Genomic DNA, 142807 nt, shown 5'->3' on the forward strand with positions numbered 1-142807 from the left:
CAAAGTCTATTCACAGTTAAAATAGTAAAGGTACCGGTAGTAAAAATTTAATAATTCGGTAAAAATCTTATGTTACAATGTACGTGCATTTCACATACTAATGTTGTTTTTTTCAGTCATTGGGCTATAATTATTACAAAGCTTTTATCAAATCACACTGTCCCTCAATCTGGTTATTTCTTCCCCACCCAATCTACGATTAGGTTGAAACTGTGCACAATTATTCAATGGCATAGACAAGACATAAATCAATAAAAAAAAAAAATTAATCAGTCAATTAATTACTGGTAATTATTTTGTTTGATACTAACAAGGGTATTAATCCTTCAGTATTCACAGATATGGCTAAATATGTAGGGTTAGGTCCCCTTAGATAATTTTAATAGTTATTACTCCCACACTCATTCTCAGATCAAGTTGAAACTTTCAACAATCATTTATTGTACACGTATCTTAAAAAAAAAAACATGTATCAATTAAAACATTTAACCAATTAATTATTTTGTTTGATATTGAATAAAGGAAATAACTTCTACATTATTGGACATAGTTGTAAGGGCAGAGTTCTTCCAATTAGATATATTGCTTGTTTTGACTCATAATTAAAACTGTCACTTCAAAGAAGAAATAATTGTATGGTGGAGAGCATTATCCTTTTTTTTCCTTGAGATAAGATTCTGTAGATACCATTCCACCTTCCATGAGAGGATTTTTTTAAAAAGTTGAACAAAGGATATAGTGAACCAGCAAAATACAATTATAAATTTATTTCTATCATTCATAGCAATATTTACATGAAAACAATTTTAATATTACAATAAATATTTACAACTCAAATATTGCATAATAATTTTGTATGTGCTTTATGTCTAATTATTTCCCTTACTTACTTATTAAAAATTGCCTGCGGCAGACACAATTTTCTCTTAATTTGCTTTTGTAAAAGCAAAAAACAACAACAAAAAAAAACAACAACATTAGTGAGTTTATGGGAAACAATTTTTAAGCTCTATAAGTCACGTGACTATTTACATCAAGGCATATACTGAGCATTGGAACCAATGCACACACAAATATTTCTACAGTGGGCAAGGTGAAATGGTTTTATTTACAAATATTCAAACATTATTACATGTTGTAATTCAATGGTGTAGACGTTCATGGCCGCTTGCCAATAGTGTGTTAGAACTTATCCATCTGTACAGAATATGGAGTTTGAAGTGTAAAATGTAATTTTGGTATCAATGATGAAGTTAATAATGCTAACATCAGCTAACATTATGGACCATTCAAAGGTCATTGAAAAAAAAATTCACAGTAACATTAAACTTATGTTACTTATATTTCCAATCAAAGAGCACATCCAATTAGCGTTCCCACTGTAATACAACAAGGTATACTTAAAATGAAGAAGTTAACCATGAATTCAATCAAACACAGATACAAATCTTTAAGGGTTAAAGTTCATAAAGCTGTCACTTTAAAAACTTATTTCAGTAGGAAATAAGCAACAAAGTCAAATTATGTTTATTTAGAGAGACAAAGATTTATAAACTATTGGGTAAGCAAGTTGTCCACATGTAGCAACTGTTTGTTTTTTCATAAAATATTTTAACAATAAAAATAACTAACATTAATGGATGTTTTAAAAAAAAACAAAAAAAAAAACAAGCAAGAAATATTTAAAATACAAAAAGATATCAATGTAACAAAACAGTGAGTTTTCTAATCAACATCATTTTATAGTTCGTTCAAAGGCCATCACAAAGAGAGACAGTCTGTGCAAATGTAATGTTCAGGATCAGCATCAGCTGCATCCTGTGTTCTAGTGATGCATACCACATGAAACCAGCGACCACAATTGCCATCACAGTCTACCCAATTAATCACTTCCTCTTTAAAATGGGGAGGATTGGCTTTCATGCATATCTGACATTTTGACTCTTCCTCTTCTTCCTCACTGCTTTCCTCCTCCTCTTCTTCCTCCTCAGAGTCACTCTCTGAGGATGAAGAGTATGAACTAACATAAGAGCTATCATTCTTTTTTTTGGCTCTCATTCTTTTTGGTCTGGCTCGCAATTCCTTCTTGCTTTCACTAATATTAACAAACTTAATGCTCCCAACACTGCTAGCATCACTTATACTGGCACTACTTTCACTATCACTACTTTGGTCAGTGCTACTAGAACTACTTTGCTCTGCGCTGCTGTTGTTAGCACTAGGTTGATCCGCAATAATGCCATCAGCACTATTTTGTTCAGCACTACTGTCACTACTACTGTCACTAGAACTACTTTGGTCTGTGCTACTGTCACTAGCAGTACTATGGTCTGTGCTTCTCTTACTAGCACTGTCAGAGGTACTCTCACTATTATTTACATTGTTTTGATCTGTACTTTCTTGGCTGATATTTTGTAAACCTTTCTTGCTGATGCTGATAACCAGTTTCTTGGGGACATGCTCTGTGGGACCATCCACTGTAGTGTTACTGTCTGTGGTCAGTGATTTCTCATTATTATTTGTAGTTAACGATTTATCATCTTTATCAGACATCTGCTCAACATCTCTTTTAAAATAATCATGGTCTAGAAGGGGGCCAAAAGGCTGTGAGAAATCTGAGTTGGTCTTGACAACAGAAAAATCATTTGGTATCATTTCAGTGATAACTTTTTTGTTAGCATCATCAATGAAAATATTTGTATTAATTGAGTCATTAGAAGATTCTTCATGGGACTCTACATTGCTAGGAGGTTGTACATCTGAACTTGTAGTATCAGAAACACTAGAGCTAGAAGTGTCAGAATCACTTTCAGTATCATCAGTATCACTGCTGTCTTCACTAGATTCATCTTCCTCAGCTGATGGTTCATTTGTGTCCCTTGCTTTGTCTAGAATTGTAGTCTCTGTGTCTCCAGAAATTTTCTTGTGATTTTCTTTGGACCTTTTCAGTGCATTTTTTTCTTTGAGAGAGTTAATGTCTGATTGACTCTGGTGCAGCCTGTCAAAGTCTGCCCTGCTCTGAGCAATGACAGCATCAATAACATCTGAAACCCTTTTCATCACCTCACTCTCATTTTTGTCGGGAACCTCCAGACTTCCTTTGACTAGAGGTTCTAAAGTACTACTTTTACAAATATTGACAGAATTTGTAGAACTGGCGAGATCCAAAGTTTTCAATATTGTTTTTTGACAAAGTTTGCGGCAAGCAAATTTAACTAGTCTTTTTGCTTTGCTCAACTTCCTTTTTCTTATTTCGTTTAACATAGAGTTATTTGTTATACTGTTGGCTACTCTTTTACCATCATTTATGGCTGGTTTTAATTCAATGGTTTTCTTTCCAGCAGCCAATATTTCATGTGATAAGTCACCACCATTACAATCATAGTTAGCATTCTTTGTTATATCTGAACTGTTTTTCTTGGTCTTATATTCAGAAGCTTTTCCAATTTTAGTTGGACTTTGGTATCTTCTAGCACTATTCCTAATACTATCGCTTAATTTGGCCTCTGAACCTGCTTCAGTTGTTATGTTAGCCTTAGTGTTGTCACCATTTATCAAAGGTGTCCCTGAAAGCCCCATTACACTATGTTTTTGACACTGATCAGGGTGTGATGTTTTTGTTAACACCTTGTCTTTGTCAGATGAACTAGTCTTAGAATTTAACAGTGATGTAAATAAGGCCCTTGAGCTATTCAAAAGACTTGAGCTGCGTGATGTACTGACACAGACAGCTGAGTCTTCATTTGATGTACTTATTGCTTGATGTCTTTTATCAAGTGAAGCAGTGTTGGTAGCCATGTCTACACTACAATCACCACCAGTAATTTTATCAGCTTTAGAACAGCTTTGGGCAAGTTTTACACTTAGATTACTTTTTTTTAGACGAGCCAGCTCTGACTCAACATCTACCTTACACTGGAAAGGTGCTTTAGGGTTATAGGGATTTAGCCCTGTAAAAAGATAGGCTTTCTTAATGTCTTTAAATATTGAACTCTTTTGATGCAAATAATTTATCAGAAATTCCATGAAACGCTCTAAAGACAATGTTGGTGTTTGATCCAAGTGATTCTTAATATAAAACAATGGCCCACCAAAGCAACCAGGAAAAACATATCCTGAAATATCCTGTGGAACATAACGAAAATAGACAGAGTTTGACATGCAGAAAGAAAGAAGTTTTTCACTAAACAAGTTAGGATTTGCTTGACATAGAATAATGTTTGGTCTCTCCTTTACTTTGAGGATCATTTGAGTAATGTAGGCTGAAACCAGCTGAGATGTGGCCATGCCATTTTTCCACTGAGCCATAATAATGTCAGAATGCTTCAATATTACTAAATTAGGAGAAATCAGCATGAGAGGAAACAAGCCATATTTAGAGTTTATAGACATCAGGGACAGACCTGTCATGGGAACCACTGTCCCACCTATGGAGATAGTAAACACTTTCATATCTAACACAAAAACTTGAGTAAATGTCACATTTTTTTGAGTATAATTCTGAGTCACATTTTTTTTAATGCAATTTTGAAGCAATCTGTTATATGCATCAAAATGCTCTTCTACTTTAGACTTCACATCTGAACCCTTGTTAGGTTGGGACTTAAGCATGGGCAAATTTTGTGTAAATAGTTCACTGCAGCGGTGCACATTCAATGGTGTTAAGTCTTCTAGATGATACTTATCAAAAAATAACTCATGACACTTATTTACAACAGTTGACAGCTCTATAGGGAAACCCATCTGACTGAGTCGCATACAACTTAACAATATTGCATTTTCATCTTCTGTTGTTAATTTGATAGATTTGTCTGAAGCAATTAAGTGCATTAGCTCTTTAACAGGCACTTTATACATTTGTGCAGCATGTTCAATAGTCACATTCTTGTTGCGAACTTCATCAACTGCTTTTGTCATATTATCAATCCTTCTCATAATGTCATCATTTGGCATAAGTCCTGTCATTGAAAATCTAAAAAAAGACAAACATATTAAATCAATAATAAAAAAAGTAATCATAAAAAAAAAATTAAATTAAAGGATGCTATGTTTATGGTAGCTAGTGCTTAGAGGAAATGGAGATTAATTGCTTGGTTGACATTGTGGATGGGTGCTAAGGAGAGCTATGTTGATTGCCCAAGGAATATATTAACTGTATGGGGGACTGACAATGTGGCTGAGTGCATAATATCATATTATATCTCGAGCCACAAACAACAACTTCCAAATGAATTTTTAAAATATTTATCATAAAAGCTTTTATTTCAGGTAAGATTAGCTGAGTAAAGCAAAGATAGTTGGTAATTAAGCCAAACAGAACCAGGTATTAAAACAATAAATCTGCTTAACCATTAATGAGCATTTGATAAAATATTGTACTTACGGCTCACAGTCTCCAATGATAGCACCAGCACTACAGTTCACCAATTGAGCCATGGATTGTGTCAGTGATTCTATAACAAAGGCGGGGACTTTGAAAAAAAACAGGTACTCCAAACTTTGTATTTTTGGAAGAGCTTTGACAATGCACTCCCAAGAATTATTTTCAATGGAAGTCAGATCTCTCAAACACTGTGTAAAAAGGTATTTACATAAGAATTTCAATATAGTTGCTAACACAATTTTTAATTATAATCAATTGAGTTGACTATTTCAAACATGATTTACTATTTCAGACATGCAGCAATATAATCTTTAAGATTACTAGGAATGTCCATTCTAAAGGTCCCAATCTTATTATTGCATAAAAAAGGAAAGTAATAATAGATCAGCTTGTATCTCTATATCTATCTATCTATTTATCTCTCTTTCAGTGCCTACTGGAATAGCCTCCTTCCCTCTGCCCCCAAACAAAGATTTTCAAGCTATTGAATTCTAGAACAAGTCTTTGACATCCTTCAATCAAATAGCCAACATCCTGCCCAGTTAAACTCTTCTTTGACCCAACAGTTGTGGTCCTGAAACAAAAATTGCATTCTAAGACAGCCCACATTTTAACTTCCCAGTCCAAGACCAACGGCCATAGAAGGTCATATTTTTAAGTACATTATAATTTTTAAATATAAACGTTAATACATTCTATAACAGACCATAATGGAAAGAGGTACACGTTATACATATTAAATAGGTACAGGGTGTACTTTTTACTAACTGGCCAACTATCCAGCAGTGATATTCGGTAGAATAGTGAAAAATTGGCTAAATATTTACCCGGAGCCGTAGGTACCATCCGGTGCATACTAATATCTATATTATGTATCTATATTATATATAGGTTGCAGTAGATCAATGTTGACAACAAGGAAGACAGCCCTAGACCCTTTAAGTGACAAAAGTAAAGATAGACAAATCGTATCATAAAAAGCATTATTTTACCAGTTTTTTCACATGGACTTTATTAAAGAATATTGATGCCTGTTCCCAGTTTTTTATGGTGACTCCACTCAATTTTATATTCTGCCACTGGATGGATAATAATATTCATTAAAACAAGTATATATCAAATAAACATTCCATTGAATTAAATAAATATATTTGATGCAATTATTAAAGAAATGCAATAATTATTTTTTTGGGTTACAGGAACAGCACTAGATTTCGAGATTTATATCCTACTGCCAATATGTGTAAAGTCAATACTTCCCTCCTGACCAGCTAACAAAACTCATACTGTTGTTTTTTTTTACCATGTGTGCAGAGTCAAAGTTCACAAAATATCAAAGCAGTAAATGTGATGAATAATGATCTGAACAGAGATAATGGTATCTTATGTAGCCTACTGTCAGTTAAACAATCAGGGCTGCATGTTTCTGGGTTTAGCCTAGCAATGCAAGCGCTCATTGTCACTTCACACACTGAAAACCCTTTTACTGGCAGTATTTGTGCCAGGAATAGCAGCATATGGTATGCTAATAAATGATGAAAAAATTTAAATAATGACTAATAGCCAACAGGGCTTTAAAAGGGGCATCAGCATTGGAGGTAGTTTTAAATACCTTGGATTTATTCTCTCAGATGAGAGAACCAAACCCGAACTACTGGTCCATATTGCACAGTCCATAGCAGCACTTGCAAAACTTAAACAATATGAAAAGACAAAGACAGAGCTCTAGACACTAAGTCAGGCTGATGCGCTCACTGGTCAAGACCACATTCCTATATGCTTGTGAGTCTTGGACGCTGACTGCAGAGCTAGAGAAGAGGATCCTAGCAATGGAAATGAGATGCTACAAAAGGATCCTAGGTATCACATTTAAAAACTGCATCACAAAGGATGGGAAGACAACATACAGAATGGACGGAACTGCCATTGAAAGAGGTTCTATCCATGCGAAAGACAGAGAGGAATGGAGAAAGACAAACCTTGTGTGGTGCACCAATGGTCCAACAGACTAATGGGTTAGGTGAAGGTGAATAGCAAAATGTTTTAGCAATTGATGCCATCATCTGAATATTTGCAAGGCATCGCAGTCAGTCAAGAGCAGTGCAAATTTTTTTTCACGTTCATGTCTCATGCCATTACTATCAGCTTTAAGACAAATGAGTTACAGCTGTCTAGAAGTCTGCCAGTAAATCATATTATTAACTTTACTCTTTTAAGAAAGAAGCTGTTGAAACTGAATTCACCAAACTGTCTTTAAGTGTACTATCTTAGTATATTGATACTACCTGGTGTGTTGAAGATTTAATTGTCTACCATCTTACACATCTCAATAAACAAAAATACGATCACAAAAGATAAGGTTCAATAAGTGTTGAAATATGTCACAAAGATGAATACAATTGATCTTATGGATTGATTTGATCGAAGACAAAAATAGCATTGACCATAAAATAAAATAAGTCATTTGACACTTGCACAGTAGCCTTGTGAAATGGATGCAAAAATTTACTGATGTCACACAATCTTTTTATTAACATTTTTAGTTGCTAAAGTTTGTTTTGACATGACTATGCCAACAGTATCCTTCCACATTTTTTGAAGTCTTGATTATATCATAACTAAATGAACACCAGGGGATTTTAGAGTCTTTATAACAGCTAAGTTCAGATTAAGACCTACAAAGCTAATTTTAACACTGTTGCGGATAAAAGAATTTCAAATTACTTCCATTATCAGTAACAAATACCAAATTGAAACTTTTTATAGTCTAGGGAAGATATTTATGAATTTCAGTTATCTTTGTTTTAACAGCTACACTCAGTTAACTCAAATATTCCAATAAACTTGTTTATAACTATTTTAATGAAAAAATTGTTGTTAATGTGATAAGTAAGTATTTTATGGATGGGCAAATTGCAAAACTTGATTCAGTCTGATTGAGGTAAGGATAGTTCATTTGGTTTGGTTCATACAGATCAGTTTTTAAAGTTCAGGTTTGGTTCGGTCATAAGTAAAGTTCAAATTCAGTTCATTTTCCATCTCTAAATAGAACAAAGATAAAATCTCATATAATACTAATATATAGTACATCATACTAAGATCAAGTGTTATACAAATTTGGTCAAAGTTGGTATATTTGATTCCCATCTACAACAAGGTCTCTGCACCACCACAACATCATGCAATGAATACTCAACCTTTGAAATGTAACAAAGCAAACTATTTCATAGGCATGAATTACCAAACAAGGATGTGATGCTAACTGTCTCCATTTCTTACAAACTTGACTCAACCTGAAAATAGTTTAATTCAAAAGATGAGATAGAGCAAAAATAAACAACAACAAAAAAAACTGATCAAATGTTTGCTGTAAAAAAAATAATAATTAAAAACACCTCAGCTTTTGTTACTATATGCAGCATAAAAGTGAGTTACCTTATATAAGTGATAATGTATTTTGCATATCAACAAAAACCAAGTTAGCCTAATAAAAATATTTTTGTTAGGGTGAAGCTAATTTCACATGTGAGATTTTATGAAGGACTACGTTTTTGTTTTAGGTGGGAGAGTGATAGTGGGGGGAGGGGGGGGGGAGATATGTAAAAGTGATACTTGAATTCATGGACCAAAAGCATATGTGCTAGTTTGTGTCAGAGGGTGGCATTACAAAGTGTTTTTTTCCACACCAATTAAAAGTCTATGTCAGAGAAATTACAATTCGCAGGTTAAAAAATTTTACCAAAATGGGAATGAGAGAGAGAGAGAGATAGGGCTATTAAATTTCATTGTGACAGATACACTCATTGAAGGGCTAAAAACAAAATGTTAGGGATATCATTAAAATGTGGTACATTTATTAGAAAATTAAACAAAAACGAAAAACAATCAATAGACGTAGCTGGTGTGTAATCAATTTCTGAACTAAAAAACAGGCTTATATACTTTAAATTAGTCACATGTAAAGGAGATTCATTTTATTTTATATTCTTAAACAAATTTTGTCTAGGTGTACTACTTCAACAAAACCTAGATAAGGAATCCCTATCAACAGCAGTTTATCTCAATTCTTATCACAGAAGTGGTAATAAAAATGAGAGTTATATTTCATGAACATACATGGAGCACAACCAAAAAAAAATGTATTTTAAAAAGTTAGTAAAACTAGAACAGAACTTAAAGCCATATGTGAAGATGGAATCACTAGAGAAGTCATTAATATAAATAGGAGAACCTATATAGAATGGCTCGATGTATAAAAAAAAAAACATAGGCAGAAAAGTTTAGTTTTAAAACTGGTAAGAAGCATAAGTTATTCTCACTGTCAAAACAGAGATCTTGGCCGTGTGGCATTCAGCTTCTTGTTTAGTGGGTAACATCTTGGTATAAACAAAAAAATTGCTAAATAACTTTTCAATATTTTATAAATTTTTGGCATCTGTTATTAAGCTTTTAGTGTTTCATTAATTTTGTAAAACTGAGTCACCATGTTCACCAAAAAAAAAAAAAAAAAAAAGAAAATTTTCACAATAAAATGCCAATTTGTGTAAAACACACCATACAACCTCAGAAAAAAACTGCTTACAATAAATACTCAGTGAATTTTTTTTTAAAGTAATTTAAAGTGCTTACCTTAAACAATCATAAAATGGCAAAAATCTAAATATGGTCATCAGGACAGATAAGGGAAACTGATTGATGTATAAAGATTGCAGGTAATCTTTACACCATGTAATGTGTGGTGCAGGTATGGCATGAGATGACTGGCAAGGAACTACAGTAAGTGTCAATGATGTATCACATCCAGGATCTGAGTAAGTGTCAGGTGGAATGGTGAGCTCCAAGCTCTCTTCAGAAGATGCTTTGATGTGAGATGGTGGCACACAGTGAAACTGATTGTTTATTTTAAGCCTTACTGCTCTGTCCAAATTGAATGTCCTGGCAAGATGGGATGGTATTTTAATCTTTTTGGAATTGCTGCATTCTTTCTGTGTGGGTTCAGATGATGTGGACATGTCAGCCTCATCCTCCTTTACTTTGAGTAAAACCTCAATATCTGTTGCCAAGTAATTTTTATTTTCACACACATCACTAGATTTCACTGGAGTTATCATTATTCTGGGTGACTGCTTTTTCTCTTCTGATTCCAAGCGTAATATATCATTAATATCTTTAACAACAATAGGGTATGGATCTTTACCATGTTTGGTGGTTTTCTCAAAGAAAACAGGCAGAGACAAATCAACTGCATCCTCAGGATTGTTTAAAATCACTGGCCCATGCATGTCATTTGGTTCTAAAGCACTTTTTTGAACAGAAGTGTTTTTAGAGGAAAATGGCTGAGATTGTTCTTTGTCAGGAACAACATGATTGACACTACTTTTCATGGCAGTTGGTGTAGTTTCAGGAGCTGTGACTGGTAAAGAAGATACATTCGGATGTTCATCTACAACTAAAATATCATCTTCTTCATCACTACTAACAGTATATGTTTTCACTTCCTCTGTCTGTGCAGAGCTGCTCTTATTTGAAATGCTCACTGACACAGAAGAATCAGTGGTTGATGTGTTGAAAGCATTTACACGAGGACCTATCTTTGCCTTGTCAACAACAAGCAGAGGGTTCAATGGTAAATGTGGTCTAGAAAATGGCCTACAAACCACACCAGCAGGGATAAGACGGGGAGGTGGAGGAAGATTCTGACCTCTACCAGGAGTCAGGACCATCCGTTGAGTATGTGGAGCTGCAAACAACAATGGCGGAGGCCGAGGATTCATAGTATTTACAGCAGGAATTGTTGGTGATGCAGGAAATCTGCGTAGGTTTAATGGTTTTACTGGTGCTCCATTTAAAACATTCCAAATGCCGGGTGATGACTGGGGGACAGCATTTGAAGTACTAATGCAAACTGAATATTGTGTCACAGGGGTTGGCATCCCAATGGTATATGGGGAAGCTTGAAAAGCTCTTGAGGTTTTGTTTTGGGCACATTTCTGGAACATTGATAACAATTATTTTAGCACAATTAAAGAAACTCTAATGAAACATATCAATAAGTGTAATAACTAAATTTTAGAAAAGAAAAAACTACTATATTTTTTTTTTGCATCCTTCCAATTCAAAATAATCAAAAATCAAAACATGCTGAACTTTGTTTTTTTTAAATGGTTATAAAGAAATACTAAGACAGTGGTCTTCAACGCCCCCACTGAAGGCGATTTCATGAAAACGGGGGGTGCTGGGAGGCAAAGGGGCGGTAGGGGGCGCTGGGCACAACGGGGTGCACTAGAAGAGCACTGGCAACAAAAAGGGAACACAGAGATGAAAGAAGAAAATGTAAATACTCTGAAACACAACAAATAAAATTTTTCTTCTTAGCGCTGGTGAAGTAAAGATAGACAAATGATAATGAGCTAGCGTCTAATTTAAGAACAGAAACAACATTTTTTATAATATTTTTTTTTCCTTTATGAATGACTAGCTTTAATTTTACCCGGCTTTGCTCAGGCTTTTCTTTCTACAAATAGCATGCATTTATTCCGTTTGAATAATCAATAATGGTGTGGACAAAAAGATGATAATTTAAAATTAAATCAATTCATCTAGTATTTTATAATCAAATCAAGCGCTTGAATGTAATTGTTTATATAACATTGTTAGTTTAATTTTATGCAGCTCTAGATTTAGAACCTAAACAATTTGAATGCTACAGTAGTCTAGTCAATAAATAAAAACTTTGAGCCTATTATAGTAAAAGACTATAAACACTGTGATGTGAGCTTGTGTCGACCTAGGTGTAATGTGTTGACCTAGATACATTAGCCGTGTTTCATTCATCATTTCGTAGCTAAGTGGCTAAGAGGTCTAAATGCGCATAAGTAAATCTTAAAGAAAAAAGTAAATTGAACATAAAGACTTAAAATTAAAACCGAATCGGTAACTGTAGGCTTAAATGCTTTAAAAAAACACATTGAAGTAAATTGTATTATGTAAGTAGTTTATTAGTTTAATAATATACCTTTATAATGTGTGATATTATGACCTCTGACGTTCATTTCTACGCGATATAATGATGCTGCAAGTTACGGAAAAGCATGTCAAGACGTTTAAAGCTATTTACATTTAGAGCGAACGATTTTATGTAAAAAATGTTTTGTAAACTCAAAATTTGAAGGTTGATTTTCATTAAATAATGAAATGAATAGACATTATTATATATGTTCATGTGTAAAAGTAAAAAATTATGTTTTCTTGAATGAGAGCTAATTTAGACCTAGACATTTTCATCTCTGCGCATTTGTGAGCACTTCATCTTGATGTAGACATGGCTTTGTGACCTAGATTTATAAGATACAATACTTTTACAGGGTTGGGCAACTTTTTTTTTTTGAGGGTCTTAAGTTTGTTTTAGGGCTACAATACATACACTACGGTCTAAGTTGGTACCCAAGGAACATTTCTGCCAAGTTTTATCATGGGAAGCGTGGTCGAGAGGCTAAGTGAGCTTGAACTTGGCTACCTAGAAGGGGGCTCGAGGTTCGACACCCGACTCGGGCAGAGTTGCGTTTACTGAGTACCTAAAGGCAGCACGGAAAACCAACTCCTAGATACCCCCTCCCCCCCCACTGGTCCACAAATGAGATTGGACCAAAGCGCTCTGAGCATGCTATAAGCATGAAAGTAGCGCTATATAAAAGCTATAATATATATATATCAGGATCGGTCAAACAGTTTTGATTTCTATACGGGGACATACATACATACATACGCTTTACTTTCTACTTTATATATTAGATAGTTTTTTTTTACTATTGAAAACAAATAGTATCAATTTTCATGTCTAGTTTTAAAAAAGTACATATGCTAATATATTAACTCTTTCAGTGTGGCTTTACTATCTCAGTGAGTAACTTCGCTTGCGCTGGTCAGTGCGGCGATACTCTCAGCAAGAAACTTGGGTTATAATATTTGTTTCACTATCTTTTTAAGTTTAACTTTTTTCTTTTTCTTTTCCGGATGTGGAAGTGATTGTTTTTTGTTTTGGTAGTGAATTCAATGCAGTACTAACATGTTGTTTTTTTTTAAAAGACAACATTGTGTTAATGGTTCCTCTTTTTTAGTTTATTTCCTGGGACCCAAAAAAAATTAAATAATACAATTTCTTAGTGCATTTTGTTTATCTTTTATCAAATTTTAAGTGATTGAATGTGTTTAGTTTTGTGATTTTTCAATATTTAAGGATTAAATGTTTAATTAAAAGGTTAAATCTTTCAGTATATTGATTTTAAATGAATTTTTAAAAATATTTCCTTTTTTCATGCTCAGTTTAAAATTAATGAAATTTTTTTTTTCTTGAATTATTAATTTTATTTATTATAATTTTGTAGCCAAATATTTTCCTTTAAAATCAAATATGTTAGATTATTTAATAAGATAAAAAAGTTTTGTTAGTTTTAGTAACTCTACATTTTATTTAAATTTGCCTTCTCATAGTTCTTTACTAATATTTCTTCGGGAGGTGGGTGCTGGATGAGATTTTTTTTTTAAAGTAAATATACGAAAAGGGGGTGGTGGGTCAAAAAAAGTTGAAGACCGCATTGTTAAGACAACAAGTGAGACTTTCAATACAATTCAGAAGTAAGTAGTACTTACAAAACATGTCAAACCAGATGGATCTTGCCCTAATGTCTTGCTACAAACAGAATGAAAAAGAGCGTCACACTTAGCACAGTGCGAGTATTCACTAGGTCCCACACAAAGCGAGCAACATTTAGGCTGCATACTTACTTTTTGATGTACAGATACTGGTTGTGATAGGCTAAAACAAATGAAAAGATACATTAGTCAATATCTAGGGGGAATTATTTAGTAAAAAACAACAACAACCAGAGAACGGAAAGTAAAAAGAGCTCAGATTTACTTATCATGGTCTCAGCTGTATTACTACATAGTCGACTGCTGTTAGGTGAGATGCAATCTGTTAAAATGAGTCATACCTCAGTTTTGAGATATACCATTTCTTAAATGCAAGAAGGTAAGCTCTTTATAGCTAAAAGTGATGTGAGAGGTTTTGATTTTCTTTGTTTTGTTTTTTTTTTTGTTAAAAAAAATGGAAGATGAGAAAAAAAAGGGAAGAAAAAAAAAAACACATATTAGTAAAATTACTTTTTAACAATGATTCTAAATGACTGAATCTTATATAAAATTACAAATGCAATAGAAAAGTACAGCACAACTTATTTAGTAATTGTGCATATTGGATAGGATAGATGTTAATATCTTTTGACTATGCCTATTAAATTAGACTAGTTATTGCATGATTGCAAACAAAGAGAAAAATATCTTTTTAATGTATAGTATGATAACCAATTAAATTTTATAAATTTAATTTAACATTTTATTCATATATCTTTTTGTCCCAAAAAGTCACCAAAAAGAATTACTTATATATTTGGAGTAAAAATTTAATTATGGTGTCCTATTAGCAAATTTAGAATATTAAGCATACAACTGAGATGAATTATGCAGTGATTTCCACATAACTGATTCTCCATTACAGTTTGCTTTTAATAGGAATATCTGGAGACAAGTTACCAGTCTCAAAAAAGAAACTAATTCAAAATTTTCATTATGGTTTAACATAAAATTACTTGGTTATGTGTCCAAGGAAACAGAGGTTAGCACAATAAGCATTAATTTATTTTCCTGTGTTTTCTAGCCAAGGGGACTCAAAACCCTATGAAAAAAAAAAGTAACCATAAGTCTTGAACATTTCTTAAAGGGGAAATCTGCCTTAATTTAAAATGGCATAAGGGAATCAGGAATAGTTTAATGGTTGAAAAACATTCACAAACATGTTTTAGATTGTAGCAAGACTTTCTATTACACTTCACATTATAATCAAACCAAATACACACAAACACACAAAAACACTTAAAAACAAAATAGAACATAATATATTTCACTTACATTTGTGATATTGACAATGCACCCAGAGCAGCCGTCTTTAATAACTTAGTAGCTGGTTGATCATTTGCATCACTCTCTACAGCGGGACGTTTCATTTCTCGAGACACAATAGATGCAATAAGATTTGAGGCTTGCCCAAAAACAGCCTGATAGTCATCAGAAACTTTATTTCCCTTGGCGTTGTTCTTCTTTGTACATTTTGTAGAGTCAGTAGACAATGCAGTTTTGAAAGTTGATGGCTTTAAATTTGAAGAGACAGATTTTTCCAGTGAGCTTTTCAGATCATTTCCATTGGAAGAAACTGGCTCATCTGCTTCAACATCCACAGAATTGTTTTCATCTTTTTTACTATTAGAGGTAGAGGGAAGAGTGTCTCGCACAGTTACTGAGCTATTAGAAGCAGTAACAAAACGATTTGTCAAATTTTTCCTTTTCAAAATGATATGCTTGTGAAGAACATCCTTGGCAGGAATTTTGGGAATGGCTGGTGTGTTTTTTATTTTCTTCACAGTAGTCTTGACTTTTGGCGTAGATTTAGGACTTGTTTCCGCAGATGTGTTCTCAGCAGTCTTGTTGTAAGATTTGCCTGCCTTTCGCTCTATTTCTTCTGGTGGTTTGAAAATTTTTATTTTCCTAAAAGTGAAGTTAGTTAGGTTCAAGGTTGTTGACTTATCTCCATTTACTAGAAATAGAAACAAAAATATTTCAAATTAAAAAATTAAAAGAAAAAGAGATTCAAAGATGCAAGCACAATTTTTTTTGTTGGTATTATTCACAATTGAAAATGTAGTTTTTTTTCCTTCATATATTTACAGTTTTAAATGCAACAGCAAAAAAAATAATTCAGAAATTTTAAAAAAGGCTTCATTATTTACCCCAACGTTACAAAAGTTTTTTTGACATTTTCTTATTGAAAGTATTTCTTTACTACAGCCCAAAAACATATTTTAATCAAGAATTTTTCTTTCCGTTTGGCACAATAATGAGGAACAAAAAAGTGCTTAGAAGAAAAGTGAAGTCAAGCATTATTTCAATGATAAAATTTACCAACTGATAGGAACTTTAAATAGCCAGAAAACTTTTGTTTAAAGATTGTTTTTTTTTTTTTTATTTCAAATTTTTGATGAGATTTCATGACAATGTATTTTCAAATGTTTGCTTTTCCTTAAATTGTATAATTCATTTTCTTTTCTATGCCATTACCCTGCCTCAATCCCATTTTCTTGTTTAACTCATACCATCCATATGATATAATTTAAACTGTGGCTTTTTGCTTACTATTCCTTTACACACACTGCATGAGACTGATTTGTGTTAACAGTAAGTAGTGTCTTTTAGACAAGAAAATTGTCAGTGAAATTAAAAATTTTTCTCTGTGGCATTTTACTATCTTTTCAATTTGCAACTTCTCATGTGACTAAAGAGGCCAATCCTTGATACAAAACTGCAGTTTAATTTTCGGCATCTATAATCACCAGACGCTATAGCACTTTCACACTTTCTAATTCTGGTGTGTAAGCAATATGCAATGCTTTATGCTTGCTCTTCATCTGGGTCTAACTTGAACACTTATTTGAGAGTAATACCAGTGTACCAGCGTCAAACTCCTGGCCTTCAAGTTTGTCCAGCTGAACTGTTATCACTGTTTTTGTTTGTTTTACATGTTTTGGATGTTTCATCAGAATTTGCATCCTAGATTAAAGTTCCCACAGGGCAGCAGAGGATGCCAGCAAGTAGGGATCGAACCAAGTAACATTGAGATGACAGTCTACAGCACATAACACTACCAAGTTGCCATCACTAACAGGTAAAAGCAAACAGCTGGCACCTAAACCAGTAAGCTTCAGACAAAAGGGGCTTGTTAGCCTTGGCTGGCTACCCACTTAGGAGAAGGAAAACTGTAAATCTATGCTGCATTGCGGCTATATCCAAACATGGGAACCCTGAGAAAAAAATCAAGAGAAGGTGGCCCTTAGACAACTTGCAGCACATAGTGCAACACTCTGACATAACCTGCAAAGCCACCAATAGTTAAGTGTATTGGGCACCTGTTGTTAATTCAGACTCATCAGCAGCATAGAGAGGGGAGAACTGCTGTGCAGGAAACATCATTCCAACCCTAGCTGATGCCCAGGCTTTCATCTAATTTCTATGAAATGAACCAAAGACATATATTGCTCATTAGAGTCTAGAGAAAAATTGAAACCAAATGCGAAATGCCAAAGCTACTACTTACAGAAACTGGATACTTCCACTAATGATCTCTGAGGATTAAAGAGAGTACTTATTAAAAATAAGAGTTGAAAAAAAGTTAATTGTTATAAAGCAACCATAACATATTTTAAATAACAGTACAAATGTATTTTAATACAAAATATGGTCAATCAAGAGTTAGTAATATTTCTTTCTATAAAATACTTAATAAAACACTTTGATGAAAATTCTTTCTATAAGATCCCAACTCAACGTGCATGATATTCTTCTCTTGCAAGAAAGCTGATGATAGCCAGATTTGAGATAAGATTATAAAAATAATCCGTAACAAACTCCCATCATCTCTTGGAGATGTGTTTATATTCTGGCCATCCGAATTCTTATGTAAAAACACTGACGAGAGTTTCCTGAACATCAGATATGCAGACAGTGGAAGGAAAAATTCCCAAAGCTGTGTGTCTAATAACAATTTATCTAATAAGAGTTGAGGAAACTTAACTACTAAATCAAACGACAGTCTAAAGTGACTCTAAAGTATGGTAAAATAATGAAAGATCAGTTCCAACAAAAATGAAATTGGCCATTAAATAAAGCAAATTATTGTACTTACTAATTTTTTTCCTTTGGGTGGGAAGTAGTAGACATCACATTGTAATTTACCATTGTTGCCACTAGTGTTTCGATAAACTATTTCTCTTTTCCAACCTAATGGTTAGAAAAAAAGATCTATTAGCTAAATAAACATTTAAAATTAAATTATAGCTTTTATATAGTGCTACTTTCATACTTATAGCATACTCAGAGCGCTATGGTCTAATCTCAGTTGTGGATCAGGTGGGGGGGGGGGGGGGGGTATCTGGGCGAAGGTTTTCCGTGCTGTCTTTAGGTGCTCTGTAAACACAACTAAACTAGAGTTGGGTGCCAAAACCTCAAACCCCTTCATAGGTAGCCAAGCCAAGCCAAGTTCAATCGTATGTGGCCTTTCGACCATCCTTTCATATTTATATAAAACAATAAAAATTCAAAGTTACAATAATCAATACAACTTCTTTCTTATGGCATTGCTTATGGCATTGCTGCTATGATAAAAAAAAAGTTTCCCAAGCGATCTATAGGACAGATGATGTAAAAGTCATGTTTCTGTGTCCCACATTTAACAAGGGTATCATGCGGCCAGCACAATGACCATCCGCCTTTACTTTTCCCCGACTAATGTCAGGTACCCGTTAGAGATGGATTCAGAGGTGCCTTAAGATCTCAAAATTAAAAATCCCAGTCTTCAGACCCTAAGATCAACATTGTGCTAAACATTTTAACAATTTAGCTATTTTCAGACATTTTTACTACTTTTTTAGAAAACCTTTTCTTTTTTCTTTTTTTTGGCTTTGCTTTAGAATAGGTCCTAGAAGCATACAAATCCCTAGGATTTAGAGAGGAAAAAAAGGGCAAGTGGAATCAGTTTATAAATATGGTTCTTGTGAAAATAGTCTTCTGTTTTTTCCATTCATTTACCTTTATCATACAGAATCATTGTATTCTGAAAAAACTACTGTGCTTGTTCATATTGTGTTTAAAAAATACAAGTTCAAGTAAATGATTCATTGCCTGTGTTCCAGTGTTTTGTTTGATAAGATCCTAGTTTCTTTGTGATAGTACTTAAACTTTGTGATAGTAGATAAACTGAAGCTACCGATTGATTATAAAAACAAAAAGATAAAAGTTTGGTATATTAGGTTGTGATGAACAGGAAACAGATGCGTTTCTTTTTTTTTAATCCAGATAAGTCCAACAGTACTTGAAAGTTATGTTCATGAGACTAGGTTGATGACAGACATAGTCACTATATGAAGATATAAGAAGATAAAAGAATAAATAAACTGCACAATATCAGCTAATTACATTTGCAGAAAATTCAACATCTATTTGTTTTGTAAGACAATAATGCAATCAAAAAATGTTTGTTGCTGTAGAATATATATTTATTTATACTAATTTGAACAAACTAGTTGCTAATCACATTTAACTATTTGAAAACATTATTTAAGTTCTTCAATGAAATAGCCTCCAATGTTAAGCCTCCACCCCAAACCAACAGCAAACCTTTAGACGATAAATCCTCTTACTGAACAGTTTGATGGAGACACAATTTAGCCATTCAGTCATTTATCATATTTCTAGATAGAGTCTAGTTAGGAGAATTAGTGATAAATCAGGTATAGAAAGGATGAGTCAGGGCATCAGGTGTTAAATTAATAAATAATTACTCACCATGCATAAATGGTTTTCTCAAATGGGCTAAATCATTCTCATCCCAATAACTTTCTGGTGTACTATAGGCACCTGAAAAAAAGCAATAAAGATTTATGATCACATTAGCTTTCCAGTTATTGCAAATGTCTTTTTTTTTAAAAGACATTGTAAGTTATCAATCAGATCAAGTTAAAGACTTTAAAAATGTTTCTTAGGACCAAGAGGCAAATTAAAATTATTGGTACAATCTAAGGACATTAAATGTTACATAACATTTGTGTTTCTTCATATGTTGAAGAGTTTAAGAAAAACAAAATAATGAAGCTATAAAAACTTGAAAGGACTGTAAGTAATGCTCACATATGTTACTCTTACAAAGTAACTAACCTCCAATAAGAATTGCAGATTTGCATGAACATTGAATTATTTAAATTACTTAAAATGTAAATTTTTTTATACAATTAAAAAAAACTTTAAAAAAGCATATTTGTTGTTGTATTTACAAACACCTATTTAACAGTTAAAAATAAAAAATTTGGTACATATATATATATACACATATATGTATGTATATATGTATGACTATTCATAGGATATCACAAATTCATAATAACAGGGTCTGCCTTGATCAGCGCTTCTACCGAGCTCCTAGACTTAGGTAGAATTCTCTTATTTCTACTAATGTCAATATTCATCTCTAGTCTAGTTCCTAAAAGTGCACAGCTTCTGCAGAAACTACAGATGTCGGTGTGCATCACAGAGTTAAAATCAGAGTTACAACACATATATATTAAATGCACAATTTTAAATGGACTACATATATGGTTTATTTCAAGATACAACTATGTTTATTTCTATTTACAATCCCTGCCCCCCACCCACCCAAAAACAATCTGCTTTAATCCCATCAACGTGAAACATTATCAGACAATGATGATACATATATTTTTGTTCAAGAAGTCTTAATTTTGTTTTCAGGGTTCATAGCCAATTTCATGAATGATTTTCCAGGTTTTTAAGGTAGAATTTTAGATTTTCAAGGTATGCATCGCACCATATCAAGCAATATATTGTACATATATTTACATACAGATGACATAAATATGTAAAAAGAACAAAATATATATGTATTTAGTACTGAAAAGAAAATATAAAATATATATATATATGTGTGTGTGTGTGTGTGTGTGTGTGCTGTTCGTTTGTGTGATAGGTTGTAAATATCTTGCCAACATCCCACTCAGAACAGAAACAACATCATCAGCTGTTATGTCCACAGAAAATGTAATGAAAGTTATCTTTTAATCAAGTAACAACTTGACTGTCATCCCAAAACCTCAAACAACCTTTTTTTTTATAAAGATTTATTTAAGAAAATTACAGATGGTTACTATTCCATTTTTTTAAAATAAGAAACATAATGTGTACTCTCAGTGATGGAAATGTATATTCTTAGTTCCTATGTGTACCCTATCTCATATATATTAGAGTCATAGTGGGCATTTGGGGTAATGTTTTATTCTTGTATTAACTGAAATTAAATCCTCCTCATAAATAGAGCCTGTAATATATAGGCCTATTTGTATGTTTAATTGACATTTGCTTACTAAATAATGCGTTTGGAAGGGGGGTGGATATTAGACCTATTTGTGTTTTTTTTTCAACTGGGATAGGGTTAGTAGAAACTACATGTAGTTTCCCTGGCTTTTACGACCGAAATAAATTTTACGGACTTTTCACAGCTGTGTGCAAAATATTTTCAGTAAATCTACAGTAGATCTCTAGACTCTTGATCTAAGTCACTAAAATTCCCGAACTTTTCACGGCTGCGTGCAAATTATCTTCACTGAATCTACCGTAAATCTAGACTCTAGATTTTTTTTTTGTAAGACTAATCTCCCCTTAGCCTAATACATTTTATATACAAAACAAATTTATTTAATTTATTACAACTACAGGTAATTAAGTAATTTTTTGATTGATTCATGTCTTTGTCATTGACAGTGAATAATGGTGCTAAGTTTCAACTTGATCAGAGAATGGGAATTGGGAGAAATAATGTGGACAAGATTTTTATCAGTCGGGGTAAAAAAAAAAGGGGGGGGGGGGGCGAAGAATATAATCAACCATATTACGCAACTGATGATGAATGCGGAAAACCCAAAATATCTAATATCTTGATAAAAATTTTTTTTTATCAAAAGTCAATTTTGATTTAAGCCCACAAAAACAAAAAATTGGCTTGGCAAACAAGAAAAAGTATAAGCTAATAATATTACCTCTTCTCCTTTTTACATTAGGTGTCAACAACTGTGTTGAATCATCAGAAGTTTTCAGATCTGTAGTGTCCAATTGTGTATTTTGTAATACAGAAGAATCTGGTAAATTGTTACAAGATGATAGTGTATCAACTGATTCCTTCATAGTATCATTTGCTGACTCTTGGCTTACAACTTCAGAAATTGCAACATTCTGTGGTGAGTTAGTGTCCATGACAACTACATCCTTCTCATCACCACTATTGTTTTTCAACTCTATTTTTGCATCTGCTGACTCTTGGTTTACAACTTCAGAAATTCCAACATTCTGTGGTGAATCAGTTTCTGTAACATCAACTATATCATTCTCATCCCCACTATTGTTTTTCGCATCCACTTCTGCATCTAATGACTCATGGTTCGAGACTTTGAAAACAGCAACACTCTGTGGTGAGCCAGTTTCACTAACATCAACTACAACCTTCTCATCACCACTCTTGTTTTTCACCTCTATTTTTAAATGTGTTAACTCTTGGTTTACAACTTTGAAAATGGCAACATTCTGTGGTGAGCCAGTTTTAGTAACATCAACTACATTTATGTCACCAACACTCTTGTTTTTCACCTCTATTTTCACATCTGCTGACTCTTGGTTTACAGCTTTGAAAACAGCAACACTCTGTGGAGATCCAGTTTCCATAACATCAACTACATCCTTCTCACCACCACTCTTGTTTTCCACTTCCATTTCCACAACTGCAGTTTGTTCCACATTTTCTATTCTATTTGATAATCTATCAAAGTCTTCCTTTTGTTCTTTAGCAGCTTCCATCTTGGCATTCAAAGTTATCTAAACAAAAAGAATGTCAAAATAAAAAACATTAACATCTGTATAAACACCCTAGTTCAAAGCTGGTCATCATGATGCCAAGTTGTGAGTTTTTGGGTTATAAAAACAAGTAAATGTATGTCTGTTTGTTCTCTTTGAAAACCAAAATAATTGATACAAAATATATTATTTCACTCACTCAACCATGACAGATTCTTCCATTCCCAAAACCTACAAGAATGAAACTTTGCGCCATTAATTCATAGAATGCTCTTGACTAAATACTGTTATAAACCTGGTGGTGGCACAAATGGGGGTAGTGGTGTGTGTGTAGTCAGCCGACGCAAATCGCCCCAGGCCAGCGCTAGACGAGCGGTCAACCGTGACGAGTTACGACTGTCAGCCGAGACGAGTGTCAACACGGCAGTTCGGGAAGGATCGACGGTGGTCCGGGAAGGATCGCCGTCGTGAACAGAGCTCAGGAGCGTCACGAGAGTTGTAGTCATCTGACCACCTAGAAACGTCGAGCGGCGTTCTGTCCGGTTCGAGAAGGCCAGTAGGGACCCTATATAAGAGCGGAGGTCAAGACGGTTCACGGCAGGGGTTCAGAGCCCGGTTCACTACAGTCCGGTCGACTACAGCACAGTTCAGCGGTGTGGTTCTGTACGGAGCATTACGACGGTTCAGTGCGGAGTACTGTCAAGTACAGTTGAGACGGCTGGCGTCTTGATCTTGGTCTGCGATCGAGTCCGACACAACGAGCCTAGTGTGTGAAGTCAGTCCTGAACTGTTGAACCCAGTGCAAGCCCGGAACGAGACGGAGAGGCCAGTGCAAGAGTTGATACTGCGGAACGGTGTTATCGGAGAGATATTTGTACAGTGTACGTGTTGCCAATTGTACAGTATTGGCTGTCATTTATTCAACTATTAAAGTGTTACGTTACTTTGGAGCTCTGAGTTGTCAAGTTCTTTAAGTTGGTGGTGTATGGTGCAGTTTGCAGAGAGCCTGGATAGTGAGATTCGTAACAATACTTTTCACATTTGATACCAATTTAAATGAAAGCACTATGTATCTTCTTTTGAAATGTTTGCTGTTTCATGGCCAGTGTCATTACAGCTGTTTAAACCCCAGGCAAAAGATATTTGATAATATAATTTAAAAAGTATTACATGGAAAGATCATTTTAGGGGAATTTCTTTGAAACTAACTTTTAGTTACTGAGGATGTGTTTTGACTGTAACACTATTTTGCTTTTTTTTTTCATTTGTACTCGTCAGGGCCTTTAAATCTCTGGAAGAGGGGGTATATCCGATGGTAAACTTTTAAAGAAGGCTCGACTTAAAGCCAAAATGAAAAGATGGCATTAGATACTGCTGTTCACCAACAATGTGATACTCACCTCCGATTCCGAAGAAGGATTACAAAGGCTAGTAAATATAAGTCAAAGAGTTTAGTCTTAGAATAAGCTTCACCAAGACTGAAATTCTGGCACAAGACATCATGAAATACCTGCGGTAAGCATTGAAAATCACACTCTGGTGCAGAATTTATCTTTATGGGATCGACTTTGACATTTGCTTAGACTTTTGGATGGGGGGAGGGGGGGGGGGGGGGTTTATTAAACCCCATTAGCGATTTTTTTTCAAGCACAATTTCTTTTAAAACTATGTAGTTTCCCTGGCTTTTATGACTAAAATAACTTTTACGGACTATATACAGCTGTGTGCAAAATATTTTCATTAACGGTTAAATCAACAGTAGATCTAGACTCTTGACCCAAGTCACTAAAATTAAAAACTTTTCATGACTGTGTGCGAATAATCTTAGGGTTAGAATCTACCATAAATCTAGACTCTAGATCTAAGTCACTCAAATTCGCGGACTTTTCACGGCTGTTTCAGAATTATCTTCAATGAATCTATCCTAGATCTAGAATCCATAATAGACCTTTTTTCTTTTTTTTTAGCGGCCCCCGAAAGGGGAAAAGAGGCTATTAGTTTTGTGCGAAATGTCTGTCTGTCTGTCCCGTTTAGATCTCGTAAACTAGAAAAGATATTGAAAATCCGACATCACAATATTTTAGACCATTCAAAGTTTTGATAAAACGGCTACTTTTTTTTTTCTGAAAGCGAAAAATCTAATTTTTAAAATCAGTTATGCAAGCAGTTTTTTAAAGAGAAAAAGCTAATTAGTATGCATTATAAGTTAGACTTAAATTAAAACGAACAGTAATCTTGTAAACATCATTTTCGTGAACTTTTTTTTTTTATTGCGAAAATATATATATATTTTTTTTGAGCATTCGATAAGAGATTAAGCCTTTTCAAAACAATTACATCAATTAAAAGAATTCAGTTAGGCCAGGAGAGGCGCGGTAGCTGAGCGGTAAAGCGCTTGTCTTCCGAACCGGGGGCCCCGGGTTCGAATCCTGGTGAAGACTGGGATTTTCAACTTCGGAATCCTTAGGCACCTCTGAGTCCACCCAGCTCCAATGGGTACCTGATATTAGTTGGGGAAAAGTAAAGGCAGTTGGACGTTGAGCTGGCTACATGACACCCTTGTTAACCGTAGGCCACAAAAACAGATGAATATTACATCATCTGCCCTATAGACCACAAGGTCTGAAAGGGGAACTAGTTTGGCCAGGTTCACATCTAACTTTGCATTCACTTGCACCTATCCTTTGATCTGCTGTACAGTTGGGGCACTACACAAGATCTGTCAACCTTCGTTCTCCATTCTTATCTGTCATTTGTCTTTGATATAATTTCATTTGCATGTTCTTTCTGAAAATATTGAAGCCTGCCTGGGTGGACCACTTCGGGGGCCGATTTTCAGTTTGTGTTTCCACACAAACTGTCTTTGTAATCTTGTTTTCTTTTAAGTATAATTTTAATGACATACTGTCCCCATTAACAAAGAACTAATAAAAAAAAATTAACAAAGAAACTCGGATTAGGTTGGGGAAATAATAGCTAGCTACAAAAGTTTTAATGTAAACAAATTAAACATGCGATGAGAATATATAATATTAACAATATGTTACTACCCATGAACGATTTGTCGTGAACCAAATTTCAGTGAGCAATATGTTAGGTGAATGAATTGTCATGGAACCCTATTATTCTACCAAGTATTATCGCACTTATGCGCGTCATATCGCAAAGCTGAAAATACGGTTAGCATTGTGCCCTATGGAATGTACAGGTTTTTTTATAAAGAAATTTCTTAAAAAACATAAAACCATGTCAGGCCACATATTCAAATAGCTTTTGTGTACTAAAAATAGGCGCATGAGTTTAAAAGCATTTTTTTTTAAATTGTTTCAAACTATTTTGATCACAATTTTTAAATGTTTTGTTATTTTCTGCCATCACTAGGCCGCCATTTTGTCCACACCACTCTGACATTTCTTTAAGCTCAAGATCTGATAATCTGTTTATTTCCTTCAATATTTACATTCTAAACAAGTAAAGGTCATAAATATACATGCATGGATGCAAGCAACGAAGACCCATTTTGCCTGCAAGCATGATGCCTCTTATATCTTCACGACATAAATAAAACATTTACACTATTTTGCAATATATATATATATATATATATATATATATATATATATATGCTTTTTTACACATATATGTATTTCTTTCAATAGAAACAATAAATACTATGCTTTTACTTACATTATTATAATTTACCTAAATGTATGTTTCAACCTGCCACACAAAAAAACAACCAACTTTCTAACTATTAAACATACGTATACAGTCATAATTTTTACATCATTGAAAAGTTCTAATAATGTATTTTAATGAAGTACTAACAAAAAATTTTTTTGTTTTCAAAGATACATTTTTTATTTCTCCTCCCTAGTATTTGAAGATTCTAGTTTGTTTGTTTATAGGCAAAAAAACAACCCAGAAAAGTGGACTAGAAAATTACCTAAAAACTTGAGTTTACATTTTTTAAATTTTTTTTTTTAAACAGGTTGCACTTAGAAATAGACTATATATATTACTTTATTAATGAAATATAAGAGGCTTAAAGATGTGTTATTGACTACTTTAGACAATGGCCTTAAAAATGCTTAATGAGGATTTTTTCTTTAAAGTTAATTATGTTTTTTTTTATTTACTTATAATGAAAATAACACTTTTTTGTTTCACCTATACAGAAGTTAGGATAGAGAACAAAGGTTAATTATTTTTTTTTAATATTAGATATCATGCCTGGCCAAAATTCTACCAAGTTTTATCGCTATAAGTCTTACATGGCACTTACATCTAATAGTGGAAAATGCCATTTAACAAAGAACATAATGGCCATGGACAGTTTTGGTGATCTCTACCATATGAGTGTTTCTCCAGTACTGGTTACAACTAGGTGTTGGTTCACTAAAAAGTCAGTATTTCATAAGATTGTTATTCAAATGTGACAATTTACATTACATTGCATTAAGAAATGGTTAATCTATAAATTTTGATATTTTGAGCTCATAAGGTGCTAGGGAAATATTGAAATTGTAAAAAAATGTGTGAAATTACTACCCAAAATGGTGGCTTTTGATGTAACACGAACACCATGGTATGATTGAATTAATATTGTACTAAAACCAAGGGGCATAAAACTTCCATCTTTGTTGGGATATGTTAACAAGATCCTCATATTTCAATGTCATTATTTAGTTTTTCTCAAGGTTATCAAAATATTGATTAAACACGGCCACAAAAATACATTTGAGGCACATCGCGATGTGTCCCACTTTATACGGAATTACAATCCTCTATGAATTGTAAACAAGAAATAAATAATATGCTCAGCATTGCATTTCTGTTACAACAAGCATTAAAGATTTCTTTTAAAGTATTTTTTTTCTTAAAAGCTTTCTAAACATGCATAACGAGCTTACAATAGGTCGAGGTGTCCCAAATGAAGGGCCTGTGCTGCGTGTGTTAAGAATGGGATAATTTTTCCCACGACACTACTTTTTATGAATGAGAGTTCTTTTGAGCATCACAGGTATTGTGTAGAACAAAAGAAGTGCCGTTTCCGCAACGTAGTAATTAACAGGAGTACTTAAACAATAGCGTGTCCCACAATTAATCATTGATGCGCCTCAAGCGTCGACACGATCAATCGCCGGCAATCTTGCACAAAAATCTCATTTAATCTGTTTTTTGTGATCTTTTGTGAATCAACAACCCATTAGGTACGTAGATATTTCATTATTCTACTGAAATTTAAGCTTATTACAAATAAGTTTGATTGCAATATCCTAATAGAAGTGCTTTTTTATTACGAGGTTACTAAATTTAACCACTCAATCATGACGGCACGTGAAGCGTCTTGAATACAATTTAGTCTTAAATCGTAAAGTTAATCAATTTTAAAGCCTGTTACTAAACAAAAAGTTTATATTTCTAAAACAATTATGTTGATGTAATAGTAGACGTGTGTAGGGATTTAAAATAATTAATTTGTTTTTTTATTTTGAGAAGTAAATTGGATTAGGCGTTGAGGCGCTCCATGGGACCCCCTGTTGGTGTTTTCCATGCATAAATTATGGCATCACATGTAGCGTCTAATACGAGTTCAGGATTTGTTAAGTTTTCTGTATTCATGGAAAGTTTCAATTAAGATTAAATGATTTTAATATATGTAATAAACTATTTTCATAATCATTTTAAATGAACATTTTTTTTTTACATCTTTCATTTTATATTTTTTGTAATTTTACTTTACATCGTTTGGGGGGACACTACTCCGTTTGTTTACAAATGGTGTCCTAGTTTGCGTCTGTTAAATCCAAATAGATTTTAGTGATATTTTGTTAAAGATTTTACAGTGTCAGATAATATTAGCTACATCTAAAAGAAATAAAGTGGTACTGTTTAAGAAATATTAAATAATTAAAATTTACTTATTACTGTAAATAAGATTTTGATCTATTGGATTTTTCGTTTGAAGTGCATCTCGGACAATTGTCTTTAAAACTTTAAAGAGCTAAACTCTAGATCTAGATCTAATTATGTAATTCATTATCTAGATTTACTCTAGATCTAGATCTAATTATGTAATTCATTATATTATAGCTAGATTTACTCTTGATCTAGACCTAGAGTAGAGTACAAGAGTCTAGATCTTCTTCTTCTTCATCGTTCTCATTGTTATGTTGGAGTGTTCATATGACTAGACCAATACATGAGATGAACTGCGCAGTGGTTTCCAAATCAGGGAGCTCTCCATATAATTTTCTTTCTATTGGGGTGATTTGGGGCCAATGTCTTATACGGGCCTCTTGGTAGAGAGAGCAGTTTTGGAGGACGTGGTCGGCATTTCCTGGTGATACTCCACATGGGCAGATTTCACTGGTTCCAATTTTGAGCTTCCGGAACATGTGTTGTCGCATTCTGTTGTGTCCGGTCCTGAGTCGAAAGATTAGACGTTGGTCTTGTCGGGATAGCTTATAGTAAGCATCATCTTTCTTGTGATTTGGATGGGAGCTCGTCCATTTCTCATTTATTTTATCTACAATTAATTTCTTCATTTCTTCTGGATAGAGTGCAGAGTTTACTTGTGAGTTTGTTCTCCCACTCTTGGCGAGTGTGTCAGCCTTTTCATTTCCTGCTAGTTGTATGTGAGCTGGTATCCATTGAATAACAGTTTTTTTGCTGTTGTGGTTGAGCTTTGTGAGTGCTGTTCTGAGGTTTTTAATATAAGGGGAATCAGAGTTTTGCAGGCTTTGGAGGGTTGTTTTTGCATCTGTTAGAAAGACAATCTGACTGTGAGGGGAACTTGGATGATTTGCTAGCATGGTAGCAGCTAGTGCTAGTGCTTCCCTTTCTGCTCTGTGACTGTCAGAGAGCTCTCCAGTTGCAAAGGATTTTTCTAGTTTTCCTCCATCTGGCCATTCGATAAGTATTCCAGCTCCTCCATTTGTGGTGGCTTTATGGGATGAGCCATCCGTGTAAACTCTGATCCACTGATTGCTAGGGTAATTGGTATGTAGAAAACAGTTCACTATTTCCTTGAGCTCTGTTGGTCTGTAATCAGATTTTCTTTTTATGTTTTCAATATGGTCCCTTATAGTAGGAAGAGGGCTTTCGTCCCAGGGTGGAGATTCATTATAGTGTATCGAGGATTCCAGAGTAATTTTTTCAAGTTGGTGTTTCTTTTTTACGAGTAGAGATTCCTGTATGAAATTGGTCCTTTTGAGACGTTTTTTTGTGCCAGTTTTGTGGATTTTTGTTCTGAGTTGGTGCCTCTCCAAGGTTTTCAATTTAGTGAATTGGGAAAGGATTTTTATTTCTCTTCTTTCATCCAGAGAGATCAGGGCAGCGGTTTCCTCCATAGCTCTTATGGGTGTTGTTTTGATTGCTCCTGTCATTATCCTTAGACCAATATTTTGGACCTTGTCTATTTTCCTTAGGTTGGTTTGGGCTGCTGAGCCCCATGCTGTGGCACCATATTCTAGTACAGGTCTTACATAACTGGTATAGGTCTTTTTCAGGATGTTGTGATTAGCTCCCCAATCTGTGCCAGCTAATTTTTTCAAGAGGGATAGTCTCTGGATGCTTTTACTCTGTGTTTTATCTATTTGGTTTTTCCAGGTTAGTCTCGGGTCATAGGTGACTCCAAGATAAGTAGGGCTGTCATTTTTTTCTAAAGCTTCCTTATCTAATGTTAATTTTATTGTTTGTTGTTTTGTTGACAGTGAGAATATGGTATATGTTGTCTTTTTTGTGTTAATGGACATGCCCCAGTCTTTGGACCAATTATTGAGTTTATCAAGAGCATCTTGTAATCGAAATTTCGATGTTCCTACATATTCTTCTGTGCTAATTAAGGCAAGGTCATCTGCATACATGCTGCTCTTAACTTTTTTGGGTAGGTTTTAGGTTTCTATGTTGGAGTTCAGTCTAGATCTAATTCAATATCTGGATTTAGATCTAAACTAGATTATTAGATTAGAAATCATTAGATCTTTTATGAATCTAGACTAGTGACTCTAGACTAGGTCATTAATGACTAGATTTAGAATCTAATTCTAGATTGAATAATATATTTTTCTTTAAATTGACAAGTATCTAGAAAATTATCTAGATCTATATCTAGATCTATATTATAGATCTATTCTATATTAAAATGTAGATTGTATCTAAAACAAAGTTTGGATTAACCTGCACTTAATTTCCATTGTATTGTTTATACAGTATATTCAATTATATTGTATTCAGTTCTTTCAGTCTACCACTGAATGATTATAACATAAGTTAATATAATTAACAGTACTAGTCCTATACTATTGATTGAGCCTATCCCTATCAATCAAGCAATTATGGGCATTAAATTTAAATAATGCACCAATATATACAATATGTTTATGAAAGTTATTAGTATATATAATAGATCTATTTATTTAGATACTTATACATTTTTATAAATTACAGATTTCAGTAAATGGAGTTATCTCTTAGAGTTTCAAGGCGTCTACAAGCCAAGAAAGACTCTAAATTTACAAGCATCAAAGCCTGAGTCTCTAACACATGTTGCTGTTTTAGAGCGGAGAGAAAAGGAAAGGTTGAGAAAAGCTGCATACAGGGCCTAGTTAAGCCCACATGAAAAAGCTTGGATAAACAGAAAACGCAAAGAAAGAAAACAGCAAGCTAATAGTCCACTTAATGTCATCTCAGCAGAGGTTGGTGAATCACTAGGTACTGGATTCCAGACTCCAGTGGCAAAAAGAAGGGCTTTGATGAAATTGCCTAGGTTACCCAAGAAATATGCTGCAGTTTTTGATGGTCTCACACAAATATGCTCCCCAAGAAAAAGTAAAGCTGTCCATGACATACGCTTTCTGCGCCTACCTGAGAGAAGAAATCTCATCTTTCTAAACAACATTAAAGAAAGTATCAAAACCTAACTACACTCCACCAGCAAAAAAAAAAGTCTAGTGCTCATAGACAAGTACTCTGCAGTATCCTTAGTAAGTACAACAAACTCAGAGGTTGTGCTACTCATTTCTAACATTTTGGTCTTCCAAGAAGTTTTATGTCCAAGTGCAAATCAGAACAAATTGCAAGAAAAAAAACGAAGTGATTGCATTGCACAAAATGCCTTGGAAACAATATTCATTTTTTACAGTAGAGGGGATGTCTCAAGAACTGATCCCTCTCAATCATCTGTTAGTGCTCAAACAGGAAAACGTTTCATGCAAAAGCTACTTAACATAAGATGCAGTCTTGCTTATGTGAGTTCTGTTTGAAGATTTTTCTTTATATAGAGGGCATTAATAAATTTCTGATCAAAAAAGGACACAGAGAGCTGACATTAAAAAATCCAGCTTCATCACTCGACTTAACTCTATGCCCAAGAACTAATGCCAATTGTTTTCATAAGCTGCAGTGCATTGAAAGATCATGTAGCAACTGTGGTGTGGATTTAATTAACAAGTATTGAGCCTTTAAAAAATTGCACGGATGAATTAGCAGAGTGGAGTATAGTATGTGGTCAAAGATGACGGATGAGTATGTTCAGAGTAATGGTACACAGCAAAAGGTAACAAAGTGGCGACCAGCAAATAAAGAAGGATCTTTCAATGACCTAGTGAGAGATATTACACCTAACACTATTGCTTACAGAAATAGAAGCTGTTTCTGCTTTCCATGCTGAAATTCATATGGCAGTCATTGCCTGCATGATGAAATATGTGGATCTTGGAAGGTGTTCAAACTTCAGAAACAAAATGGTAAGTACTTGTATTTATTTATTTTTAAATAGCACTTTACAATTATTTTAGAAAAAACATTATTCATTTTTAAATTACCTAATTGATTTCTAAATGAAATTGTTTCTTTTTCTTCAGTAGTGTAATCTCAGTCAAATCTTGAAGACTCTTTGGATGTCAGTCCCATATGCTCAAATTCAAAGGTAAAGAGCTTTTACATTTTAAAAATTTTCATTGAATCTTATGTTACCTGTATTGTATAAGTTGTTTTTTAATAATATACCCTGCTAAATAATTTTAGACTCATTTTAGAAATTAAGTATTTCAGCCTCATGTTGTTGTTTTTTCAGGCCCAAACAAATTCCTTCACTAATCAAAAGTACATTGTAAATAGATGTGTGATTGTCAAGTATGGGGAAATATTCTATCCAGGTATAATTTTTTGCACTGTGTACCTTTTAATTTCAATAAACAAGTTCATAGTATGTTTTAGATTGAAGAATTAACTTTTCAACATTGCTGGTAATTTTTTCTAACAGGAGTTGTGATAGAAGTCCTGGATGATCAGCGCAGAAATAATTTTTAAGCAAGGCACAGAAATAAGAAATATATTTGTATATCCAGAAGTGCAGGACATACAGTTAGTGTATGCAGACATGATTGTTACTGAAGTGATGTTGATACCAAATGGCAATAGTTTGAGAGTGGAATGTTTTGATTTCTGAATTTGTCAAATAAAATTTGTGTACAGTTTTATGCCTTTTCTTTTCTTTCTTTTTTTTTTCAAACCTTTTTCTGTGTGTTAAAACTAACAAAAGATATAAAATATATATTTGTCAATAATTAAAAATAATAATGATCATTCACTTGTGCACAGATAAGACAAAAATGTATACTTATAAACATTATTTTAAAAAATGGTGTCCCATGAAGCACCAGCGACATTTTGTGAAATTTAAGCAGCATTTTTACAAATGGGTACTTTATGACTTGAATAGTGAATAAGTCTAATTGATCACTTTAGTGCAAAAATAAAATAATTTCTATATTCTCACAGAATATCTTTTAAAAAAACTTTAACTGTAGTGTCACAGGTGCTACGGTGTCCCAATTTTTGAATTGAGCTCAAATCCACTTTTTCTATGCAAAAGCATAAATTTCAGTATCTAAAGACTAATAACAATAAAGACAGTTATATTATGCTAAAATACAATGAATTTATCAATTGGTAGTTGTCAAATTATCAAGTGGTGTCCCGGTGAAGCACCTGTGACACAAAAGAGGGTACCCCTTGAATAGACACTCCTGTCAAAATCTACATCTTGCAATTCATTTTCTATTGATAAATTCTTAAAGTGAACTGGTTGAAGAAGTGAATACAGTTGAAATGAAACCAAAAACTTCAACTTTAATTTTTAGCATAATGTGACACTTTTTGGCACCAGTACTGGAGAAACACTCATATAGAAAAAAATTAAAAAAAAAAAAAAAACATGTCAGGCTTTGTAAAGCCTTATATTCTGCATATATTCCAATAGTTTTTGTGTACTAAACATATACGCACGAATTTTAAAGCGCATTAAAAAAAAAAAAACAATTTTCAGATTTTTTTTATCTCACTTTTTAAATATTTTATTTTCTGCCATCACAACACCCCCATTTGTCCACACCTCTCTGACATGTCTTGAAGCTCAAGACCCGCAAATAAATTTCTTTCAATATTTACATTCTAAACAAGTAAAGTTCATAAATATAAATGAAATCAGCTTTGTGAGCTAGAAATTTACTACTAATACTAAATCTACTATTACATTTCTCATATAATAAGTTGATCTATCGTCTACGATACTCAATTTCAACTTTTTAACTTTTCAGCTGGGGGTGTGTCTCGCCCGTCTTAGCCAGCGACAATATCTCCTCTTATTCCATGTCAACCTATGTTAGGTCAAAACACACAAAAAAAAATTAAGCATACAGTCATAATTTATACACCATTGGAAAGTTCTGTTAAAAGTAGTATAATGGTCAATGATAACGAAAATTTGTTTTTTCAAAGAAAATTTTTTTATTTCACATCCCTGACCCTAGTCACCGCCTAGTATTTATCATAATCATAGTTTATGCATGTAATCTATCGTGATTGTGAATGATTATTGGATTTGGATGTTTATTGTTATTAGTTTTTGATGATTGATTGTTCATGTCATGTTTGGATGTTCCACAGTTGTTGATAGAGACGAGATTCCAAATAACTTAAATAAGAGATCTTTTAATTACATCTATTGTGATCTAAGACTTAGGCTTAGGAGTTAGAGACTAGAATCTAGTATGATAAGTATCTAGTCACTAGATAGAGTTCTAGAGTGACGTCTAGACTAATTAAAAATATATAAACTAATTACCTAATAATAGTAATATATTATATACTAAATATTACTTATTAGCAGTTATTAGCTATTATTTATTAGTATCATTACTAAAAATTAAATATTAAATGTCATTATCATTAATAAATTAATTGATTAAAAATCAAATTTATTAATGAACTGAACTTAAGAATTATCTTGATCTTGATGATCTATGATTGTACCTACTTTTTTTTACACGGCTGTCATTCTTGTAAATGCTTACATAACATTAAAGTGTTATTAATTGAAAAAAGAAGCACAATACAGATTATTTAGATCTAGAAACCTAGATCTTTTCAATATTTGATCATCATATCATATGTAAGATGATAAATTTCAAAGACTACATTGAATTCGCTAACTCAAAACGGAAGTAACTCTTGTATATCTTTAGACATACTTTCGAAACTCTTTTCATAAAAGAGTAGCCCTACAAAAAAATAATATGCCAGGTGAAATGTATGCCAAACATTTTCAAAATAATATCGATTACTCACACACAAACAATATACATCCACAACGTTCGTAGCTTAACATTGCTTTAGTTTTGTTTTTAATATAATTTTAGATCATTACTATTTTCTTCACTCAACAAGATAACGACCAGTTGTAACTCTAAAACAAGAAAACTACGATTAATTGCCTGATATAGGATATTTGCAGATATAAAAACGATAAATATAATAATATAATAATAATGATGCTGCTACGGTCTGGATTCTGATAAGTTTCACATTTATTATGTAGATGTAGAATCTACAATCTGATCTAGATCTAAATACTGGCGTGGATAGCAGATGATGATTGCAATATTTCTTTTTTAAAACGTTTATCAGGCATTTCTGAAGCGCTGCTCAAAAACAAGATCTAGATCTAGAGATCTAATCTAGCCCTAGTCTATATAGGTCTAGAGTCTAGACTAGATTTCAGACATGGCAAATAAAGCTAAACAAGGTCTATATACATCTACAGATCTATATTTAATTAATTTGAACTAGATCTATTTATCAATTTTATCTGTAATAATTAGATCTAAAAACAAATTGAAATTTACCATAAAAAAAAATATTATTATATAATTATATAATTTAAAATAATAATTTAGATTTTAGATTCATTGTATTCAAAATAAATTAATAATTCATGCCATGGATTCATGGATTTCCGTGTTTTTTTTTTAATTTTATCATTTATTTAATGATTTTTTATAATCTATCTTTAGTAATCTACTATTATCTACTTAACTCAGGTCTACTGTCACTTTGTCAATGATCTATATAAGTAAATAATCTATATATATTCTATATTATATTTTTTTACATCTGTAAAAAAAGTATGCACGATGAAACAGAAAGCCATTCAATGTGAAACCTGCGATGAATGGTACCACGCATCATGTCTCCATATGATTGCCCCTATGTATTATGCATTAGGCAACAAAGACGCATCGTGGCACTGTGATGACTGTGTATCATGTGGGTTACCTCAGTTTTCATCAGGACTGTTTGTTACTGTTTGACTCCTTTGATGCAGACACTTCTAACCCATACAACATCCTAAACACCAAACCAAACCCACCAACCGCTAGCCAGATCCACTCCTGTTAAATCTGCTAAAACTAATAAAACACCATCATTAAATAAACCTACTAAAGAAGTAATACCAAAATACCTTAGAAAACCTTAGTAATAAATTTTCAAAGCATTAGGAACAAAATAGAAGACAGAAATTTTATTAGAATGTGAGAAACCAGACATAATTGCAGGAACAGAAACTTGGCTACATCCTGAAATTTATAATGCAGAAAATTTCAATAGCGATTTTTTTTTTAAATTTTTAGAAAAGATATGGCCGATAATCATGGAGGAGTTCTCTTAGCAATAAAAAACACTCTTATAGCAGAAGAAATTACCAAAGTTCCTAACTCAAAAAATTTAGAATCAACATTTTGTAAAATCAACACCACCTCAACATCCCTAATAATAGGCAGTATTTACATGCCACCAAAATCTAGTTTAGAGAACATGCAAGATCTCTATGTAATCACTTAAAGAGAAAAATAGAAATGCAGTTTTTTGGCTTATGGGTGATTTCAACCTACCAGATATAAATTATGATATTATCCCTGGTCTATCATTAAACTGCATTAAACTTTCATTAAACATTCTTATTAGAAAAAGACATTAAATAAAACCTACCAGTTAATGACCTCTGGAATTTCCTTAAAAACTGTCTTAAAAGCATTATAGAAAATCATATATACTAACTAAATACACATCAAACAAAATAAATAAATGCTGGTTTAATAATAGATTAAAGAAGCTTTGTAAACAGAAGGAAAACCTATATAGAAAATTTAAACAAACTAAGGCAGAAAGAGTTTATAAAAAGTATTAAGTATATAAAAATTAAACACCTTTACTAACCCAAAAAGTAAGCAGACAGCTGCAGAGTGAATACATAAACAATGTAATATCTAAAGATAACAACAAAAACCTATGGTCATACATTAAGTCTAAGAAAATGGAAACAACAGGCATAGCGCCATTAAAAGGAGAAGATAACATAATACATACTGATAATGAAACTTAAGCTAACATCCTAAACAAAAACTTTGCATCAGCATTCTCAGCTCAGGAGACAAAGACATATTACTTAATTTGAACCAAGTAGACAACATAGAAGATATAGTAGTACAAGAAAATGGAATTCAAAAACTATTAGCCAACATCAAACCGAATAAAGCGTCTGGACCTAATGGTATTCCAGCTGGATTACTTAAAGAACTAAGCAATGAGCTAGCACCAGTGTTCAAAATACTTTTCAGGCATCTCTTAACCAAGGGACTGGAAAGAAGCTAATGACACTCCCCTATTTAAAAAAGGAGAAAAATCTGACCCAGGAAACTAGAGACCAGTATCACCAGCATCACCTGTAAAATCCTAGAACACATAATATGTAGCAACATCATAAACCACTTAGAAAAACATATTGTCCTTACTCCATACCAACATGGCTTTAGGAAATATAGATCATGTGAAACACAACTAATAGGACTAATTGATGATTTTTCAATAGGTTTAGATAATAGTGAGCAAATAGATAGTATCTAGATTTTTCCAAGGCTTTTGACAAAGTTTACCACCATAGTTTGCTTAAAAAATTAAAATATTTCAGCATTAATGGTCCATTGCATCAGTGGATTAAAGATTTTCTGATAGGGAGAGAACAAACTGTAATAATAAATGTCTCTAAATCAACACCAATAACAGTAAACTCAGGTGTACCTCAAGGAACAGTCTTAGGTCCACTACTATTTTTAATTTACATAAATGATTTACCAAATTGCATTAGTTCAGGAACAAAAGTCAGATTATTTGCAGATGATTGCATAATATATAGAACAATAAAAACAACACAAGACACAGAAATTTTACAAAGAGAATTAGATAAATTACAGAAATGGGAATCAACTTGGAGCATGTCTTTCCACCCAGAAAATGTCAGCTATTAAGAGTAACAAAAAAACTAAAACAAATTAATTTCACTTAATCTTATTCTTGGTAAACCAGTAACGCAGACTAAAAACGCAAAATACCTAGCAAACAAAGCATTAGGGTTTATTAGAAGAAATTTCTATAAATCAAATAAGAATATAAAACTAAAATGTTATTTAACCTTGGTTAGGCCAATAATAGAATAGCATCCTCTGTTTGGGACCCCTCAACTCAAGAAAACATTAAGAAACTGGAACAGACACAAAATAGAGCAGTGATATTCATAAAAAACAAATATTCACATTTGACTAGAGTAACACCTTTAGTAAAATCACTAAATTTAGAAAGCCTTCAGGATAGAAGACTTAAAAGTAAAGTAGCAATTATGCATAAAACACTGAACCATAATCTTCAAATACAAAAACAAAATTTAATAAAATACTCAGAAAGACACAAAGATAAAGGCACATCCCTTGTTCCATATGCTAGGACAGATTTGTACAAAAGCTCCTTCTTCCCTATCACTATGGAACCCATGGAATGGGTTGCCTGAGCTAGCCAGGAAAACCAGTGACTTGGAGTTTAGGTCATTGGTTAATCTGCATGACTAAATGCATGACGGTTAGGATATAATCATCTTTTTTGAAGTAGCGTCTGTATCATATAAGATAAGATAAGAAGATTATTTTCTAATACTAATATATTATTATATATTTTTAATATTAAATATTACTAATAATACTATTTATATCACTATTCTATTATTATTATTATTCTATCATATAGTACATAGTATATTATATATATATATATATATGATTATAATAGATCTAATTGATCTATTATAGCAAAAATACTAATAAAGGCCAATTATGCATCCTCTGTTTAGGCTTAGGTCCCCTCAACTCAGCTGAAGAAAACATGATTAAGAAACTGAAACAGACACAAAATAGAGCAGTGATATTCATAACAAATATTCACATTTTTGTCATTTGACTAGACTCAACTAGAGTAACAGTAGACTCTAGTGACACCTTTAGTCTTTAGTAAATTCTCTTTATTTCTACATTTAAAAAGCCTTTGCCTTCAGGATAGAAGACTTTAAAGTAAAGTAGCAATAGGTTGCCTGAGCCAGCCAGGAAAACCAATGATTGGGCACAATTTAAGTCATTGGTTAATAAGCATGACTAGATGCATGACGCGTAGAATGGCTGTTTTTGATAAGATAGATTAGAATTATAGATCTAGATTAGATCTATTCTCTACTACTAGACTAGATCAAGAATCTAGTTCTAGACTACGGTAGACGTCTACTCCTCATCCTCAACTCTGTAAATGATTAGACAATTAGGTCTAATAGTGTTTTAATATTAATCATTTATCCAATATAATACTAGCTAGAGTAGGATTTTCTGAGCAACTTGCTCTTCCATCTGTTTATGGTAAGACCCAGACTAGCTGAAGTAAATTGTCTGCAACTACACTTATCTTTTCCTGCATGTTGGAGGGTTCAGATCAGGAATCCTAAATTTGAGATGAGCCACGTAGAGTAGTGGTTTCCAGATCAGGCAGTTCTCCATATAGTTTTTCTTCTATAGGAGGGTTTTGGGGGCCAGAGTCTTCTTGAAGCCTCTTGATAAAGTATGCAGCTTTGAAGGACATGGTCAGCATTCTCTGGTGATGCTCCACAAGGGCAGGTTTTGCTAGTCTTGACTTTTAGCTTCTGAAACATATGTTGTCTCATTCTGTTGTGTCAGGTTCTGAGCTGAAAAATTTTTTATTGGTCATGTCAAACAGCTTATAATAGACGTCATTTATCTTGTAATTGGGATGTGAGCTGGTCCAATTCTCATTATTTTACACTCTATTATTTTCATCATTAGTTTTGAGTAGAGATGGATTTTCATTTGTTTGTTAGTTTTGCATCTGCTGTTGTGTGTGAGAAAGAAGAGCCAGGTCGTCTAATCTATGGCTAGCAGAAACAAGAAAGTAGAGAGTAAACAGACTTGTCTCACTCTTGTTTGGACTAAAATGCATCTGTCAGTTGTCTGCTACGCACTTTTCTGCAAGTCATCCCCACATATGAATTCCTGATGATATTTGTAATTTTTTCAGGCACTCCATAGTGTCTCAGTAGTCTCCTTCTCATCTATAAAACTAACTTAGAGAAGGGAGTTTCATTCCATGGTCTGTTCCAAAATCTGATCTGTGCATGATCTCTCCTTTTAAAAGTCATCTTCATTCAGTTCAGCAGAATGCAGTTAAACACTTTTCCTGAAATGGACAGCAATGTTATCCCTCGATAGTTGGAGCAGGAGCTAAGATCTTCCAACAACACACCCTTTACAGTCCAACGTGATGTGCTGAAAGAGGTGGAAAGCTTCATCTATCTCAGCTTTATCCTAGAAACCAGCGTTAGTAAAGATCGAGCAGCCTTCCTTCCTGCAGATGCCGAGTAGATTGGCAAGACATGTAGACATTTGCAAAGCCCAGATCTGAGACACCTGGAAGAAGCTGGTTGGTGGCCTATACCCCAGATGGGACTACAGGCAGAAATGAGATGAGCTAGAGTAGATCTAAATCTAGATTTATATATATATATATGTAGATTGATTGGACTGATAGATCTCGACTGTTAGTTTAGTTTGTATTTTTTTAATTTTCCTTCAGAATTGAAGATTATTTCATCCTTGATCAAATGTCTGACATGGTGGGGGTGGGCCGGGTTTGAACCTTGGACTTTCAAAATGACAGTCCAGAGTGCATACTGCACAACCAGAGTCTTTGAATGAGACTGAGGTCTACCATGCTCATCATACATAATAATAAATACTTATCTAGCTCTAGATTCTATAGTCTTTAACTAAAGTACCTTTTATGTTTTATGCTATGTTGATTAGAAGAAACTCTTGTATATTTGTAGACAAACTTTCTAAATATTTTTTCCTAAAAGTGTAGCTCTACAAAAAATAATAATGCCAGGTGAAATGCAGGCCAGCACCTCACCTTAGACTCTGATGGGTGTGTTTCTGAACACCTTGATCTTGAGCACCTTGCTCTTCCCTCTGTTTATGGTAACACCCAGACTATTTGAGTTGTCCACAATTACTTTTCCTGCATCTGCTGTTGGGTGTGTGACTGAATAGGAGCTTAAAATATTTTCCTTAGATGTACACTCCAAGTTACAGTTGTGTTATTTAACTTTAAAAAAATAATTTCTTGTCCTGTTTTATAAACAGTTCAGCACTGGTTACTGTGTGTCTTTTCTTTTTGTCTACTGAGGTGCTATTTTTCTTGCCAGAAATAGAAATGAAGTTGTTGTTTTTTATCAACCTTTTGCTGTCAGCTGTCAACTAAAGGAATCAATACTGCTAAAGATTTCGATAAAACAATTTTGTTGAAAAAAAAACAACATTATTATCTACAAAAATATCTATTATTAAATTAAGCCTCCTATCTATGCTAAAAATGAAAATAAGGTTGCAACTGAGCTGTTTATAATTGCCATTACCCTTTTGAAATTATAAACATTGCCGACAACTGCAATCTGCTTTATTTGAATAATTTTTTTTAAATTACTAGGGTACTTAGTTCCATCTGGCATAGTTTTGTAAAAAAAAATTTTAATAATTAAATAAAAAAAAAGGTGCCTACTTTAATGCAATGTAAGGTGTATTACATTACTGTGGAAGTCTAAAAACATTTGTTACATTCTGGTATCTGGGGACACATACATAATTTTATCATTTGCAATTTACAATTATATATATAAAATAGAAGCAATAATAATTAATATAACTTCCAATCATTCCAAATTAGTCTTAATTCTTTTTACACAGTTTTCAACACCATTGACTAAAGTCTGACCTGTAGTATTTTTGAGTAACTGTTCAGTGGGTTCACTGAATCTGAAGCACTCCTAAATCAATTCCTCCTATCTCCAAAAAAAAAGTATAATTCTCAAATTCTTCTTAGATAAGCTTGAATTTCCCATATGTTTTGTCCACACCTTTATTTTTTCTATTGCAGTTTTGAACAGGGAGTTCCGTTCTTTTTTAAAGCAACAAAAGTGCCATCATCAGTTTAGCCCATTAATTAAAGCTTGTAATTCTTATAAAAATTTAATTTATTTCAGTCAGAAATCAATTCTTTTTTCAACTTTCTATTACATACATTTGTGATAGTTTTTTAATCATTCAAAAAATATTAAAAATCATAAATTTTGGTCTTCAGAACTTATTAATTTAGTTTTTAATTGAGCTTTTTAGTCTCCTGTAGAAGTTGCCTACCTTGCTAGACAACTCAATCTAGTTGAAAGTTTCACCTGTCGATAGATCTTTTTCACTTGCTTACTGTTCAAAGTTTGTCTGACCATCAGGTGTAGATTTTTATTCAAGGTCTAAATTTATCTGATGGCATAATACTATTGAATAATTAATATCATTTCCATTTACAGTAGAAGTAACTTCTGCGAGAATTCGATTGGATGCCACTTTGCAACATTTAGTAGACAAAAAGGATGAGAGGTGCTCTTTTTTTTTTACTTCTGTTATGTTTTAAAAATCAAAATAACATTTAATATGGTCTCCTTCAGTCGTGAAGCAACTGTGGATCACCTCATGGAAATGAGATGAATGCCTGGGCAATAGTTGTGAAACATTCAAATTTTACAATAGCAGTGAAACATTCAAACTTTACAATAGCAGTGAAACATTCAAATTTTATAATAGCAGTGAAACATTCAAATTTTATAATAGCAGTGAAACATTCAAACTTTACAATTGCAGTGAAACATTCAAACTTAACAATAGCAGGGAAACATTCAAATTTTATAATAGCAGTGAAACATTCAAATTTTATAATAGCAGTAAAACATTTAAACTTTATAGTAGCAGTAAAATAATTCCATTTTTGTAATAGTGGTGAAAACATTAAAACTATGTAATGTAATAGCAGTAAAACATTCATACTTTATAATAGCTGTAAAACATTAAAACTGCATTTTATTCATTCTTTATTTACTACGTACAGAATTACTTTACGAGCCTTGCGTGTAGCAAAGTCATACAATGTATTATTAAAATTTTATTTCCTACATATTCACGCCCAATAGCAACAATTATGAAATATTTCAATCTATCTACAAGAATTGTTGAACTAAAGTAATTCTTCATTAGTTTGAGGCACGAGAAGCTTCTTTCACACATTAAGGGCTAATGCATAATGCTGTTTTTATTTATCGTAGGATTGGCGTTTTCCATATTGAATGACCCGCCAAAATAACAATTTTTGTCTATATATTTCATGAGATTTGTATGAATTTTCAAAAGATTTTTAATAATTTCCGGAGATTTCCATGACTTTTTCATATATTTTGCAATTTCAGGAGGTTTCCAGGAGCTCCTGGTAAATCAGGCGGCCGCGAGAAATCTGTTATAAGTTATAAAATGGTTTAATTTAATAATTTATACATAGCATTAGCACGGGTCCTATGAAAGTGTGGGGCTCATTGCGGTTGGATAGGTTGCTGTGGCCTATGGCCAGCCCTGCAAAACAACGGCATATGCTACACCGCTGGTTGACTAGTATAAGAAAATACCCTTCTTTCGTGCAGGTGAAACATAGCTCTACCTAATGCCATCAACCATATTAGCTTTTCAAGCATATTTCAGGTTTTCATAAACCTTTTTAAAGGTCAAACATTATTGGCTTTCATCTGAACTTAAGCCTATTACATTTTGCTCCACAATTGAGCTTTCTATTATTAAGTCTCAACAAAAGTACTAAGCTTATTAAAGCATTTATTTTGTTAAAAAATGACTAACAGTTTGCATATTAAGAATTTATATAATCTAATAATTAATATAATACATATTTTCAGTCATGAAACAAGTGAAGGGGAATCTAATACATCAGTTGTGGAACCACCAAGGTAAATTATAGCATTATAAAATTACATCATAGTACAGTTCACTATTACTTTTTTTTTTCAAATATAGTGAAGTCAGATTAGTAGCTCAGTAAGTAGAAAGGCTTATTTGTTATAGTGTTGCTAGCTTGTAATGAATAATAATCTGGTAAAATTTACTAGCTGTCATATGTAGATTACTGCAAATCGTTCTGTCGTGGATATAAAACAGAATGATGAGCAGACCAGCAAATTTGTTTTTGTCTTATGTTGATATTACAGTGTGTTCAATTATGGATAGAAGCAACTAAAAAAAAACTCTTTCAAGGGAACAAACAAATATTGATTAAGTTAAAGGTCTACACATTAATTAAAAAATATTTTTATGTTGGTTCTGTATACCAACATATCCTTGAGTTGGACACATTATAAAGTCAAGTCTATCACTTTCCAAACGTTTTATTAATATAATATCAGAACTAAACTCAGCAATATTTACCTTCAAAAGGAAAAATTGTAAGAACACATATATTTTGACTGGGAAAAAAATATGATAGTTTTCCTTTTGATAAAATGAATATTATGTATGAAAAAAAGACAGTGCAAATCTTATTTTAAAAATGGATTTGTTTTAGAAAACCAAAAAAAGTATCATTTTAACCACCGTACTGGTTATTGTGGAATATGATTTTCATGAAGTGCTTTTAGTTTATGAGATGTAAACAGGACTGCAGATAATCAGTGGTAGCTTTGCCCTAAATGGGCTTCTGAAAATGTCACAAAAATGTTGATCTAAATAAAATTTGTTCCTTTTAAAATTTCATTTTATTCTAGTGTCAAGACTATACCTTCCTTAAAGAAATCAGCTACAAAACCAAGCAAGAAACGAAAAAGAAGAGATAATGCTGGTGATGTTGATAGTGCTGATGAACATCGTGAGTTCCTCGTGTGTTTTTTTAATGTTTGTATTTTCTTTAGAATATATTTATTTTAAAAAAATATAGCAGACATGTTTATGTTGTTTTGTCACTAATGTATATCTAATGTAGTAAAATATCTCTTTATGCAGAAACTGTAATTATGAAGTTGTTTGATCGCAGTGTTGATCTTGCTTTGTTTCCTGAAGACACTCCCCTGTATCCAGTATGTCGAGCTTGGATACAGAATCGACCACTAGATAAAAGCTTAGGAACATTAAAAGAGAGGCCAGCAACGCCTAAACAGGAAGAGGATTCGGTAATAACTGTTATCATTTATAAAAAACTGTTTAAATAATCAAGTTTTATTTGTTGTGTTGGCATTGCAATACTGTTTACTATTTATAACTTTGATTATAATTATTTCTCTAAAACTAGAAATTAATATTAAAGTAGAACATACAATTTTTAGGTTGTTTTATTGAGGAAAACAAAAAATATGCACATTTCTGTATTTTACCAGTTCACAATTCTTTGTTCAGTTAGGGCACCAAAAGTTTACTGCAAACCAGTAGTCTCTATTCCTTTCTGTTTTTGTTCATTATAAGTGTCATCCTATTGTTTCTTTTGCCTGCCTTGGTTACTTTTCCCTGATGTTTGCCTTTCAATAAGCTCTTCACTATTCCTGAGGATTTATTGCCATATCTTCTAAGTTTGTACAGTATTTTTTATTCTCATCACAGAACATAATGAGGCTAATGTGACTTTTTGTTTTCAATCTATCACAAACTTCCTAATTTGTCATGCAGTGTTTATAAGTTTCTGTATACCTAGTAACTTCCTAAAGCATTAATCTTCATGTCAAAAACTTTCTTTCCAATCTTCTTTCCAAGTCACAAGTATATAACATTGTTTCAGTGACCAATTAGAACATCAGCTGATCATGTGTTATAGATCATGTGTTCTAGAGAAAAAAACATTGCATACAATTCATCGCAACTATGGTTTCAACCATTACCTCCTGTTGCTGGTAGCCTGTTTATAGATTTTCAGAATTATATTAATCTTGTTACCATGAAGTGTACAAATTCATTTGAATTTTTTTGTGTATATCACCATTTTAAGGCAATGTGGACCAAATGACATAGTTCTTTGAAAATGTCCTTCTATGGCTTACAGTGAGAAGTTATAGAACTTATCATTTTAAGTTAACATTCTCAACATTCATTTTGCAGCATTGATTTAGGGGACTGTGATGTACAAATATGGCATCATCATTGGCTGCTTGTACATGATTAAAAAATAAATGATTAATAAACATAAGCTTACAAGTATTTCAAAACTAAAAAGAAAATTATACTATGTCAACAGAGTCCCCTTATCACTGCTATTCTGGTTTGGTTCAATACCTTATTTAGTCAAATGTTTCTTTATGTATAAACTGCAATCATGAAGCTGTAACAGCTGACAAATTTAGAGACATCCTTTTTTTACACATTTTTTTTTTCATTTGCAGTTTTTGTTTCAATGCTATAAATAAATTTCTAATTTAAAATTTTTGTTTCAGATGAATGATTTCTACCCATTTGTTTATGAAATGCCTCTTCCAATGAAATCAGAAGATGGGTGTCTATATGATTTAAGAGTTCCTGAACCATTGCCACAGACAGATGAAAAGCTAGATATCCATGCTGTAAGTTTTTGTCATGCTTTTTTTTTTTTTTATTTTTATTTTTTTCAATTGAATTTTTTTTTACCATTTTTTCCTATTTTTTTATCAATTTAAAAAATGAACAATCTTAGCGCTGTGTGTGTGTGTTTTAGTTTGTTATTTGTAGTAGTTAGAAATGCTGAGGTAGACAATTGTTGAACTGAATCTCCATTTTTGGACCAATAAAATTATCTTTTCTTATAACAATACATCTTTATGAAGGAACATCATTCTAAAATTGTAAAGCTCAGTGATGCCCAATTTTTATTCAGCCTCTTAATTTTCTTTTCACAGCATCCCAAAACCTACCCAGCAGGTGATCAGTTGTTACTAAGCAATCTGGCTCGGTGGAAAGAAATTAGAAATAGGTATGTTATCATCAAGAAATTTTTTAAATTCCCCATAAAAGACAGGGATCTTTTAAGCTCTTATCTCTGAATTAATTTTAAAAAAATTTAAAAATTATTATTTTTTAAAATTATAATTTTAAATATATTATTTTTTCTTATTTTTCCTTAGATATTTATTATTTTAAAAAATGCTGCTCAAGTTATTACATTTATATTGCGCTTGTATTCACAGATGGCGTGAGGCAAGCATAATGAATGAAATGCAGTATGTGGGAAGTATGAACTTGTTGAAGGAAATGTTTGATAGAAGTGTTGAGAATTGAATATTGCCATCTCAGCATTATCATTGTATAGAAGCCTCGCTGTAAATAAAATGAAATGTATAATAAATGGTGGTCATTTCACTTTAGTAGTGGAACTAGTTGAGAAAACAACTGTCCCTTTGTTCATCTTTAGGTAACCTCAGCCTGGTTTATAAATCTCTTTTCTTTTCTCTATTCAAATGAAAACAGCTCAATTAAACTTCAGTAGTGCATTTTGGTTTTTGAGAAAAGTCAGCAAAAGTGTCTTTATACTTTGTTGTTTTTTTTTGTAAGCTTATTATTTGAGATTGGTTAACTATTTTTAAAAAATGTTATGGAAATATATTTCTATGAAAATCTTCAAAACTTTATTTTATATTTTTAAAGAAAGTGTAATGAAGTTCTTTTTTTATTATTATTTTATGAACCAAATTAATTTTTTTCTTAGTTGTATAATTTTAAACTATTATCTAGATATTCTTTAAGGCAATTCTGTACCATTGAAAAATCTAAATTCTTATGAAAATGATTAGTACTTGTGAAATGATCTTGTATATAAGAATAAATGTAACCTTTTAAACTTCATTTAAGATACATCATCAAGATAAAAAATATGAATATTAGAAAACCACAAAATAAAATCCATTAAAGAAAGATTGAGAATCCCCCAACTTATAGAAAAATACAGTTTTCCACCTTTTTGGGGGGTATTTTTTTTAACTTAGGGGGCGTTTTTGCTATTTTGGGGGGCGCTGGGAGTCAAAGGGGCAGTAGGGGGGGCGCTGGGCACAAAAGGGGGCGCTTGGTATAAAGGGAGAAAGAGGAAACTCAAAGTGCACTTCATCATCACTCCTTTGAGTTCCTCGTGAAACAGGGCCTCGACAAAAACACGCTTCTTCAAGTACACTGCTTTGCCATGTTCTTTTTGGTCTTCCTCTGCGTCTTGTTCCCTGGGGTTTCCACTCTAAGGCCTGCCTAGCTCTGTTGCTGGTATCTTTTCTAACGGTGTGACCAATCCATCTCCACTTCCTCTCTAAGATCTGCACTTCTTATATTTTTCTGTCCACTCATCTCCCACAGTTTGGTGTTTTCTACTTTGTCATACCAGTGTATTTTTAGGATATTTCTCAGGCATCTGTTGATGAAGGTCTGTATTTTTTTTTTGTTGTGGCTTCGGTTGTTCTCCATGTTTCAGAACCATACAGTAGGACAGCCTTGACATTAGAGTTAAAGATTCTTAGTTTAGTCTTGTTTGAGATGTAAGGAGATTTCCAGGTTGGTTTTAGCTGTGTAAATGTCTGACGCGCTAGATTTATACGGGCGTTTAATGTCTTCATCTGTTCCACCTGATATACTGACTACACTCCCAAGGTATATACAATTTTCTACTTGGTCTATTGTCTGAGAATCCAGTACTATGTCTCCAATTTGTTTATTGTTCACTTTGAGTACTTTAGTTTTTTGGTGGTTTATTTTGAGGCCTACTCTTTTTCCTACTTCGCTTAAAGCTGTGACCTTTTCTTGCATATCCTGTAGTCTGTGTGATAATAGGGCTATGTCATCAGCGAATTCCAGATCTTCCAGCTTTTGTGTGAGAGTCCATTGGATTCCTTTCCCTGAATTTGAGTAGGCTTCCTTTGTGACCAAATCCAATACTAGAAGGAACAGGAGTGGTGAAAGAAGACATCCCTGTTTGACTCCTGTTGTTACTGGAAATTCCTCTGACAGCTTGCCACAGTGGGTTACTTGGCAGGTGAAACCATCATTAAGGTTCTTGATTATGGTTATTATTTTATTGGGGATCCCATAATGTCTCATTACAGTCCAGATAGATTCTCTGTCGACACTATCAAAAGCTTTTTCAAAGTCGACAAAAGTTCTACAATTATTCTGAGTGTAGCTATTTGGTCAGCACAAGATCTCCCTTTTCTGAATCCGGCCTGTTCTTCTCTTAGGTGTTCATCACATGCTCCCTTTATTCTGTTTAGTAGGATTCTGCTGAAAATCTTGCTTGGTACTGACAACAAAGTGATGCCTTGCCATTTCTCACATTGTGATAGATCTCCACTCTTTGGTATTTTTATTAGCAAGCCCTTTTCCACTCACCCGGAGGTGTTTCTGTTAACCAAATTTTGTTGAATAGTTTGTGCAGTTGGTCAACTATTTCCCTTCCTCCTTCTTTTAGGACTTCGGGTGGTATGTTGTCAATTCCAGCAGCTTTACCTGTCTTCATTTGTTTGAGTGCATTCCTTATTTTTTCTTTTATTTCTTCCATGTTTATGTCTAGTGTTGGTCCTACATTTAGATCTGGTGGATATCGTGGTTTAGGTCTATTGAGCACTTCTTGAAAATATTCTTTCCATCTTTCAAGTTGTTCATTTATTGAAGAAAGTAGTTTTCCATATTTGTCTCGGACTGGAACATTGCAATTAGCCTTTTTGGTACTGAGAAGTTTGGTGATTTTGTACAGTTGTTTTATATCTCCTTTACCTGCTGCTTCTTCTGCCTGTGCCAGATTATTGTAAAATGATCGTTTGTCTTGTCTAAGCATTTTGGTGACTTTTTGTGAAACTGCTTGGTAGTCTTGTTTTGATTGTTGCTTGTGGTTTCTTGTTTTTGCTAGGTTAACTGCCTGTTTAGCGCATTTCCTTTCTTCGATTAATTTCCATGTCTCATCACTAATCCACTGTTTTTTTCTTCTTAGGGTTAAGGCTTAGTACTTCATTGCTTGTTTCAGTAATAATTTCTTTGAAATTTTGCCGATTTATCAACGCTTTGTTCGGCCTCATCTAGTTGTAGCACAGCAAATCTATTTTGAAGGGATAGTTGGAATTCCTTTTTAATCTGGGTGTTGTGGAGCTTGTCTAGGTCAAAGCTTTTCCTTTTGTTTCTTTCTGTTTTATTGCTGGCCAGCTTCATTTTTAGTTTGGCAACAACTAGGTGGTGGTCTGAGCCAATATCTGCTCCTCTTCTGTTTGGTACATCTAGTAATGTGCTTCTCCAGTTCCGCCGTATGGTAACGTGGTCGATTTGATTCTCTGTTTTATTGTCTGGTGAAACCCATGTCACTTTGTGGCATTTTTTGTGGGGGGAAATGCTGCCTCCTATCACTAATTCATTAAATGTGCAGAAGTCTGCAAACATTTCTCCATTTTCATTTATGGTGCCAAGTCCATGGGTGCCCATACTTTTCTCTCTCTCTCTGTTGTCACTTCCCACTTTGGCATTCAAGTCTCCCATGACGATCAAAACATCTCTTGTAGGTATTTTGTCAACTATACTTTGCAGTTGGTCATAGAATGTATGTTTGTCAGTATCACTTGCAAGGTTGGTAGGAGCATAGCACATAATGATGTGAACATTTTTGAACTTAGACAAAAATTTGGCTCTAATTATTCGTTCTGAAACTGGTTCCCATTCTAAAAGACTTTTGAGAGCTTCGTTGTTTAGTAGTAGTGCTACACCATTTTCTTGTAAGTCATCTTCTTTTTCCTTTCCAGAGAAGAGAAGGGTTTCTCCTGATTGCAGTCTTGTTTCACCGAATGTGTTCCATCGAACTTCACTCATTCCCAGGATCTGTAGTTTGTAGTTGGCCATTTCCTTGGCAATTTGTGCACATCTACCTGGTTCTAGTAAAGTGCGGACATTCCATGTTCCCAAGTTTAATGCTGCCTTCTGAATAAGGAAGTGTTTCTTTTTCATTGGTTTAAGTAGAGTGGTCGGCCTCACAGGATTCGTTCGACTTTCCCTGCATAGCTTCATAAGTCTCCTTTGTGGAGCTCTACTTTCGCCTCTGACAATGTTTAGTGTTTGTGCCTTTGTTCTGGTTTCTATAAGATTTTTCCATGGACAGGTTGTTAGCCTATCGCACAACCCCTGTGTCCCGGGGAGGGGGATGCACCTTTTGTCTGGCCTCTTTCCTAACAGACCTGTCCGGCTTGGTAGTACCTGCCAGGAATGATGAGCTCCCGCCGGTATAGCTCTGAGGGTCATTGAGACACTCAAGCTGTCACACCACGGCAAGGTATGTGCATCAGGTGACAGAAAAGTGCACTTAAAACAAATTTTTTAATTCTTCAAAATTAAAACTGGCAAACTAAATATAGAAAAATTATACTTAGCTTGCTTCTAATTTAAAAACAGAAACAACGTTAGAAATTGAGTTCGGGAATCCCATTTTCTTGTTTTAAATTCTTACTCTTTTGCTGTAATCGGAGGGTATCTAGTGACCTTAGATTTTGCACGCATAAACATTTAAGATTTGATAAACAAAGTAGGTAATGCGCCTTTTAGATTATAGTTTATTTTATCTACACATGTGAATATATTGATATGTAAATGTTAATTGAAAAAAAACGTTAAAGCTAACATTCAAATAGAATAATTTAACCTTTTTTTAAACAAAAAACATTGATAAAGTGTTGTTACGAAAACTCAGTGATATGTAATGGAATATTACATAGAGTTTTAGTGAATTGCCACTAGATAAAAAATATGTTCTACTTTGAATGACGGCATTTTCAGATGAGGTTATGTAACAAGTCGGCTTCACGAACATATAGCAATATCCAAAAATAATTTAAGAATATTCATGAACAATTATGAAAATCTACTATTAAAACAATATTAAAAACAAAACAAAAAACGGCAAAGCAGGATATGTTTTAGTGGCCTCTTAGAAAAATGCATGGCGTTTTTAAAAAGTCTTTTGATATTGTTTGAAAATTGATTAAAACTAAAATTATTAAAAAACAAGATTACAAAGAGAGTTTGTGTTACACAAACTCAGAGGCGGCCCCCGTCGAAGTCGGATCCCTGTCGGATCTGCATATTCGCAAATAATATTCAAGAGGTGATTTAATTTTGATGTAAAATGTTTTACACGTTTCGGATGTTCCTTCAGAGTTGAAGATAATTACTTCCTAGTCCAAACCTCCCGCAGGACGACGGGGGATGGGAGCGGGCAGGGTTTGAACCCTGGGCCATCCATAAATCTAAACGACAGTCCAGCGCGCAAACCGCACGACCAGGCAGCCATCCGATGGTCAAAAGTAATAATGTTTCAAAGATTCATTTGCCGTAAATTTAAATTTAATAAAAAAATAGTAGATTAGTTTTAGTATATTAAAACATTACAATATTGATCAAAACGTTTGGAAATGAAAATTTTTTTTTACACTTTGAGTTTAGAAATTGAAATTCTACATCTTAATCTAGTCTATTTTAGTCTAAACTAGATCTAGAAATTCTAGATCTAGACTCTAAAATAATTTTAATTAGAATATAAATCCAGATCTAGATATACTGTAATAAAAATCTAGATCTAGTTTAAAAAATCTAGATTAGATCTAAATCAAGATATCATTCCTTTTTTAAACGCGAGTCACATAACGAGGCTTAATAAACATTACTATACCGAGTTCTTTTTTCATTTCATTTGAAGAATTAATTCCATATAACGTCAGAGGGAAAAAAAAACACTACGTCACACGGCCTAGCTAGACTAAAAATCGCCTTCATCTATAAGAGCCATTTATCGAGTGTTCATAGACTTTGGTGCACCGAGTGCGTTCTTTAAGCATTTCATTTAAAGAATTCATTCCATATGACGTCAAAGGAAAAAAAACACTACGTCACACGGCCTAGCTAGAATAAAAATCGCCTTCATCATTACGAGCCTTTTATCGAGTGTTCATAGACATTGGTGCACCGAGTGCGTTCTTTTAGCATTTCATTTAAAGAATTCATTCCATGTGACGTCAAAGGAAAAAAAAAACACTACGTCACACGGCTTAGTTAGACTAAAATATGTTTTCATTAATACAAGCAATTTTTTCGAGGGTTAATAGACATTGGTGCACCGAGTGCGTTCTTTTAACATTACATTTAAAGAGTCCATTCATATGACGTCAAAGAAAAAAAATTCCATTACCTCACAATAGGCTAGTACCGGTACCATAAAAAAAAATGTCTTTATTTACACGAGATATTTAACGATAGTTCATAGACATTGGTGCACTGAGTTCTAATAGATATTATTTTAAAAGGATCAAAGCCACATTGTTTTTGCGTTTTGTCTGTCAGTCGGTCTGTCCGTTATCTTGATATAAAAAAAAACAACTAAAAGTTATTAAAAATTGATTAACCTTTATTTTACGTTTCAAAACATCGCAATAATTTTTAGGTATGAACACAATTGAAAAGTTTATATAATAGATTGTTCCGGATGTTTGTATAAATAGTAAAAGAAAAAGAGAATTTCAGATAAATGTAATACCGTTAATTAAATTTTTTGGATGGTCTCGTATAAAAATTAGATGTACTACAGCCACGTGGAGAGATTTTCATACCTTACTTTGGTGTTTGGATTCTGTTTTCCTTAAAAATCGGAACATAATATTAACGATAATTAGATTTTTTAATGTTTTAGGTAGAAAGTTAAATGTACTGTAAGAGAGTAGTGAGTTAAAATATTTTTCATAAAAATCCGTAAAAACATTATTTCGTAAATGAGAAGATTATTTGTTTATTAATTAGAAGAGGGAGTTCAAACAATTATTTGGCGTTAGTAGATTTTTAAATAAATTCGGAAATTTCTGGCGACGATTTGTAAGAAACAAAATCCGGAACTTTCTTTATCGATTACAAAACTTCTATGTTATGTTTTACAAGAAAATTAAATGTCTAAAAAGTAATTTTCAGTAATCAATTCTAGTAAATTACTTTTTTTTAAAAGCCTTATGCGATTTCAAACAATCATTAGGCATAATTCATGTTTTATAAAACAATATCCGGAACATTTTTACACTTAATGAAATATAAGTCAGTATAGAGATTATGATTTAGCATTAATATGCTATTTACATAAAAAAACGGAACAACATATTATTGATAATGTGTTTTTGCAACGTTTAAGCATGGAAATTGAATGTAATATAAGTTAGAAGAGCAAACAAACATTTGTTGGCGTTGATTAGTTTTGCACAAAAAAATCCGGAACAATCAATTTTAGATACTTAAAACTATTGAGATGTTATGGGAGGAACATTAAAGGGTAAATCAGATTTTCAATAGCTTTTAGAGTTCTAGTTTTTTAAATCTAATCGTGACGGACAGACCGACCAACAGACAAAACGCACAAAAATAAGCTTCACTAAACAAAAAATAAATAAAATCTGATTTTTAAAAAAAGTTTAAGGAATTGGTTTAGCACCTGATCATGTTTCGACGTTACGCTACTGCACGAAAATCGCTGCATAAAAAGTCCATTTAAAAAAATGTGCGTGATATTTACATACAAAGTGCATTATTAGCCTTTATAAACAAACAGAAATGTTTTCTTTTAATTTTAGCAGCTAGTTGACCAGAAAAAACGTCTTTAACTATTATTTGTATTTGTTGTAAACATTTCCTGTACATTTTAAAAATATATTTGACTTAGTGATACTGAAAATACACAAAAACTGTCCATCTTTGTTAGCATATTGTAACATTGCCTCCCTTACATTTACGTAATTGTTTTAGAATTGGTGTATTTTTATGAAAAAATCGCTTGCATAATTAATTTTATAAATTAAACGGTTTGCTTTTAGAAAACCAAAAGTAGCCGTTGCACCTAAACTTTTCAAGTCGGATTTAATGATGAAATAATATTTTTCATATCTCTTCTAGTTTTCGAGATCTGAGTGTGACAGACGGACAGACGGACATTTTGCACAAACCTAATAGCGGCTTTTTCCCCTTACGGGGGCCGCTAATAATATCATCTTTCAACAGTTTTATGAAACAAAAGATGAAAAAGATGTTATAATCTTGTTGTAAACTGAAGTTCGCTGGATTTCGAAAGGGGTTTGTTATTGCTCGTTTTGTTAAGCTCTTAAATAAAATTTTGATTTTTTAAATTTTTTTTTTTTGAGAAACAGGAAGATTAAACTGTTGGCGATGACTTAAAGCAGGCTAAAAAAATGTTTTACATGGCAGGCATCTAATGCAAATGAATGAAACGAACCTCCGACTGCTAGGGAAGAAATGTACTTTCATTGAATATATCAGTTTTTCTTTTATCGAGATATTAAATCTATTTTAAAGAGTTTTACAATCTCACATAAGTTGTTTGTTGACAAATGAATTACTGCCTAAGGACACCGATATCTATGCAATTAACATAACAATGCTCTATGAAGAAATTACGATTCGCTTCTAAAATTAAAAAAAATAATAATATAAATGACAATTATTAAACATCTGTTACTGATGTTCTAATTGAGTTGCATGAAAAAATAGTTCACAAAATTATGTCTTCAGTAAAAAAAGAATGTAGACATAGGAGCCACACAGTGGCGTAGCTAGGGTGAGGGGGGAGGAGAATTTGAAAATCCCCCCCCCCCCCGGGCCCACAAATGAGTGTTTTTTTTTAATTAATTAAATTAAATATTACGCAAAATGCAGGGGCCCCCAAAGAGGTCAAGCCCCTCTGGCCCCAAAACGATGGGCAATTCCTAGCTACGCTCCTGGAGGCACAGCAGAGATGTGGCTACATTTAAATGTTTTAGTAAAATTCTAAAGCTGTGGTCGAAAATGGAATTATGTTTTATCTTTTCTATCAATATACATGTTTAACCTAAATTTAGTGCGTAACAAACTTAATAAATAAGCAAAGAAAACTGGATCTAGCGACTAGAGAAGACCTTCGCTTTGCTTTGGCTAATTTTAAGCTTGAAATTTCTAATATTGTCAGACTGCAGGAGACACATGGTTCCCGTTAGCTTAATTTCTTTTTGTAGTGAATTCAGAAATAATAATGTTTATATTAAAAAATAAAACTAAATTTACAATTAAACCTAAAAACAGTTGGCACTAATATTTAAAAGGGGACTGTTATTAGGATTTGAAAGTAAGTCGTGACAATTAGATTAATTTTTGTGTGTAATCACAATTCGTGTATAATGATAATATTGTCTGTTTTTGCCTTCGATTCCGAAGATTAAAGCTGAGTGCAGTGTTTCACATAACTACGCAAACCCAGTTGCGACCTACATATCTTCCCGACTTTATGAAAAAAGCTGTTGTCTGCTGGTGGTCTATTTAAGTTTTCTTTGTCTTTTTCGCCTGTCTTTAATAATGGCTTTTCTTTAGTCTCAAATGTTTGTCCCACGGGCTTTTGTGAGAGCTCTCCAACTGTCTCTCTCAGGGGCCATCTTCTGCCAGGTACTTTCCTCTATGCCAGTGAGAGCGAAATGGCGCCTGAATGGATCTTTATAGCGCTTACGGGGGGAGGGGGCACCTCTGTACCTCCGTCCTACTCTATGCTCGCCATAGAAGATCACCTTTGGCATGCGGTCGTCTTCCATGCGGGATAAGTATTATTGACAGCATAAAAATTAATAAATAGATGATATTTTGTTCAAATTTGCTTTCTCACGCTTCTTTATAAGTGTTTTTCTTAGAGGGGGGGGGGGGGCGCTGGCAGATTTTTTAAAAGAAAAAATACGAAAAGGGGGCGGTAGGCAAAAGAAAAGGTTGAAGACCACCGACTTAGACAAACGTAATGTCCTTACTCCATATCCACATGGCTTTAGAAATATAGATCATGTGAACACACAACTAATATGACTATTTGATGATTTTTCAAAAGGTTTAGATAATAGTGAGCAAATAGGTGTTATCGTACTAGATTTTTCCAAGGCTTTTGACAAAGTTCACCACCTACTATTTTAATCTACATAAATGATTTACCAAATTGCATTAGTTCAGAAACAAAAGTCAGATTATTTGCAGACGATTGCATAATATTGTAACGAATCTCGCTATCCAGGCTCTCTGCAAACTGCACCATACACCACCAACTTAAAGAACTTGACAACTCAGGGCTCCTTTCTTTCTCTTTCTCTCTCTCTCTCTCTCTCTCTCTCTCTCTCTCTCTCTCTCTCTCTGGAACCCCCTTTAATTTTTGTTTTCACTTTATGCAACATATTGCTAAATTTTTTAGATAATTGCTATAATGCGTTTTGATGCTTCTAGACCAGGGGTGGACAAATTACGGACTGCAGGCCAGATGTGGCCCGCCAGAGTGTTTTATGCTGCCCGCGGACACCTACAGAAATAATGTGTGCCAACAGTATGTACATATTAAAATGCAAATTAAAAATAATTTTAAATATCTATGTACATTTTTGTGAAACTGTGTCATAAAAAATTCCAAGTAATCGAAGATTATTCTTATTAGCTGTATTTCAATACACTCAGTCAAAGACATGAAGAACTGTGTTTAGTGTTGGGTATGCTTGGAACAAGATGGCATGTGTAACAACTGATGGAGGTTGATCTTTGACTGAGAAAAAAAATTTGAATAAAGAATATCCCAACCATAAACTCTAAACAGGAAAGTTTGCACAAAGCTGCATAAAATAATATAAAATTGGCCTACATATTTCGGTTATCAAAGTTATCAGTGCTAGGGGTCTTTACCACAAACAGTTCAGAAAAGTAATTGAAGATTTAGAAACAAAATATTCCAATGAATCCGCTGGCTTAGCATGGGCAAGGTAGTGAGAAGAATATAAAATCTCTAGGAAGAAAATTTTATGTTCCTTAAAGGACCTTGTTACTAATATTTCTAACGAAGAGTGGAAGACAGACTTCATGTTTTTCATGATTACTATTGCAATGGGTTGCTTGCATATGAAATGCAAGTGCATGTAAAATCTTTTTAAACAAAGCTTTCCAATTTCTTCAAGGCAATCAAGTGAAAATAGGTTTTGTCATTTTTCTTTGCTGAAAGGTGAAACTATTTCCCCTGAAATGGTTAAAAGTACAAGACTTATTTGGATTCCTTAATTGTGGAATTTATAAAAGCAAATTTTAAGACATCAAGAACCAGTTTTCAATACAGTCAGTTCACCATTTAGTGCAGAAGCTGATTCAGCTCCAGAGGACATAGCTCTAAGCAAATTATGACCTCAGAGAGGTTCCAGTTAGTTCTTCCGCATGAGTTTTAGGGGTGCCAGAAGTTGTATTTACACACTTTAACTTTGCAACTAAATTTTCACATAATTTGGGTACACATACATATGTGAACAAGTAATGTTTTGTCGATGGTAACTGACTGTAATTTGACAGCAGTCACAAGGATAACAACTAGTAAGCTAGTTTCACAGTTCTGGAACATTATGTACGAGTGTAAACAATGAAATACTTCCCATGAAGTACAACTGTACATTGGTGGTGAAATGTTGTGGTGTTTAAGACATTAGCAAAGTGTATGTTATTTTTAATCGTTAATTGGTTTCAGAAATTGCTAGCTCTTGTTGTAATTCCTCAAGTGTAAAAAAATGAAAATTAAATGTATAATACAGTATAAATATGAATTAAAAGACATACTGTTAGCTAGCGTATTTTTCTAAGTTGTAAGTACATATTTATGTGCGGCCCCCATTCCCAAAATTTATTTAATGCGGCCCTCGATACAAAAAGATTGCCCACCCCTGGTCTAGACAATTCAAGTTCAACGAGCCACAAACCATGATAGGAGTAATTTATCACCATATGTCCAGATCAAATTAAGAAACTCCATCAGAAACAAGCAAAACATTTACAAAAACAAAAACGAAGCTTATCTAAAGGGGAAGAACTGCATCCTTAAAACTATATATATCAATGATGTACAAGTTATTTCCCTTAATCAATTTTTAAAAAATTTATTGAATAATTAAGTATTTTTGTTTATTGATTCATGTTTTATTAGGCTCAATAAGTAATTTTTAAAGTAACAGCTTGATCGGAGAATGAGTGAGGGAGAAATAGCGGAAATTTTTTTAAGGGGACTAAACCCAACATATTTAGCCATATATGTGAATACTGGAGTATTAGTTTCCCTTGTTGCTATTAAACAAAATAAAAGAGTGGCCTGATTTAAGCTATGTAATAAATTAGGCGGTTATTTCATAAAAAAAAAAGATGTGATCATATTTATGTATATGCTTATAACTTACATAAGTGGATATAATTAATCACCTACTTCCCTTTTCATTGACCCCATAATGTGAGGATGTTTGGATGAGGGTGGTGTTTCAACGTCAAACCAAAATATGAGATACACTCAGGTTTGAAGACATTATGAACAAGAGATGTAAGTTTACATTTCAACTATTTCACGTGTGTAAATGGAAGTGTAAATCATGGTGAGCCTGCTGCCTGATCGTGCCAAACTTGAGAAACCAGCACAAAGAAGCCAATCGAATAACTGACTGGCATAACAAAAACTGTGGACATGTTTGAGAGTTAGTTTTGTAAAGCTTGCAAAGTTGTCTATTTAGGTCAGTGCCGACGTTCTGCCTTTAGATACGAGGTCTTTTCTCCTCAGGGTGTGTGCGAGAGAAAAAGGGGAGGGGAATGGTGATGATGATTGCAAATGAAAATTTAATTTTTAGTGCCGCTTTTTTTTTTTTTTGTTTCCTTTGGTAATGATGCTATCTTTTGTTGATAAATATGTTTCTTTCATTGTAATTATTATGTTTTTGTCCACTGGATTTAATCGCTCCTTGATGAGTTCTATGTTTCCTACTAATCCATGATCATTTGTCTTCTTGGCACGGAGCCGTGATGTGGCACATAGAACAGCCGTCAGCAAATAAAAATATATTCTTTCTTTAAGGAACGTATGTCATTGATAAGATAATATCAACAAACTGAGCAATAACGGACAATACTTCAATCAATTGAACTTCATTTACGTTGAGTATAATCGACTTATCACAGACCCGTCTTCTTCGAGCTCATAGGAGTTGTTGTTGTGCTCATATTTCACCACGGTATATGTACCATATATACGTACGAAATTTCATTTCATTCGAATCCGTACAACATATATATATATATATATATATATATATATATATATATATATATATATATATATATATATATATATATATATCATGGGCGTAGCCAGGGGGGTTGGGGTTCACCCCCCCCCACCCGAAATGAAATCTCCAGCCCCCTCCCCCCCCAAATGGGGGGGGGGGACGGACTTAAGTGACTGATTTTTTGCTTTGATTTTTTTAAATTTTAGGTGAGATTTTAATACTAAACCATCACATGCCCCAGCTCAGCCAAGAGGGTTTTGAGTTTCAAACCCCTACCAGGGGTTTTTGCAATTAAATCCCCCTCTTCTATAAAACAAAACAAAAAAATGCAAACGACAATCCCCAAGTTAAGGAAAAAATGCAAACGACAATCCCCAAATTCCAAGAGCACAGTTAAGGATGATTTTGATTTTAAAACCCCTCCAAAATTTACGATAAACCCCCACTTCAATATGGAAAAAAGCAAATTATTCACTCGAATTCTAGGAGCGTGGTAAAGTAAAAAAAAAATAGTTATGTTAATAGCGTAGCCAAATGGGTTTTGAGTTTAAAACTCCTACCAGTGGGTTTTTAGTTTAAAACCCCCTAACAGGGGTTTTGAGTTTAAAACCCCTACTGGGGGGTTTTGAGTTTAAAGCCCCTACCAGGGGGTTTTGGGTTTAAAGCCCCCTACCAGGGGTTTTTGCAGTTAAAACCCCCTCTTCTATAAAACAAAACAAAAAAATGCAAACGACAATCCCTAAGTTAAGGAAGATTTTGATTTTAAAGCCCCCTCCAAAATTTACGATAAACCCCCTCTTCAATATGAAAAAAAAGCAAATTATGTACTCAAAATGTTATGAGCGTAGCTAAACGGGTTTTGACTCAGTTTTAAGTTTAAACTCCCCTCCAGTAGGGGGTTTTAAACTCAAAACCCCATTGGTTGTGCTGGGGCAAGTGATCGTTTAGTATTAAAATCTCACCTAAAATAAACAAAATCAAAGCAAAAAATCATTCACTAAAATGCACTGTAAATACCTCAGAATATGCATTTTGTTGGCTTTCAATACCAGAAATAGTGCTTGGCGGCGGGGCGTCGCCCCGCGCTGGGGGAGCTCCTAGCGCTCCCCTAGACCCCCTTGCTAGTAATGGCGGGGAATCTACAATTTTCCCACTAATTCATGAAAGAACCTATTCTAGGGCACAATAAACGTCTTCCGAAAGAATGAAGGGTCAGAATGCAATAAAGAATATGTACACACACACACATAAATACATATAAAAAAAATTTCGCGGGGGGGGGGGAATCCACCCCCCCCCCCACCCCCCCCCCCCCCCGAAAAAAATCCTGTCTACGTTTATGATATATATATCATATGTAGGGCCTATAGTTCTTCTATCGTGGTTCGATGATGACCACTTTGTCATCCAGGGGGCTGAGGGCTTTGCACTGGGTGTTTATGCCTCCTCATTTGGCTGGTGAGACCTATGTGAGCCCGGAATGTCCGTCTGCACACTTGGTCCGGCAGGGTCACATATATGCATGTTTTTCGTATTTGGTTACACATTAACAGTGATTAACACATCTCTCTACTGATTCTTTTCCTAGGCCTAGGTCTAAAACTCTTATTGAACTCTAAGATGATAAAACTTCTTTTCGCAAAGATAGTTTTATGCTTTAACACATAAACATACTAATTATTGTCCATTCATTTCATATTTTAATCAAATTAACATTCAAATTTGTTTTTCTAAAGCATTTTTAATACATTCGTTCGCTGTTCGCTGAAGCTGCGTAGCCGTGCGTGTTGAGATAGGCCTATATTCATTCATGAAAATAGGTCACGCATGCGCAACACACAATGAACTCTATACAAGCCTCTAGATTAGTGTAGATTTAGATCTATGTCTACCTAAAGATCTACTTTATATTGTAACACATGAACATACAAAATTAAGTCTATTCGTCTCAAATTTTAATCAAATATATGTAGGCCTACAAGCAAATGTTTTAATTTGAACAAATGGATTTAAGCCTATTAGCTATTCTGATTTGATAGCTTCATTCACACTATTTTTACATTGACACATTCGCTTTACTTATTACATTATTATTTCGTTTAATTGTTTACAAAACACTCTCAGTGACTATATCGACAGTAATGCGCAAATAAAGACCCGCGGGTCGCGGGTAACATATGTCTAGTATATATATATATATGTATATAACCGGATGTATTGAAGTTCACTTCCTTTAAAGGTGTCATAGCACTAAAATACCAAAATAATTATGAAAGCTGTATACGTGAAAATATGGCAATTAATGCCCTGCAATACACACGGAGTTAAAATGAGTTGACTTTATTGATCTTGGCTTGAATTAAATTTTCTAGTAAGTAGGTGATACTTCTTTGAAGTAGATCTAAATCTCAATAGTATATTGAATATTCCTGCATCAGATTTGAGATAAAATTAATTAGAAGAAAGATCGACCATTCGATCTAGATCTAGCTTAGATTATCATTCTAGATTCTAGTACAATATCAAAAAGACTAATTATTTTTAGGTAGATTAAAGTAATTTGGCGTACGCCGCCCACCTATGGAAAACTCTTGGAGACCTTCCTATTCCGATAATAAATGAGTGAGTGCTTAAGAAGCTCTTAATTCTCTCTTCCAAAAGCCCTGCGGTTGTGCGCAGTGCATGTTTGTCTCCCTGCAGTTAAGAGCATGCAACTTCCCAAACCCATCTAAAAGGAATTCGTGTGACTCAAAAAGAATATGAGACACGACTTCCTCTTCCTCCCCATAACAGGGCATCCTTAGTCCAAGTTTCCAACGTTGAAAGTATGAGCCAACAGAAGGCTGTATTCCTGCAGTGTGCTATAATAACGTGTTCACACCAGGGAAGCCTCCACCAAGGGAAGACCCGCTAAGCAAGACGACCTTACTTAATTAAACCTTTAGGAAGGCAGAAAACATTTAAGAACTAAAGGAAATAGTACGAAGTCAGTCATTTGTGGTGAGCGAAATACCCAACAGACAACGTAGCATGTAAAAAAAATGTGTGGTTTTCTGACAAAATCCATCTTTTAAAATTCGTTTTGTGGTCTGTCTTCTTGGAATGTAGCAGTACTTTTTTATATTTACAAATCTGCTACTTTGCTGTCTATGTTTATCTATCCTTCATTGTATATTATCCTTTTTGTTTCGCAGTTTAGGCTGAATATAAAAGAAATTATACAACCATCTACCCATTGAGCCATTTTAGCGCCTCGTGGAATAGTTTGCAACTGAAATTAAGTACATAGACTTACATTCCTCAAGTCTTGACAATCAAAACGAAAAGCTTTTTGAAGCATATCCTAGGAATAGGCCTAGCGTTTCTTAGAGTATACCAATGGAAGTAATATAACATATGATTCTGAAATTATTTTATTATTATTAATATTCTCCATCCCCGAACGAATTTAACTAGAATGCGCTTTTTTAGTACATTAACTTTAAAGTTTTGCGAAGTCCTTCATAAATAAAAATTATTGAGTCCTAGCTCAAACCTCCCTCAGTATGGCAGCGATGAAACCGAGCTGGATTACAACCATCGTGCCGAAAGTACGAAGCGCATACAAACGACCTGAGTCACAGGAAACAGAAGCAGTAAGTTGAAGCCGTGCACACTACTTGATGAACAGTGTTGTTGTTATAGCCTATTACGTAATTTAAGCATATTTAAAATTTCGGTCACTGCTAGGATTGAGATTCATTAAAAGGAAACAAAATTCAATGTAGTTTCCCCTTAAGAGTGTGCATTGAGACATTTCCTAACAATGTGGCAGGTCTGCAGCGGTAGTGACCACTAACAGATGTGCGAATATTGCTAGGAATGTTCATGACCTGCCAGGTGAATTATAATATTGCCACTTAGTATTATTGTTGTTATTAAATTGTATCAAATTTTATATCCACTTCTATTGTCTTGGATCCAAAGCCATGGGATGTGCCCAAGGAAAGCAGACATTTGGTGTGGAAATGTGTGAAGGAATTGATTCCTACGTCACACCGGAAGAAAAAGAACTACTTCGAAGTTCCTGGAACATCGTTTCCCAAGATATTTCTGGTGTTGGAATGAACATTTTTAAAAAGTATACAGTAAATACAGAATAAAATAGAGTTTATCTTAGTATTTCTACAAATTCTTTTAACTATTTTAATTTTTTTTTAATGCAACAATGGAGTGCTGCCTGAGGTCAAGCTTGTTTACAATGTTAAAAATATTTGAGCCTTTTTAAATCACTGTGACAGGTTGGGGAAAGTGACGTGTGTTTGGCGCGTTTAATGTCTAGGGGATGATTATTTTTAAAGCTATCACACACCAACCCGTCAGCATATAAATCGGGAGCAGGCACGCAACGAGACAAGCAATGAAAGAAAGATACAAAGTTGAAAATGAAGAATATTTATTTACATAAATATTTACATAGAAGAATAAAAAGGGTGAGGGTTTGCATCTATCTCTAAGCAATACTATATTTAATCATCACTCTTGCACTTAATAAGAGAGTATGTCACTTTGTCTTCTGAGCTTAGCTGGTTGTCCTGTTTGTGTCGCAGCTGGCTGTGTCCTGGCTTGAGGTTCTGCAGCTGGAGGTGGCGCTCTAGTGGATAGAGGGACGCCGGTGATACAGTTCTTGTGGAGTCTCAATCCAAAGTTCTGATATCTGTAGTGGGCACAGTAGGACGGGTGGCCGGCTACCGTGGGCACAATTGTACTGCGGGCAGAGCTGATCTGCCGTGGGCAGCGTAGTTAACAGGATAAGTCCAGTGAGTTGCAGAGGGTTTGGCGTAGCTATGACGTCTCGCACAGACTCTGGGTCTATAGGGACGTCGTACCTAATAAGTTGACAGGTGGGCTGGCGAATAGGCAGGCAAGTAGAGCCGATAGCGCCAAGATGATGACAAATGGCATTTGGAAAATAAATGGCTGATAGTAGCAATATAAAATGTGCCTAAAAGGGTAAATAATAATCTCAAATAAATAACACAAGTGGAAAGAGAAAAAAAAGGGGGAGGGAAATGGGCGGTAGTCAGCGACCATGACTGCTTGTTTACACACGACCGTCGGTCGAGAACAATGGAGTGCTTGAATGGGGAGAGCGTCCGTTCAAGGGGCGCAACTCTCGTCACAGTAGAATGACTAAAGGGGAGATAATTCGCACCTCTTTTCTAAGCGCAGTATTAGTGCGCTAGTGAAATTATCAAGGCAGTCAGCCGAGATACAGGAAATAAAATAAGATGTACAAATATATATATATATGGTTGCATCAACGATCAATTGAGCAACGTAGCATTAATAGAATAATGCAATACATAAATACATACATATGCCATGTTTATGTTTTCTACTTACGACAGTGAGAAATACACAATGCACTAACTAAATATAAATGAAATAATAAAATACACATGATAAAATCCAGAGAGAAATATGCACAAAGTAATTAAGATGGAACTTGTGATTAAGTTCGGCTTACCACCAGGTATTCCTCTAAGAGTAAGAATAAATGAAATAGTCCAGACTCGATTGCTCAGCTAGAATGAGAAATATGAGAGAGTCTGGCTTGATTTAATCTACTTTATAAAGGCCTGGGAGAGACGGGCGGAAACAGGAAATGTCCTAGGATAAGAATTATCTTACACGTGGGTGAATCCGACAAGAGTCGCACCTTTGAGTGTCACGAGGCGTGTTGACCCGAGTAATCTCTTTGATCAAAGAGAGACGTGGGAGAGGGGGGGGAGAAGAAAGATTGGTTTGCATTCCACCCAAGGTGGTGTCATCCGCGACCGTCAGACATCCGGCGGGTAAGACCAAAGAGATTGTGTGTTTATCTTTCCCCGATCAAGGGCAGATAAGTGAAAGGCCGCGGCCTAGCTATCTCCAAGGTGGTAGACTGAGTCTAGCCGGGAGATGAAAAGGTGGGGCTGGTGAGGAAATTGGGGATAGGACGGGGATATAACTAAAATAAATAATGATAAAATAAAATTAATGCTGTGATAAGTTTGAGTGACTCTGACAGCAAGTTTTTGACTTGTCACAATCACATTCAAGACGTTAATATTTCTTCATAGCAAAATCTTAACTGGTTAATGTTCAAAAATTCACTTTTGTATAGAAGGACTTGTAAAGTTCTTAGAATCAATGGGGTCGGTGTAACCCGGTGCGGTTAGTCCAGGGTGTCTCCCCCTCCATTCAACTTTTACCCAAAAATTTTAAAGAAAAACCATATTTATTCTTTTTTTTTCTTTATACATATACTTTATGATTGTTGTCACAACAATGGCTGACCAGTGGGAAGTCCGTCTTGTTAGCTCACATTGAGTGTGCGTGGAAAAATAATGCTGATCTTTCTGGACAACTTTGATTTCAATAAACTAGAGAGAGGTTCAATGGAATATTACTGGAAGGAAATAGAATTTACTATCAGTGTTTGAAACAATCCAGAAAGATCAATATTCAAGTGATTATTGTACAAGTGATTTATATTTTTGATTGAAAAAAAATATTCAGCGCTTCGTTACTTCATTGAATCCTAGTAGTGTGTTGAATAGATGTACAGGCAGCTCTGAAATCCGGATATATTATATGATTATGGAGACAATACAAAGCCCTCTCTAAGTAAAATCGTGACAATTGTTACCCAACTGTAAAAAGATTTTTTTCTTTTTGTGACATTTTATCAATAGTTATTGTATATATAAAAATGTAAGTTTATTAAAATTCGAAACAGTTGTTAAAATCAAATGAACATGTAGGCCTATTCATTTTATACTTATAAATACTTTTTAGGTAAAAAAAGTTTTATTTTACGCCAAGGCTTCTCAAACTTTTGCTAGTGACACCCACCTAGACCAAAAAAAAAATGTACCTTCGCCGCCCCCTTCTTCGGCTAACTAATAAATTGAAAATATCATATCATTATATCAACATTTATGATACAACATGCAACGCAAAAGCAATAGGCGCCTGTCGCGTTAATTACGTCAATCATACGATACACTAAATATGTTACCCTTGAAGTCCTACATGAGATATGGCTGATAATAATATGCTAAATGTAAATTGCGGGGCTCCGCCGCTCCTGCCAGGGCGCGGAATCCAATTAGGAGCGATCGGTAATATCGGCCTAAGGCTGGCGCTTTTTTTTTCTTTAAAAAGCCTCTGCAACAGTCTTTGACCCCCCCCCTCCCTCCCTCTTTGATTTTTTCCTTCAGATTATTTGATATTGAGACAGACCTGATGAAACTTTTCAAACGCATGCTGACGAAAGGAGAAACTGGACAGGTCGTGGTGGACTCTATTCGTCTTGAGGGACATGCTACCGGTGTGTTGAGGCAAATCGGGTTGGTGGTGGAAAACATGGACAACAACTCAGCGTTGACCACAACACTTATAGCCCTGGGGGAAGTCCACGCCAACTACAGAGTGCGCCCAGAAATGTTGCCGGTATGTTAATAGATAATGCATTTGCACACTGTTATGGCGGTCGTTGGCTTGTAGAACCAAACTGCTGGTAGACTACTAAACCGCTGTAGGCGTAATCTATCTTAACTAATAAAACTTCAAATAACTTCAATAACTTCCTTGTGAACAATACTAAATATGACTTTATTTAAAATGTAGACAAAATCAAGTTGATAAATGTAATAGACTTCAGTAATCTTTTTTTTTTAACAAAATCTAACTCATTACCATAACACAATCTTCTACGTTCTGGAGTCGTCTGTCCTAAGACCAAAAGACGACAATGCAACCTATGTTGCATCACTCACAACCAATAGCTATAGACCTCTTCCCACCGTCAACATAGAAACACACACACACACACACACACTCCATAACACACATTACATTAGAAATTGATGATCATGAAAGATAAAACAAAACAAATTAAAAATAATCGACAAAGTAAACTTAGTGTATATATATATATATATATATATATATATATATATATATATATATATATATATTATATATATATATATATATATATATATATATATATATATATATATATATATATATATATATATATATATAAAAGAAACATTCGCGCAACTATTTCAAATTCTTCTACTTATCGTCCTTTTTTCTGTCTTTTTTAAATTGTGTTCTACTGTTGGATCCAGTTGGCTATCTACTTGATAGCGCTATCACTGTTACTATAGGAGAGAGTTTGGAGGGCCACCATTTTAAAATTCTACCTAAAGTTACATAACAACATAAATAACAACTCTGGGATGTTGTTTTTTTTTAAATATATTTTTGAATAAAATAGCCATTTATTACAAAATACAGACTATAAAAAAAAAATTCATTATAAAAGATTAAAAAAAAATGAATTTAAAAATGGAGCACCTGTGGGGAGAAATGGACTTACACAGGAGGAGAAACGGACGCCTGCAGAAGAAATTAAGCACCTTCTCATTAAGTTAGCACAACTGTATTTTTTTAAAATATAGATTAAAAGAAATATATCTTTCTGTTCTTTTTGTAGGATATTGTCGACGGCGAAAAGAGAACATAAAACTAACATCATTAGACAACGTTTATACAGTGGCGTAGCTATGGTGAGAGGATGGGGGGAGGGAGAATTTGAAAATCCCCCGGGCCCCCACTTGAGTGGTCCCCCAAGAATTTTTTTCCATTAAATATTAACCCAATTATCTAATGTCACGATGTCTAATGCTAAAATGCAGGGGCCCCTTAAGAGATCAAGCGTTTATGTCTGCGCTTGATGTGGCAAAATATGGAGATCACATTTAGGACTGTGTAGCAACGCGAAATAAAATACTGTACTTCTCTCTTAGGACTCGAAGACAGGCCCTATTGTTATCTTAGGCATATGCATAGGCAAACTAAGCCGCCGCCTAGGGCCTCCGATTAATGTGGGACTCGCACAGGACAAAACAAATATTTAGAGAAAAATTGCGAAACTTAGACCAAATCTCAAAAATAGCAAAGCTCTATGTCTACTAGTCTTGCTTTAAGCTCTAGGGCTCTATGTCTACTAGTCTTGCTCTAAGCTCAAGATCATATGTCACACAGGTATGTTTTTAATAACTTGCGTTTTTTAATTTTAGATTTTCGGTTTGCATCGATTTTATATTTCATTTGAGGACACCAAATTCACTTCGCATAGGGCCTCCAGTGACCTAAGGCCGGCCCTGTTATTATTTATATATTACAGTTAATAAAGTACCATGCAACTTGGTCTTGTCTTTTTGGTTGTGTGTTTTGTCCACGTGAGGTCAATTGATCAAGTCTGTAGCAATGTAACTTTTACTTTTTTTTTTCAGTTGCTCTGGCCGGCGATACGAGACGCTCTGAAGATAGCATGTGAAGACGAGTTTACCCAACAGATGGAGCTTGCCTGGAAACATCTATACGACTTTGTGACGTGTCACTTGTCTGAGGGCATGGTCATCGCCCATTTAAAGGGGAAACGGGATAGTTTCGTCGTCAGCTATGAGTCAAGCAGTCTGTTATTATCACCTCAGCAAGATTCCCAAAATTCAAGCTCTCAAAATCAACCCCGAAATTCAAGCTCTCAAAATCAACCCCAAAATTCAAACTCTCAAAATCAATCATTAATGGAGTAAAGATAATAAATACTGTATACAAACATATTTAAAATGTGAAGCTGAATCATTGATTTAAATAATAAGTAATAACCTACACTTTGTTTGTATTGGATTTTTTTTCCGTACTGATCTTTTCAAATTCCATCTGAAATATTTAAGCTTACAAATTAATTATAATTATTTACCTTCCCCCCCCCCCCCAAATGCGGCAAAGTCATGCTGGATATTTATTCTCATCTTATCTTATATAATACAGAGGTTACGTCCTACGCGTCATGCATTTAGTAATGCATGTTAACCAATGACGTAAACTCTGCCAAGTCACTGGTTTTCCTGGCTGGATCAGGCAACCCATTCCATGCTCTAATAGTACTAGGGAAGAAGGAGTATTTGTACAAATTTGTCCAAGTACGAGGAATGTGTCTTTATGTTTGTGTCTTTCTGAGTATTTTATATGTCTGTCTGGTCGTGTGGCATATGCTTCAGACTGTCATGAGTTTGAAACCTGCCCGCTGTCATCCCCTTATAATCTTCAGTTCGGAACGTCCAAAACGGATAGCCTATTGTGTTGACGTTTAACCACGTTGGCCTGAGACCACAGTGATCGGTCTTTCAATATCACGTCTATTTTAATTAAGATGTCTTTTTTTTCTACAAATTTGTCCTAGCATATGGAACAAGGAATGCGCTTTATCTTTGTGTCTTTCTGAGTATTTTATTAGATTTTGTTTTTGTATTTGAAGATTATGGTTCAGTGTTTTATGTCTAATTGCTACTTTTCTTTTGAGTCTTCTTTCCTGAAGGCTTTCTAAATTTAGTGATTTTACTAAAGGTGTTACTCTAGTCAAATGTGAATATTCGTTTGTTATGAATCTCACTGCTCTATTTTGTGTCTGTTCCGTTTCTTAATATTTTCTTGAGTTGAGGGTCCCAAATTGAGGATGCATATTCTATTGTCCTAACCAAGGTTAAATAACATTTTAGTTTTATGTTCTTATTTGATTTATAGAAATTTCTTTTAATAAACCCTTATGCTTTGTTTGATTGTGTAGGGATCTGTGTCTGTCGGGGTTCTAGCTAATGCTGAACTGATCAGCCGCCGTCCTGGAGACTAGTGGAGGGTCAAGCCATCAAAATTTGTGGGCCCTAAACTGGTGGCTTTAAAAAAAAGGTCTCCTGCCTCACTCCACTTTCGTGGATTAAACCCTGCCCATACGAGCGAGTGGTTGAGTTAACTGATCTTTCGATCGATTCATAATTCAATGTTCATGTCTGGACTGTTCTTCACTGCTCGCTCTAAGGGGCAACCCAAATCTCCTCCCCCTGGAGGAACCCATACAACAATGTCGAGTAAATTTACAAAGAAAAGCGGGCCTGAGCAGACCCTAACAGGCTCCGCTGGCCAGGTAAAGGGCATTAGGCCTGGCATCGAAAAATGTGCTACTAATCGCCTCGCAACGTTGGTACATAGGGAGAACGGGCCACGTTGTGAAAAAAGAGCTACCGTTCTTCCCAACACACAAACCCTGATAACATCCTTTTTCCCCCAAACAAACACTACAATTAAAAAACCAAAAGTCTCAGAAAAAATTAACCCAACACCAACACCTCATACTGGGAAAGTAAATATCCCCCACACTAATTTAGCTGGAAAGATAAAGCAACATGATCCCCAAATTTCCAAATCTGATGCTAAAACTTTCAAAGTCCTTCAATGTAACGTCCGAGGACTTATTCCAAAGCCACTTGAAATAACTAACCTGCTCCACAAAGAGTGTGTGGATGTTGCCTTACTACAAGAATGTCTGATAGGTGAAAAAAGAAGTGTCTCAATACCCGGGTACTCTGTTTTCCGCTGCTCCTGTGGGGATTGCCGAGGCCTGGTTACATTGGTGGCTAATGCTTTGGTCGCCAAGAAAGTGTCCACAGACTTGAGTCAGGGGAGGACAGACACTTTGGTATTAGAAATTTGGAAAAATAATAGACGCTTCAAGTGCATCAATGTTTATAATCCACCAAAACAAGAACTGGCTTTAGATGTCCGAGAAACAATAACTGTAGACACTGTCATAGCTGGAGATCTAAATGCCCATTCACCTTCCTGGGGCTATGATGACACTGATCAGTCTGGTAAAAAAGTTCATGACCTGTGCAATTCTACTAACCTTTTTCTTTTGCAAAATAAACACTCTCCTCCTACTCTTCTGCATGCTAGCAATGGTTCACTATCACGACCAGATCTTTCTTTAGTCTCTGCTAATTTGGAATCTGTCATAACTTATCAAGTACTAGGCGATATTGGTAGTGACCACCTTCCAATATTACTGACTGCCACTCTTTCTAAAATGAACACCAAAACCACTAAAGAACCACGAAAGTGGTGCTATAGTAAGGCTAATTGGAAAGGATACGAGACAGCTGTCGACAATGCCCTTGAAAAAATCAATGTAGAGTCTAGCTCTGTCGACCTTGTGTACCGTCAAATAACAACAGCTATCCTGGGCATGGCTAAAAAGTTTATTCCTCGAACTTACCCTTGTAAAAAATTCAAAAACTTTTGGACGGCTGAAATCAACAAACTTGTTATGGCTCGGAGAAGGGCATACAAAAAGGTCCAAAAGAACCCAAACAATCCAACACTCAGGCAGAAATACAACAGACTCAGCCTACTAGTCAAAACGTCTGTTAACAGGGAAAAACGAGAACGTTGGACCAACACCTGTGCAAGGTTAAACCTAAGGGACAGAGTCTTCTGAGAAATCTCGAAAATGCTGGGCGTACGAAAACAGCAACCCCATTATCTTCACCGAGTGGGGTAACCATTTCATCGAAAAAGAAAATTGCCACGTTGTTGAACAAATATTTTGCCAAGATCAACAAGGCTGCCAAGAAGTCCCCAATGTCCAAAGCCATTGATAAAGCTCGCAAAGCTGATGAAAAAAAAGACCGAAAGGAACCACAGACCGAAAGTGCTGAGGGAACGATGAACTCCCCATTCTCGATAGGCGAGCTTAATGCTGCCATAAGGAAATGCCAGCTTAAAAAGGCTCCCGGGCCGGATGGTATTACCCCCGAAATGCTTAAACATGTAGGGGGGAAAGGAAGGGCCGTGCTCTTGGCATTCGTAAATAGAACCTGGGCAGATGGTCATCTGCCCAGGGCCTGGAAACGTGCCACCATTATTCCTATACCAAAAAAGGGAAAAGATGCTTCCACTGCTGAGGGCTACAGGCCCATCTCACTCACACCTGAAAAAATGGTAAATGAGCGTCTGGTTTGGTACCTTGAGAGTGCCCGTCTTATAGCTCCAGAACAGGCTGGTTTCAGGGCTGGAATGTCCGCTATAGACCAAGTCAAAATCTTTGTGCAGAGCGTAGCAGATCGATTCCAAAGGACCGAAAGCACATACGCAGTCTTCATTGACTTAAAACAGGCATATGATAAAGTATGGCGGCCTGGTTTGCTTCATAAGATAAGAGCCGTGGGGGTGCGGGGACGGATATATTACTGGATTAGAGACTTCCTACAAGAGCGTACAATAAGAACAAGGATGTACGGAGAAGTCTCAGGGGAAATGACCCTCGAGCACGGCCTCCCCCAGGGCTCCGTCCTGTCATGCGCCCTTTTCACGGCCTTCATAAATGACCTACCGGCTCAGCTAAAATGCCAAAAGCTGCTATATGCTGATGATATTGTCCTTTGGAAATCCGGAAGGAGCGCATCCTCTATACAAAAAGTGCTACAGGAGGACCTCCATACGCTCTGCTCATACACACAAAAATGGAGGCTAGAAATAAACATTTCCAAGACGGTCTATTCTCTGTTCACGCTCGGGACTGGCATTCTCGGGCAACCTTTCCAGCTCTCCCTCAACGGAGTGGCTCTCAGCATGAAAAAGCTACCCAAGTACCTTGGTGTAACTTTAGATCGCAAACTAAAAATGTGTGAGCACATCCAGGATGTTGTAAGAAAGGCCTCAGGGAAACTTTGCATTGTGCGGAAGCTGGCATCCACGAAGTGGGGAGCCCGAGCAGACATGCTCCGATCCCTGTATTTAGGAGCAGTCCGATCACAGATAGACTACAGCCTACCTGTGCAAATTTATGGCTCTAGGACTGCTCTTGAACAACTTGATAAAATACAGTCCCAAGCACTAAGATTTGTCTGTGGAACCTTTAGGACAAGTCCAGTGAATGCGGCTGAAATAATGGCTAATATAGCTCCACTAACCCTTAGGAGGGAAAGGTCAGTACTGACCTGCTATGAGCGGTATAAAAGGCTGGATGAATACCTCCCAGCTAGAAAACTAGTGGATGGTTGGAGATGCAGAAGACGTATCCAGATGCAGTCTTTTATGCATCATGCCACTAGACTATCTGATGAAGCTGGCCTCTCCACCAACCGACAAAACATTCAACGCTTTCATCCCCTTCCCCCTTGGTGTCGCCCAACAACCACAGACATACGCTTGAAATTAGTAGACCCCAATGCCACTCAGCAAAGCCGTTCATCTAACGACCTTCAAATCCTAGCTCTGGAGACCATTAATACCTTCAAGCCCAGTGCTATTTTTGCATACACTGATGGATCGGCATCAATAGATTCTGGAAGAGCAGGCTATGGAGCCTACATCGACTTTCTTGGCTCTCACACAGTCAAAATCTTTGGACCATGTGGTAGTGTTTGCAGTTTTGATGCGGAGACCATGGCAGTCTGTGAAGCCTTAAAAGTCATTGACTCTCAACTCGGCGAGGAAAATTTGAGGGCAACACAGATTGTTGTGGTCACTGACTCAAAATCTGTGCTACATGCTTTGCAAAGCCCCGGACCATGGCCCCCCAATATCAACACTGTCATCATGGCTTCACATAACATCAAACAACGCTATGGCACCCCTGTAATAATGCAGTGGGTACCGAGTCACATAGGTGTGACTGGCAACACAATCGCAGACTCTTTGGCCCACCAGGGAGGGCAAATTCCACCCACTGATCAGGCTGTAAGCTTTCATCAAGCCCTGGCTATAATACAAAAAACAGAAATGGAAAAGTGGTTTGAGTGCTGGGACAAGTCCCAAAAAGCCCGTGGAGTCTGGGAGCGCATGAGGCGCCCTGACCGCACTTCCCAGTGGTGGAGGCTGTCCAGGCCTGAGCAAGCTATTATAGCACAGTGCAGGACAGGCCACTGTCCTGTTGGCTCATATTTCTCGCGGCTATGGCCAAATTTCGATTCACGGTGCCCTCGCTGCGGGGAAGAAGAGGAAACCGTGCCTCATATTCTGTTTGACTGCCCCAGACTTGCTGATCTCCGTCTCGACAGGTCTGGGAAACCCAAAATTCTCGACCTGTATGGCGACATTCATGCACTACGCAAGACAGCAGGGTTTCTGTCCAGGGCTTTTGCAAGAGAGGATTTGAGCCTCTCAAGCCCTCACTCTAATGGAGTTTGATGATGATGATGATGATGATTCTCTGCTCAACATTAAATTTTATACAGTATGCAGATGTTAGCGCTAATGGGTGGGTTTCATCTGTGACACCTCAGTCTACGACCAAAGGGCTAGAGTCGCCTAAGTAACCAGACATACTAACCTAAACTAAATGAAAGCAAGAACAAACTTTAATTGAAATTAAATAAGACAAAATGAAACTTTATTTACATATACAAAAAATAAATCAATAATAAAATATAATATATACACTAACCACTACAACTGAACCCAGCCACTAACTTAAACCCTCTAAATCTACGCCACTACGAACACCAACAAACTAACCAAACCAACTATCTAACACAAACTGATAAAACCAACTATCTAACTAAATCACTACAACTACTACACTAGACCTAGATCTACACAAACACACTACAATAAACTAGTCTAGATCTACAATATTCTACTACTACAACCAACCCATAACACTAACACTAAAACAAGAACACCTTAGCCTTAGTAGGCCTACCTTACTATTAGTATTCACTAAGAACAGACTATAGTTACAGTATAAGCCACTAAGCCGGCTAAGGCAACACTAGAACTACATTCTAGTCTCTACAGAAACAAAATAACAGTCACTAGTCTAGATCTACAACAGCAATTATAGCAGGGCAGCAATATTAGATACAGCAGCATGTATTTCAGCAGCTATATTCAGCAGAGTAATAGCAGTTATAGCACAGCAGAGTAATAGCAGTTATAGCATCAATAACACAACAGTTATATTCAGCAGTTATGATCAGCTGTTATTTCAGCAGCTATATTCAGCAGTAATAATAGCCTGCAATACATAAATGCAAAACTATAAATACAAAACCATATATTCTATTAGAACTGATGGACGCCGCCATATTTAATACAGCATGTTGACAACTTTTATGACAAATAGACCAAGTAGAAAATAAAATAACTACCTTACACCTATCTTATCTTATCTTATGTAATACAGACGTTACTTCAAAAAAGAAGATGATTACGTCCTACGCGTCATGCATTTAGTCATGCATATTAACCAATGACTTAAATTCTGCCAAGTCACTGGTTTTCCTGACTAGCTCAGGCAACCCATTCCATGCTCTAATAGCACTAGGGAAGAAGGAGTATTTGTACAAATTTGTCCTAGCATATGGGACGAGGAATGTGCCTTTATCTTTGTGTCTTTCAGAGTATTTTATTAAATTTTGTTTTTGTATATGAAGATTATGGTTCAGTGTTTTATGTATGATTGCTACTTTACTTTTGAGCCTTCTGTCCTGAAGGCTTTCTAAATTTAGTGATTTTACTAAAGGTGTTACTCTAGTCAAATGTGAATATTCGTTTGTTATGAATCGCACTGCTCTATTTTGTGTCTGTTCTAGTTTCTTAATGTTTTCTTGAGTTGAGGGGTCCCAAACAGAGGATGCATATTCTATTATTGGCCTAACCAAGGTTAAATAACATTTTAGTTTTATGTTCTTATTTGATTTATAGAAATTTCTTTTAATAAATCCTAATGCTTTGTTTGATTTTTTTGTAGTTTCATCAATATGTGGATTCCATGACAGTTTTTCATTTATTATAACACCTAGGTATTTTGCGTTTTTAGTCTGTGTTACTGGTTTGCCATGAATAAGATAAGTGGAATTAATTTGTTTTAGTTTTTTTGTTACTCTTAACAACTGACATTTTTCTGGGTGGAAAGACATGCTCCAATTTGATTGCCATTTCTGTAATTCATCTAATTCTCTTTGTAAAATATCTGTGTCTTGTGTTGTTTTTATTGTTCTATATATTATGCAATCGTCTGCAAATAATCTAACTTTTGTTCCTGAAGTAATGCAATTTGGTAAATCATTTATGTAAATTAAAAATAGTAGTGGACCCAAGACTGTTCCTTGAGGTACACCTGAGTTTACTGTTATCTGTGTTGATTTAGAGCCATTTATTATTACAGTTTGTTCTCTCCCTATCAGAAAATCTTTAATCCACTGATGCAGTGGACCATTAATGCCGAAATATTTTAATTTTTTAAGCAAACTATGGTGGTGAACTTTGTCAAAAGCCTTAGAAAAATCTAGTAAGATAGCATCTATTTGTTCACTAGTATCTAAACCTTTTGAAAAATCATCAATTAGTCCTATTAGTTGTGTTTCACATGATCTATATTTCCTAAAGCCATGTTGGTATGGTGTGACCTAGTGTGACAAAGATCTAGTAAAAGAAAATATAAAATAGTTATAAACTTACAGGCCGTCCCAAGTACAGAATAATAAAATAATTACACGACACACCACAAAGATCTTCGGCTGTCACACAGGCATACTATACTGACCACTGGTCAAATGTACACTCAACTGTTTTAAGACAGCATGTAGTACATCACTTTTTATACTATCCCGCACTAACCTATATAAATATGTGGAAGTACAATTATAAAATCTGACTCTAACCTATAAAAATAAAATATACAAAAATAGCTAAAATTACAAATAAAAATAGCTCTGGGAGCGCAAGCTCACAATAGTTTCATCAATATGGGGATTCCATGACAGAATTATAACACCTAGGTATTTTGCGTTTTTAGTCTGTGTTACTGGTTTACCATGAATAAGATAAGTGGATAGGGTCCTATTATTTATATAGTATATGTTTTAGTTGTTTTTTTTTTGCTAATCTCAAACATTTTCGTGGGTGGAAAGACATGCACCTAATGATTGCATCAGTGGCGTAGCTAGGGTGGGGAGAATTTGAGGGGGGCCCCCAAATGAGTGTCCGAAAATTGTTTTTAAATTAATTAAATATTACGTCACTGTCATGTAATCTCGCATTTCACGTTTTTACATAAGATAGTGACCTTGTTATATGTCTTCCACACAGACTGTTAACTCGTTCCTTGCAGGGTTACTCTCAATTTCATGGAGTAACTTCCATAGCGCTGACTAGTGCCGTGTTACTCTCAGGAAGTAACTTGGTATATAGGGTAGTTTATTTCATCATCCTTATCATTTAAGAAGAAACCTGATAAAAGCACTGAAAACAAAGGAGACCATGAACGTGTGGAAGAAAGGCATCACTATTCAGATAGAAAGATACAGCAGTCGAAGAAGTGAAACTGGTCTTAATGAGAGCAATTGTGCTGAAGAGACTCCAGGGAAATACCTTTTACCACAGTCAGAGAAAACATCTGAAGTAAGTGATTCAGATGATGAGTCAAGTGATGGTCTTCCAAAATCACTTTCTCCAGAAGTGGTAGAAGCTGTAATTAAGTACAAAGACATCAGATATATCTAGCCTGGAATTTTATCTGAGGAACTGTGAGCAACGATTGTGGGGTAGCTTATTTTTCCAAAACAAAGATGAACGGTATTTGTTTCCAGAAGGGTTTTCCCAAAATAAATCAAGAAGTTTGACATCATGGTTCACTAGAAAGCTTCCAACAGGAGAAATCCGCAACCGATCTTGGCTTTTCTTCTCTCCACACTTGGTGTCACAAGTCGAAAGCTTGCTGACAGAGTCACTCAATTTTATCACAGCATTAATTATTATTTATTTATTTTATTTTCCCCTCTTGTCCCCATTTTCATCACGAACCCCACCCTTTTCCTCTTCTTGCTAGGCTAAGTTCTCCACCTGGGCGACAACTAGGCCACGACTTTTCACTTATCTTCCCTTGACCGGGGGAAAGATAAACACACGGTCACTTACTTTGGTCTCACGCGCCGGATGTCTGACGGTCACGGTTGACGCCACCTAGGATGGAACACGCTTCATTATTTCTTCCACCCAACCCACGTCTCTCTTTGATCAAGGAGATTATTCGTGTCACCACGCCTCTTGACCCTTCCAAGGTGCAACTTTCGTCGGGCTTTACCCACGTGAGAGATAATCCTTAGCCTATCGCATTTCCTGTTTCCGCCCATCTCTTCCGGACTTTTATAAGGTAGAATAGGGCGGGACAGATACACTCTTTCACTTCTCATTCTCGCCGATATCGAGTCTGGACTAATCATTTATTCTTACTCTTAGAGTCTTAGAGGAATACCTGGTGGTAAGACGAACTTAATCACAGTTCCATCTTAATTAGTGTATATTTTTTGCTGGATATTATCATGTTCATTTTATTATGTCATTTATATTTAATTAGTGCATTGTGTATTTCTCACTTTCGTAAGTAGGAAACATAAACACGGCATATGTATATGTAGTGGGGAGGACATAATATACGGGTCGGCTCAACTTGACCAAGCACCGGTCAGCAAAGGGTCAAGTTGACCTCTGCCCCGGTAGCTGAGATTTGAATTCCTTTTCCTGCTGGCATCCTCGATTGAAACTTGCTGCTACGCACCTACTCCAATACCACCTTGTCTGATCCTGCTGTGTTTGTCCTAAGTTCATTGTTTTGACCAAGGCTGCAGGTTTTTTTGTGCACATTAAACTGGAAATAAGCCTCCTGACTTGCTTCGTCATTTTGGTTGTTATAATTCTGTGTCGAACCCACCACAGAATCTTTTGGTGTCAGAAGTGGGATCCGAAGAAAGAGTCTACCAGACCTCCCTTTCAGATGATAAGTGGAGCCTTCGGAACCTTGCAATCAAGTCAGAAGCTGAACAAGTACTTTTTTTTATTATATTGTACCATTTGAGATATTCCAGTTGTTTTTTTTTTCTCTTTCAGGGTAGTTTAGGTAGTTATTATTTAAAGTATATAATTGTATTAAGTTAGAGTATAATTGTATTAAACAAAAAACCTGCAGCCAATGGAGAACAGGACAAAACACAATGCAGTGGATTGGGGTGAGGTCGGTCCTTTGGGCAGCGAAGGAGAGCCAGAAGGAGGAGCAGGAGTGGACCAAACCGAAGTTGCTGCCCTCCGGGCTCAGTTAGAGGCCCTGAAACTGGCCTGCCAACGGCCTCTCATAATCTCGGAACAGACAAAGCGGGTACGCCAGTTCAGTGGTAGGGGCACTGCCGATGAGCCAACGGCTGAGGACTTTGCAAGGGAAATAAGAGAGGCATGGGAGCTCAGGCCTTATTCTGCACAGGAAAAGGTGGCAGTCATTATGAGCAATGTCAGCGGCCCCGCCAGGAAGGAGCTCGATTTGCAGACCTCAAAGACAAAGAGTGACCCGGAAGCCTTGTTGGAAACCCTCCTTGAGGCGTTTGCCCAGACTATGCCAGTGCGAGAAGCTGAGGTGGTCTTCCTGAGATCACGTCAACAGATAGCAGAGTCCCTTCGAGACTTCTCGCACCGGCTCTTCTGCGAACACTCGGTGGCGGTAAGCCAACAAAGGCGGGAGAGAGTTGAGTGCTTCAGCGAGGCAAGGCTGAGGGATCAATTCGTCCACGGGCTGAACGACTCTGCACTACGTAGGGAACTGCTGAGACTGGTGGAGGAGGAACCAGCAATAACATTCATTGCAGTTAGAAACCAGGCCCTCAAATGGGAAAGCCAGGACCGAGGAAACTCCCAACTACAAAACCAGTGGTGCGAACTGGTAAGTTTCCAATTGAACAGGTTTGGGGAGTTATTGGAGGCTTTACAGCACACTCCACAAGCAAATGGGCAGAGCAGCCCATACCCCGACCAGCCTCTCCCCCAAACACAGACAAGTCACCAAGTCCAGTGGGCAGTTAACCGCCCCACAGCACCTGCAGGACTGATTTGGGTGCAAACAAGTAGGGGATTCTTCCCATATGCTGAGGATGGAGCACCAGTCTGCATCAACTGCTGGAAGTCTGGACATGTGGCGAATCAATGTCTGGAATTGTCACAACCTGAAACTCTGATTCACTCAAGTGCTATTGGTTGTTCTGTCAATGGTCTATTGCCCCCTGTTTCAGAAATTCCACCCACAATACCTAAAAGGCAGAAGTTAGGAAAATGGTGTAATTTTCACAACAGCCGCTCACACAATTTGTATGAATGCAGATCACAGCCAATCCACACAATTGCTGCCCTTTTTCCTGGATACACAAACAACCCATCTTCATCTGGACGTAATCCGCAAGTTGAAGAGGAAGTGCTAATCAATGGACGTAGGGCTAAATGTCTATTAGACTCTGGCTGCTCTTTTGATGCTATTGTCAGTAGATCTTTTGTAAGACCTGAAGACATTATGGATGTATCAGTGACCCTTCAATCTCTTGACTTAGACATCCCACCCAAAACAGTACCTCTTGCTAAAGTGCATGTCAAGTCCCGTTTTGTCCATAGTACTATTACAGCTGCTGTTTTAGAATCCTCATTGTATGACATTGTACTTGGATCAAGATTTATAAAGCTGGAAATTCCCCAAAACTCCACTATTAAGTTGCCTTCAGTGCATCTAACCGCATCCTCTCGACAAGGAGTAAGAGACACCCAAGACGTTTTTAAATCCAAGCACACTATAAGAGATATGACGCCATCACACCTGCCTATTAATGTTAGCTCTCAATGTAGAGAGGCCCTGCAGGTTGCGAGAGAAACAGTCAAGTCTCACCCCTCCGAATTAGTTAGCAGGAGCAAACTTGCCATTTCACCTCAAGTCAACCAAGTAGGACAACGGGCCAATAAACAGGCTAGGCGCATTCACACCTGTGGTGCAAGTCACCTTACCCAACCAGGCTCTACATCCAGAGACGGAAAGTTTGAGGCTTGTCAGTCATGCAAGTCCCGGATTGATAAGTTCCGCAGACCATATTCATTCAGGAGAAACAAACAGTGCCACCAGCAACAGAGACTTTTTGGTTCACCCCTCACTACCGCACTACCATCAGGTTCCCAAACATCTATGACAGATTTTAGTGTCCTTGATTACCAGATGGAAAGCCCACAGCACCAGCTACATTCTGCATACAAAGAGAAACCTGATAGGCCACCCTGTAGAATCCAAGGTTCAAGTACACTACAGTCCGGAAACATATATGGTGTCCAAGAAAATGGCTGTTCGGAGAAGAAACTGTTGTTTCTGTTTCCAGAAACGTACTAGGCTAAACGCCCCGTGACGGGTCATTTCAAGCTAGGGGCTCTGTAGTGGGGAGGACATAATATACGGGTCGGCTCAACTTGACCAAGCACCGGTCAGCAAAGGGTCAAGTTGACCTCTGCCCCGGTAGCTGAGATTTGAATTCCTTTTCCTGCTGGCATCCTCGATTGAAACTTGCTGCTACGCACCTACTCCAATACCACCTTGTCTGATCCTGCTGTGTTTGTCCTAAGTTCATTGTTTTGACCAAGGCTGCAGGTTTTTTTGTGCACATTAAACTGGAAATAAGCCTCCTGACTTGCTTCGTCATTTTGGTTGTTATAATTCTGTGTCGAACCCACCACATATATATTTATGTATTGCATTAATCTATATTCACGATTTTATTGCTACGTTGCTCAATTGATCGTTGATGCAACCATGTATATATTTGTACCTCTTATTTTATTCCCTTTATCTCGGCTGACCGCCTTGATAATTTTACTAGCGCACTAATACTGCGCTTTTTTAAAAAATGTGAATTATCTCACCTTTGCTCATTTAACGAGAGTCGCGCCCCTTGAACGGACGCTCTCTCCATTCAAATTCGCTCCATTGTTTATGGCAGACGGCTATATGTAAACAAACCGTTATGGTCGCTGACCACCCTCCATTTCTTCCCCCCCCCCCCTTTTTTTTTTCTCTTCCAACTTGTGTTGTTTCATTGAGATCATCATCTCCCTTACTACTGTGAGCTTGCGCTCCCTGAGCTAGTTTTATATGTATTTTTGTTGTATAGGTTAGATCTATTTTTATATATTTTATTTTTATAGGTTAGTGTCAGATTTTATAATTGTACTTCCGCATATTTATATAGGCTAGTGCGGGATAGTATAAAAGTGATGTACTTCATGCTATCTTAAAACAGTTGAGTGTAGATCTACATTTGACCAGTTGTCAGTACCATATCTCTCTGTGTGACAGCTGAAGATCTTTGTGGTCTGTCGTCTAATTATTTTATTATTCTGTACCTGGGACGGCCTGCTATTATTACTGCTGTGTTACTGATGAATATTACTGCTGAAATACATGCTGCTGTATCTAATATTGCTGCTATAATTGCTGTTGTAGATCTATTCTAATTCTAGGGAATCTAGTGTTATTTTCTAATTTTGTTTCTGCTATAAACAGCTATTGATAGATCTAGTATTGTTATTGTTGCTGTAGATCTAGACTAGTGTTATTTTGTTTCTTTATTATCGCCTTAGTAAACTTAGTTATAGGTTATAGTCTGTTTATGTTCTTAGGGAATGCTAATACTACAAATAGTAAGGTACTAAGACTAAGGTGATCTTGTTTTGGTTATAGATATGGGTTGGTTGTAGTAGTAGGATATTGTAGATCTAGACTAGTTTATTGTAGTGTGTTTGTGTAGATCTAGGTCTAGTAGTTAGGCCTATCTTGTAGTGATTTAGTTCTCTTAAGTTAGAAAGTTGTTTTGATCAGTTTGTGTTAGATAGTTGGTTTGGTTAGTTTGTTGGTGTTTGTAGTGGCGTAGGTTTAGAGGGTTTTAGTTAGTCGTAGTGGTTAGTGTATATATTATATTTTATTATTGATTTATTGTTTTGTATGTAAATAAAGTTTCGTTGTGTTTATTTATCCTAAACTAAAGTTTCGTTATCTTGCTTTCATTTAGTTTAGGTTAGTATGTCTGGTTACTTAGGCGACGTTAGCCCCTTGATCATAGACTGAGGTGTCACAGATTGAGCCCACCCAGTAGCGCTAACATCTGCCTGTCTGTAATAATTTAATGTTGAGCAGAAGAGAATAGGTCCTCCCACTCGCTCCTGCCTGACCTGCTCACACTATGTACATTTTATATTACCATTATCGGCCATCTATTTTCCCAATCCCATCTGCCATCATCTCCCCATTGTACTCAAAGTAATTTTACCAATCTGACGAATGCACCTCAGTCGAGGGCATCGACAAGATGCATGAGAGACATGTCCTAACTTGTCTTTGTTTATCCGCAGCCTCCCTCAGGTGTCTGCCTACTGCCTTTTTGGATCACTTGCCTATTTATTTGGATCTACTATGCAGTGTCATCAGCCCACTTGACACTACTCAATTGCCTATTGGCCTACCTGCCTATTTGGCTCTACTACTTGGCGCTATCGGCTTTACTTGCCTGCCTATTTGAATGTCCACTTGTCAACTTACTAGGCACGACGTTCCTATAGCCACCGTCGCTGCTGCAATTACACTGCTGTTTTAAACTGCTATAGATGCTATTGTTATTGCTGCCTTGCTATAATTGCTGCTGTAGAGTTAGGGAATCTTAGTGAATCTAGTGTTAGTTTGTTTCTGTAGTGTTGCCTTAGTCAAGCTTAGTGGCTTAGTTATACTAGTTATAGTCTTTCTGTTCTTAGTGAATAGTAAGGTACTAACTAGGGTGTTATTGTTTTGGTGTTAGTGTTATGGTTGTAGTAGTAGATTATTGTAGATCTAGACTAGTAGGCCTATAGTAGTTGTCTTGTAGTGATTTAGTTCTCTTTAGTTAGATAGTTGTTTTGATCAGTTTGTGTTAGATAGTTGGTTTGGTTAGTTTGTTGGTGTTTGTAGTATCTTAGGTTTAGAGGGTTAGTATTAGTTGTTTTCATTGTAGTGTATATATTATATTTTACTATTGATTTATTTTTATGTAAATAAAGTATCTTTTTGTCTTATTTAATTTGAAGTAAAGTTTCGCTACTGCTTCTTCTTAGTTAGTTAGTATAGTTTAGTATGTCTGGTTGCTTAGGCGACTCTAGCCCCTTGGTCGTAGACCGAGGTGTCACAGATTGAGCCCACCCAGTAGCGCTAACATCTGCCTACTGTTAAATAATTTAATGATGAGCAGAGAATAGGTCCTCTCTTTCACTCAGCGCCTGCCTGACCTGCTCACATATGTATGTATGTATGGTATGTATGTATGGTTTGTATGTAGGCTATGTATATTTATCATGGGCGTAGCCAGGGTTTTTTTTTCGGGGGGTGGGGGGAATTTTTTACCGCCCCCGCAGAAAAAATATATTTATATGTATGTATATGTGTGTGTGTGTACATAATCTTTATTACATTCTGACCATTCATTCTTTCTCATATATATATGTTTGTATGGATGGATGTGTGTGTGTGTGTGTACATAATTAATCTCTATTACATTCTGACCCTTCATTCTTTTGGAAGACGTTTACTGTGCCCTAGAATAAGTTCTTCCTGGAGTTAGTGAAAAAATTGTTGACTCCTCGCCATTACCAGCAAGGGATCTGGGGAGCCAACTAAATGCATATTCTGAGGTACCTACAGTGCATTAATTTGCTATTAAAAAGTTTTATTTCAAAAACCTAGTGTGCTATTCTTTTTTTTTTTTTACTGACTTAGACCCTCTTGCGCCGTTCGGCGCATTTGCTGGCAAGCTGTTTCCACAAAAATCTTGCTCTGAGGACCTCCATGAAAGTGTGGCGCCAAGTTGTACTAGGATGTCATCGCAACTCTTATTATGCGTAATTCATTTTGTCGGAGAACAAGTGTGTAATTTGCTTTTATTATATTGAAGAGGGGGTTTTAAAATCAAAATCTTCCTTAACTGTGCTCTTGGAAATTGGGGATTGTCGTTTACATTTTTGTTTTGTTTTATAGAAGAGGAAGATTTGACTGCAAAAAAACCCTGGTAGGGGGTTTTAAATTCAAAACCCGCTCGGCTGTGCTGGGGCAAGCGATGGTTTAGTATTAAAATCTCAGATAAAATAAACAAAATCATAGCTAAAAATCAGTCACTTAATTCAGGGGGGAACTTCATTTCGGGGGGGGGGGGTGTTGAACCTCAACCCTGCCCCTGGTTACGCCCATGATATATTTATATATATATATAAATTTTATTTCGAAAACGGCTCTAACGATTTTCTTTAAAATTGCAAGGTACGTGCATATTAGTGAGAAAAAAATTCTCAACTCATTACCCACATCGGAAAAACTCGAGGTCGACCATTATTTCGGTTTGAAAATGTCTCATTATCGAAAAATTAATTTTGGCTAAAATGTTTTATGAATAAATTTTCTATGTGACGTTAAAGGGAAAAATCTTGACACCACTTACGTCACTAGGCTCATAGGAGTACACTAAGACATTTCTTCGCAAACAAGAACAAGTTTTAATGAATCCATTGGCATAATTAAACATTTGCGCACCGCCTCTATTATGAAACTAGATCTATGTCGATGTATGATTAGTTATTATGTTTTAAAGGCTTTATAAATTGTTTACACTTCATTGCGTAGACCCGAGGTTAGTTTTTACTTTGTTATTATTTTGCTGGTGAATTGCAATATTGCAATGTGTTCAAGCTTCGAAGTCTATTGTCCCATACCAAGCATAGGAAATGTCATAACACAGCTTACCTACTCCTTACTTGCACACTCTGAACATGATACCCAGGGCCGGCCCTAATATTTGCAGGGCCCTATAAGTAATGGATTGGGCGTTGAGAGAACCACCGCCTGGTAGACATTGATTTTTGAAGGCAGGTGGAGCGATTCATTATGCCAAACTCTCGCCTGAAGGCGTCAGAAAAGCGCTACGGTTATCAACTTCCCTTAAAAGTGAGGGCCATTTGATAGACTACTATAAGCCAATAATAACCAAATAGTTTTACGCGAAAGATGCGATGTAAAACATTACAACATGAGCTGTGGTTTTCTATATTGTTGGGGGGACTTTCTATTCTAATCGCCATGTACAATTACATTGAGAACTAACAGAACGAAAAAGCAACTCTTCAGATTGATAATATTTACCCGATCGTTCATTTTCTAATTTAAAAAATATTCCCCAAATGACTTCGGGTATATATCCTTCCTTAACAAATTATTCATCCAAGCGAGGCTTGGCCACCTGGCACTATTTATTAAGTACATTATCTTATGTCATGATGTCGAATGTCAAAATGCAAGGGGCCCCCAAAGATGTCAATCCCCCCGGGCCCCCTAATCCCTAGCTACGCCCCTGAATGCGCAGCAGGCAAACCTTAGCACCTTAGGCATTAACCGTCCCTCATTGCAACCCAATTCCTTAATACGTAGAAGCCAGGGCCGCAAAAAAAATAAAAAATGATCCAACTAATAGGCCCTTACAACAATGAGAACAATAACAGGCCTTAACGTCCAATAGCAGGTACCATTCATTATTCTATTCTATCTTGCCATAGACAATAATAATAATAATCTTTATTGTCCGTATGGAAATTTGTCGTACAATTTGTGCATTACACCAAACAAAAAACATTATAACTATAAAAAAACAAAGTGTACATTCACACCAGACCCACTCATAATTTACATGTGACAAAGCTTATACCAGATTGTTCTTATTTAATGATTTGATTGCCAGGGGAACAAAAAGAGTGTTTGTGTCTGTTTGTCTTTGCTATTGGTGTCTTGTATCTCTTTTGTGATGGTAAAATCACAAAATCCTGACACAAAGGGTGAGTCTTTATTTCGAGGATATCATAGTACAGCTCAGAAAATTTGATTCCGTAGTGCTAAAGAGTGCAAGCAAAATGTGCATTTAACTTTTAAACAAAGCTTATCAACAAAATTCCTTTATTCTGCACACAGGATACAACGATAAGCTAGCTATTTCTTTTTGGATGGCCGCCAGACATACGTCTGGATTGTCGTTCGATCGTTTCCAGGGTTTATACCCTTCCCCCGCTGCCCCCCCCCCACCCCCCGTCGTCCTGTGGGAGTTTTGAACTAGGAAGTAGATTATCTTCAACGGAACATCCGAAACATGTAGAGTAGAACACACATTTTTTTCCACCATAGATGAAAAACTAATAAGGAAGACGTTGGGATTAATGTACAAGATATAGGTGCAGGGGCGTCACTAGCGTGGGTGTCACCCGGTGCGGTCAGCTCAGGGCTCACCCCCCCCCCCTTCCCGTTTTTTTTTTAAGCCACAATCTACATACTTTATAATTACCAACATTAATTAATTGTTAAATAACTATAAAAGGAGTATCAATTCTATTGTAGATTTCCGTCTATTACAATGTGTCTATAGTTCAATTTGGCAACAATGCGGCCTTCAGTAATTTTTTTTTCTTTTCTGGATTTCAAACTTGAAAACTTGTCAATAAAAGTTAATTAAGTCGATCTCAAACATTTCTTACCTTTAATTATTAACAAAAAATATTTTACATGACGCCAAATATAAGCAGATGGTAAGAAATAAATTAAGGCTTTTTTAAATGATTCAGAGATATTCTTTAAGGTCTTAGTGACATATGAATCGTGCGCTTTCAATGTTTAGTTTCTTCACGAAAAATTGTGCTGCCTTTAGATGTCTTTCAATCATGATCTGTTTAAATGTCGTGTTTTTTTGGAGAATCGTTATATACGCTAATAATTTTGAAACATCTACAATACTTCGTCAGTTGTTGAAATATTGACTTTTTGGTTTATATGCTACATCAATGATTGCTTCTAGTATAAGTATAAGCTCAGCATTAAAAAAAACGATCAATGAAAATCGGGAGTCCAGGGTTCGAATCCTGGTGAAGGCTGTGATTTTTAATTTCGGGATCTTTAGGCGCCTCTGAGTCCCCCCCCCCCCCAGCTCTAATGGGTACCTAGTTGGAGAAAAGTAAAAGCAGTTGGTCTTTGTGCTGGCCACATGACAACTTCGTAAACCATGAGCCACAGAAACAGGTGACCTTTAGGCCTACATCATCTACCCTATAGACCGCTAGGTTTGAAAGGGGAACTTGCTAATAAATAGTGAAACCGGCATCTTGTGATTGTTCGCTTGACATTTTCTTCTTGCTTTTTTTTTTATTGAATCAGAAGTTGTTTTTAAGAGCCTTTTTAATAACACTTTGAGGTAACGTATTATGCTTATAGAAAAGAAAAGGTTTAATTGGTCATCACTTTTTCAAAAGTTTAAAGGTACTATGGTGTATCTATTACATCTTCTCGAAAAAACAAAGACATATTTCACTAGATCTTAACCTCGTCTCTAGTGGCTATAATTTCAGAACGAAAATATTATTTCAATTGTAGAAAAAAAATTAGGCAAGAAGCATTTTCTAAAAAAAGATTGTTAACCGCATAAATTTAAGTGAATGTTACTAGATATTATTACTAAGCATCACCAGATAACTTTTCTGTTGCTTCTTAAAATTTTCTGTACTTCTCCATGGTTCCAGACATTGAGGCTGCATTTTCATACCCTTGATCTCGACACGGACACATCATACATTGAAACTCACCTGTTTCTAAACATTTTAAGATATCAAGTTCATCTCATCAGTTTTTTTCTCCCTTAAAATCTTATGATTTCTTAATCTGATCAGTGTCTGCTATGTCAGCTAGGGAGCACTTAAAGTTTCGATAGGTCTTTTATTATAATGGAATCTATTGAGAAGACTCGCCACCTGAAGGACATTTTTGCAAAACTTATATCAACTCTGGAAAAAAGTTTGAACATGTTTTTTCTCCCATTTCCGATCAAGTTAAAATTTTGCACAATTATTCATTGTACCCGGTATCCGATAAGACATAAGATAAATATATATAAACATAAATCCATGAAACTCATCACTGACATTCCCCTATTCCCCTTTCCCTCAAACTATCGAAACTCAAACGTGACAAAGAAATATAACAGTTTGTTTCATCGCTCATTTTCGGCCTGTAGTGTGGACGTGTGGTCCATATAAATGTGTGACATGCATCCCCGCCCAGGCTGTATCACTTACAAAATAATAATTAATAAAATAAATAATAATAAAATAAAGAAAGCTAATGGTCTAAGCCTAAGCTGCTGCGGCTTTATTACAAAACTTATATCAACTCACTCTGGTAAAAAGTTTGTACACATTATTTCTCCAACACCCAATGTCGGATCAGGTTAAAATTTTACACAATTAGATCAATTAGATATTCATTATAAGACATCAGTTAGGTCATGTTTACATCTAACTTCACATTCACTTTCACCTATCCTTTGGTCTGCTGGACCGCTGGGGCACCACACAAGATCTGTCAACCTTCTTTCCCCATTCTTTTCTGTCATTTGTCTTTGATAGAATTTAAATTCTGATGTACTTTCTGAAAATATTGAAACCTGCCTTTTTACCAGCCTGGGTGGACCACTTCGGGGGCCGATTTTGAGTTTGTGTGAACACACAAACTGTCTTTGTAACCTTGTTTTATTTTTTTACTGAGGGTTGGAGTTTCCTTCATTGGATCGCGTCACTGTCCAAGACTATAGAAGTTGGCCTACCGATTATTTCTATAGTCCTTAACTAAGGGTTTGACATGACTTCTTTGTTTAATGTGCATAACATGAATTATTCAAGCTATTCAGATAGTCTCACTCAAATTGAAAAAACAACAACAAAAAAACAACAACATTCAGGCCCATAAAAAAAATCTGATTGTAATAAAATGGTGTACGAAAGGATTTAAGACTATTAAGCGTGGTATTCTTAACGACGTGAGTATATCACACAATGATCCCCTTTCTTTTTTTTTTTCCTTTTTCAAAGGAATATGCAAAATATTTCAACTTTTCATTTAATAATTTGATAAATAATTAGAATATCTAGACCTACGCGTTGACATAGATAAATGTCAATCATTATCGTGATATTTTCAAAGGTATCGAAATGGCGGTCTTTAAAAATTTTTTTTTTTTTTTTTTTTTTTGCAGCAACCTTATCCAGTAGAGTGCTTGTGCACTGGTGAGCGGTAGGGTTTTAAATATGTAGGAAAAAGAAAAGTAAAAAAAAAATGTTTAAAGAAAAAAGCTTATATTTAGTTGTATTGAATCGATTATTTTGACTTAATTGTGTAATTATTTGTAATAGATTGTAATAACAATAATACATTTGTGTGACTGGAAATATTTTTACCAATGGTTTTTTGTTTAGCTCAATTTAATAATAATAATAATAATACGCCATTTTCGCTGCGTCACTTCCATGTTTATTAAACCTAGATCTAAAAGGCTTGTTTACTGAGACAGTAGATCAAAATAAACATGTCAACTCACGTTCATTTTTGTTTGATCAAATTTTTGAATTTTGAGGAAATTAGAACGGGCTCATTGCTTCTTCCAAGACAGCGATGAATATAGAATAAATTAGGCGGTAAATATTATTGACCAATGAGTCGAGTGTTTACTGAGGGTAATTCACAACCTCATGACCAAACACAAGAGGTCGGTCTACTCCCTGACTCGCATCTCACACAATTGAGAGGTGCTGTTGGTGGTAGAACAAGAGGAGCCGAAAGGATCAAATGGACGAGAGAAATGAATATAGACATTATCAAATCGTTCCTCCGTGTAAACAATTGTGATGATAAACCTCTCCCAGGTTATATGCAAAAACTCTCCCTGGAATTCAACAAATTATATCCTAATCTAAACCTTACAGAGCTTCAGATACAAGAGCTCATCTCAGATATAAATGACACACCCACACAGCCGACCAACGAAAACATTAGTAGAACACCCAACCAACAAGAGAATGACCCAACATCGGCAATAAGCAATGAGCTACACTCAAAATTTTCTAATCTTATAGACCGTTATAAAAACACCAATCTTAACTCTAGGCCTCGTATCCCAAAGCTAAACGTCAAGAAAGAGACAAACACTTATATTAATGAAATAAATAAAGTCTTGGCCAACCATTTTGAAACACCAAGAAATTTGTTTAAGACACACCTCGCTACATACTGCGCCGCTGTGGCTGTCACGGAGCTCGCTGAACAAAAGACCTTCGAGCTAGGCCCAATTAATCAGAGACCAAAACATCATGTGCCAGAATGGAAAAGGCGCCTTGAAGATAATATTAATCAACTGAGGAGCTAAATGGATACAATTGGACAATATCTGGGAAACAACCATTCCGCGAAAATACTCAACAAAATGAAGACAATACTAAGAACAACTGGAATCAAATTGACGGACTGTGATAGCCACGTACGTCTCTTATGTTTGAAAGATACTCTGAGACAGAAAGCTAAACTAAAGGGAGCTAGGTTAAAACGCTACAACGAAATCACCAAAAGGAAGGAGCATAATGCTCCTTTTCAACACAAGAGAAAACAGTTCTTACGTAAACTAGCTGATAATGGTGCTGACAAAATTCAAACCATTGATAGCACTAAACACGGCTCCTTTACCGACTACTGGGCGGCGCTTTGGTCCGACCCGCTACATTACAATGTGCAGGCTGACTGGATCGAGGAAATCCAAACTAAAAACAACCTAATACCAGAAATGCCTGATGAGGATTTCACAGCTGAGGAAGTCTCAGAAGCTATATCAAAAACTCACTACTGGACTGCTCCTGGGCCGGACAATATACACAACTTTTGGCTGAAAAAACTTACAGCCGTACGTGTACCACTAACATCAAGTTTTAACGAGCTAATATCAGACCCGTCTTCAATGCTGATAGAACTCACTGAAGGGAGAACATCTCTCCTCTCCAAAAAGGGTGATCCGAATCAACCATCAAACTATCACCCTATCACTTGTCTGTCAGTTGTGTATAAACTATTAGCCTCACTTTTAAAAAGTAAAATGTATAAATTTTGCTCTGCCCATAAGCTACTAGCAGAGGAACAACAAGGCTGCATTGAAGAGTCGATGGGCTGTAAATTACAGCTAACTATAGATGGTATTATATTTGGTATTAAATTTGATGCTGTTAGTATGCTCTGTGTGTTGTGGTCCAATTTTCTCTATGTCGTCCGGTTGGGAAAAAGGGGGGGGGGTATATTAGGGAAAACGTTTCCGTGCTAGATTTTCAAAAGCAATTTAAAAAAAAAAAAAGATCTAATTAATTCTAACTCCAAGGCTCAAGCCTATTGGTTTGAGGGCCTATACTCCAGTGGCTGAGCTAAACAAAGCTTATGAAAATAGAAGGTTTTATAGTTATCTATTGTTGGTTAATTTTTAGACAACAATATAATTTTCAACACAAGGCTAATCTCCCCTTAGCTAGTATTGTTTCTATATAAAATACCATTTATTATTTCACTCCGTGTTGTTAGGGGACAATGAATTTATTATTTGACTCCGTGTTGTTAGGGGACAATGAATTTATTATTTGACTCCGTGTTGTTAGGGGACAATGAATTTATTAATTGACTCCGTGTTGTTAGGGGACAATGAATTTATTATTTGACTCCGTGTTGTTAGGGACAATGAATTTATTAATTGACTCCGTGTTGTTAGGGACAATGAATTTATTAATTGACTCCGTGTTGTTAGGGACAATGAATTTATTAATTGACTCCGTGTTGTTAGGGACAATGAATTGATTAATTGACTCGTGTTGTTAGGGACAATGAATAATTGTGCAAAGTCTAAACTTGATCCGAGAATGGAAAATGTGAAAAATAATGTGTACAAAATGTGTTCCAGACAGGCAGATGGAGTTTATTTAAGCTTTGTAAACAGCTTTCAAGACAAAAAAAAAATAATAATAATAACATCATTTTCCTGTTTCGTTTTCTTTACATGTATGCACTGTTTCCCAAACTGTGTTCCCTGAAGAGGTGTTCCACAAACTGTGTTCCCTGAAGAGCTGTTCCACAAACTGTGTTCCCTGAAGAGCTGTTCCACAAACTACTGGAATAATTAAGTAGTAGGCCACCACGTGATTTAATCCTTCTAAAAAAATAAGCAAAGTGTTCCTCTGGATACTCAGAATGTGTGATGTGTTCAAAAAAATTGTTTGGGAAAAACTGTAATCTATTGACACAGACATTACGTTTTGTTGGACATGTCACCCGCATGCCACATGGAAGATTAACCAAAGAGATCCTGTATGCTGAGTTTACCTAGGGAAGTCAGACCGAGAACAATCGTCATAGAAACAGACCAAAGGTACACCCAAGTCTAACCCACAGAGATGTCTGCACGCGTGATCTCGGGACTACGAACATCAATAAAAGTACTTGGGAGAAAATTCCCTAAGATCGGATAGCATGAAGACAGTTTTATAGGGGTTTTTTTTGTTTGTTTGTAGGTTGTCTTTTTACTAAAGATAATCAGTTCTCAATGTGTAAATGGTCGTTGCACGTCAAATTATAGGTTAGGTATGGGATGCATGGGAGGCGCGGTGGCTGAGCGGTAAAGAGCTTGGCTTCCGAACCGGGGGGTCCCGGATTTTATGAGATACATGTGGTTATGCCCAGAAAACTTCGACAGCAAAATTTCACTGGTAATTGTCGGCCGCAGAATAATACATCAAAGTATTCAAAAAACAATTCAGCAATATTAAAAGTATATTTGCTGGTAAAGACTGCTCACTCCTTTTAACTGTTATATTCTATATCTGTAAAATTACAGAAAAACCTTCCATATATTCATAAAGGTAATTCTGCCTTTTTTTAAATGTTAAATCCTGCTAGATCTAGAATTTTATATTGTTATTTTAATTATGCAACTTTTTAATAATTGCGTTATTAGGATTAGTATTGTCCCATGGTATACTCATATTTTGTGTTGCTGTGTTGATTATCTTGGAGAGCAGTTCGGTGCTTAGAAAAAAAAAACAAAAAAAAAAAAAACAGAATGTGTGTTGTTGGGGGAGAGGCGTTTCATTACAAAATAGTGTGTGTATATTGTGTGTGTGTGTTGTTATAATGATACAAGCAGACTGTACTAAAAGACTACAAGGGATGGGCCTTGATGTGTTTGAGCATACTCTATATTAGTCTATATTAAGGTGTTGCAGGCCGTTCGTTTTAATGATGAAAAAGATAAATAAGGAGCCTTAGTGAATATTTGGCCCATAACAACAGTGTTAGGGATGGGGAGCGTTGTAATCATTTTACGTCAATAGAGATACCTTTTTCCCTTTGCAACTTCTTGTGTTACTAAAGAGTCCAATCCTTGATACACAGCTGCGGTCACAGGTTGGGTATCTGTAATCACCAGGCGCCGTTGCACTTTCACCTTTCTTTCTACAAATACTATCTGCAATCCGGGACATTTCCTTTTTGCTCGCTCTCCATGTGGATCTATCTAGTGCCACTTTGCACTGTTAGTGTCGATTTTTAAGAACTTCATGTCGCGTTATGTCAGTAATATTTTAGCATACCTTAAGAGTGGATGACAAGCGTCTCTCCTGCCATCTGTTCGATCACCATACAGAATGTCTTATGGAAGTCGACCTTGTGGCATTCTGTGAACGTGACCAAGCCAGACAAGACGCCTTCTACTAATAACAGCGCTGACGTCTTGGCATCCTGCTCTTCCAGCATTTCCTCATTGGCTATTTAATTTTGCCACCTTATTTTAAAAATCCGTTTTGGGCATCGTGTGTGGAATATAATTCGCTTTATTTCCCCTACTATGAGTGGGTTGATTATGTTGTTCTTGTTTTTTTCACTACTGTATAGCAGAGTGCTCATCACACAGGTCTGGTAGACTAAGGCTTTGGTTTTGTTAGTCAGCAAGGTATTGTCCCACACTCTTTTCTACAGCCTTGACAAGGTGCCAATAGCCTTAGCTGTCATGTTGTTGATGTCGTTATCCAGTTGAACATAGTTGGGTATGATGGAGCCAAGATAACAAAAAATGGTCAAATTCCAGTGGTTGGCCATTAATGTTTGTCCAAAGGCTGTGTGAAGTGTCTAGTCAAGTCTAGTGTGAATGTGCGTCGTTTTATTAAAAGGATAAAAAAAAAAGTGTTTCAGGCGAAATAAACGTATACCAACTATTTCAACCGTAGCGCAGGACGAGTAGGCCAATCTGGTCGTTCTATCTAAGGTGCGTCTCTAGAGTTCATGTGTAAAGAATGGACTAAATTGCCAATAGTGATGTTTCTTCCTTCACACTGTTCAGGGGGAAGAGCAAAGCTTAGAGAATCTATCCATCATGGCTTCAATAATTCACAGAGCAAGTGTACGTAGTGAAGGGGCATTTGTAAAGGGAGGTCTACATTGCAAATAGTGATGCTCCTTCTTCCAAACTGTTTCGCGGGAGGAACAACGCTTTAATGATTTATTTATCAGGACTTCTTTATTTTACGGTGAAAAAAAAATTGTGTGGTGCGGGGCAGTATTATACGCTAGGATGCAACGGGTGATTGGAAGAAGGGTGTGTTTACTGTTTAGTTTAAAACTGTGCATTACTGGCCTTTCAACTGAGGGATGAAAAAAAAAAGTGCAGATCTAAATGTTCGTAGTTGGAAATGAGGGTTTTCTATTGGAGGATGTCAAATAATAATGCGATGTCAGTAATGCTGGCTGTTCCACTGAATAATAATATTAATAAAGACTCAGGCCAAACTAACCAGAAATGAGTTATGATTTTGGAATGAAAGGGCCTATGAAGTTTGGTTTGTTTCTGTGCAGAGTCAGCCATTTCATTGAAGGTACAAGGGCCAAAAAGTGGGCTGTTAGTGGAGAGGGGTTTCATTTAAAAATAGAGTGTGTATTGTGTGTGTGGGGGGGGGGGAGACTGTACGAGAAGGCTACAACCGATGGGCCTAAGAAGATTGTGTGTATACACTATATTAAAGGGTTGTGGGTCGTTCGTCGATTTAAGGATAAAAAAAGAAAAAAAAACAAGGTTACAAAGACAGTTTGTGTGGAGACACAAACTCAAAATCGGCCCCCGAAGTGGTCCACCCAGGCAGGTATAAAGGCGGGTTTCAATATTTTCAGAAAGAACATAAGAATGAAATTTTATCATAGACAAATGACAGAGAGGAAGGGAGAAAGAAGGTTGACGGATCTTGTGTGGTGCCCCAGCGGTCCACAGACCAAAAGATAAGTGAAAGTGAATGTGAAGTTAGATGTGAACGTGGCCTAACTAATGTCTAATAATGAATATATAATTGCTCTAATTGTTTTGCAAAGGGACAATTTCTTATTTCTCAAGAAAAAATAAATTTCCGTAAAAGAAAAAAAAATCCTTTAGTTCAGTGTTCCGTTCAATCTTATATGTCCAACTTAAATGCATAGGCCTACTAAATAGATTTTTCCTCTTTAAAAAGAAAACATTTTGTGTGTGTAAATGTAGAAGTTAGTATGACAGAACGTACACAACTTAGCATTATAAAAAAAATCTAAAACAATTTGCATGAATTTTTTTATTTTTGTTTTTAGGATACCGCAGCTTTTTAGCGCTTTTGACTTCAGTTGTCGAGCTGTTTAAATCCTAGGAACCCTTGGATGAGAAATAAATAATTTGAAATAAATATTTTATTTTGTGACGTGACACTATGTGACAAGGGGGGGGGAGGGGAGGTCAAAATAGGTCTTTTTTGCGTGACGTCATTTACGAACGACCCCCCCCCCCCTATTTTTACTAGATGTCTTATTATTTTGCGTAGATTTTGACCTAGGACCTAGACTATGTCAATGGGGGAGTGTAGAATTCGACAGAGACTAGATATCTAGACAATTATCTACTAATCTTGTTTAAATGAACATTAATGAATGTTATAATTCAGGTTAACTACATTATATAGACTATAATATATAATATTTAGTAACAGACTATAGCCATTTAGTTTAGTCGCATAAGACATGATAAGACTACATACAGTACTACATAAATAGTTAAAACTATTAAATATATGGGCATAGAAAAGTTCCTTCTATAACAGTGTGCGTTTCTTGAAAAAAAAAAAAAGCTATGGCCTAGATTATTTTACAATTAGCTTATCACTGTCTATTCTATCAGAAGTATGTTATTATCTACAGATCTAGCCTAGTTAGTCTACCAGAGATCAATATTTTCGTGCATCAAAATATATTTGCGAACTGTAAGTCACATGATACAGAGGAAGTGTTTCGTCCATGTGACCAAAAACAACCAATGGACGCTCTTGTTTAGCCTAGCGTAGAAGCAATCGAGTACGTCGATAACCCTGTATCAACCTTTCCAGGGATCCGTACTTTTACAGACATGCCCAATAAACCGAAAAAAGAAAAGGTAAAATGTGTTCTTAAAAAACAATAAATTTTTAATTTGCATTTCAGAGATTTAATAAACTTTACCGTTTGTTAGTGAGACAGATAAAGCGAGTTTGGCGTTAGTGGTAGTAACCAAAAACAATGCTAGCTCAGTCACAGTTGTAAGAAAAAAATGTTTGTATGCAACTTGAGTCTTGATAGACTATAGTATAGACGTATTTTTCATATTATTTCAGACGAAAACGACTGTCAACGCTAAAACAACGGGAAAGGAAACCAATGACAACGGAGATAATGAGGTAATTAAATGCATTTAAATCTAAATTAGATCTAGATTTAGATTTAGCTTCAGGTGTGAATTTAACAGCCATAACTATTCTATCTTATTTTATTAGACTACATACCCCTACTCCTATAATAATTTACCGAGGGAACAATCCAATATGGCGGAAATTCTCATGCATTATAATCATTTAGTTTAAACTTACAAGTCTTTTTTTTTTTTTAAGTTAAAATCTAGACCTAGAATAGATCTATATAAACTGAGGAAAATTAATATTAAAAAAAAAAATTTGATCTAGATCTAGATGTCTAGAATCTAGGTTATTTATCTATATTCAAATATTGACAGTCTAGATCTAGAATTCATTGATTAGGTCTATATTGAATTTATTGATATTATTAATATTATTGATTTGATATTTCAAAATTTGATTGAAAATATTTCTAAATTATAAGATATTAGAGATCTAACTTATTTTTTACACTAAAAACAGTTAAAGTAAAAGTTGACTAAATTCTAAATTCTCTAGATCTAGAAATTAGATTCTCTAGAATCTAAATCTAGTTTATATTAATTATTATCTAGATTCTATAATTAGTCTATATGATATATGATAACAATAAGTGAATAACATAATGACAGATATTAGAAATTTAGTTATTTCTAGATCTAAAGTCTAACAATGATAAATCAAGAATAAAAATAGTTAAGTATTACTAAAGTATTTGAATTAGATTTATAATCTATAGTTCTCAGTCTATCTATAGAAAGTTTAGATCTAGACTAGTTTTGTAGATCTAGTAACTAGAATAACAGATCTAGTTAATGTAAGTCACACATTTGTGACAAAAGTCAAAAGTGTAAAAAAAAATTAAAATAGGATTGAATCTGAAGAACTATATAAACTCTAGATTAGTCTAGAATAGATTGACTAGACAAAATAGAATACTAATATGATCTAGTATTAATCTATTTACTGTCTATATTATCTAAAAAAAGAGATTTTTTTATTTTGCTTAAAATTTTGACTTTTGAAGTTGACTAGTTAAATCTAGTAGATTTTGTAGTTAGTACAGGTTGTAGTTTATTTACTAAAGACAATGAATATGGCCCTGATTTAAGCAATATTTTCAATACTAGTTTCTTAATAATACTATAATACTTAATAATACTATTAAGGAAGGCTTAAGTACAAAACATTCAATCTGTCTTGTTCTGTGATCCCAAAAATTAAATAAATCTTTTTTATTTATATCTCATCAATGATATATATATATATATTATTTGCACCCTAAGATACAAATTTAGTTGATATAATTTCATTGTGTATTCCTCTGGTTTATATAAAGACATCTTGTGTGTCAATGTTCATAAAAGTGCACACACACACATACATATAAAGATAAATATAGATAGATAGATAGATAGATAGATAGATAGATAGATAGATAGATAGATAGATAGATAGATAGATAGATAGATAGATAGATAGATAGATAGATAGATAGATAGATAGATAGATAGATAGATAGATAGATAGATAGATAGATAGATAGATAGATAGATAGATAGATAGATAGATAGATAGATAGATAGATAGATAGATAGATAGATAGATAGATAGATAGATAGATAGATAGATAGATAGATAGATAGATAGATAGATAGATAGATAGATAGATAGATAGATAGATAGATAGATAGATAGATAGATAGATAGATAGATAGATAGATAGATAGATAGATAGATAGATAGATAGATAGATAGATAGATAGATAGATAGATAGATAGATAGATAGATAGATAGATAGATAGATAGATAGATAGATAGATAGATAGATAGATAGATAGATAGATAGATAGATAGATAGATAGATAGATAGATAGATAGATAGATAGATAGATAGATAGATAGATAGATAGATAGATAGATAGATAGATAGATAGATAGATAGATAGATAGATAGATAGATAGATAGATAGATAGATAGATAGATAGATAGATAGATAGATAGATAGATAGATAGATAGATAGATAGATAGATAGATAGATAGATAGATAGATAGAAAGTAAAAAGGAAAGAAAGAAAGAAAGAAAGAAATTAGTTATTAGCCCCAATTTAAAAAAAAAATTAGATATCTATGTGCTTGCATACCTAAATTTTGAATAAAAGATGTATACTCAATTCCCTTCCTGGTGAGTATTGAGATTTTGACTTTAAAGTGTTCTTTACATTTGTCAGTGATTGTGCTAGTAAAAACACATTGTAATTTATTGTCCTATAGAGTTAAAATACATTTTGATATAACAGTTATATTTTTTCCCCATATTAGAGGATTTTTATGATAGAGGCATGTATTTAATTAGCATTTTTTAAAAAAAATCCTTATGAGAATAGTAGAATTGGTTAGTAGTAGTTTTGGTCAATGAATACACTTTGTTTCAACTGACCATGCAAAAAAAAAAAAAAGGTTGAACTTTAAACTCCTTTGTGATTATTTATTATGTACATTTAGAAATGTAACATAAAGTTATAGTGATATCATTTTCATCACTGTTTTTATACTTGATTGATATTATTAATTAAAACATTATAGGTTTGGGAAAAAAAACTTGAAAAGCTTGTAACATTCTTTTGTTATATTTTTGATTGAGTAAATGTACTTGTTAAATTGAAATAAATTGATACCTTTTTATTTGCTAATGCAGGCGTCAAAAAAGAAAGCTCAACAAAATTCCACTGAGACTCATCCACCACCAACAGCTATATCTAAGATCAAATATCCTGGACCTCCACATATAAAAAGGGATAAAAGACAAAATTCATCTAGATTTAATATCACTAAAAACAGAGAGCTGCAAAAGCTACCCTTGCTCAAAGGTATTGTTCAAATATAGTTTTTTTATTTAAATGTTTTGTTTAAATGTGTAGTTTTATTTTTTTATTTTTTTGTTCAAATGTGTATTTGTTTTTTTTTTTTTTGTTGTTGTTGTTTTTTTGTTCAAATGTATTTTTCTAAAGTTTATGGGTATTGTTCAAATGTAGTTTTTTACTGACAGGAATTGTTTAAATGTAGTTTTTATTTGAAGTTAACGTAGAAAAAATGCCAACTAGTAGTTAATCATCTTGTAGCTGGGTGTAGCTAAGTAAATTTGTTCAAAATATTTTCAGATGCCACTCCAGCAGAGAGAGAAGAATTATTTATTCAAAAAATTCGTCAGTGTTGTGTTTTATTTGATTTTGTGCAAGACCCACTCAGTGATTTAAAATGGAAAGAAGTTAAAAGAGCAGCTTTAAATGAAATGGTGGAGTACGTCACACAGAATCGTGGGGTCATCACAGAAGCCATTTACCCTGAGGCCATCCACATGGTAAGTGTAAGTTGCTAAATATCATTTTTATATGTTGTACTTCATTAATGTTTTTTGTTAATTGGCTGTTAATTGGCATTCTCTGTCATGTTTCTTAGATGCTAATCATATGTGTATTTAATCATTGCAGTTGGTTCACTTTCTTATTTCTCTTCAACATTTTTGCATGTTTTTTTTTTCTTTTTGGTTTATTCTTTTGTCTCTCTTTAATCTCTTTAAACACACATATTATTGCCTTTATTTAAAAAAAAAATCTACAGGGCAGATGATGTAAAGGTGATCTGTTTCCATGCCAATGGTTTATAATTCTGTCATGCAGCTAGTAAAACGACCAACCACCTTTATTTTCTCCAAATAATGTTTGGTACCCACTAGAGTTGGGTGGACTCAGAAGCATCCTAAGAATACTGAAGCTCAAAATCTCAGTCTTCACCGAGATTCTAATCCAAACCCCTCCATTCAAAAGCCAAGTGCTTCACCACTCAGCCACAACGCCTCACACCATCTCTATATACAGAATACTATACCTATTATTGAATCCACTGTGTAGATTAATATTGTATTATTAAATTTCCTACTGTTCCCTTTATACATTAGTCTGCACTGTTGAACCCAAAATAACAATAGCCTCTACTCTCACATACATACACAAGATAGGGCTTCGATAAACTTATAGTCTTTACTTTAAAATCATCCTCTTAAGTACCTTAATAGACCATTAGTCTCACCTCCTCCATTACCATTATAGACTAAATACTACCTGCTTGCATTATACATTTCCTGTATGTAATTCAATACAACTCACACTAATCACTTATCATATACTTCACTATCAAGAATTGTAAGACACTTGTTTCAAAATGTGTACTGATCACTTAAGTTACATACTGCTGTGTAAAAAGTACATTACATGCCATGTGCTATACAGTTTAATTCACTAACTAGTAGATTACATGCCATGTGCTATACAAATAGTCTAATTCACTAACTAGTAGATTACATGCCATGTGCTATACAAATAGTTTAATTCACTAACTAGTAGATTGCATGCCATGTGCTATACAAATAGTTTAATTCACTAACTAGTAGATTACATGCCATGTGCTATACAAATAGTTTAATTCACTAACTAGTAGATTACATGCCATGTGCTATACAAATAGTTTAATTCACTAACTAGTAGATTACATGCCATGTGCTATACAGTTTAATTCACTAACTAGTAGATTACATGCCATGTGCTATACAAATAGTTTAATTCACTAACTAGTAGATTGCATGCTTTTACATTTAGAGAGTGGGGTTTTATTGGATGTTCAAAGGAGAAATAACTTTTCTTTTGGGATAAAATAGAATGCACTTTAATCTTCGATTTAAAAAAATCATTTTGTTTACATTTCTCACTTGTCATTTCTAGTAATAAAATAAGTAAATTTTAGATGTAAAAAAAAAAAGTTGAAATGATAAAATGTTATGTAGAGAAAAATGTTTCTTTCTTCGGAAGTCTTGCTTGTTAGCATTATAAAAAACTTGCACCATTTGTATGGAGTCAAAACAAAATCATTTAAGTAAATGAATATTAAGGCCTAAGACTAAAAGTTTAAAGAACACTATCTATTTGTACAAACACACACACAAAAAAAGGAACTGTTACTATATAAACATTATTCATGTATCTCTTACATTCATTTATTACAACAAATGAAAACTTAAATACATACTACTATACAGTAGTCAAGCGACTATTAGCATCCTTCTGTTATAGAACGACTATGTTTCATTTCAAACACTTTTTCTTATGGCTGTGGAGCCCTATTTTGGAGAGACACTCCCATCCACATATATTGCAGGTCAAGGTGGCTTTCGCTTTGATGTTAGAGGAGCCGGCCATTTTTCGTGTGGCACGCTTGGCTGAGGCCCATGTTTTCTCGCTGTCCATATCTTTGTTGGTCAACTTCTCTCTCCAACTAGTGTGGTTTAAGGCTATCTCTTCCCAATGGTCAGTATCAATGTTTACTGATTTTAAATCCTGTTTTATCACATCCACGAAGGAGGTGGGGGGGACAAGTTTATCTTGAGCCGGTTGCAAGTTGCCCGTACAGATTGATTTTTGTGATGCGATTGTCCTCTGTCCGGCAAACATGTCTGAGGACTATAAAGATGCTGGGAAGGCTCGTTCGCGTGAGGATCTCAGTATTACACACTCCTTCTTTCTATGTTATTTTCAAGATCCTCCGAAGGCAGCACAAGTGGAGACTAAGCATTGAGTAGCCATCCCCTTCTTCATTGTTGTAATCGCTAGCATTTTGTCAGACAACTGACAACTATTAACAAACGTCCAACTCATTGGGAGGAAAGCATGTTATTGGCTCCACTTTTTCTTGCATGCACATAAATATAGTATCTTAATTACAGAAAAGAAAAAAAAAACCTGCATTGCCTGCACAAAACTCCCTGATTCCCCCTCAAGAATAATTATTAGCCACGAGTTTAAGAATGACAATTTGTAATTGTGCCTACAGTAAAAAGAGAAAAAAATCAATGCTATAGTTGTTAGACGTAGGTCATGCTGTTTCATTTAAAACCAGACACTGAAAAACACAGCTTTATATATTTACATTGAGACTTTTACTATTTTCTATTTGTAAAGATTAGAATTTTGGTTGACCCGTTTTGGTATTCCTGGGCTGAGTGCACAAATGTTGGGCTGCCCTTTTTTTTTTGTTGTCTATGATGATTTTGTCTTTTGTAGACTTAAGTGATTTTACTCTGTACAGTGAGCTAGTAAAGATCACTAATGTCTAGCTCCAGTTTCTGTACAATGAGCTAGTACAGGCATTAAAGATCACTAACGTCTAGCTCCAGTTTCTGTACAATGAGCTAGTACAGGCATTAAAGATCACTAAGGTCTAGCTCCAGTTTCTGTACAGTAAGCTAGTACAGGCATTAAAGATCACTAAGGTCTAGCTCCAGTTTCTGTACAGTGAGCTAGTACAGGCATTAAAGATCACTAAGGTCTAGCTCCAGTTTCTGTACAATGAGCTAGTACAGGCATTAAAGATCACTAAGGTCTAGCTCCAGTTTCTGTACAGTGAGCTAGTACAGGCATTAAAGATCACTAAGGTCTAGCTCCAGTTTCTGTACAATGAGCTAGTACAGGCATTAAAGATCACTAAAGTCTAGCTCCAGTTTCTCTACAGTGAGCTAGTACATGCATTAAAGATCACTAATGTCTAGCTCCAGTTTCTGTACAGTGAGCTAGTACATGCATTAAAGATCACTAAGGTCTAGCTCCAGTTTCTGTACAGTGAGCTAGTACATGACATGCATTAAAGATCACTAAGGTCTAGCTCCAGTTTCTGTACAATGAGCTAGTACAGGCATTAAAGATCACTAATGTCTAGCTCCAGTTTCTGTACAATGAGCTAGTACAGGCATTAAAGATCACTAACGTCTAGCTCCAGTTTCTGTACAGTGAGCTAGTACAGGCATTAAAGATCACTAATGTCTAGCTCCAGTTTCTGTACAATGAGCTAGAATACGCATTAAAGATCACTAACGTCTAGCTCCAGTTTCTGTACAGTGAGCTAGTACAGGCATTAAAGATCACTAAGGTCTAGCTCCAGTTTCTGTACAGTGAGCTAGTACAGGCATTAAAGATCACTAACGTCTAGCTCCAGTTTCTGTACAGTGAGCTAGTACAGGCATTAAAGATCACTAACGTCTAGCTCCAGTTTCTGTACAGTAAGCTAGTACAGGCATTAAAGATCACTAAGGTCTAGCTCCAGTTTCTGTACAGTGAGCTAGTACAGGCATTAAAGATCACTAAGGTCTAGCTCCAGTTTCTGTACAATGAGCTAGTACAGGCATTAAAGATCACTAAGGTCTAGCTCCAGTTTCTGTACAGTGAGCTAGTACAGGCATTAAAGATCACTAAGGTCTAGCTCCAGTTTCTGTACAATGAGCTAGTACAGGCATTAAAGATCACTAAAGTCTAGCTCCAGTTTCTCTACAGTGAGCTAGTACAGGCATTAAAGATCACTAATGTCTAGCTCCAGTTTCTGTACAGTGAGCTAGTACATGCATTAAAGATCACTAAGGTCTAGCTCCAGTTTCTGTACAGTGAGCTAGTACATGCATTAAAGATCACTAAGGTCTAGCTCCAGTTTCTGTACAATGAGCTAGTACAGGCATTAAAGATCACTAATGTCTAGCTCCAGTTTCTGTACAATGAGCTAGTACAGGCATTAAAGATCACTAACGTCTAGCTCCAGTTTCTGTACAGTGAGCTAGTACAGGCATTAAAGATCACTAACGTCTAGCTCCAGTTTCTGTACAATGAGCTAGAATACGCATTAAAGATCACTAACGTCTAGCTCCAGTTTCTGTACAGTGAGCTAGTACAGGCATTAAAGATCACTAAGGTCTAGCTCCAGTTTCTGTACAGTGAGCTAGTACAGGCATTAAAGATCACTAAGGTCTAGCTCCAGTTTCTGTACAGTGAGCTAGTACAGGCATTAAAGATCACTAACGTCTAGCTCCAGTTTCTGTACAGTGAGCTAGTACAGGCATTAAAGATCACTAACGTCTAGCTCCAGTTTCTGTATAATGAGCTAGTACAGGCATTAAAGATCACTAACGTCTAGCTCCAGTTTCTGTACAATGAGCTAGTACAGGCATTAAAGATCACAAACGTCTAGCTCCAGTTTCTGTACAGTGAGCTAGTACAGGCATTAAAGATCACTAACGTCTAGCTCCAGTTTCTGTACAATGAGCTAGAATACGCATTAAAGATCACTAACGTCTAGCTCCAGTTTCTTTGGTCTAAGCTGGAGAAAGTACATGCGGGCGGATCCTGTGTGTGTTACATAATACACTCGTAAACCTTTGGCTGGCTGAACTCTTGACCCTAATACTTCATGGACTCAAATGACTTTTTGTTCTGTTCTGTTCTGCGAAGTGTGCTATCAAAAGACCATTGAAAGTTAAGATCATAGAATAAAGAAGGAATGGGATCATTTCTAGAGTGGGTAAAGTCTTAAAGTGAACTAATTGAAAGGTACCCATGTCCAACTTGTGCTGCTCGTTAAATCTTATTGGGTTCATAGTTCAGATTGATAATGAGGATACACTATCTTGAACTAGTCGTTTCATTTCCCCTTTTGACTCTGAATGAACTAAATTTCACTTCCTGCTGAGCATCTCGGAGCGATTCTTTCATTTGTTTCAATGACAACTACGCTAGCTCAAGTATGCTGATGAACGAACGGTGTTTGGTTTGCTTGAGGTTGTTTTTTTTCTTCCTCCCAATCATTTGTTCTTTGTGTGTACACGTTTGTTTTTTGTGTTTTTCAAGTCAAGCTAGTCCCCCCTCCCCCAACCTGCACAAACGTGTTCGGCTCTCATTTCATTGACGTTTAGGCTTTTTTTTTTTTCCAAATTCGTTTTTTGTTGAAGTTTATGTGAAGAGACTCGGCAACTTGCTTGCAGACCAATTCATAATAGATAGTATATATGGTAGTATGGCTTCCAATTCCAATGAGTTGGCCGAGATAAATAACACTAAATAAAATGATTGCCAAAATGAATTAGAGGAAGCCAGAATGTCTAAACTAAACGCTTGTAAAATTCTACCATAAAGAAATGTATTTTTGCTCGAGGCTTTGATTTTTTTTGGAACTTTGTCAAACTTTCCTGGTTTATGCACGGAATCCGATGGGCAATCGGCATCCTTTACTTTCTCCGATGTTTACATCAAGTAGACATCAAGAAAGTTTCATGGTGCACGCTTGCACACATAAAGCATTTTGTTAAAGAAAAAAAAAAGATAGTTGTAGTGACTTCTCTAGGGCGGCATTTTGAGATACGTCTTTCTTCCCTCACTCTAGATTCTCAAACATAAACTCGCTATTGAAAGTTCCATTTCACCATCTCCTGTGCTGTGCTAAACAAACAATATAAGCGCAAGGGTTACTTTGAGTTCACTGAAGCTAACCCCTCCCCCCCCCCTTTTTTTTTTTCCTTTTTAACTAAATATTTACTAACTTTTTTTTTCATACAAAATGCACCGTTTATTTAAATCCTGATTTAAATGTGTAATGTAGATATAATTCGAACACTGACGACTCTACCCCCTCCCGGTTTGAAAACTAATCAGTCTTTTGTATTATTTTGGTGCAACTTGTATGTCTGGTCGTATCTGAAAGTGTTCCCTTCGTTCTGTTCCTAAGTCTGCATAGTGTAGGCAGTAGCCACAGACCTATGTACACATACATTTTAACAAAGTTCGCCTTTCAAGTTGTATGTTCGTATATTTCAATATATTGGTTTCTAACATTATGTCAACTTACTTCCCTTATTGTTTTTTTTTCAAATTAACCCCTTTTTTTTTTTACATTTCAACCTGTTACTTAGTATTCATAACAATAGTTATGTATGACACTTTTGTTTGAGTCTTTAGTTTTGGTCTAGGACAATGAAGAAGATTGCAGAGCTGAGTAATTTAAGAAGCCATTGCCTGCTGAGAATTGTCTTTTCAGTGTTTCATTTGATGTAGATTTCTTGGGTATTACATGTCAGCTCTCCAGCTGTTTCTTTCAGGAGTCAATCACATGCAAGTGTTCTCTATGCCAGTCAAAGAAAGCTAACATATCGTCTTGAAAAGACCTTACGCACCACCTCTCTACTGTCCACACTGGCGTTGGTCTTTTTTTTTTCTTTTTTTTTTTGGTTTTCCTTTAGTGGAAACGTTCTTAACATAGTAGTGTGTTAATACCTTCAAGACATCTCTCAGGTCTCGAGTTCCTCTAGGACAGAGGGTCTCAAAGTTTTTGTAAAAACCCGTGGACCTTTTTATTTAGTCAAAACTTGCCCACGGACCCCTAAGTGAAAAAGTCTTTTGAAACTTCGTGGAGCTGTGTTACAGTGCTGGTCTGTAGAGACTTACAATGTGTTACAGTACTGACCTATATATAAATTACAAATGTAAAAAAAAAAAAAACAGGGTTACAAAAGACAGTTTGTGTGGAAACAAACTCAAAATCGGCCCCCGAAGAGGTCCACCCAGGCAGACTTCGATATTTTCAGAAAGAACATCCGAATGAAATTATATCAAAGACAAATGAGATAAGAATAAAGAAAGAAGGTTAACAGATCTTGTGTAGTGCCCCAACGGTCCAGCAGATCAAAGGATAGGTGAAAGTGAATGTAAAGTTAGATGTGAACCTGGCCTAACTAGTTCCCCTTTCAGACCTTGTGGTCTATAGGGCAGATGATATAAAGTTCATCTGTTTTTATTGCCTACGGTTATCGATGGTGTCATGTAGCCAGCACAACGACCAACCGCCTTTACTTTTCCCCAATTAATGTCAGGTACCCATTAGAGCTGAGTGGACTCAGAGGCGCCCAAAGATTCCAAAGTTAAAAATCCCAGGATTCGAACCCGGGACCCCCGGTTCGGAAGCCAAGCGCTTTACTGCTCAGCCACCGCGCCTCCCCTCGCTTAAATAATGTCTTATAATTGATATAATTTTTTGAAAAGGCTCAATCTCTTATTCGAATCCTCCAAAAAAAAAGTTTTTGAAAAATTACACAATAAATAAAAATATTCAGGAAAATGATGCTTATAAGATTACTATTCGTTTTAAATTAGGTCTAACTTATAATGCATACTAATTAGCTTTTTCTCTTTAAAAAATACTTGCATAACTGATTTTAAAAATTAGATTTTTCGATTTCAGAAAAAAAAAAGTAGCCGTTGCATCAGAACTTTGAATGGTCTAAAATATTGTGATGTCCGATTTTCAATATCTTTTCTAGTTTACGAGATCTAAACGGGACAGACGGACAGACATTTCACACAAAACTAATAGCGTCTTTTCCCCTTTCGGGGGCCGCTAAAAAGGCTAGCTGTTATGAGTTTTTATTGAAATTACGCTATACTAGTCGACCGGCGGCGTAGCATACGTCGCTATTTTGTAGGGCTGGCCTTAGGCCACTGCAACCTATGCGACCGCATTGGGCCCCGCGCTGATTCTAGGTGTATAAATTATTAAATTAAACCATATTATAACTTAAAACAGATTTCCCGCGCCCTCCTGTCGATTTACCAGGAAATTCTCAATGATAGATTGAAACATTTGGTAATTCTTGCTATTGAGCGGGATCTATGTAGGAAACAGAATTATTATGATATACTGTATAACTTCGCTACAAGTAAGGCTCGTAAAGTAATTCTGTATGTAGTAAAGAATTAATAAAATGCATAGACGAATTTATTTTCTAATTCAAACTCTTAAATTTCACTTTTCGTCCGCTTCGCTACCCAAATTTGGCCCCGAGAATTCCGTTTCGAATAGGGCCCCACAATGCTTAAGTCCGGCCCTGCTATTTAGTGTTTGTAAAATGTTTTACATGTTTCGGATGTTCTTACAGAGTTGAAGATAGTTTTCTTTTTAGTCCAAACCTCCCGCATGACGAAGGGGGAGTGAAGCGGGTAGAGTTTGACAGTCCAGCGCGCAGCCATCCGTAGCGACGTGTGAATACCCGCGTGTTCTCCCCCCCCCCCCCTCTCTTGTTATTTCGTGGGGTGACTCCGAAGAAATAAGAGAGTGATTTTTCCTTTACTTCTTGCTTCTCGTCCAAACTCCTGAGGGAAGGAGAGAATTGTATATATAGAAGATTAAAGTTTAAAAAAAAATATTTAAAAATTAATTCTTGGATAAACGCGATGAGGTTCTATGAATGTATCTAGATTACACCCGGCTATTTGTTTGTAAATTGCATTCCCAAATCTCTTTGATCTGTTGAGGTTCATTGCGGCACATTCTATCAACAAAGAAGATAGCAACTTCTGCACAATGATCCATAATGCAAGATATCAAATTGGAATCTGTTTTTTGTTTTTTTGTAACCAGAATGTGTTCAAACACTGGTTTCAGTTCCTGGTGGATTTGCTATTTCATTAAGCTGATGTTGTTTTAGAATGGATTCATCTGTTCTTGGGAACCGAGCTTATCTCAAACGTTTCAATACCCCGCTGGGGAATATCCAAGAGAAAAATGTCTTCCAAGTTTTGGCTTAGGTCGTCATACAAAAGTTTGTATTAGACATATTAAACAGTGGTAAGGGGCGAGTTGATTACTATTCAGATTAACTGATTGTATAAACAGGCTTTTAACGAAGAAATTATTTTAGTTGTATACAGTTTTCAGCTTTATTCGGAACCCTCGGGGTCCGTGGACCATAGTTCAAGAACCACTGCTTTAGAAAGATCATTGTGAGAACTACTACCTTGTAGAGTTAGTTTCTATGATTGGGAGAGGAGAGCAGGTCCAATTTCAAATGGCATATTCTAGACATGTCCACACAAAAAAAAAGTTCTATTCCCCCACTTTAATTTAAATAGTGTTACGGACTTGCTATTTTAAAAACAAAACATTCAAACATTTTCAAATGGAAATATTCTTTGGCTTTTGTAACAATTTATCTTGCTCACTTTCCCCGTTTTTTATATATATCTATATATTGATCCAAAGGGTTTACGGTCGGGCGATGTCTTGTCCTACACAGTTCGATTGACATCGGTAGACTTACATTGAACGATTACTTGCACAGACAGCACTGTGCATGACTACAAAACTAAAGTTTATAATGCTCTTACAGCACTGGACTGGCTTTCCGAAGCTATTATTGCCGCCGCGATGATCTTACGTGTAAACATCGTTTGGATAGGGTCCAACTCTCATTAAGCTATGTGTTGTTGTAGTCTGTTGGATAGATCCAGTTCAGATATAGACTAGTGCTGTTGTGAGTGTCCCTACTTGTAATGCTAGATAAACGTGTTCAGAGGGAGGAACATTCTATTGCATATTTTGTGTTTGAAGGTGCTTTGGAAACATGTACAAGATTATCATGTACCGATATATGCATGAGACTGTCAATGTAAAACAAATTAGTCCCCCCCCCCCCTTTCCCAAAAAAAATCAATCTACTTTATGTTAAAACTTCAAGGCTCAAAGGTAAATGTTCAGATTTCAAGGATCAGAAGTAAATGTTAATATGTAGATGTAGAGACTTTGACAACATTAGACACGGGGGTGGGGCTTGTAGACTGTTGTAAAGGGATACAGAGAGGATTTAAAATGACATATTTGTGAGATATATTGCATGGGTTTGGGCGGCCCTTGTTGCAACCGGCACATTCTTTATTCCGTACCAAAATATTTTTGTCGCAATGAAACGCATGATGTGTGCATGTCTACTCCCCCACCCTCCCTTCTTTCCGACTTTGTAATTCTGCTTTGAAACTATGAAATAACGTGCGTAAAGCTTAGTGACTAGCATGTTGTAAGTAATAGAACTTACTTTTAGAAAAAAACAATATAGATTAATATTACATACTGTACAATTAATGTAGATATATAGTACTACCTCTTGTAAAATTCATGTCCTGTTGCAAATAAATTATTTTTTAAATCGTTTTTATTTTATGAAATCATTCTACATTTACGCTAAGCGACGCTCGCCTATATTCTTCTGGAACCGTACATATTTCATCCACTTTTGATCCCATAAGTAGGCATTGAATGTTGTGTTGTGAGGATGGGGCAGAAAGGGGATTGGGCTCTGCTTAGCTTAGATACGATTATACTGTCACGGAGGCAGGAAAGCCTGTCCTAGAGAGAGAGAGAGGCGGGGGAGATTGTGGTCTTCGAACAAACAACCTTGTGGTGTATTCTTGTGTTGACTCTGGGTTGTGTGGCGTGCTGTCTCAGATTTACACGCCCATGGAACGGGGAGCCTGGTTACACAAAAGGGATTGAAAATAAGTCGCCCTGTCCGTTTGTGTCATGTGGTGCCTTGACGCCAATGCCTGTGCTCGCATGGCAACAAGGACACATGTAACCAAACATCTTTGAACCAAGTGCTTACTTTCTGCACTGAACTCAAACCTTTGTTTGTCTCTACAACCAATCAGTGTCTATAGGGAATGTTGACAGAGACGAAGAATAAAATAACACTGCTGCTGTTCGCCCCGCTGACGTAACGGTGTAGCACTTGTAAGCTTAAATCCTTCATTGACAGAACTCGGCACGGCGTGGGGTGTTGTTTCATTTCACTACCTGAACTTAGGATCTAGATCTCTTGGTTCCAACAGCTCTCGGTCTTGCGGACATCGTATTGCGTTACCTGTCCTTTGTGTGTAAGTGTGTGTGGAGACCGACTAGAGTGCTCAAGGAATGCCTCCAGGAAGCAGAAGTCTTAAATGTCTGTTGGCCGACAAGACGGTTTAAATTAGCCACCTGTTTGACATAGTTCACCTTACCAACTCGCTTCTGCTGGCTCCAAGGATTCCGTAAAGGCAATACTGACCCACTTCCTGTGTCGGCTGTGAGGTTACCCCCCCCTCCCCCAAATGAATTGCGAATTACTTTTTAAAAAGTAGTCTGCTTGTATACGGGATTTATTTTTACCCCCCCCCCCCCGCCCGCTTTATTAGGAGCACCAAACACATGTGGCGCGTATTACTATTTTTTAGTTATTAACTTTGACCTGTAAATTGTCTTGAGATTTCTTCCTGCCACAGATCATCTCTGACCAGTCTTGCTACAAGACTAGAGAACTTGGCTGTAACGAGTTATTGATTTCTACGGACACCGGGGCTATTTGCCAGTTTTAGATCACTCGAGGTGTTCTCGCTCGTTAGTCGCCAATATGGCCATCTCTGCCCTGCAAGAAGTGGGGGGCGGGGGAAGATGTTGTGGTGACGCAAATTCATTGATTAAACCGCGAGAGGAGCAATACACACAGAATGTGTTTCTGTACTAGACAAGTGAAATGAACGAGGCCATTTAGGATTTTAATCTCCATTCAAAGTAAACGTGAAATAAAAAAAAATATTAAAAGCTCTATTTTGAACAAATTTTGAACCTATCTTTAGTGAAATATCTCTTTGTTTCCACTTAACATTTGCTTTTTGGTCCAGTAACTCTTTTTTTTTTTGGGGGGGGGGGGGGAGTCTCAAAGAAAAGGGAGAGTTAAATTATCTTTCACTTCTAGGGTTCTTCTTGGTTTAGATAACTGGAATTGCCTCTTGAGCTGATCATTGAATGGTTCTTATGGCCTCTTCTGGCTTCTCTCATTTCCTTTCATGTAAAATTGCGATTGTTTTAAATAGGTTTAAAGTTAGAAGTTTTGTTTCATATCATTTGTAGTTACTGAAATGAGGATTTATTATGCATTTTTTTTTTACTTTATTAAATGTAAAGTGTTCATGTTTATATGGGCATATACATGTATACAATCTAGTCCAATGGCCACCCAAAGAAAACTCATTATTTTACTATATAAATAGATAGAATATTCCATTAATTTATACTTATGTATGATTATAATCTAAATATTGGTGGTCAAAAGAGGAAGTGTGAAAATGGGGTATAGTGTTTATATATACTTACATTATTGACAGGGTGGGTGTTGGTCAGTACTAGGCATCATGGAAATGTGTTACATAGCTGGCTGAGGAAGTGTTTTACAATGCTGGTCTTTAGAGACTTGGTGAAGCTGTGTTACAGTGCTTGTCTTTAGAGACTTGGTGGATCTGTGTTACTGTGCTTGTCTTTAAAGATTTGGTGGATCTGTGTTACTGTGCTTGTCTTTAAAGATTTGGTGGATCTGTGTTACTGTGCTTGTCTTTAAAGATTTGGTGGATCTGTGCTACAGTGCTTGTCTTTAGAGACTTGGTGGATCTGTGTTACAGTGCTTGTCTTTAGAGACTTGGTGGATCTGTGTTACAGTGCTTGTCTTTAGTGACTTGGTGAAGCTGTGTTACAGTGCTTGTCTTTAGTGACTTGGTGAAGCTGTGTTACAGTGCTTGTCTTTAGAGACTTGCAGACCTGCCTACCAAAAAAAGTCCAAATGCGTAACGCTGATGGTCAAAATGCGTATTTTAGCACCACAATGCGTAACACTTACGCGAACCACTATTTTGTCATATATATATATAATATTAGATCTAGATGTCATGATTAGATCTTCAATCTAAATCAATACGACAATAGAGATTATATCTAGACTAGATTTGGATCTATGTCTATATAATGAATATAATCTACTCTAGATCTGGGCTCAAGAGTGTTACCGATGCCGTGAATCCGCTACAAACGTAGGTCTACTCCAAACTTTCGTAAGCCTACCTTTATCCTTGATCTATTCTATACTATGACTAAGAATTTAATCTAGACTAGATCTAGACTAGATGGTAGTAGATGTTATCGATCTAGATCTATTTAATCTAAATCATACTGCAACTAAATTGGATCTAGATTGTAGAGTAATGTAGAGACTCATGACATAACGTAATCATCAGTCGTAATGTCTAGCTAGATCTATTCCTGTATAACAAGTTATCTAGATTCTAGATCTAGAATCCAGATCTAGATTAGATATCTACAATGTCACCCAATGTGTTTTGAATCGATAGCACTTCGATATTTTTTTCTATACAAATGAATACGGGAATCAGGGATTCTACTAATGAACTTACAAAAAAAAAAAAAAGTCACGTTGGTGTATCAGCTAACTGACGGTACCAACCCGCCACTCCTTCACTCTCGCGTTCTTCATTTCTAGACTAAATCTAATTGCTTTTAAGAACCAATCAACGTATAGATCTGGACACAATGTGTTCCCCCACCTTTTCTGTCCCCGGCCAACAAAACAAAACGGCTTAGCGTGACCTCCGTGACCGCTCGTAAGCTAGTCAAGAGAGGGGGGAAAAAAGGATACGAAAAGCGTAACGCGACGGGTCCAATGCGTATTTGCGTACTGACGGTCATTTTTGGGAGATTTTGCGTAACGAATACGCATTTTGCGTAACGGTAGGCAGGTCTGGACTTGGTGGATCTGTGTTACAGTGATTGTCTATAAATACTTGGTGGATCTCTGTTACAGTGCTTGTCTAAAGATATTGGTGAAACTGTGTTACAGTGCTTGTCTAATTGATTCTTGGTGAAGCTGTGTTACAGTGCTTGTCTTTGGAGACTTGTTGGATCTGTGTTACAGTTCTTGTCTAAAGAGATTTGGTTAGGCTGTGTTACAGTGCTTGTCTTTAGAGACTTGGTGAAGCTGTGTTACTGTGCTTGTCTTTAGAGACTTCGTGATCTGTGTTACTGTGCTTGTCTTTAGAGACTTCGTGATCTGTGTTACAGTGCTTGTCTTTAGAGACTTGGTGGATCTGTGTTACAGTGCTAGTCTTTAGAGATTTGGTGGATCTGTGTTACAGTTCTTGTCTAAAGAGATTTGGTTAGGCTGTGTTACAGTGCTTGTCTTTAGAGACTTGGTGTATCTGTGTTACAGTGCTTGTCTAAAGAGATTTGGTTAGGCTGTGTTACAGTGCTTATCTCTAGAGACTTGGTGGATCTGTGTTATACTGCTAGTCCTTAGAGACTTGTGGATCTGTGTTATACTGCTAGTCCTTAGAGACTTGGTGGATCTGTGTTGCAGTACTTGTCTTTAGAGACTTGGTGGATCTGTGTTACAGTGCTAGTCTTTAGAGACTTGGTGGATCTGTGTTACAGTTCTTGTCTAAAGAGATTTGGTTAGGCTGTGTTACAGTGCTTGTCTTTAGAGACTTGGTGAAGCTGTGTTACTGTGCTTGTCTTTAGAGACTTGGTGATCTGTGTTACAGTGCTTGTCTAAAGAGATTTGGTTAGGCTGTGTTACAGTGCTTGTCTTTAGAGACTTGGTGGATCTGTGTTACAGTTCTTGTCTAAAGAGATTTGGTTAGGCTGTGTTACAGTGCTTGTCTTTAGAGACTTGGTGGATCTGTGTTACAGTGCTAGTCTTTAGAGACTTGGTGGATCTGTGTTATACTGCTATTCCTTAGAGACTTGGTGGATCTGTGTTACAGTGCTTGTCTTTAGAGACTTGGTGGATCTGTGTTACAGTGCTAGTCTTTAGAGACTTTGTGGATCTGTGTTACAGTTCTTGTCTAAAGAGATTTGGTTAGGCTGTGTTACAGTGCTTGTCTTTAGAGACTTGGTGAAGCTGTGTTACTGTGTTTGTCTTTAGAGACTTGGTGGATCTGTGTTACAGTGCTAGTCTTTAGAGACTTTGTGGATCTGTGTTACAGTGCTTGTCTCTAGAGACTTGGTGGATCTGTGTTATACTGCTAGTCCTTAGAGACTTGGTGAAGCTGTGTTATACTGCTAGTTCTTAGAGACTCACTGGAAGTGTGTTACACTGGCCTGCAGACACTTTGGAGGAAGTTGATTTATAACATGAAGTGGATATTGTGGTTTTTTGTAAGGCCACATGGCTTGGGTTTGAATCAGTGTGCTAGCTTGTTTTTATTTTGTGTTGATTGTCAGCAGTAGGTATTACAAGATCTAAATTAGGGCATGGTTATTCCAAACTTGGTTACAATTATCTGTACCTACCATTAAGCCATTAAATACCTTAAAAGTGAATATTTTGTTTTAGTGAATTAGCTTTTCAAATATACACAACTTTTATGTGTGAAATTTTAAAATAATGTTTTTTTGAGTCTGACTTAATGACTTTAAAAGTAGTATCAAATTTATTTTAAAATAAAAAAAAAGAATGCAGTGAATTTATGTTTACAAGTATTATGCACTTAATGTGTTTGTCTGTTTTATAGGAAATGAAAACAATGACTAACATTCATGGATTGAATACTCTGAATAAAACTAACACAGTACACAGAATGACATGTCACATAAAATAATTCCATTCAACACATTATGACAATTTTATGTGGATGGAAAAATTTGGGTGTATCATATAAATGTGTTTTTTTTTAATCAGTTTTCAGGTAATTTATTTAGAACTTTGCCACCGTCCTCTAATCCCAGTGGTGCTGAGTTTGATCCAGAAGAGGATGAACCCACACTGGAGGCAGCATGGCCTCATTTGCAGGTCAGATATTCACCTAACTCAGTCTAACACAAAGTTCAGTTTAGTTTTAGTTGCATTTTCTCCTTTTCTTTGGTCTAGGAGAAAAAGTTTTCTCTCCATAATATATATATTGTCTTTCACTTTTTAGAAAATATTTCTCTCATTTGAATCTTTTTTTCCCTTAACAGTTCCTTTATTTGTGTGTTTCACAGCTTGTTTATGAGTTTTTCCTACGATTTTTGGAATCACCAGACTTTCAGCCTAATACAGCAAAAAGATATATAGACCAAAAATTTGTTTTACAAGTAAGTGTTTCCAATCCAGTTGTTGCCCAACAGTTTTAAACACTGTTACTGAGTTTACTGTGTATGTCTTCATAGTAGGGTGTTGTTGTTTTTTTGTTTGTTTGTTTATTATCATTGTTTTGTTTATATTTGGTGAAGTAAGTATTTGGAATTATTTAGGTAAGTGGCATGTGATCTAGGATCTCTGATTTTAATACTCAATAGAAGGCTTAAAATGTAAATATCAAAAATAGGAATTAGTTGTAAGTGAAGCAGTTTGATTAGTACAAAACTGCACAAATTGTTGTGTTACAGTTTTTGTGTATAGTTACTAAAAATAAAATATTTGGTTCTTCATCTGTTTCTGATACAATGGGGGCCTGATAATTGTTCACATTGGTAATCTGATATGGTAAATTATGATTAAAATAAACATTTCAACATTTTAAACATGTTGGAAACAAATTCTTGTGGCTCTGTTTAATAAGAAACATGTAACACACATCTGTAATGAATATACAGCAGTGCTTGTGATAAGGTTTTTGTTCAAAATATTGAAACTTAAGACTATTAGCAGTAAAACAGTATGATGTTTCCAGAAACATAGTAATATTGGCAAAATAAAGGTCAGACTACTTACATTTGAATTTGAGTGCAACAGGCAATTCCAATATGCATCCAGACACTTGTTGAAAGACTAAGGCCTCTTAATTGATCCTTATGGAAATTTGTTGTGATTACAAGGACTCTTTTCTTATATAAAGACAACACAATTTTCTCATATAAAGACAACACAACAGAAACATTCACATAAATAGAAGGACACAACATAAAGGCTGAGACTCAAAAGTTTAAATTAGATTAGTTAGATTGCAATAATCATAATCATGCATGATTAAATACACATGAAACTTGCTTACTTACCCTCAAGCCAGCAGATGGTTTAAATCTGAGTACTCCTCCTGTTTGAATCTGACTAGCCCCATCCTCCCTACCACTCTGTTCTAGAGGTGTAAAGTATCTGTTGAGCCATATGAGCAGGCCAGGTACTTGACTTTGTTTTGAGAGGCAGGCCATTTAGAAGTATTTTCATAGACAATAGACAGCTTTGACTATAACAACATTGTGGCCTGCTGTATTTCAATAAATGGGGAAAAGCACATTGAAGTCTTCAATCAAGTAAATGTTTTCCCTTCAAGTTTCAATAATAGATTTATACATTTCTTACAAATAAGCCAAGGTATAAACTGTAAAGCTTTTTTTTTTTAACTTTTCCACAGTTGTTGGACTTGTTTGACAGTGAAGATCCTCGTGAAAGAGATTTCTTAAAGACAATATTGCACAGGATATATGGGAAATTTTTAGGGTTACGGGCATATATTAGAAAACATATAAACAATATTTTTTACAGGTTTGTAGTTTTATTGAGCTTGTATACATTAAGCTTTCATATTTACAATTTACAGCACAGCGACTTAATAGGCTGTTAAATAATATGAATGGTGTCAGTAGCGTTTATGGCGAGATTGAATGCATTGTTTCAATGTCGTTTTTTAGTATGAAAGAGTTATATCACTTTGTTTATATATTCCTAGGTTTCGAATGTGAACAGTTTGCACATGATGTGAACTGAATGTTTTGAGTTTGTTGTATGAGAAAAGTTTTGTGAGGGCTTGGAGTTAGTTGTTTGCTGGCAGTTAAGAGGACAGGTTTTTGTTTGCTGTTACAGTGTGTTTTCTTTACATGCTAAACTTTTTTTTTTTCATGACAGCTGGAGTTTTCTGGTTTCATTTAATTGTATGTTTTATATTTATTAGTGTTTAGTATTGATTTGTAGTAAGCATTTGTAAGTGAGCCCAGTAAAGATAGTGACAAATTGTTAAATTAATGTATGTTTATTCATAGTGAAACTTTAGTGTTAGATCACCACACCTAAGATAAATTGATATGATCTATTGTTACAACATTTGTGACTATTGTCAATTATAATGTTCCCCCACTGTTAGCACTGTAATCATATTTATTTTTTAGCTTTATTCTGTTTTTCTGTTTAGTTTTGTATATGAAACAGAAAGGCATAATGGAATAGCAGAGTTGTTAGAAATTTTAGGAAGGTAAGCATTGAAGTAATAAAGATGATTTATTTTACTATAAGGTAATTAGAACAAATAATTGTTGGCTACTTTATTATTTTGTGTACTAAATCATGATTAAAAAATGCTTGCATTGAAGTATTTTAAAACCATGTGCCTTACCTTATAAACATATTTCCATTGCCAAAGTGCATTAGTTCTTTATCAAATATCTCTTTATATAAAAATAGCAGGTAATCATCAAATATCCTATCCCAGTGGTGCTACAACCCTTGGAGGCCTATGGCCGGCTTCAATCATCATATGTACATTATCATTATAGCTTTTATAAAGCGCTACTTTCATGCTTATAGCATGCTCAGAGCGCTTTTTGGTCCAATCTCATTTGTGGACCAGTTGGGGGAGGGGGTATCTAGGAGTTGGTTTTCTGTGCTGCCTTTAGGCGCTCAGTAAACACAACTCTGCCTGAGTCGGGTGTCGAACCTCGAGCCTCCTTCTAGGTAGCCAAGCCAAGTTCAAGCGCACTTGGCCTCTCGACCACGCTTCCCACATGCAGCTGCTTTAATCAATAATCACGTCCAACATGCATATTTTATAAATCTATATTAATGGAAATATTTCAGCTCATTACTTTTAAATGAACCATGTGGGCTCCATTGTATTCTTTGAAAAAATGGTTGCTTGAAACCAACAACAAAAACAATATATTGTCTTCTTTTTGTTTTTCTTTCAGTATAATTAATGGGTTTGCATTGCCACTAAAGGAGGAGCATAAAATCTTTCTTTTAAAAGTATTACTTCCCCTTCATAAGGTGAAATCTCTCAGTGTTTATCACCCACAATTAGCATATTGTGTTGTACAGTTTTTAGAAAAGGACCCAAGCTTAACAGAACAGGTATTTATGTGGCCAGTAGTTAAATGTCAGCCCATTTATTGAACTTTTATGACCTTCAACTGAAATACTTTTTCCTGTCACCACAGGTTATAATGGGATTATTAAAATTTTGGCCAAAAGTTCATAGTCCTAAAGAGGTAAGTTTTTAATTATTCAGTTTTTGTCGTTACACAGTATATTGGTATATCTTTTTTTAAAATCTTGTTTTGTTTGAATGAAATGTTCATACCTACAAATTGAAGAAGACAGGCTATGTTTTTTAAATCTCTTTTTATGTTATACAAATAGAAATTGTGCTTGACTACCACGTTTTATAAACAGTACCCACATAATCCTGTGCCAATCATTTTTTCATCTTGCTGGCAAGCAGATTATGTGAATGCCAATGCTAACATAATGCTGGGGGAAAAGGGGTGGGGTAGGAAGGCTCTTGTATTGAATTATAAGGCTGTATTTGACATATTAGAATTCCCATCTAAACTTCAGTGTGGATTTAAAGGTCTTAACTGTTCATTTCACTTACATAGCGATCATTTCAGAATGAATACAAATGTTTTGGCAGGTTATGTTTTTAAATGAGTTGGAAGAGATCTTAGATGTGATAGAACCAGCAGAGTTCACCAAAGTGATGGTACCATTATTCAAGCAGTTAGCCAAGTGTGTTTCAAGTCCACACTTCCAGGTAGGAAAGAGTTTTTTTTTAATGATCACATTTGAATGTTTTGACTAGTCATTGTCATGTTCTTCTATTGCAAAGGGAACACTTACATGCTGATGATACAAATTCTATGGTATCTGGTAATATGTTTAAAAATCGTTTGATACAAAAAATTGTCTTAATTATTAATTATATGTTCGCTTTAAATAATTTATATATGTCAATTATATGTTCGCTTTAAATAATTTATATATGTCAAGACTAGTGGCATGGTGGCTAAGGGGTAGAGCGCTTGGCTTTCCAACCAAGGGGTCTTGAGTTTGCAGAATGGGAATATTAATATCAGGGTTTTTGACTCCAACCAACTCGAATGGGTACTTGACATAAGCTGGCCACGACACCCTCTTTAACTGTCAACCATAGAAAAAGATAACGTTTATATCATCTGCCGTCATAAATCACAAGGTCTGAAAGGTGTACCTTTACCTTAACTTTATGTCAAGTCTCAAACAGATGCTTGTATTAATGAATGTTGAGTTGACAGCAAAGTTTTTCCTATCTCTGACTTTAGGTAGCAGAGCGAGCCTTATACTATTGGAATAATGAGTACATTCTCAGTCTTATATCTGATAATGTAGCTACTGTTCTTCCCCTCATGTTTCCTGCTCTCTATAAGACACAACAGCACTGGAATAAGTAAGCAGATCTTGGACAAGTGATCACTTATCTTCTGCACCTAGGCAGTTGCCTATTTGTGTGTGTGTGTGATTCCCATAGCTGTTTGAGTGGCACTGTTTAGATTGAGTGTTTGCTCACCCTGTATTATTTGATTGTCCAACACTTGTGTGATGTGATGTGAACATCATTTGCATGGGGTTACACATTTTCTCTGTGTGTACTACCCTGATGAGCCCATCCAAATATGTCTTAATTAGTCTTTTCAACTCTTTTTGCAATATTTCACAAGTAAGGTATTGAATGACATTTATCAATACATCATCAGAAATACTGCCATAGAAGACCATAAACAATTATTTTTCTTAATTATATCTACTTACATGTTTTCATTTTTTTTTTACTATTTCGATAATAATAGATTTTTTATCTAAAAAATATTTCAAAGTGTTTTATAGTTTGTTCTTTACAATCATCATATTTATTAACTAGTTTTAATGTTATTCTATTAAGAAAAATTTATTCAAATAAATTATTGGATAGCATTTCACTTTATAAAATGCACTGAAAAATTTAAAGCAATAAAATATTGAATGAAATCCATACAAATATTATATGAATTTAAAACATACTTATCAATTCTTGCAATTACTAGGATAAATGATCACAGGCTATCATTAATTGCTAAATGATTTCTGGACAATGTCATTCAACCTGTATAGAATTAAGATGTAACTATTTAGATCAAACTAATGAGCCTTCAAGGAGATAGGATGGTTAGATAAACAGTGCAATCTACTGTGAACAGTGCAATTTACTACAGTGCTTTGTTTGTCACCTTGCATTTTTGAAGTTGTGAATTTTGTTGCCTTGTCACACTCCCTAACCCCTATTGTAGGTTGCAGAGCGGGCTCTGTACTTCTGGAATAATGAGTACATCTTGAGTCTAATCAGTGACAATGCCTCCACCATTCTTCCTATCATGTTCCCTTCACTCTACAAAAGCAAGGAGCATTGGAACAAGTAAGGTCTTGAACTTAATTTAGCTTTAGAATTTCTTATTGATTTAATCCTTGTTGAAACTGCAGCAAATGCCTTTTTAAAAAATAGAAAAATTTAACTACTGACATTTTTTAATAAAAAAAAATATAGGTTACTTCCTAATAAATGGCATACTAGACTATGTTCTGATGCAACAACTAAATAAATTACTCTGTTCCTTTAACACTTTTGGCTATTAATAATGCTTAATATCATTGTAGATTTTAGACCTATCCTGCAAGCACCAGCTCATCATTAATCCAATAGCTTCTACCGCAGTACTGCACGTCCTTTACAATTAAGTCCTACAGCAGAATAATGCGTTAGGATGTGAAAGCGTGGTGATTATTTTTTAGTCCAAATGGGATGTGTATAGCTTTTTTAATTATTTTTTAAAGAATCTTTTAAACAAACAGGCATTTAGCCCCAGTTTATACCACCACCCCCCACTCCGACCTGGTAAAATTAGCTTTTTTTAAACCTTTTTTATATTCTAAAGGTATTATAGTAAATTTTTTTTAACTAGACATATCGTTCTATTTTTTAAAGTTGTTTTATTTATTAGTAATATATCTTACTAGTCAACCCGCGGCGTAGCATACGTTGCTATTTTGCAGGGCCAGCCTTAGGCCACTGCAACCTATGCCACCGCAACCTATGCCACCGCAGTGGGCCTCGCACTTTCATAGTACCCGCGCTAATTCTAGGTGTATAAATTATTAAATTAAACCATTTTATAACTTATAACAGATTTCCCGCGGCCTCCTGTTGATTTACCAGGAGCTACTGGAAATCTCCTGAAATTGCAAAATATACGAAAAATACCTGGAAATCTCGGAAATTATTAAAATCTTTAGAAAACTCATACAAATCTCCTGAAATATAGAGACAAAATTTTCATTTTTGGGTGTCATTTAATATGAAAAACGACAATCCTACCCGCGATAAATAAAACGGCTTTATACCATAATTTTGGAATTTGGTGAAAGAAGCTTCTTGCGCCTCAAACTAATGAAGACTTACTTGAGGTCAACAATTCTCGTAGATAGATTGAAACATTTGGTAATTCTTTCTATTGAGCGTGATCTATGTAGGATATACTGTATGACTTCGCTACACGCAAGGCTCATAAAGTAATTCTGTATGAAGTAAAGAATGAATAAAATGCTAAGACGAATGTATTTTCTATTATAAACTCTTAATTTTTACTTATAATCTATATCCCTACCCAAACTGGGCCCCGCGAATTCCGTTTTGCATAGGACCCACAATGGTTAAGTTCAGCCCTGCTTTTTAGTGATTACTTGTTCTCCCCCACCCCCTCTTTTTTATCGTCGCTAAAACTACGCAGGTAGAAATAAAAAAGAGTGATCGTTTCATGACTTCTTGGTCACAGCGGTTATGTCTGGCCCTGCTATTTTGTGACAGGTGAATACTACTTGTCCCCCCCCCCCCCCCTTTTTTTTTTTGTAGGGTAACTCGAGTCCAACTTGCAGAAATAAAAGAGTGATCTTTCCTTTACTTCTTGTCCAAACTCTTGAGCCATGAAGAGAATTATATATATAGATATTTTTATTATGCTTTTAAAGTGTTGTTTTTTTTTAAAGAATTTTTTTTATTCTGAGTTACCTCTTTTGCTTAGGGTATGTTAAGGATTTTGCAAACCGGAAATAGGAGCTATTGGGTTAATTCTATTCCCATATGGCTTGTTTTAGCTCAAAGCTTAGAAATTTTTTTGTTAATCATTTAGACACAAAAGAAAAATAAATTTTATATTTTTTTTTTTTTTTGCTTTGTATTTCATATCATTAGTAAAAATTGTATTTCATATCATTAGTAAAAAGTTTTGTTATTATCACGAGTGGCAACATGCTGGCTGTTTGGTACCTTTATCACAATTATGCCTTTTGGGTAATTTCATTTAATCTGTTTTATTTAGGATCATTTTTACTATTTGGCTTAAAAATGTTATGTAGAATCAAAATAAAGAGAGGCTACTAAGCTATGTTATAAAACATTGCAAAGTAAAATAGTAATGCTGAACCTACAAAGATTTTTTTTTTTAAAAAAAAAAAGCTTTCTGGGATTATTTTTTTCTTAAAATTTAATTTTTTAGAATGAAATAAAAAAGTTTTATTTGTTGCTATATCTACAATCAATTGCCTAGCCTCATAGTGTCAGATTTTGATCATCCATTTGCTTTAGTATATAATGGTAGCTTTAACTATACCAACAATTGTATTTTTTCTGTAAAAATTAACAATCAAAAACAAAATCTACATTATTTTCTTTTAAAATAATTAACTGAGGACATTGTTACATGATTGATTTTCTCAACAACATATTGAGGATTGCATGTCAACATGATTTGTATCAAGAAGCCCTTTGACTTTGTATAGCCTTTGATCATGTATCATCATCTGAAATGCAGCTCTTCTTTAGCTCATAGTTGTCTCTCTTTAGGAATTACTATTTTTAATTGAAGTCTTCCTCAACCTGGGTTTAGAGTTATCCCCTATACTCACTTTTTGAAATAATTTTCTGCTTTTTAAATTTTTTCAAGATATTTTGGGTGAGTATCCTAAGTCCTGGATACCCCACCTCATCCATGACTGCAATCCAATTGGTCTGTGGTTGTTTATTTAGTTATTTAGTGTCCACAGCTAGCCTTTAAATCTAAGGTTCCTTCTGCCACTTGATAGATGCCTTTGGTAGAAGATGATAGCGCCCCAAAGTGATTCACCCTATTTACTATAATTTTAACCATCTTCAATTGCTTAAAATTGTCAACAGTTTTGAATTATTTTGGAATCTTCATTTAAATATGTCTACAGTTAAATGTCCTTTTTTAACCCCATTTAATTTTTTTTTTTTTACATTTAACAAGACTTTAAAACTGTTAAAATTAAAGAACCCAAAATAATGACCACAGAGATTAAAGTTGTTTTTTGTTTTTTTTACTATATGTTCCAATAAAATGTATTTCTGGTTACTGTTACATCCAATCCTGTGTCTATTTTCTGACTAGAACCATTCATGGATTGATCTACAATGCTCTGAAACTGTTCATGGAAATGAATCAGAAATTGTTTGATGACTGCACACAGCAATATAAAGCAGAAAGACAAAAGTAAGTACTGCTCATTCAAGATAACCTAGTTTTCTATATGATATGCAGGTTTAGACAACAAAATACTAAAGTAAAAATATTTACAATCTAGATTGGGTTCAACAAAATACTTAAAAGTTAATATTCTTTGATGTCCTCTAATATTTTTTCCCTAGAGAAAAGGAAAAACACAAACAAAGAGATGAAGCCTGGAATAAGATACACTCTCTCGCCCAGGATAATCCTCAGGTAACTTTACTTGAATGTGTAATGAAGCATATTAGTGAGTAGAATCACTTCATTTGTGCCAATTAGTTTTTATTTCAATTTCCCTCTATCTTTTATTTGAGGTATTTTTTTATGTGTATTTCTGTGTGCAATGCTTAATGGATTTTTTTTTTTTAATTTTTTTGAATGTTTTTATTTATTTTTTATGGAATCAGGTGTTAGCAACCTATTTTCTTTTTTTTTTTTTTTTGTTAATATAAAAATAAGTTTATTCTCATAATGATCTAAATCATCCATAATCATAAAAACGTTATAAAAACATCATCTCAAACAATCTTAAATTAAATCATAAAGAAAGTAGCAAGGCATCCAAACTTCCTTTTTTTCTTTCTTTCTTGACCTTTGTATAGTTCAAATCCTTGACTTCATCTGTGTCTTCTGGGCTAAACTCCACTGTGTCTCCAACCACCAATAATGTCCCTGATGAGGAAGGAGATGTGATGGTCTCTATGGAAAAATTAGAGGCGGAAGCTAAGGATGTGAGTCTTATAGATTTTGTGTTCAATGAACTTTTAATCCAAAGACTTATTCATTTTAATAGTCAAAACAAGCCTTTTGTAAAGAAAATGTGTCATAGGAATATTCCTTTACCTAGTTTATTAGTAAAAATTAAATCTTAACTACTGTCATAAAAAAAAATTCTTACCCCCCCCAAAAAAAAAAACAATAAAAAAACTTGACTTTAGGTTTTGTTTATCTAGAAAACAAGTTTCTGAAAGAAAAGTGGCCATATTAAGAAAAAGCGTAAAAAAAAAAAACAAAAGAAGAAAATATTGTCATCAGTTTAAATCTAGGCAACAGGAACAATAAGAATAACCTATCAATTTGCTGGTTATCCTTGCAAAACAATTTCTTTTTTATTGAACTCTGTAGCCTTGATTTACTCTTATATGTGTTTTCTGCATTTATTTCTTGCTAGTCTAAAAACTTTTTTTTTCCTCCCCTCATAAATGTCTGAACTATTGGGTTTGGGGAAAGGAGGGGGTGGGGAATTTTGTAAAATGTTTTTGATTTTGGTTATATATTTTTTTTATATCATTTAAATTGTTCTTAGCTAATTGCATTGAAAAGGGTCATACAGAAAATTATATTGACTTAGACTGAAGAATAACCTTCGTATATAAAAAAAAATGTTTGTCTTGGAGCATACTTTATATATATTCCCAGAATGCCTCCTATACACATACTATTTCCACTTGTCAAATTGTTCTGACTATTTTATTTGTAGGCAAAGAATTCTCTTGTAAGTAGCCATTTCATCCAAGTTAATCAATCTTGTATTAACATATTTTAGTTTTGAATCATCCAAATGGAGTTCTTGTGGAATCTTGTTGTAGTTGTTTCTCTTTAACTATTATTTCATTGCCCAAAGAACTGTTACCTTTTGTTGATAGCAACAAACTTATGGTTATTTTAACTTGAGAATAGTTAATTTTTTAAAAAGTATCTTCAGTATTGAAATAATATTGCAGTCAGCCCTGTTTGTTTATAAAACTTTTTTGCTGCTATTTAAAAAAAATATTGCACTATCCTTTTTTTTTTCTTTTTGTTATAAATAATGGAATGCCCTGACAATTTGCTGCATTTGTTGCATTTACACCTTTTTTTTTTTTACTACTCAATACCAGTTCTGTATTAAAAAAATGTGAAAGTACTGCTGAACACAATGGAGTAGATTTTGTTTTCCATTCTTGAAAGTTTTTTTTTGTATGTCCAATACAAATTGGTGTTGGGGTCTGATGATTTCTTACACAAAACAAAGACGCTTAAGCTTTGTAAAGCAAATCTTAAAGTAAAAGCTTTTTGAAATGACAATTTTCTCTCCAAGTTTTATCAAAGACTCAATGTGTCCTTAATTTTTTGTTTGAACTGGCTCCTGCTAAGGTTTTGGTTCAGCTGCTGTTTTGGTTCAGCTGCTGTCTTCTTGGAAACTTTGATGTATTTTGTTCTAACATCTCCTTTCAGATGAATGGGCTGAGGAGCAATGAAAGGTTCCCCCCAACACATCGCAGATTTGTTCCATCCCTGCCTTACGCTCAGCCTAAAACATAGTGGGCTTCTTGTTTTTGTTTGTTTTGTTTTTTTACTATCTGTTCAGTTTCTCTAGTTCTACTTTCTTGTAGAAGCTTTAATGGGAGTTTTTTTTTTTTAATTAGTTTTTGTTTTTCTAAACTTTTTTTTTACTTTGTTTCAAAACTAATTTTCCCTTACATACTTTTGTTATGTTTTGTTTTCAATTTAATTACTGTACTTTCTCCTTTAAGTATTAGTTTCTGTGTATTAAATAGCAAGACAAAACACAAAAAAAAAAGCAACACTTTTAGCTTGTATGTTTTAGTTGAGAAAACAAGTCTTGTAGCTAGTGAATGTTAGTTTGTAAGGATATGCAAAGCAACAAAAAGCAATTGTTCTTTTCTTTTATATTAGCTAAGAAAGCAGAAATGTCTTAAATTATATTTGTTTTAGATGAGAAATATTGTATACTGTCTTGTAGAAGGCTATCAGAATATTTTAAATTTAAATTCAATGCTTGTGTTTATTATGTATGTTAACCTATAGATTTTTAATATTTTTTTTTTACATTCCCTAGATTAATTTGTTTTGACCCATTAAAGTTAGAAATAGTTTGTTTTGTTAAATAGTAATTATTCAAAATTAACACCAAAAAAAATTAAATTAAATACATACACTTTGCAAGTAGACATTTTACATTCTTCACAAGTAACATTTCCCAGTTTCTTTTAACACATTGTCATAGTATTTTTGAATGTTTTTTTTTCCCCTCATAGTTTGACTCATTAGTTCAACTGTTTATTAGTTGCAACTGTTTTTGATAGAATTAGTTAGAAATGTTTTTTAATAGATTTTACTATGTGCTCAGTAATAGAAAATTATAACTTGACAACAAGAGTGTAAAGCTTTAACAAACCAATAATCTTCCTCTTTTTTAATGTAGTCAATCAGTTAACTTATAACCATATTTTTTAAAGGCAATAGTATATTGCCTGTTTGAAACCATAATTTGTATGTACAATGACCTTATCTGAGAGTTTGCAGAGTAACCATTTTGCTCTTTTTAACCATAGCATGAATGACACAGTGATAATGCATTCAAAAGTTTACTAAAATGTATGTTTCCATAGCTCTGATGTTTATACTCTTGAAAGATGATAACAATTGTAACTTTTGAGTAGCCTTTGTAAATAGATTTACTTATTGTATTTTTTTTAAATTATTCAATTATGTTAACCAGTCTTATAGTTCATATGATCTGCGTCACATTTCTAGTTTGATCAATTTCATCACTTCTCATTTCTATGTAAAAAAAAATTATTATTTATTTATTTTGCTGTTTAGAATAAGTTTACTGTAATTTTGAATGTAGCTATCTGCTTTGAATTGACATTATGTTTTGTTCATTTTTAATCTTTTATTTTTTTCCCAGATTCAGAAGAAGAAAAAAGACAAACCTCTCCTCCGGCGTAAATCAGAACTCCCCCATGACATGTCCATGATCAAAGCACTAGAAACCCATAAACGTAGCGATGAGTTCTTGTTGACGTCATCAGAACAGAATTGATGATTACTCCTAACAGTAGTGTCTTCTTATGGGCTGAAAGATTTGAGACTCTCAGCAGCCTACTAATTTGTTTTAGTCTTAGTCTTTTCATAAAAAAAAACACACACTATATTAAAATAATTTTTTCTTAAATTTTCTTAAGAATTTTATTTTGGCAATAAAAGGTCACTGATACCTCAAATAGCTTGAGGCTATTTAAGTAAATGAATAGAATGAACATTTGGTCTCAAGGTACTTTCCTCTCCAGTACACTTATCTCTGTGTTGATTTCAAGCTGCCTAACAGTAGGGTTTCTAGGTCAATTCTGATTGCAGTACTATTGGTTTTAAATGACTTTTAATTGTACAATTGTTTTATGTACTCTAATGATGTCTGTTTATTTTAATGACCCTAAGATTGGTTTGTTTGTGTATTGATATTTGTAATTTATAATTTATCAAATAGAAATAGTTTTTCCTTCATTTTGCGAGGGTCACCAATCAATGTAGGTTGTACAATTATTTCTTTAAACATTAATGGCTAGTCTTTTTTTAACTTGATATTCAGACCCAAGATATATATCTATAGAATGTCATTATTTCTTCAATAGTTTTGATTTGATTATGGCTGCAGATTTGTGCCTCAAGTTGATAAGTTGATATGGTATCATTTTTAGTTTATTGTGTAACTGACCTTTATTTTTTTTTCTAAAACTAGGACATACATAACCGTTTAGTAATGAAGCTCCAAATGTGTTTTAAGCTGTTTCAGCAAATGTACTTTTCTTTGAAAGATTGAACTATAAGTGAAGCTTTTTATTTTGAACACATTTTTAAATTGTTATTGTGTAAATAGGCACTATATAGAGTTTAAAACAACAGATTAACGTGATACAGATCTTCATTTGAGTGTACAGTGTTATGCCCTCACCATTGCACTAACAATTAGCAACACTACAAATAAGTTATACATGTTGTTGTTCTCAAATGCATTCATGTCATATAATGTTGAATGTTGTCATCATCCACTTTTTGTTTCTCCATCTCTTGTGCATCATTCTCTCTTCCAGTGGAGCAAAGTTTCATTTCATGGGTACTGTTGTTATGTTAATATTACATGGGAGAACAATTTGGGCTTTGGGTGATGTCTTGCTGAATGTGTCCCGCAGAGTAGATTTATTATACCTGCTTAGTTCTCTTGGTTAATTTAGCATTTTGTTTTTCAAGTGGTTTACAAAGCACTACACAAGTGTTTGAAAATGATCCAGCCTACTTGATGCTATCATGTGTTTAAAACTAATCCTTGAGTTGATAAAATGATGGGTGAAGCTTTTTCACCATTAGCAGAAGCATGCTTTGACTTTATGTCCATGTCATGGAAGTCTTCATGTTTAGCTTATTCAACCCTTACACTTTTTTAAATCAGTTCTTTGGGATAGATCATAGTCTTTGTCAGACAAGTCTGTGTGTGTGTGACTTAATCGACACACTTTACTGAACAGAAAACTTATTGCCTCTTTCAAGCATGCACACACTCATGGAAATCAGACAAACTAACTATACTATTTGTAAACCCTACAGTCATCAAATTCAAATGGGGGGCCAGTTCACCTCAAGCAAAGACAAAACAAAAATAGATAGTCAAATATTTATAATTAACTTTCCTGTACTGCAGTGCTGAACAACTGAAGAAAACAGCACGCTTTTTTTCCTTGGCACAGTCTGCAAAAGAGCTCACAGCTCAGCAGCAATAAAGCTGGCTAGAAGAAGAAGAATTAACTTTCTTGTGGTTTAGCAAAAGATCAGAATATTACAAATGTATATTTTTATTAGGGAAAATATTTTAATATTGCCTTTAAAAACTTTTAGCATTTTATTTATTTCTATACTTTAAAAAAAAGGGATATAAAATCCTGTATGAATAAGTACAATTGACATGTTGCCACATTTCTGAAATGAAAGTGTACACATTTGTATATGTTTCTAAGAGTAGGCTGATGTGTGATGATTTCATTTTTATGTTGACCAGAAAACTGTGTTACAGTGTCTACTGTTTTGGTCTAGAATTATTGATGCAATTTGTAATGCCATTCTTGATTGAGGTTAGTTTGATGTTATTCACGGAAGTATTAGTAGATATTACATCTTTGCCCAATGGTTCAACTTTTTGTGGCCCAAATTTTGTGTTTCCTACTGACCACTTTCTACTTGAGTACCAAACTAAAGTGAATTCATAGCTCATCCTAAAGTATTACATTCCAGACTGAACAACTGACCTGTTCTATGGTCATATTAGAGCATTACAAATATACAGCTTTTTTTTTTTTCATATATATATATATTTAAATTTTAATGGTCATTGGAATTAAAATTGAATGACTCATACAATTAGCATCTTAAATTACCTTTTTGACATATATCAAGTCAAAATGCATTGCATTATGTTTGAACAAAATTACTTTCAATAGAAATGCTATCAATGGTATTAGTATCATTTTTTAAAATTAAATCAAGTTTATTTTGTTTGTATAGTAACACTGTGTTACTGAAATAGTATTATATCATTTGTATTGATGGACAGAGTTCATTACAGTCAGTTTTGTGATAATCAGCTCTGTTTATGTTGTTTTTAACTTAGCCTATATTCTGACATCTAAACATTGTAACCAAAGTTGCTGTAATAACAACATGAAACCAACCAATGTTAGAGTAGATTGGTGTTAACTTGATAAAATCTAATGTGTAATAATATCTCTGACCTTGTCTGTTCCATATTGATGCACTAACAGTTACATGGATGTCATATTAAAATTGTTCTTGTATGTGGATATACCCAGTTGTACATTGCTTCACTTGTAATAAAACTCAATCTTACATACTTTGATATTTTTTGTTCTTATCATTTGCTTTATATCTTTTCATGATTGTGAGCAAAGGAAAGTGTGGACTGACAGTATATTCATTCAAATGTGACTGTAGCTATAGAGACATTGAAAGCTATTTATTCATCAGTTTCAATAGGGCTATTTTTTCACACTTAACTAATTAACAAACAAAAAACTGTTTTGTGAGATGAATAGTAAATGAATTAACAATTAGATCTGCTTTAATCAATTATGTCCAAAAACAGGCCTGATATCTTGTATGTATCCTCACACTATTTAGTGTAGGCTGGGTGTTTCCTCTGGCTTTATTTTTTTTTTTAATATATAATCCCCACATTTTAAGGACGGATCAGCCTGCAAAGCCACCATCAATGCTGGTCTTCCCTAAAAATAAATAAGTGCAACCAGTGCGATTACTGCTCAACTTTCAAGCCGAAATTGAGGCAATTACCATAGCACTACAGACAGTGGAAAACAAATTATTTGAAGGAGTGAAATCACCATTAGATAATGTCTTTACAGACTCCCAATCCACTCTGCAAGCACTTAACAGCAGCACCTCAAACAGCCCAAGAAAGTTGACAACACTAATTGTGATAATCCATCAGATATCAAAATTAAATATCAATATCACACTACAGTGGATCCCTGGACACATTGGTATCATGGGAAATGAAAAGGCAGATAAGCTATCAAAGGCAGGTTCATCTATGGAACAACCAGATAGACCTGTTAACTACCTCACCCTAAGTTCAATGCTAGTCAACAATCACAAACAGGAGTGGCTCAACCAATGGGCATCGGGAAACGCAGGCAGAGCCATGTACAAAGAAATTACTACGCCTAACAAACTGGACAGTATTAACTTCCTCCCCCGTAGAACAATCTACAATTTTCCAACTAAGAACAGGACACACACCTCTGTTAAATTACTATCTGAACAAAATAAACTCCACACAACTCCCCCTTTGCAGACACTGCGCCCTACCTTATGAAACCGTAAACCATATCCTCTTTGAATGCCCCTTGCTAACCCAACTTAGGCAGACCCTACGTCTACTACAGCCCAACATAACCAAAACCCTGTACTGCAGTGCTGAACAACTGAAGAAAACAGCACACTTTTTTTCCTTGGCACAGTCTGCAAAAGAGCTCACAGCTCAGCAGCAATAAAGCTGGCTAGAAGAAGAAGATCCTCACACTATTGTGCAAGATTTTACTTTCAGAAATTTCAAAGTAATTAACAGTGACATTTTCATGTTTCACCAATTAGATGCTGATCTGGTAAATTGTATATATTATTAGACGCTGATTTTGGTTATTCTGTATAAGTTATTAAATACTGATTTTGGTATATTCTCTATAACTTAGCACTGCAATAAATAAAAAGGATTTTAAAGTTTGACATTTTATTTTCCTATTGTTGTCTCTCAAATTATGTGACTTTGGGAGATGCCTCTATTTAAACACACCCAAGAAACCCAATGAAGAATATATTTTCCTTGAGTTCAATATCTTTAAGCTCAGTTTATTTAAACAAGTAATCCATCGAGAAACAAACTGTCATAAAACATAAATCATTTGTACAACTAGAAAAATAACTTGACTGACATATATTATTATTGTTGAATAAATAATTAGCATTAAAGATACTCAACAATACCCAATAGCTTAGTTTTGCTTTCCTTGTATATTTTTCTAAATTGTTGCACAATTATTAGCATTGTCTTCAACCTTCTTTTTCTTCTAAATGTTTACTTCAATATCTTTTTAGGGTCTTAAGACTTTTTAGTCTAACAATAAACACAAAATATTACCCATATTTCTCATCGCTGAAGGTTGTTGATTTTTTATATACATACACATTGTGACCTTATAACCTGGTCAGTTCTAGTTCTCATATATACACTTAGTTGCCTGCTATCTACGCTGTCCTAGCTTGACAGCATGTACAATATTGTCTACATCAGGGGTGGGCAAATTACGGAATGCGGGCCACATGCGGCCCGCCAGAGTGTTTTATGCGGTCCGCGAACACCTAAAGAAATCACATTACACATATAAAAATGCAAATATATTAAAAATAAATAATTGTAAATATCTATAGAAATTATTGAAACTTTTGATTCTTATCACTTATAATGTCTTATAATGAAGAAGCTAGAGAAACATTGTCCCTAAACGTCATTCTAAAAAGTTAAAAGTAAACGAAGACTATTTTAAATGGCCCATTGCGAAAAATTCAGTCAAAGACACAAGCCCATGCCAGTATTTTTTCAATGCTATGAAGAACTGTGTTGAAAGTGTTGGGTTGGCTTGTACAAGATGGCAAGGGCAACAACTGATGGAAACCGTGCTTTGACTGAGAAAAACAGACTTTGTAATAAATAAAGAGCAATAGTTGACACAAATCTGTTTTGAATACCATTCATGTGCAGCGATCATTTCTCCAATATTATAACATAAAAAGCTCAGGACCTGCCTAATCAACATATAAACTATGCATCTGTGTAAGGTCTACTATTGATGAGAGCCCCGCAGAAGTCAATTATAGTATTATTTTTTAGAAGAAATAGCGAAACCTATTCTGACTGTTATTGTTGAAGTACACTAGGCTTTTAATAAGCTGTATAGTTTTAGTTTTTTTTCGCAGTTAATTTATTATATTTTTCTATTTTTTGGGGGGCCACCAAATTCACTTTGCCTACCCTATGGACTCAAATTATAATATCTAAGGCCGGTCCTGACTGGAAGTTCCGAAAAGTACTTTAAGATTTGGAAACAAAACATTCCGATGTTCGTTAACACAGTAGTATCCGCTGGCCTAGCATTAGAAGAATATGAAATCTCATGGAAATTGTGAAGTTCCTTGAAGGACATTCGTTACTAATATTTCTAATGAAGAGTTGAAGAAAGACGTCAAGTTTTTCTTCGGAAGCATGGCAATTAGTTGTTTGCACATGAAATGTATGTGCATCTTCATTCTTTCCAAACAAAGCTATTCCATTTCTTGAGGCCAGCAAGTGAAATTAGGCGTTATCATTGTCTTTACCTGAAAGGTGAATCTATTTATAGTGAAATGGTTGAAATGTACAAGATTTATTTTTATTCCTAAATTGTGGAATTTGAAAACAAATTTTAAGACGTCAGCAACATGAACCAGATTTCAATACCCTACACTCACCATTTATGCAGAAGCTGTCTCAGCTCCAGATGACCTGAAAGAGAAGTTCCAGTCAGTTCTTTCGCGGAAGTTTCATGGGTGCCAGAAGCTGCATACCCGCACTAAAAAAAAACAACTTTCCTACTAAACTTTCATATTATTTGGAACCACATTCATCTGCGAACATCGATGCTTATTGATGTGCCAAAATCTTAAAATATCAAATATTACTTATTGACTGTAATTTGACAGCAGTCACAATGATAACAAATAGTAAGCTAGTTCCACGAGAGTAAACAGTTATATACTTCACATTAAGTACAACTACATGTTTGTGGGTGATAGTGTTGTGATTGAAACAGATAGCGGCAAAATAAAAAAAAAACATTCGTAAAAATTAGTTGTTATAATTCCTCAATTGGGAGTGCAAATATATATATGCAGCCCTCCAGTCCCCTATTTATTTTTAATGCGGCCCTCGGCAGAAAAAGGTTGCCCACCCCTGGTCTACATTATGAAGCTTACATTTCAATATAAATGTGTGTCATGCTAATCCACACAAGGAAAAAATATCACCATAGTCATGGTAAGGGAAAACAAGAAAAAAATATAATAAATCGAAGTATAGTTGTATCAATTAGTTTGGATCAGTCATGGAATAAAGTTTGTAATAAGATCTAGACAAACAATCTGTGTGATTATAAATATTTTTACCAATTGTTTTAGTTTAGGGCTATTTTTACCAATTGTTTTTGTTTAGTGCTATTTCATGCTTTTAGCTTTCTTAATATGCTATGAACCTTTTACTTATTTGGACCAGTTGGGAAAAAAAGGGGGGGGGGGAAAGAAAGGGATATCTTGGTAATTTTTATAAGCATTTTTTTTTTTAAATTTTAATGGTGAACGATCTGAATTCAAACTTTTGTCATTCTAACCACTATGCTAGTGAGGTGTGTATGAAAATAGAAGATTGTATAATTATCTGTTGTTTGTTTCAAACTTACTTTAAAGTTGTGTTGTCAGGTAAAAGAAATAATTGTGCAAAATTTCAGCTTGATCCGAGAGAATAACAAATACAAACTTTTTACCAGACATACAGAGTAAGTTGATATAAGCTTTGTAATCAAAATGTTTGTGGGGACATTTATCCAAAGTAAGTTTAACCAGAAAATGAATAATATATTCATAGCAAGAAGAATAGCTTAAAAAAGCATGAGATCTAGAGGTGTTTCTCTACCATCATCAATCTATGGTTATGTCACAACTTCTCCTTATAAGGAGTAGGTGATGTTATATTTACTTTAGCCTAAAGTATGTTCACAGTGAATAGCAAAACATTTCATCACCCTCATGTCTTGAAAACTTTGATCTGAATACTAGATTGATAGGACCTGCAGGCCTTAGGTTGGGTAGTACTGATCACTTTGGGTAGTATTGATCTAGTATATTGGATTTAGATCTAAACTGTGTAAATGGGTTTAGCTGATAAATTCATATCAAATATAAAGTACTGTGAAAATGGTTTATCCGATTTGTTAACAGAGATAAATTTAGGGACATTAAAAATAACTATAGTCTCTGCCATGATCTAAGGAACATTTATGCCAAGTTTTATCAAGATTGTTCAAATGGTTTTGATTTCTATTGAGGGACATACATACATATAACTTACATACAATTATATATGTTAGATACATTTAACATTGAGATTCTAACAGACTAGCTGAAGATATGAAATATATTTACAGTCAGAAGAGATTTCAAGCAGCCATTTATATAATAATAATTGAGCTGTGATAACATTACAGACATAACAACGAGGAGCTAAAATGACTAACTAATATTTTTAAACAATCCATTGTAAGCTACCCCATATAAAAAGGCCTAACCCTAACCATACAACCTTTTGATATTTGTCACCTGAGTGTAATAAAAACATATTTTGAAAATTGCTTGTAAATGCAGCAGCTACTTGCAGTTCTTCCATAAGCCTGCACTTCTGTTGTTAATAACTAAGTATACATAGTGTATGAATATTTTCAAAATATGATCTAAAAGGTGATTCTTGTAAATCCTCAAATGTACAGTTGTTGGCTTCCTTCATTGTGTTAAGTTATGTATGAGCTACACTGAGTTGCAGTGATAGACTAGAAGCTTGTATAACACAAACTCATTTGTAGGCAGCCCCTGCATGTGTGTGATACTAACTCCGATGAATATCTTGATACTTTGCACATCCTGCATGTGTGTGATACTAACTCCGATGAATATCTTGATACTTTGCACATTCTGCATGTGTGTGATACTAACTCCAATGAATATCTTGATACTTTACACATCTCAACACATATTCAGTGGTTTTCAATGTTTAAGACCAAAAGAAAGAGCACTAAGACTAATCATGTACCGACTAATCTTTTTTTAATTTTGCTTTTCTAAAAATAAATGCTGATCTTTTTTAACTGATATTCTTGTTAAGTGAACTAATTAGTCAACAACCATACTTGTGACCACCAATTGCTAATATAAACCAACCATTTATTTTTGAGATTCTAAGACAATAGCTTGGGGATCATGAGATACAAATGACAAGATAATAATACACAAGACAATGGATTCAATTTTAAAGATGAGAACAAAATAACAAATATATTACATTACTCCATCCATTGTTTATTAGCATTTATGTACATTAAAATAAGCATATACAATACAGTCAACCACAACTACAAGCATGTAACTTTATCACAGAACAAAAACAAAAGGCAGCCAATGTAATAGGGTAAAAATATATTGCTCAACCCAACATACAAAAATTTAAAAAAAAACAGAACTATCCTCCATTATATATATCATAGGTCCTAAAGGTGTGCTATAGCAATACAAGAAAAACTGACTAAGAATTTAATATGAAGAGAGATGCTGGTTGAATGAATGATAGAAATAGTACGGAGAGTAATTTTTTGCTTAGGTTGTCACACCTTATATAGGTACATATGCCAAGGTTGTCACACCTTATATAGGTACATCTGATGAGAATATTAAGGCAGCTGCTTTGTGCTGGCCACAAACATAATGTCTAACCAGTATCATTAATTGGACACTGTGACTTTTTCTTTCTTATTTGTTCTTTATAGCTTAAGCAGAGTTTATATAATGAAGAGAAACATTTATTTGCCTAAAGAAACAACTAAGTATTTCTACAACATAACAGTTCTGAGGTTTGTCTAAAACAAGGATGTATTTTAGGGTTAGGAATGAGAACAAGGAATGTACTGATTAGGGGTGCACCGGATAGTCCCTCCGGCTCCGGCTTCTGCCGAATATCCGGCATTTTTTACTATCCGGTGCTATTCGGCTCCGGTCCGATATCACTACCGGATAGTAAACCGGATAGTAAAAAGTACATAATTTAATATGCATAAAGTGGACCTAGTTCCATTACTGTCTGTTATAGAATGTATTAATGTTTATATGAAAACACAATAATGTGCTTAAAAATAGAGCCATTATGAATATGCACCAAACATCGTTTATTATAAAGACAAGGCGTGTTAATAACTTAATATAAATAGAGATGAAACTTTACATCATAAATGCGCTTTACATACAGAGCAGCAATGGCTGGCACTTTTTTCAATTTGTCTTGACCTTTGAGTAAGTTAGTTAACATGTTAAAATGCTACATTCCTTGACTACGTCATGCTGACCAGACGTCTGTCTAGCTGTGCGGGTATATCTCCAGAGGTAGAGATGAACAACTCCCACCCCCTTTTATTTGTTTAGTCCATCACATTGAGTTTTTTATGGGTGGGTAACCACAAGTTAAATACGATGGACGTAGGTTTAATGTCAGCGTATTGACACTCTCTAGTGGTCACACCTTTCGAGGGAACTGAGTTTGTTTACTTAGTAGTTAATCTTTATTAGGGGGGGGGGGCTGGACTACAAGAGCCACACCTCTAATGTAACCAGGTATATTTCTAGATGAACAACTCCCTTCACCTTTTATTTGTTTAGCCCATCACATTGAGTTCATTGATTGACAGGTGACCCCAAGTCAGATACGATGGACGTAGGTTTAATGTCAGCGTATTGACACTCTCTAGTGGTCACACCTTTCGAGGGAACTGAGTTTGTTTACTTAGTAGTTAATCTTTATTAGGGGGGGGGCTGGACTACAAGAGCCACACCTCTAATGTAACCAGGTATATTTCTAGATGAACAACTCCCTTCCCCTTTCATTTGTTTAGCCCATCACATTGAGTTCATTGATTGACAGGTGACCCCAAGTCAGATACGATGGACGTAAGCACTCTCTAGAGGTCACACGAGGGAACTAGGTTTGTTATTGGAGTGGGGGTGGACTAGACTTTACATTATAAATTCGTATTACATACGTAGCAGCGATGTCTGGCACATTTTAAAAGCTTGTCTTGACCTTTGAGTGGTCTTGTAAACACGTAATATTCCTTAACTACGTCACGCTGATAATCTGTCTAGATGTGCGAGTATATCTCCAGAGGTAGAGATGAGCACCCCCACCTCCTTTTGTTTGTTTAGTCCATAACATTGAGTTCACGGATAGGCAGCTGACCACATTAAGCCAGATGTCAACGTGTTGACACTTTCTAGAGGTCACATCTTATGAGGGAACTGAGTTTGTTTACTTGGAGTAGAATTTTTAATAGGGGCGGGACTAATTGTTAAGACATATTGACACTGTCTAGAGGTCACTAGATGATGACACTAAGTTTGTTTACTTGGAGAGAAATGTCAATTAGGGCGCTGAACTACAGGACACATCCCTACAAGTATTTTGTTACACAAGCCACGGGTATAAAATTGGCTTGCAAGGGCATTTAGTAAATTAAATAATAATAATAATGGCTGATAAAAAGTCATCACTTATATGGCGTTACTTTAATGTCAAAACAATGGACAACTCTAAAGCAGTTTGCAATGCTTGTAAAATAGTAATGTCACGTGTTAAACCAGGCAAACCTAAAGACTTCTCAACCACCACTATGATTAGTCATCTACGCTCGAAACACCCAGACTTATTCAACGAAATGACTGCATTGAAATCAGCATCAAGTAATATCACTGCCTGTGCCAGTACGTCTACGAGCTCCAGTGATTCGTCAAGCCTCACACACAAGCAGCAACCAGGGATTAAAGAGGTCTTAGACAAAGCTAAATTGTGGGATATTAATAGTGATAATGCTAAACGCATTCACTTGGCCATAGCAAAGATGATTGCAACTGATATGGAACCTTACCAAGTAGTTGAGAAGCCTGGATTTATTGGACTTTTAAAAGTACTGGAGAAAAGATACACTGTACCTAGTCGCAAATATTTTACAGAACGTGTTATTCCAGATATCTACGACAATATTTCCTCAAAGCTTCGTGAAATGCTATCTGATGCTAAAAGCATCGCTTTCTCAACGGACACTTGGACAGCTGATAATACCACCAAATCATATTTTGGTTTAACTGCCCATTGGTTGAATGAGTCATTTGACCGAAGCAGCTATGTTTTGCATTGTACAAAATGGGGACACGACAATTCGTTCACTGACATTTCGTTCACCGACAAATCGTTCACGACTTTTCGTTCACGCGACTATTCGTTCACCAGACATTTCGTTCACCCGACAATTCGTTCACGCGACATATCGCTCACGGACAATTCGCTCACAGACAACTTGTTCACAGACAACTTGTTCACCGACAGTTGGTTCACGACAAATCGTTCACGCGACTAATAGTTCACTAACAATTCGTTCACAGACAAATTGTTCACAGACAAATCGTTCACTGGATATTTCCAAAAACAAAAAATTGCTAGAGATCGGGCCTGATCCGAAATTCTTTGTCAATTTTTGTTTGTTTGTTAATATTTTGTTAACGAGGACAGTATGTGATAAAAAATTATACTTAAAAGAAAA

At 35.0% G+C, this 142807-nt stretch overlaps 5 protein-coding genes and 1 long non-coding RNA gene across 18 annotated transcripts; 4 read left to right on the top strand and 2 right to left on the bottom strand.

Annotated features, from left to right (window-relative positions):
- Positions 1-752: 752 nt before the first annotated feature.
- Positions 753-35421, bottom strand: LOC106057973 (uncharacterized). 3 transcript variants are annotated; one of them, XM_056023977.1, is made up of 12 exons: positions 35226-35421; positions 22093-22921; positions 19832-19903; positions 18174-18268; positions 17586-17613; positions 15350-16031; positions 14033-14198; positions 10013-11373; positions 8625-8676; positions 6376-6462; positions 5384-5571; positions 753-4972 (listed from the first exon to the last, which is right to left on the bottom strand). In XM_056023977.1, exons 2-12 carry the CDS (start codon positions 22901-22903, stop codon positions 1762-1764), a joined length of 6753 nt encoding a protein of 2250 aa, XP_055879952.1. In that variant the 5' UTR covers positions 22904-22921; positions 35226-35421; the 3' UTR covers positions 753-1761. The 3 variants fall into 3 exon arrangements, with proteins under 3 accessions (XP_055879952.1, XP_055879953.1, XP_055879951.1); XM_056023978.1 differs by having other exon boundaries at positions 35184-35421; XM_056023976.1 differs by lacking the exon at positions 35226-35421 and adding an exon at positions 34443-34532.
- Positions 32769-33387, top strand: LOC129925181 (uncharacterized). Its single transcript, XR_008776960.1, has 3 exons — positions 32769-32834; positions 32982-33063; positions 33171-33387. It is a non-coding gene; the product is annotated as an uncharacterized LOC129925181 (long non-coding RNA).
- Positions 35422-35479: 58 nt separating the features above from the next.
- LOC106076174 (protein lin-37 homolog) lies at positions 35480-50365 on the top strand. Of its 2 annotated transcripts, none has more exons than XM_056023980.1 (8): positions 35480-35560; positions 42993-43062; positions 44418-44468; positions 45279-45379; positions 45514-45680; positions 46929-47054; positions 47367-47440; positions 47655-50365. In XM_056023980.1, the coding sequence occupies exons 1-8, from the start codon at positions 35485-35487 to the stop codon at positions 47743-47745; spliced, it is 756 nt and encodes a 251-aa protein (XP_055879955.1). In that variant the 5' UTR covers positions 35480-35484; the 3' UTR covers positions 47746-50365. The 2 variants fall into 2 exon arrangements, with proteins under 2 accessions (XP_055879955.1, XP_055879956.1); XM_056023981.1 differs by lacking the exon at positions 35480-35560 and adding an exon at positions 35572-35993.
- A 464-nt stretch (positions 50366-50829) lies between these two features.
- Positions 50830-51762, bottom strand: LOC129925182 (craniofacial development protein 2-like; the record flags this gene model as incomplete). Its single annotated transcript, XM_056023979.1, has 1 exon — positions 50830-51762. A coding segment is annotated over exon 1 (888 nt), but the record flags the coding sequence as incomplete, so codon positions are not given.
- An 11057-nt stretch (positions 51763-62819) lies between these two features.
- On the top strand, positions 62820-70288 carry LOC106056885 (neuroglobin-like). Its single transcript, XM_013213796.2, has 4 exons — positions 62820-62958; positions 64554-64707; positions 67835-68066; positions 69923-70288. The coding sequence occupies exons 2-4, from the start codon at positions 64556-64558 to the stop codon at positions 70223-70225; spliced, it is 687 nt and encodes a 228-aa protein (XP_013069250.2). The 5' UTR covers positions 62820-62958; positions 64554-64555; the 3' UTR covers positions 70226-70288.
- A 28205-nt stretch (positions 70289-98493) lies between these two features.
- On the top strand, positions 98494-133689 carry LOC106056848 (serine/threonine-protein phosphatase 2A 56 kDa regulatory subunit delta isoform-like). 10 transcript variants are annotated; one of them, XM_013213729.2, is made up of 18 exons: positions 98494-98647; positions 98865-98927; positions 101623-101794; positions 102086-102291; positions 118114-118224; positions 118416-118508; positions 119768-119898; positions 120542-120601; positions 121314-121476; positions 121563-121613; positions 122039-122158; positions 123708-123832; positions 126879-126980; positions 127136-127208; positions 127598-127726; positions 128476-128490; positions 129213-129298; positions 130693-130832. In XM_013213729.2, coding segments are annotated over exons 1-18 (1728 nt in total). In that variant the 5' UTR covers positions 98494-98620; the 3' UTR covers positions 130694-130832. The 10 variants fall into 10 exon arrangements, with proteins under 10 accessions (XP_013069183.1, XP_055879960.1, XP_055879961.1 ...); XM_056023985.1 differs by lacking the exons at positions 123708-123832; positions 129213-129298 and adding an exon at positions 122706-122830 and having other exon boundaries at positions 130693-133689; XM_056023986.1 differs by lacking the exons at positions 123708-123832; positions 129213-129298 and adding an exon at positions 122706-122830 and having other exon boundaries at positions 102086-102285; positions 130693-133689.
- The last annotated feature ends 9118 nt before the right edge of the window (positions 133690-142807 follow it).

The sequence above is a fragment of the Biomphalaria glabrata genome, chromosome 3 (assembly GCF_947242115.1).
Source record: "Biomphalaria glabrata chromosome 3, xgBioGlab47.1, whole genome shotgun sequence".
NCBI lineage: Eukaryota > Metazoa > Mollusca > Gastropoda > Planorbidae > Biomphalaria > Biomphalaria glabrata.

Excerpts from the sequence above, each read along its gene's own strand:
- LOC106056848 (XM_056023985.1), top strand. The coding sequence starts at position 98,621 with ATGCCCAATAAACCGAAAAAAGAAAAG. Across the intron at positions 119,899-120,541 it reads ATAAACAATATTTTTTACAG|TTTTGTATATGAAACAGAAA; the intron begins GTTTGTAGTTTT and ends TTTTCTGTTTAG. Across the intron at positions 120,602-121,313 it reads TTGTTAGAAATTTTAGGAAG|TATAATTAATGGGTTTGCAT; the intron begins GTAAGCATTGAA and ends TTTTTCTTTCAG.
- LOC106076174 (XM_056023980.1), top strand. The coding sequence starts at position 35,485 with ATGCCAGGTGAAATGTATGCCAAACATTTTCAAAATAATATCGATTAC. Across the intron at positions 45,681-46,928 it reads CTAAACAGGAAGAGGATTCG|ATGAATGATTTCTACCCATT; the intron begins GTAATAACTGTT and ends TTTTTGTTTCAG. Across the intron at positions 47,441-47,654 it reads TGGAAAGAAATTAGAAATAG|ATGGCGTGAGGCAAGCATAA; the intron begins GTATGTTATCAT and ends TTGTATTCACAG.
- LOC106056885 (XM_013213796.2), top strand. The coding sequence starts at position 64,556 with ATGGGATGTGCCCAAGGAAAGCAGACATTTGGTGTGGAAATGTGTGAA. Across the intron at positions 64,708-67,834 it reads GGAATGAACATTTTTAAAAA|ATTATTTGATATTGAGACAG; the intron begins GTATACAGTAAA and ends TTTTTCCTTCAG. Across the intron at positions 68,067-69,922 it reads TGCGCCCAGAAATGTTGCCG|TTGCTCTGGCCGGCGATACG; the intron begins GTATGTTAATAG and ends TTTTTTTTTCAG.
- LOC106057973 (XM_056023976.1), bottom strand. Across the intron at positions 11,374-14,032 it reads CATCTGGTTTGACATGTTTT|AAATGTGCCCAAAACAAAAC; the intron begins GTAAGTACTACT and ends TCAATGTTCCAG. Across the intron at positions 4,973-5,383 it reads ATCATTGGAGACTGTGAGCC|ATTTTCAATGACAGGACTTA; the intron begins GTAAGTACAATA and ends GTCTTTTTTTAG.